At 37.3% G+C, this 142,815-nt stretch overlaps 4 protein-coding genes and 1 long non-coding RNA gene across 5 annotated transcripts in view; 4 read left to right on the top strand and 1 right to left on the bottom strand.

Annotated features, from left to right (window-relative positions):
* Window positions 1–15,231: 15,231 nt before the first annotated feature.
* On the bottom strand, window positions 15,232–15,933 carry LOC132094796 (uncharacterized). The gene is made up of 2 exons (XR_009422400.1): window positions 15,811–15,933; window positions 15,232–15,465 (listed from the first exon to the last, which is right to left on the bottom strand). It is a non-coding gene; the product is annotated as an uncharacterized LOC132094796 (long non-coding RNA).
* A 22,871-nt stretch (window positions 15,934–38,804) lies between these two features.
* Window positions 38,805–45,001, top strand: LOC132095498 (gap junction gamma-1 protein). Its single transcript, XM_059500554.1, has 3 exons — window positions 38,805–38,984; window positions 42,085–43,243; window positions 43,730–45,001. Exons 2-3 carry the CDS (start codon window positions 42,115–42,117, stop codon window positions 43,741–43,743), a joined length of 1,143 nt encoding a protein of 380 aa, XP_059356537.1. The 5' UTR covers window positions 38,805–38,984; window positions 42,085–42,114; the 3' UTR covers window positions 43,744–45,001.
* A 12,952-nt stretch (window positions 45,002–57,953) lies between these two features.
* On the top strand, window positions 57,954–67,576 carry LOC132095500 (lactase/phlorizin hydrolase-like). The gene is made up of 17 exons (XM_059500556.1): window positions 57,954–58,553; window positions 58,822–58,892; window positions 58,981–59,064; window positions 59,233–59,332; window positions 59,431–59,515; window positions 59,594–60,284; window positions 60,362–61,007; window positions 62,289–63,845; window positions 64,485–64,753; window positions 64,859–65,149; window positions 65,249–65,447; window positions 65,565–65,767; window positions 66,197–66,303; window positions 66,401–66,532; window positions 66,628–66,851; window positions 66,951–67,187; window positions 67,286–67,576. The coding sequence occupies exons 1-17, from the start codon at window positions 57,971–57,973 to the stop codon at window positions 67,507–67,509; spliced, it is 5,703 nt and encodes a 1,900-aa protein (XP_059356539.1). The 5' UTR covers window positions 57,954–57,970; the 3' UTR covers window positions 67,510–67,576.
* A 5,580-nt stretch (window positions 67,577–73,156) lies between these two features.
* LOC132095499 (lactase/phlorizin hydrolase-like) lies at window positions 73,157–82,950 on the top strand. The gene is made up of 17 exons (XM_059500555.1): window positions 73,157–73,749; window positions 74,312–74,382; window positions 74,470–74,553; window positions 74,740–74,839; window positions 74,929–75,013; window positions 75,109–75,799; window positions 75,877–76,522; window positions 77,716–79,272; window positions 79,449–79,717; window positions 80,112–80,402; window positions 80,481–80,679; window positions 80,768–80,970; window positions 81,067–81,173; window positions 81,279–81,410; window positions 81,517–81,740; window positions 81,897–82,145; window positions 82,240–82,950. The coding sequence occupies exons 1-17, from the start codon at window positions 73,176–73,178 to the stop codon at window positions 82,461–82,463; spliced, it is 5,706 nt and encodes a 1,901-aa protein (XP_059356538.1). The 5' UTR covers window positions 73,157–73,175; the 3' UTR covers window positions 82,464–82,950.
* Window positions 82,951–128,598: 45,648 nt separating this feature from the next.
* The window catches only part of LOC132095497 (histone deacetylase 4-like), a 224,292-nt gene continuing 210,075 nt past the window's right edge, over window positions 128,599–142,815 (top strand). The window contains exons 1-2 of the mRNA XM_059500553.1: window positions 128,599–128,792; window positions 141,966–142,243. Coding sequence (XP_059356536.1) covers window positions 142,222–142,243 — 22 coding nt within the window. The 5' untranslated portion in view covers window positions 128,599–128,792; window positions 141,966–142,221. The remainder of the gene's footprint in view (window positions 128,793–141,965; window positions 142,244–142,815) is intronic.

Here is a 142,815-nt window from a genome sequence, read left to right as displayed (position 1 = left end):
TTTTAAACAAACAGGCAACCACAGCAAAAAAATAAATAATGACAATTAAAAAATTCACAATAGGCCTACATTGTGCTCGTTAATATAGTAATAAAGGTTTAGATCTTACCTACTGTAGATTCGCATGCTGTTGTCATTCTTGAAGAGGCGCCTGCAGACTGAAGTATCAGAAGTGATGTTGAAATCCTTAAATCTTACATTACTAATTTGAATCCACTTATTTCGAGTTTCTACATCCAGTGGAGAAGTGTGAAAAACCTTTGAGGAGCCTCACAAAACGGGTCACAGCAATAGCTGTGTAAACCACCCTCACAGATGTCTATGGAACTCTTCATTAAATAATTATATTGCTGTGGTATACTTAATTTGTCGTATTATAGCAAAATGTATAAATATTATTTAATATTCATCGTTTATGGATAAAAGTTTGCAGCTGGTAATGCACTCTTTTATTCGCCCTGAGATTTCACAGGAAATATGTAGTCTATTGCCCGTTTCTGCAGACCAACTGCCCCCTAGTGGTCGGGAGCATTTCCGTTGTGTTGTGGCTTAATGTATTTGTGTTGTGAGAATTTCGTTGTGTTGTGAGAATTTCGTTGTGTTGTGAGAATTTCGTTGTGTTGTGGCTTAATTTCGTTGTGTTGTGAAAATTTCGTTGTGTTGTGGGTTAATGTCTTTGTGTTGTGGCTTAATGTATTTGTGTTGTGGCTTAATGTCGTTGTGTTGTGAGCTTATGTTTGCTTTTTTAATGTCGGTGTGTTGTGCATTACTGGGCCACCGTACATCAGATTGTGGTTAATCTTGCAGATCATGACTTATATCTACTCTTCCTCTCCCTGCAGTTTGGTAATATAAAGATTCCTACTTTGAACTCCCACCTCTTCCGTGGGTTTTATTGTTCTGGGTCTGAATTTGGGCTCCTGGGGTCTCAAAAAAGAAACATTTTCAATCTCCAAGGTGAACGTTATGACAACACACTCTTAGAAAAAATGGTTCATTGGGCTTCTATATAGAACCACAGGGTTCCTTACTCAACTCCAAAGAACCTTTTATGCTAAAAAGGTTATATAATGACAAGAATTAATTTTGTGATCATTTACATCAGGGGCGTAGCCATCTTTTCAGAAGTGAGGGGGAAAGAAATTACACGCACACACACACACACACACACACATATATATATATATATATATATATATATATATATATATATATATATATAACATTACGATATAACATTTCTGTAATCTATATAGCCTACTAGTCAACAGTTTTTTAACAGTAAGATTTTTAATGTTTTGAAAGAAGTCTCTTCTGCTCACCAAGCCTGCCTTTATTTGATCCAAAGTACAGCAAAAGCAGTAATATTGTGAAATATTTATACTATTTAAAATAACTGTTTTCTGTCTGAATATATTTTAAATGTAATGTATTCCTGTGATCAAAGGTGAATTTTCAGCATCATTCCTCCAGTCTTCAGTGTCACATTCATCAGAAATCATTCTTAATATGCTGATTTGCTGATTATCAATATTTAAGAACTTTTTTTCAGCATTGTTTGATGAACAGAAGGATCCACAGATCAGCATTTATGTGAAATAAAAAGTTTTTGCAACATTACACTATATCATTCAAAAGCTTAATCAGTATGTATATATGTTTTTTTTTTGCAAAGGATTCATTAAATTGATCAAAATACATCATTTTACAAGATATTTCTATTTCAGATAAATGCTGTTCTTCTGAACTTTCTATTCATCAAATAAACCTGAAAAATTCTACTCAGCTGTTTTCAACATTATCATAATATGAGTTTTTCTTTTTTTCATCTTCTTTTTCTTTTCTTTTTTTTTTGTTGCAGCAAATCAGTATATCAAAATAATTTCTGAAGGATTGTGTGACTGGAGTAATGATGCAAAAAAAATCAGCTTTGAATTCTCAATAAATTACATTTTGAAATATATTCAAATAGAAAACAGCTATTTTAAATAGGCTAGTAAAAATATTTCAAAATTTCACTGATTTGCAGTACTTTGGATCAAATAAATGCAGGCTTGGTGAACAGAAGTGACTTCTTTAAAAAACTTTAACAAGCTTACTGTTCAAAAACTTTTGACTGGTAGTGGATACTATAGGCAACTTTCATTTTTCTCTAATTTCTAGCTTTTAATTGGCTTAGAAATCTGTAACTGCTGGACAATAAAAAATAATTATTATTTGTTTATATACTACAAACACTTTTTATCACATAATAAGGCAGAATAGTTTCTATACTCTTATAAATGCTATTGCACTGCAATCAGCACTGCATTGTTCATATACTTTATTTATCACCTGCTGGAGATTTTTTTTGGAAAAAACAAAACAAAACCGAGAACAACTGTTTTCATACAGCGATAGCTGGACGCTGTTGGCCATATTAGGAGTTTCCTGTTATGACTTTCTGCGCGAGAGCGCCCTCCGGCTTCGAGTATGAATGAAACACACATTGCAGAAGAGTTTAGCGCTCCGTGATGTTCATTTCGCCTTTTAAGTCCGAATAAAATATCATGTCATGCGCAGACTATCCCCCGCGTAATCTACGCCCCTGCGGTACGCTAAAAGCACGTTCTGGGCGCACGGAGAGGTGGAGGTACGCTCCTAAACACGCTCAAGAGCTATATTTGGAAGTGGCGGTGACTGGTGCGTACCGGCCTACTTAAAACACTGTTTTATATATATATATATATTCGGTTCTCATCAGCGAATTAGCCTACCGAAGTAATTAATCTTACGTGCAGTTTTTGGAGTGTATAAAAACATCTTAATTGTTTTTATATCTTCACTTACTGAACCGTGGGTTATTGCTTTTGGTATTGTCCAACTCAAAAAAAAAAAAAACGAATATTTCCTGGTGTTTAATAGGACTTGATGTGAATGAATAAACAGCAAGTAGATTAATAGCTAGTTAAATTAAGTTCATTTGGGCCCAATATTGGCGTTCATGCTTACCTGCATATAACCATCCTTTTACTCAATTTAAAATGTGCACACATGTATACATGCTTGTTTGAAAACCAGAAATTGTTACCTGTAAGATTGGATGAGAGGTTGAGTCAGACATATAACACTCACTGCCATTCAGGGCCTTGCTGCAAAATTAAACCAGAGTACTTCAGACATTCTGAAATGAATGCAGCATGGACAGATGAATTCATGACTTGGACAGTTTCCAGACACTCAAATTGCTTATTTTCTTATTTGTTTTGTTGCCATTGATTTCTCTGTCACTGAGAGATGAGCTCAAAGGCAGAATGCTCTTCTCCTGTTGTAACACAATTATGAAATAATTGAGAAGAGCTAAATAAAACACATGGAAATGGAGTGTTTTCCTTGGATAACCCTGATGCAGTGGTTTTGCCGATAAGGAACAGTCTTTTTTTTAGAGCGAAGGTGATGATATATTTAAGTTTTATTCAATAATATATAAGTCATGAAAGGTTAGTCGTGTGTCTAGTGAAAATATTTTAGATAAAGATGCTGACCCTGATTTATTTTAGGAAGCCGATTCTGTTCTAGGCCCGCTGTTGTTTTTTTAGTGATGGCTGATTTCATTTAAACTAACAAACATTTCACCCTTTTAACCATTTTTCTTGATGTCCAAACACAAACTTTAAAAATTCATGTGTTTTTGCATATTGACTGAGTTGTGTAAATTACTATAAAATAATAAATATTAGGTTAGTATTTGAAAGCTGCACAGATACAGGAATATTTTCAGTACGCTACAGTAAGATTTAGCACACTTTCAGATTTTGCTGCCTCCTTGTGGCTAAAAAAGAAAAAGTGATACAAGTATTTGAAATTATTTGATTGCAGTATGTGAAAGACTCTCTACCATGTTTTTACAGTGTGGTGACAGAAAATGATAAATGCAGAACAGCATTAAGTATCACTATAACTATTTCTTGTACACTGGGTTAGAGATTTGAACAAACCCCTAAAACCAATGACTTTACTAGTGACTAATTTATGCAACTTCAAGTCAATATGCAAACACAACACTTTGTCTAAAGACACAAAGGATAGGAGAGGTGTGCTATTTTGCTAGTCACTCATTTCTTCTTTAAAAAATGAAAAAACTTGATGATGACAGATGACACTCGCTCTCTGACAATAAACATCCTGTGTCAGTAAAATCTCTGAAATATACATGAGCTTTTAAAGGAGGAGCAAATTTAGATGGGGAGGGTTATTTTCTTTCCCATCAGCGCAGGGAATATTTCTAGAGGCCCTGCCTTATACAACCGATAGAGTATATATATATATATATATATATATATATATATATATATATATATATACTATTATATAATATATTATTATTATTATAATCAAGGTACAGCTCAGAATATTTTTTTGAAGCCAATTTCTGAGTAGAATATATATATATATATATATATATATATATATATATATATATATATATATATAATTGTGAACTGCAGCTTTATAACTCTTTACTGTGACTTTTTTCCTCACAGTCAAGACAATTTTATTTTACACTTTCACATTTACTTTTTTTTATTTTCTACTCTCTGAGGGGGAAACAGGCTTCACACCACCATTCAAAAATCTGGGGTCATTAAGTTTTTCTAGTATTTATGGTAGTCAGGAGCACAATACTTCATTGTTTTTATTTGAGCAAACATACATTAAAAACAACAATACTCGTATATGTTTTTACAAAAAAAAAAATCTGTTTTAATATATAACAAAATGTAATGTATTCCTGTGATGACAAAGCTGAATTTTCAGCATCATTCCTCCAGTCTTCCGTGTCACATGATCCTTCAGAAATCATTCTAATATGCTGATTTGCTGCTCAAGAAACATTTATCATCAATTTTATAGATAGTGCCACTTACTATTTTTTTGTTAAACTGTGATGCATTTTCACAGGATTATGTGATAAACTGGAAGTTCAAAACACCATTAATTTATTTTACTGTCAGATTTGACCGATTCAATGTGCCCTTGCTGAATAAAAGCATTAATTTAATAAAAACTGGTATTTGCATCCACTCTCCCCTTAAATCTTTCACAATTATATTACAGTGAAAGAGCTGCAGTCTCCAGATCCGTTACTCCAAAGCTCTTGCTCAAATTGCTTTCCTTATCTGTTCTCATTTTTTCACTTCCTTTAATTTTAAAAGCCATCTGGATCTTGTTAGTGCCACAGCACTGTTCTCAGAGCTCATTGCCCAGACTGGCTGCTTGCCTGTCAGTGGTGGTGCGCCGGCTGCTTTTAAAGTGATCTCTCCTCCCCCGACGTGAATCCCAGAAAGACACGGATCCAACATTCCATCAGAACACATGCGTCAGCACAGACCTGGAGGAGTACAGACATTATTAGCAGCACCTGTCATTACTCAGCCACAATCAGGAAGACAGTGTGTCAGAATGTATGAGGTACAGACTGTGGGTTGGTATTGCTGCATCATTCTGCCAAACGAAGATCCAATCCCTGAAATAGAAGGAAACAGCCTGTTTATCAAAGCGGATGCTTGCATATGTCAATCAGCATAATATTCTGCATGCTGCTGGTGCGATTTACATTGGACTGCAAACCGTGCCAGTGCAATGCAGGTTTCAAACTGCTTTAGCACACATGATTAATATGTTTTTGCCTGAGTCAAATAGATTCACCAGGCCTTCTACCGTGACTCACTGAAGCTCACAGTCGAGAAGAGGTTTTCATGCAAACAGAGGTGATATAACTAAGAAAACATAAAGAGAGAGCGAGGGCAGACATCTAGGTGATGAAATGTCTTCATGTCTGCGTCTTGTTTTTATGGTAGGCGTTTCCAAACCACATTTGCTCCAGGTATTTGTGGTATTTTTGCAACTGTTCAACCTTTTTTTTAGCAGGAACTTCAACAGATGTTGTTAACACCACACAGGGTTATTATTATTAACTAAATCTAACAATAAATCCATTAAAAACTGAAATAAAATAACTATAACAGATTAATCAGAACATATTAAAAATGTAAACTCCTTTCAGCTATAGGTGCCAAAGCATATATTTTCATTTTCTTTTAGTTTAACTTTAAGTATTAAAATAACAAACTAAAAAAAAAAAAATATATATATATATATATATATATATATATATATATATATATATTTATATATATATATATATATATATATATATATATATATATATATTTTTTTTTTTTTATAATAATAGAAATACAAATAAGAAAAACAAACATATATATTTTTTCCAATAATACTAAAACAGCAAAAATCACTGTATTTTCGCTTCTATAAACAGTAATAAGTTAAATGAATATTCTGTCCTGTATAGTAGAGGTTGGAAGTCAATAAACTTGAGCGGAGACTGGTTTTATTATTATGCATAAAAAAAAAAAAGTTCAATAGTAGAAAATATTATCGTTTTGGGACGAGAGAACTAATAACAATGCTTCATATAAAGACTATACGATATTAACAACAAGAGATTTTTACTCTTTAATTTACTAGTAAATTAGTCCAAAAAATATATTGTTTTAATATATATCATCTCATTGGCTATCTGAAAATAAATGAAAATAACATTTAGTTGTATAAAATCATAACTGTGGTAAGTAAATTAGTATGTTCATATCAAATAATCTTTTAAGGGAGTGAATTAATTTACTTCAGATTTACTTTAGATAACGCTTATAGCAAGCGAGGTTTTATTTTTTATTATTATTATTATTTTTTTTTAAGAAAACATGTAGACCAATATAACTATGGTTTCTTTAAAACAAATTACTGTACTGTACAGAGGTCGACTCCTGATGTATTTCTCCACTTTTTCTCCACCAGAGGGCAGAATTAGTCTCTGATTAAAATAATCCTTTTTTTTGTTGTTGTTGTTGTTAGCTAGTGACCATGACCAAGTCAGATAAAGATGAGTCACAATGGTATCATCCATGAATACATTTCTTATTAACTCATGACAATTAAGATCAGTGTTTTGTCATTCTGTTTTCTAAAAACAGAACTGTCTTTGCTCAGAAGCCAGACATACTGAGTAATTGTTGGGGGTTGGCCGGGGGGTGTTGAGATGTTGTAACCTGTTCAGACATGAACACGCGTGACTGCAAAATACCTCCTTTCTTCAGTCAATTTACGCTTACATTTATTTCCAGATAGAAAATGTCTTACAACATAGTTGGTGCATATCATATTAGTGTAATTTCTTTAGTTAGAAAATAAAAATAGCTTACACTGGTTTGGGTATTAGCTGGTCTCCAAGCTGGTTTATGAGGGAAGCTAGCTAGTCTCCACATCCGACAATATAAAGCAGAACCAGTTTTAAACCAGGCAACAGACTAGTTTGAGTTTGACTAGGCTGAGAGACCAGCAGATATTTAAGTACTGCGTTATATTAATTACATGTTATACTACATTACTACTGTATATGGTTAGGGTTTGGCTTAGGGTTACTTGCATGTAATCATACATAATTAATTGTTATAATAATAGCAAGTGCATGTAACGTGCAACAAGAACTCCTTAAAATAAAGTAGTTTGCAGGGTAGTTTGAACAATTTTCCGTTTTATTTGGTTTTCACAAAATTAGAACATTATAAAAGTTAAACAACATTCAAAAAAAAAAAATGTGTATTTAGGTGTCCAAATATGACCTGAAATTTTCAGAATGTTAACATTTATAGTGACAGCAAACCCTCAAATGAAATTTCCCATGTTTTGTGAAGAAAGATTCTTTCAGCTCATCATTGAAAACACATTTTTGTATGGGCATTTGTCCTAGCTTGCTTGCTCACTTGAGACAATATTTGCACTGAGTGGACGTCAGGGAGCAACAGCAAGCGTGTGAAGTTTTTTGTTATGGTAACCAAATACATTACAAACTAATATGATGAAAGACTAGAATCAAAGTATCTGAACATCAGCTTGGCAAGCTTTCCTTCACTGCAACGTCCTGTCGAGAACCACAAAACATACCAGACGGGAGCTTGAACAACATTGAGGATACTTAAAGAAACATTTTTACATTTGAAATTAATTAATTTTTGGAACACACCTTTTTAAACTGTTCACAGGGCTCCTTTTGTTTGCAGTGGCCCTTTATTGCTTCTGAACTGAACCCCTGTCCAGAGGAACAGGTTCAGAGGGTTCAGTAAATCAGAGGAGTTTGTGGTGGCTCTGTTTATTCAGTGCAACCTTCTAATATTTAATAAGAGCCGGACAATCTGCAGGCAAGGTTTTTGTTTAGTAGAAATCAATCATAAAAGTAGAAAAAAGCTTTTCTTTGTACCTTGGACAAATTCCCATATTTCTGATGGGATTCTTTTGTAGTTTATTTTACCTTCTTTTGTGACTGTAATTGAGTTAATTTTGTATTGGTTTAAATATCTTGTAATAAAACAAGGCAAGAAGAAATCATCTCAGCTAAAATGTGAACAATATCTCATGTACTTAAATATTACATGTACTTACTATTATAAAAATTATTGCATATTTACATGCAAGTAACCCTAAGCCAATCTAAATCCTAACCCTTACTACATTAGTTATTAGTAGTTGGTAATATTACTCAATACTTAAATGTATAATTAAACTGTAACAAGGGTGCCTTAAAATAGCACGTAACCCCTTTATTTCAAAGAGTGCATGGGAAGAAAATTAATATGAATCGGAGTGGACATTGGTGCTCTGTTAGAACTGGACTGAATATTTGCTCTGCTAATTCCAGGCTTTATCATAGTGAGGAGGAGGCATTTGGCATGGAATGAATCTTTGTGATCTAACACACACACCCTGGCTTGTAACTGTGACAACAATCCTGCATCATGCATGAACCACTGTTGCATTTCCAAGCTGATGGGGCATATTTAAAGATCTGTGCACGTGAGAGAGTAGTTCAAGTCCAAATTAACGTAACTGACATTTTTTCAGAACAGCTTTCGTAAACTTTTAAAGCATGTCTTATCTCTGCCAAATATGTGCTCCAACCATTCACAGCAATGCACTGCAGCGACCACTACTGCAAAGATGAAGATTAAACTATCAGTTTTGCGGTTTTAGAAAAGACATTTAAAGGCACAATATGTAAGTGTTCGCCGCTAGAGGTCGCATTTTCAAAACCATAACAAAGGCAAAGCTTGATGACACTATGAAGGAGAGGGGAATGATAGGAGATTTTCATGTTCACAGATTTAATTAATTAATAAAAAAAATTATGACCTGTACCTTCCAAAGTTATTCAAACAGCAAATAAATTATATAGAGAAAGCGAGCAAAAATGTTACATTGTCAAAGAATATTATGCATGAATAAAGTCTGACACAAGTTTAAGCAATCTCAAAAAAACTCCCCTAAAGCTGTCTATACACTGTTTAATGAATGAATCCCCTACTTCATACATACATCTGCGCCTTGTTGTTTATGATGAGAGAATACACTCAGTGAGCGCGCGCACTGAACCAAACTTAAGTGTTTCAGCGATGACTCATCTAAATGCTTCTGATTGACCGCTGCGTTCATAAACTAAACAGACTCTTTTGTGATTGGTTATAAAGCGAAACACTGTAAAAACGCAGAAAAAGATTTATGGAGCAACATTGAGCAGATCTAAATTGAATGCTACAGTCAACAATTCTCATTTCATTACTGCCGTAATGGATGTAGTTTAACTGCAGCAGCATTTTTGTCCACGTGTGCTGCCATAGTTTTATTTTTGCAAGCAGAAACCTATAGTGCCAATAAACAATAAACCAATAGGGACGATAAACCGGGATGAGCCATTATTTAAAACTGGAATTTCAAATTCTTGGAAACTTTTGGGATAACGTAAGTGCACAACTGCACAAAATGTATAACAATGTGCCAGTGGTTTTTGGATATTTTATTACATATTGTGTCTGTCAAAAGCTGATTGTCTACTGTCTTTCTTCATAATCCTCAAACATTTCGTTTGGGTTGGCTATAAATCACTAACTAGACATTGAGTGTCTGAGATTACATGCTTTTTTATTGTACAAAAATAATTGTTTAATAATTATTAAACTGCATTAATAAAAACGTTTAATATGAAAATAAAGTGATCATTTTAAACAAAAACGACAATAATACATATTCATATTAATGATTCATTAAATTCATATTTTGTTCACAAACTACATACCAATATGCTTCATAAAAAATTAAGCACATATTTCTGTTATGTACTAAATTATTTTTATTAATTCATGCAAACATGATAAAAATGTATTAAATGCACTTACTGTGAACACTGTTGTGAGACCCACTTTTTGTCAGACTATCCAGAGAGATTATCAGTCTCCACCGTTAAACCCCTTAATAAATTCAGCTTGAATTTACTTGCAAACTGTATATTGTAAAACATCAACATAAGGTACAGTAAGCAATTAGCCATTTGAACTCAAAAACTTAAAGTAAACAATGTAATAGAATGTCATGATGACTGTCAAATTTCTCAATACATCAGATCAGTGAGCAGTAACATTATAACATACCACGCTACACAAATTCACCCATTACCTGTATGCTAACTGTGGCGTATATGAACCAGTCAAACCAGTCAGTTGTATTTACCATGAGCGTTTTCTCCAATTACTTCACCAAGTGCATGCTTGATACTTAGCAGCAGCCAATGTCTCTATGGATAAATGGGAGGCCTGTTTATTTCATGGACAGTAATGTAAAAGAAAAGCATAATAGATGCTGAGTCATCTTTTCAGTGTAATTAACAAGATCTCTAGACACTCAAACACCATTCAGACAGCACTTGAATAAAGTCACATTTGATTTGACAGAATATGAGATTTTCCACTCTGACACAATCAGAGCTGTTTGCTTTACTTTATCTCAGTCAATTAGATTAGATAAGCTTGTGGACACATCCTAAAACAACAATCCAATTGCTGCTCAGACCGTGGCTGAAGGATTTGGTACCCTGGACATTCACTGGCTGGTACTAACAAAAATGACACTCTTTAACCATCTAGTCTATACGCAAACATGAGGAGACCATTTAAACAATTTAATATGGATCTGTCAGCCTTTCTGTTTGTGAAGGTCTGGATAATGATGCAAATTTTTAAGCTATTAATCATATGTTGGTTTTTCCAGGGCTGACTTCCATCTTTGTACTAGGCAGAACTGGAAATCCACGTGGAATACAGTTCTGAGTACTTTTTCCTCAATGCGCAAAGACTGGGATTATTATAATGAATAGGTTCATGTGAATAAACTGGTTTAATTTACCCACACAAACATCCCTGTGTTGATTATGAATATTATTGAAAAATATTTAGTTAAATCCCATGTCCATCACTAGTATTTAAAAAAAATGTTTAGTGTAAATTTTGGTTTTCAGTTCATACTGTCACTCTAATCATCATTCAGCAGTCAATGTATAAGAAAGAGCATGAAATAAATGCTATGTATGATTAAAGTGACAGATGAGGCAAACAATAATCATCCAGTTCTGCAAGCATGTTAACTGTGAAGTACCAGTTATAGTATGACAATGTCATCCCCATGTCAGGGACCTGTGGCTCATAATTTCCATCTACAAATGAAAGGGTTTAAACAAATAAAGGCAAACATTAAAATGAATCTGCCGTTTGTTCTTAGTACTGTGCACAACACTTAATCAGTGATTGTCTCAAATCACAATTGGACACACAGAATAGTTAAATAATCTCCTCCATCCTAAAAACATAATTTCTACAATTTATCTATAGCTTTCTAATTTCTTGAAAGTTAGTTTAGTCTATGAAGAAATTTAGCTCAGCCTAAAAAGTTACTTCTGAAGCAAGCATGGCTCAAATGAATGATTTTCTATAAAATAGCATCAGTATTCTTAGATTTGACATGTTACCACTGATCTTTGGTGACTCAGAGAACATTTCTGCAGAAATTCGGCACCCCAGCTCTTCTTATGCAGATGTCTTACACTGGAATTGTCTGCCAACCAAGTTGAGACACTTAAACACACACAAACATCTTAAACTTCAAGACAGACCTTTTTAAATTCGGTTTCAAATAAATGCTGTTCTTTTGAACTTTTTTCAAGAATTCTGAATAAAATATAGTTTTCACAAAAATAAATGAATAAAATGCAGCATAAAATCTTTTTTCTTGAGCACCAAATCAGCATGATTTCTGAAAGATCATGTGACACTGAAGATTGGAAGACTGTACTCGAGATTCCTGTGATCGGTCCAGACAACTAAAGGCTCACTGGAACCCTCCAGCCATTGATGCCACTCACCAAGAGCCAAGCGAATGGCTTGAAGTTCATTACCTATGTCATAATTATGCTCGGTCGGCGAGAGAAGAATGCGCACAGGTGGATAGCGCGTTGCGATAGCACCGCCCCAACGGCCACATCGGAGGCATCCACCTCCACAAACTGTCTCTCGCAGTCAGGGGGGCGGCAACCTGACTAAAATTAGAGATGAATCGTCTATAAAAAATTTGCGAACCCCAAAAAAACGTTGGATCGCAGTACGAGACTCAAGGACCGTCCATTCAATGACCGCACAAACCTTAGCCGGATCCATACTGATACCTTCAGCAGACACAACCGAGCCCAAAAACTTGACTGACCTGACATGAAACGTGCTGAACATGCACGTCAAGAGACGGAGAAAAAAAGAATGTCATACAGATACACGAAGACAAAAATATTTAACATGTCCCTCAAAACGTTGTTAACGAGGGCTTGAAAAATGGCCGGAGCGTTGACCAGTCTGAATGGTAAAACCTGGTATTCACAGTGCCCTAAGGGCATTTTGAATGCAGTCTTCCGTTTGTCGCCCTCTTTAAAGCGCACGAGGTGATAAGCGTTGCGGAGATCTAACTTTGTGAAAACCTTGGCTCCCTGCAAAATCTCGAACGCCGACAACATAAGTGGTAAGGGATACTGGTTCTTAACAATTATGTCATTCAACCCACGATAATCTATGCAGGGACGAAAGGAACCATCCTTCTTTTTGACGAAGAAGAACCCCGCGCCAGCTGGAGAGGAGGACGGGACAATAGTGCCCGCGGCAAGGGACTCAGAAAGATACTTCTCGAGAGCCTCGCATTCGGGAGTGGATAATGAGTATAATCCATAGACAGTAAAAGAAATGGACACAGCGACCCCATTGGATTCAACGGAGACAAGTGAAGTCAATTAGAAGCACACACTTCCTGGGGGTCGAGCGTACTGCACAGACTCAAACTGAGCTTGATGACGTAGATGTCACGTGAGCAACCTGTCTGACAATTGTAAGTCTTCTAATCGCTGTGCCAAGAGAAATCTGAATCACCCACCGAATCTTGCAGACGTCGTTAAACAAATGTGTTCAGTTGCTTTCATGGACTCTCTTTGGGCTTCTCCCTTGACTTTATGCCTCCACATCCCCCCGATAGACTCATAGACAGTAAAAGCTTGTCTGCGAGCTTCTCCTCCTGTCCATACGGTAATTTCTCTGCTGTGCGACAGAGAGTCGCAGGTTATGACACAATCGTTAGCCTATTTCTACAAAAACTGCTTCTACAGGCCATAACGTAAGATATAATTAATGGACAAATGGAGTCTTTAAATGCCTCAGATGTAAAGTTATTCGCTGTCAGGATGATGCCAAAATGAATGGGAGTCAATGGAATGGATACCAGGAAGAAGCGCGATGCTGCAATCATTAGGTCGATGAGGAGGGAGAGAAGCCACCCGTGAATGACTGACAAACACAGCCCACAAATCGTGGTACTCCTCAGGGACACGTGACAAATCACAGGTTCCTCCTAAAAAAAACACAGATACAGAAGAGACAACAGGGACAGCGGAGACCAGACACTTGACATGACATGACAATGATCAAGATAAATTCCAAGACAAAATGGTTCTCTCAGTCCAATTAATCTGAGGATTATGCTGCACAAGCCAGGGATGGCCTAAAAAAAAACTGGCGTTACAGGAGAGTGAAAAACAAGAAGAGAAATAGTCTCTTGGTGATTGCCCGAGATGGTGAGACTCACCGGAATGGTGGCTCAATGAACTCTTGACAGAACACTGCCATCTAGAGCCATAATAGTGGAGGAGTCTTTGAGTTCAATTAACGGAATGTTCCTCTCCAGCGCCCAAGTCTCGTCAATAAAATTTCCCTCAGCATCAGAGTCAATGAGAGCCGTACAGGAAACAGATGAACCAGGCCAGCGAAGTACCACAAAGAACTGGCGCTCGCCAGTATTCCCCAACCTACTGACGTCTTTTAATGGGCAAACTGCGACGAGGTGGCCTGAACGACCACAGTACATACAGAGCTTGTACAGGATGCGCCGCTGGCGTTCTGCAGGAGAGATCCGTATCCCGCTCACCTGCATAGACTCATGAAATGGAGCAGCTTCATAGAAGACAGGGGGTGGTTTCAGGACTGCAGGTGGCTCAGGATTCGCGCAGCGTGCTCGACGATGCTGATCGAAGTGCTTATCCAAGCGAATGATCAAGTCCACCAGTTGATCTAGGCCCGAAGGGAAATCGCAAGCATAAATCTCATCCTTGAGAGCCGCGTTTAACCCCTCCAGGAAATGTGCAACCAGTGCAGGCTCGTTCCAATCAGATGTGGCAGCTAGAGTGCGGAACTCAATGGCGTAGTCGGGCACGGAATGCTTCCCTTGACGCAGCACCGCCAACAGATGAGAAGCCTTTCATCCATAAACAGAGTGACCAAACACCTTGGCCATCTCCTCCTTGAAGAGCTCAAACCTCTCACAACATGCTGCGCCAGACTCCCAGACAGCCGTGGCCAAGTCGCGCGGCCGACCAGACAGCAGAGAGATAATATACGCCACCTTGGCACGGTCCTCAGCATAGGTAGAGGGTTGAAGGGAGAATACCACCTCACACGGAGTCAAAAAAGCCTCGACACTCAGCGGGTTCCTTCGAATAACAAGGGGGGTTGTGGACTCTGGACTCTATGGGGCAGCTTGAGGTTGATGATCTCGACTGTTCACGATGAAGGAAATTAATGTGACTGTTCAAATCGGTGACCTTGGTTGCGAGATTCTCCACTGTGTGTCTGGTGGCTGAGAGCTCCTCCTCATGTCTGCCCAATAAAGCTCCCTGCATCTCCACAGCAGAGCGAATAGGCGAATAGGGTCTATGTTGGCCAGATTATTCTGTCAGAGCAGGACAGAGGACCCAAAGGCAAATGGCCAGAAAACAAACAGTTTATTAGAGCAGTAGAAAACATAGAGAACAAAGGCAGACTGCCAAGCACTGGCTCTTGAGGGTGAATGCAGCTGGCAGAACAGAAATGGTCCACAAAGGGAGAACAAGTCCAGGGCTTGTCAGAAGGCTTACGGTGAGCAGGTGGCACAGATCTACACCAGCAGACTCAGCAGCACAGATAGCAGGTAACCAGGCGAGCTCTGGCAGCAAGAGGACTGGACAGATAACAGATAAGACAAGCATGGACTGTACAGCACAAACGAGACAAAGACTGAGGAAAAACTGACGATAAGTAAGGTGAGGATAGCTTGGAATGAGATGCTGAGTAACACATTAGCGTATACAATAATCTGGCAGAAAGCAGAGGGAACGGCAGAGGGAAATAGCAGTGAGAATTAGAGTAGAGAAGGAACAGGTGTGTAGATGATCAGCGTGAGCGCTGATTGTAATAGCGAACAGCTGAGCTAAAGTGGCAGTAATGACGAGAGAGAGAGAGAGAGAGAGAGAGAGAGAGAGAGGGAGAAAAAGGGAGAAACTCAAACCCGACTCATGACACTTACATTTATGCAAGCATGCCGAAGTGCAGATCTAGTGTAAAAAGAGACCTGTGAAGAAAAAGCGAAAACTAGGAGTTTGAAAGCAAATTGGTTTTAGGTTTTGAGTACGTCAGTAAGCATCCCACAAAAAAAATGTGTGCAAGCAGCTTTCCTGACTGATACAGTATGTAATTGCTAATGATATGTTGTTTACCTGATTGCTTTGCCTCTAATGAATGATCTAATGAATTTAAGATGCTAGAAAGTGGGTAAAAATCGATAAGGCCTGGGAGACTCTGTCTTCATGAATTAGCATCTTGTCATTTTAAAAGTCTATTAACTCTTCTTACGTTTTAACTTGTAATGCTGCAGAATCTACTTTGATCTCTCCTGTTTCCCTAAATCAAAATGGACACATCTGATCTTACAACATGATGAACAGATTCTTACTCAACTGCAGAACGAGCTTACGTAAGAGTCCATTAAAACCTGCACAACCATGAACAGCTTCCAGACCACGCTCTTCTAAAAAAAAACTGAGGTAATCCGTAGCCAGATATAACTCTGTCTATATAAAATGTGCTGTTTTTTCTATCTAAAAGAAATCCAGACTCAAAAATAAAAGTAGAACCAGAAAAGATGGATTTGCATTGATGAGAATGTAAGTAGATCTTACTCATGGTAGTGCCACATTTAAGTTTCGACAGAATGGAAAAGAAGCTGTGAAGGATAAAAGTGCAGAGTTTGATGTTTTGTTTTTTAACAACATACCGATTGTTCAGTTGATGAAATGCCTTTCTGAAAAACGTGAGCTGGCAAAAATGACAGGATCTCTGCCCTTACAGTGTGTGCCATTTTAAATACTAAGTCTGTCTATTAATCCAGTCTCATTTTCATCCACGTTAAAATATTGCATCTAACCTGACTAAAGTTATCGCAAATGATTCACAGTTAACCCATGAAAGTGATCAAATTAATACCTTGAATGCACTATAAATGGAAGCGTAAGCGCAAGTTCTACTAGGAAGACTTAATTAGCACGTCACATTCCAATTAAGGTCTAGCCAATCGGTTCTGAGCACGAAGGGATATAAAAGCGCACTACTCACATCTAATTGTGTTTGCAGATACTGCCGCTGTTGTTTCCCTCCATCCTCCCCACCACCACCAGGTTGGCCCTGTCCATGCGGGGGGTAGGCTCCGCCCTGCCTTCGTCTTCGGCAGGATTAGCTGGTATCTACAAATTTCAAATCCATGCTGCGGATGGGGCCTACGCCAAAATAATTCTGTTTTTGTAAATAAATACTTCTGTCTTATCTATACCTCCTGAGTCTTTCTGGTAGAACTGGTTGTCAGTTGGTATGGAGGTGAGCAGACATTCATTTCATGCTCAATGGGAGCTGACTGACAGGCTTGTGCAGGGGACTGTGAGATTAACAGGAGAGCAAGTGGTAAGAGTCCTAAAATCTTGAAAAATGCAAATTTTAAGACATGCAAACAGAAAAGCTAAGATATCCTTGAAATCCACCTACTTCCAAGTTAAAAATTTTAATTTCAGTTGCTAGCTTAAATTTTAAGTGCTTAATTTAATCTATTGTAATTTAGAAACTAAATTGTAATTGATTAAATTAACTTGATTAAGTAAAGTTCACGAGTTCACGCTTACAAAATAATTAGCTGAAGTATAGTATGCGTATTTGGCGTGCTGTCCGGGGAAGGGCTCAGAGCACAGGAATTGCCTGAACCTAGAGTACCCCCCCTTCCCCGTCTATTATAAGTGAACTCGAAGTGGGGAGATGGGGTGGAGGAGGGATGCTGATAAACCGTCAATGGACAGAGGTAAGTCAGCGATATTTATACTGTGGTATTGATTACTTGATTGTGGTCCACCTGTGTTGATTAGGCTAAGTATCTGATGCGCTCCTCCCGAATCTTGTAAATAGACATCATTTCACATCAACGTCATTAATGGAAAAACATGTTACCATGACTTTGATTTTTATTATTATGGTAGCCAAACACTAAGTCACAATCTTGGATTGACCACAGGAAACTGAATTGGACCGACAAGAAGAGGAATTTATTGAATTATAATTCAAGAAACTTCAACAAGTAACGCATTCTGAGAAATTAAGAGCTTTTCAAAAGTCCATAAAATATATAAACTAGTTTCAAATTTCTATTAGCAGTATTTCAAACATATCCATCTATGACCTCCACTGTTCTAGTTTCAAATTAGTTTATGAATTTTTTTTCCAGTTAAATTAGCTCTTTTTCCTTGCAACAAAAATCACTTCAACTTTTCTACCTCAATTAAATTCTGAATGGCACATGACCCTGCCAGCATGCATTCACACTGTAGTGTGACCATCATGCCCAAAACAATTTAGCACGCATTCATGAATGGCATTTTCTGAATGCTAGTGGTGTTAAAGTGCAGCTGTTACAATATTTATCTGTTAGGACTGTTTGTCCTCTGGATGCATGCTTTTTGATACTTTGCAGATGTTGTCTGACTGGTGCAAAAGTTAAGGCCAAAAGGAAGTGTTATTTCATTTTAGGGTCTGAATTCAGGAAAATGCTGATAAGGAACTATGAAAGAATATTTAGCTGTGTTGCAGGGCATGGTGGACTAGCACACAAGTGGAATTTTTTATGTTTAAGCGGAGACAGGCCTGTTAAGATATTCCTCCCACAGCTTTTAGTGTCAGTCAAACAGCAAATGGGATAAATCTAAAGACGATCGAGTTGGGTGTCTCCTCTGCCAACAACAAAAAAGGTCCAACTCCCTTTAGTGATTCAAAAGACTAAGTGGTTTTGTTTGCAGAGGGTTTCAACAAGCCAAAATAAAAAAATGATTTATCATTGTTTTATTATGAATATTATTACTCAATGTAAAACAATGGTATCAAATTGAGGCCATAAATTATTTTGTGTTTTCTCCCTGAAGAGTGACAAATCTCTTTCTTTAGTATACTCCGCGCAGTTTATTATGATAAAAGTATGCTATTTGGCTGAACATAGTGTTTCTGTTAAATCAAAATTTCAAGTCATCACAAACACAAAATAGACCCATTTACTTCCTTAATGCACATTTGGGTTTATTTTGGACGATTCATTGTGCGCATTACAGCTTCATAGCTTTTTATCAAAATGTAGTAACTTTCTCTTCCCCTGAAATAACTTTCTGCTAATATCACGTAAAGGTCACATGAATTATTGGATGTTAAGCAACAGCTACGTAGGCATAGTTTTAGCAACTCAGTATGACTAGCAATTTTGGTCTGTAATGCCCACTTTTCACATTCGAATCAATTCTCAATGGAAAAAATACATCACATTAAGGAAGTCAAATTCAGTTGCAAAAGGAAATCTAAAAAGTATAAACCAGTACCACTTGACAGATGAATTAATTTATTTACATGTTTTGGCCTTCGGTTAACATTCTCCATTCAGAGTTGCTACACACCCTAAACATAAAAAAGATGTTGGTTGACAAATAAGATCTAGGAGGCTGAAAAATACCCTTGATGGTAAGGTGATAGTGGTTGAATCTGCACATTCTTTTGTAAGAAACAGAAATAGGATAAATTTTGCTTGGCTAGATACTTACCTCTTGCTCCCACGCTTGGCTACTTTCCTCTTGTCCAGCTCAGTTTCCTCCTGAGAAAGCAGACCTGGATGTAATCATTCCTGGCTAGAATAATATCACCCACGATGCACTCATCCTGAGTTGCTGTTTAGGCAATCACTTTTTATTATTTTACTCCCAGTTCTGGTCTCTAAGACACATCTTTTTTTCATCAAGAAGGAATAGAGTTGGCTAGGGTTGACTCCAATCTTTTTATCTGTTTAGTCTCTTGTGTCTTCAGCCAGCAGAGAAAACCCTTATGAATAGCATTCTCATCTACAAAAAAAAAAAAAAAGTTTTTATACAAGTTATATGCACAAGCCTTGGGGCAGAGAATCTTGTTCTTGTTGCAAATTTCATTGCCTTTTACCATGACCAAATCTAAAAGTGATAGTTTGATACTTTTCAAACTCATATGCTGCTATATTTTCTGCGCAACACAAAAGGACAAAGTTCTAAATAATGTTCTATGGACTATATGATGCTTTCATGTGTTGTTGCATCCTTATTGATGCCTGACAGCTCCAATTCTCAGTCACTTTCATAAAATAAAAAGTATCATTAAATCATCTTTTCACACCACATGGAGGAAAGAAAGTCAAATGGGTTTGAAGTAACATGAAGGTGAGTACATTATGTCAGACTTTTTATTTCTGGGCAGATTATTTCTTGAAGATTCTTTTGCACCAGTCTTTGTGTCAGTTTCAGTGACCTGGAACACAGTAACGAAGAAGAAAGAACAGGGTGGGTATTCTGTCAACAGCATAGTTACGTCTTGGTAATGTTTCACTGGCACAAGGTCATGGATGTGGATTTTACATCTTTATTTACCAGTCCTTAGATGAAGCGTTTCAGGGAATTTTATCTCACCTATAGGTCACTAATGTCCCTACATAACAAAACCTTTTAAAGGGTTTGTTTCCATAACAAAAAAGAGCTGTATTGTCACTCATGGTCACTTCATATCCATGGCAAAGTGAATATGAGCCCCTTGCATTCAACACTATTTGTTCATCCCCCCTTGAAGCCAATAAAGCAAGCTTTCAAGCCTTTGTTGTTTCCCATGAGCAATTGCAGTTTTGCATCATTTTGTCCACTTATATAAATATCCAGAAAAACATATGTAGTTATCTTTTATTTATTTGAAAGAATGAAAATAATTGTTTCATGTCTGTCCTTGTATCATTAACTTGTCGAGGTTGATATAGGATTTAGAAAGTAATTAGTAATAAGTAATTAAATTATTTTTGTAGAATCTCTCATTAGATTACTAATTACTAATCCAATCTAATTTAATCTAATCTAACTGTTAAAGATGTAATTGGTAACTAGTAATTAATTACTTTTTTAGAATAACTTACCAAACACTGCTATTTAATATGAAACATTTGTGTTATTTAATTGTGTTATTGTATTGTAACATTTGTGTTATATAATTGTGTTATTGTATGCCACCTATATATATATATATATATATATATATATATATATATATATATATATTTGTGTTGATTAAAATTTAAACACCATCCAATACAAATGGACCAGACTGGTTAAAGGAATCAATCTGAAGTGTTTAAGCAGTGCCAGACCAGTTTCACAACAGTCAAACATCTATAGCAAAAATGTGTTTATACTTTGTAATTAGTGATTCTGTCCATACAATATTAATTCTGTCCATACAAAATTATTAAAGTACAGATTATAATTCAAAATACTTATTTAATGCTACTAACACTACTATACTATACTATACTATACTAGGAAACACTACCAAAGGCCAGTATAAATTTATTTTTTTAGCAATACATTTATTTATTCGGCAAGGACACAATAAAATGATTAAACAGTGAAGGAATTATTGTAACAACTCGGTTGTAAATAATATGCACCACAAGAAAGCTGGAGGTAATCAAAACTTATTAAAGTCTTTGATTAATCCGCAAGAAAATCCAAACATAGAGGTGAAGAGCAACAACAAAAGTTTAGACAATAAATACCTGACAAACTGAAGAAGCAAACACGAGAACTTAAATGCTAATGATAACCAGCCTAAGTGCACAAGCCTAAACAAAATGAGAAATCAATCACTGCAACAACAAAAAATGTAAAAGAAATTGTGTGAATTGTTAAGATTTTTTTTTTTTTTTTTTTACTTTATATTCGTCAGGAACCTTGAAAAACCTATTACTGTTTCAAAAAATATTTAGCACCATCAGAATTATTTCTGAAGGACATTGTGACACTGAATACTGGAGTAGAGGCTGTTGAAATTTTTTCTTTATCATCACAGAAATTTATTCCAATTCTTTTTTCTTTTCTTTTTTACACAATACTATTATTTTACTTTATTTTAAATGTAATAATTGCAGCCTTGTTAGACAAAAGTAAACTTCTTTTAAAAAATCTTACCGACCTGAAACTTTTTAGCAGTAGTGTAATTCAGAAACACATCAAAATACTCTTCTACTTGAGGATAAAAGAAGACTAAAATATTATCTTCTAACTGAGATGGCGTGTTTTTTTAACATATTATTTCTAAACGTCCCTGATATGGTATTTTATTTTGCTTGTTGAATGACAAACACATTCTCATTCAACTCTAGTGATATACAACAAATTTTTCAGGGTTTTTCATTAAGTGTGGCACATGGATAATTCAGGTCAACAGCAACCATAAATATACAGACTCCAAACTAATTTGGCCTCATTAATGATTATCTCCTACTGTCAGCAAAGACAGAGACATTCAGAAACTCACTGTGTACTGATGAGCTCTCAATGGTGGTCTGGCAAAGTGCTTCATTCTTCTGGGCAGTAGACCTGATTGCATGAGCTTAAACTAATGTGGAACATGGAATAGTTTAAAATAGTACTAAGAGAAAATAAGTACTGTCGAGAAAAAATTTGCAAGTTTATGAATAGTATTAATTATAATAATACCAGACAAGTGGGATCAGGTAATTGGCTAAAATTAAATCAAGCCAACATATTAACAAGCTATTAACAAAAATAAGCAAAGAAAACAAAAAGAACACCACAAAATAATGCACTGTGTGTGGAAATGAAATATATAGAAACAATATTGTTTGAAATAATTCAGTCATAGACAATATCAGGGTTTGACCCCATATTAGTTGTAAGATACGAAAGCTAAATAGCGATTGAGTACACTGAAGCAGAGGACACTGAAGCGCTTTCCTAGCAGGGTAATATACTCAACCTAAACTCATCTTATTATCAAATATACACACACACACACACACACACATCATAAACATAATTTAACAAAACAATAAGGGAAATGGACAAGTTAAGCTAGTTGTCACATTGTGAATGCACTCTTTCTGTAAAAATGCACTAAAATTTTAAAAAATCACAATGAATAACTTAAAGGTGCCATGTGCAAAAATTGAGGTAAAAATATTCAAAAAATGACCTACACGCATCAAAAGTATGAGAAGAAATAAGGGCGATGATGTCATTAAAAAAATGTCAGGTTATAGTGCTGCAGAGATATCAACCTTAATTAGCAGTAGCATTACTAGCATTACTAGCCCGACAGGTGTCATAATACCAGTTTCGGCCATGGGAGGCGGTATGCGGGCAACATAACCACCAGCCAACCTGCAATACACGAATAACTCGCACGGCTTGTGGGCGTACTTATACCTGATGTCAATCATGTGGAAAGTACAGCCCACTACTTCAGTTCAGGGAAGAGAGCGGAAGGATGACTTAAGCCCTTGGCAAGAGACCACCACCCGCTACAGGGAAACAACCGCGCTCGGAATCACAAATCAAATCCGATAAGAAAAGGAGCCGAACCAGAGTAACCATCGGCACTGCTTTCAATCGCTGGAGACAACTGATGGACCTGAAAGAAATGAGGTTCGACACCGAACTTGCAACATTTCTTTTGGATTGGTAAGTTAGATGCTGTTAGTATTTCGCTAGAAGTTTGTTTTATATGTTTGTGTATTTTTTTTCGGGAAGTTATAACATAGAAATGTATCGAAGGCTGTTCTATAAACGTGTTAACGTTTAAATGTTAACGATGGCTAACCGTAGCTGCGTTTGATAATTAGCTAGCTATAACTTACCCATTTTTTATATCATAAGTAACCTGCTCTAACTAGTCTGTTGGTCTCCGTGTCCTTTTTGCTTCGTGGTTTTTCTGTACGTGAGAAAATTGATGTGTGGCGTGAAAGCGTGTGAAAAGAGTCAATTGCGTGTGTCTCACGGTGAATGCTTGAGAGTTGGCAGCTCTGGTTACGTTGGTTGGCGCTAGCTTGGTCAACATCAGCTGTCTGATGTTGACCAATGATGTTGACAGAATGCGGTCTGTCAAATTAATTTAATTCAAATAATGTGTATATACAACTCAATGTAATATGAACAAAACGAATATGAACATATTCACTGGTAAAGGTGAAGGGGAGTAGCTTGAAGATGTCATGTTTCAAAATCACTTGACATCACCCAACGTTCCTCTGGAGGCAAAACGTCCTCTTATAGCAGCGGTTCTCAATTCCAGTCCTCGCGCCCCACTGCTCTGCATATTTTGCACGTTTCTCTTTGTTAACACACCTGATTCAGATAATCAACTCGTTAGAAATGAACTCCGTTCATGAACTGTTTTTCAAATGTTCATTGCTCCCTACTCTCTGAGCAGGGGAAATCTGTTGAAGTTTACCTCACATCGAAACATTCATTCACTGATTTGTGCTGTGCAGCGTCTTTAAACATGGACAACTGTGACATCATATACCTCTGTAAATCAATACAATTTAAATTCACGTCTTGCACACTTCAATGCACTTTGATTGGAACATATAGCTACGTTCGCTTCGAACTGGAATCATGGCTGAATATCCTGTGATGTCCACTTCGCAGGGCACTTATGTTCGAATAGAACAAATGTCTAAAGCGCTAAGAGAAATGTTCAAAATGTGCAGAGCAGTGGGGCGCGAGGACTGCAATTGAGAACCGCTGTCTTATAGGCTTCGGCTATGCTCTAGGGTTGTTGTGAAGGTAGGGGCGGAGCATAGAGACTATGCCGTTTCTCGTTTGTTACTCTAGAGTAAACCAATTCACTTTATTGAGGCATACTGCCCCCATCTGGTATGGAATGTGGAGTATGACTTGATTTTTTTGCCAGATATGACAGATGGCACCTTTAAGCATTAATTGGGAGTGGACATTTACACCGAGACAAAGGTAAATGATATTTACACGGAATGTAAACAGTAGATAATATTTAAACCAAGAACAAATAGCCACAAATAGCCTCTTGTTTACACTAAGTAAATGTTAAATGCTATTCAGACAAAGTGTAAATACAAGTAATTAACTATTTGTACTAAAGGTAATAATAACGGATGAAATGGAGTTTGGGAAAATAACCTTTGCTAACAAGGTTGACTATTTGCACAGCAAAAAGATACCGGCTAAAGGGTTTGTTCTCTCTCTCTCTCTCTCTCTCTCTCTCTCAGGAATTTATATTTGTTAAATGATGATAGAGGTTTATATTAATGCACAAAATGTTTAAGAAATGTTGATAGTTTCATTTAATTTAGCAGTTTCTCATCATCAAAACATTTTTACTGAACAAAATCAGATGTCATTTAAAAAGTAAAAAAAAAAACAGACAATAAACAATAATAAAACAAATAATATAAAAAAGAGCAAAAATAAACACCAGCTTGTAGTTGTGTAAAAAGTATGTGAAATCACTGTTTAGACTAAAGGCTGGTTTACTCTGCCTCAACTAACACCAACAGGATTAATAAACTAATCCAACATAACCTATAACAACCTTTGGAATTTGTTGAGAAAGTGGGAGGTAAAGCCTTAAAGGAATAGTTCACCCAAAAATGAAAATTATGTCATTATTGACTCACCCTCATGTCATTCCAAACCCGTAAGACCTCCGTTCATCTTCGGAACACAGTTTAAGAAATTTTAGATTCAGTCCGAGTGCTCTCAGTCCCTCCATTGAAAACCTATGTACGGTATACTGTCCATTTCCAGAAAGTTAATAAAAACATCATCAAAGTAGTCCATGTGACATCAGAGGATCAGTTAGAATTTGTTGAAGCATCGAAAATACATTTTGGTCCAAGAATAACAAAAATGACGACTTTATTCAGCATTGTCTTCTCTTCCGGGTCTGTTGTGAAAGCGTTCACAAATCACTGCAGTTTAGTGATATCTGGTTCGCGAACGAATCACTCGGTGTAAACGGATTTTCTTGAACCAGTTCACCAAATCAAACTGAATAGTTTGAAATGGTTCAAGTCTCCAATAAGCATTAATCCACAAATTACTTGAGCTGTTAACTTTTTTTAACATGGCTGACATTCTCTCAATATCCCGGAGTAATTAATTTCCTCAAACAGTACACTGACTGAACTGCTGTGAAGAGAGAACTGAAGATGAACACAGAGCCGAGCCAGATAACGAACGAAAGATTGACTCGTTCTCGAGTCAAGAACCGGTTGCATCTGTTTTCGGATTACTACACTGAACCGAGAACCGTTTCTGTCGGACGCGTCCGATTTGAGAACCAAAGAGCTGATGATACTGCGCATGCATAATTCAGCGTGAATCAGACTGACACACAGCACGTCTGAACAGAACGGGTCCTTTTGGTGATTGATTCTGAACTGATTCTGTGCTGTTATGAGCGCGGGTAAAGCGTAGGCTTGAATGAAGGGCTATCATCGCCAATGACGTCATTACGTCGAGCGCAAAAGAACCAGTGAACTGTTTTTTTCAACCGGTTTAATTGAATCACAGTGCCTGAAAGAACCGGTTCGTGGAAAAGAACCGAACTTCCCATCACTACTGGTGATCTGAAAACCAATGCAACCAGTTCTTGAATCGAGAACGAGTCAATCTTTCGTTAGTTGTCTGGCTCGGCTCAGTGTTCATCTTCAGTTCTCTCTTCACAGCAGTTCAGTCAGTGTACTGTTTGAGTAAATGAACTACTCCGGGATATTGGTTTATTTTAACTCAGAGGGAGTGTCAGCCATGTTAAAAAAGTGAATAACTTAAGTAATTTGTGGATTAATGCTTAGTGGAGATGCGAACTAGAGCTAAAGAACTTTGCCCGACCCCGGCGGGACCCGACGGGTTCGGTCAGGTTCGGGCTTAATTTATATCATCTTACGCGGGCTCGGGCCGGGCTCGGACTTGCACTCTGGTTTGCAAGGTAAACGAGCGGTCATGTTTCGATTAGAGCGAGAAAGATGCGAAAATGGATGCTGAGTAGGTGTAACGGAGGCTTGCCTCAGGCGATTACGTTTTGGTTGCACCAGCAACTAAAGCAAAGTCTGAGGTGTGGAAAAGTTTTGACCATGTTTATAATGAGAATAATGAGTGAATAATGAGAGAATATTTTATTTAAATAAAATAACTGCTCTTGAGCCCTTTGTCACTTTAATCAGACTTAATTAACCTTTTTTTTTTTGCACTACAAATCTTTTATCTGTGCTGTTGTTCACTTCATTGATCTGCCATTTGCCTTGCGCTGCTTTATTTAACTTTATTTTTAATTTTATTATATGTCTTTTTTTAACATTCCCTTATTGTATAGTTGTAACTACATTTTATATTTGATCTAGATTTTTAGGCTTTAATGTTAATGTTATCTGTATGCACCGGGGTCTGAGAGTAATGCAATTTTGATTCTCTGTATGTATGTACTGTACATGTGGAAATTGACAATAAAGCAGACTTGACTTGACTTGAGTGAATAATGACGCACCATCAGTGAGCACAGGAACGCGCTGAAGACATCTACAGTGGATTTAATAATTTAATAATTGAATAATTTATGTTAAAACATGTATAAATGACTCATTCTTGACAAAAGGCAAAAGACCGTGTGTGTGCACACATTTGAATAATGTCGGGCTGTAAACGGGTTCGGGCTTTTAAAAAGCTGTCAATCAAAATGTACTTGTCGGGCTCGGGTCCTTTTATGGCCCGATTACAGCTCTAACACGAACAGTTTCAAACGATTCAGTTCGATTTGGTGAACTGATTCAAGAAGAACCGTTAATTCGAATGATTCACGAACCGGATATCACTACACTGCAGTGCTGTGAATGCGCTCACAACAGACCCGGAAGAGAAGACAATGCTGAATAAAGTCGTCATTTTTGTTATTTTTGGACCAAAATGTATTTTCGATGCTTCAACAAATTCTAACTGACCCTCTGATGTCACATGGACTACCTTGATGATGTTTTTATTACCTTTCTGGACATGGACAGTATACCGTACATAGGTTTTCAATGGAGGGACAGAAAGCTCTTGGACTAAGTCTAAAATATCTTAAACTGTGTTCGGAAGATGAACGGAGGTCTAACTGGTTTGGAACGACATGAGGGTGAGTCATTTATGACACAATTTTCATTTTTGGGTGAACTAATACACAATAAAATTCACAATTTAATTCACAAAAAAAAAAAAAAAAAAATTAATGTTTTATCCATTTACCCCCAGGGCAACAAACTATAACGTGAAGCTTTCAGCTGTGTGGCTATTGTTCATTATTTCCGGTTTATAATCATTACTAATATGGCGACTTGTTCTTAGAACTGGAGATCTTAGTCTACAGTATATGCTATGTTCTGTTTATGCGTGAACTTCATATTAGCCTATTTATAGCGCACTTGCCATCCAGTAATCACAAAAAGCTTTGTGCTTTGTTACCTTTCAATAAAAGTGCCAGCTTTAAAATTCTGCAAAATGCATGAAATTCAAACAATAAATACAGTTTTTCATATTAATGTTTTTACTTAACCAGTGGTCTACATGTTAAAAAGAAATTCAAGAATGCAAGCTAAAGAAAACTCAACACATTCTATAAAATTGCATGCTACTAATTAAGAAAAACCAACTGGATATGTGAAAGATCACAACATTACAGGATGCATTGAGGAGCCCAAACTACACTACTAAACTTAATGCATAAAGAAATAAGTTAAATGAACTTGACAAATCTGATTTACACAGGCAAATAACAGTTTGAAAATGTGTTCACTTTTTATTTTAAGTTGTATTAACTCAAATTTATTAAGTTCAATTACTTAAGTGTACACTCAGTGGCCAAGTGATGCTTATGATCCATGATATTGGTACAGGTCCTGTGTAATAATTCTTTGTGACAGTGTATTTCAAGTTGGAAAAGATGTTTAGTTCCTACTTTAAGTGAACCTTAGTTGCCAGGTCATTTACAAGGATTAAAATGCTGATAAAGTCAAGAAATAATTTAACAAACATGTCATACTACGGTGAAAAATGAACAAATATGAAAATGAATGCAAATAATCTTTAATAAATCCACACAAAAGGTTTATCCAGGACAGAAAAGTCAGGAGACACAAGTTTTTACATTAGACCGGACAGCAAACTGAAATTGAACACAATTTTAATAGGGGTTCTAATGAAGGACAGACAGGTGCGGAGATCAACAAACACAGAGAAAAACATGGAAGCACATGGGGAATAAAAACGCAACAAAGCAGTCCAAGTGTGTGACAGTTAACCTCCCTCCTGGAAGGCACGACCTCGTGCTGCAGAAACAAAGGGAGGGACGGAGGGGGACTTAGGAGGAGGACAAAGGAGTGGACATGAGATGGTGATGGGGATGGCAAAGTGCTGGCAGGAAGGCAGGCAGACAAATACTGGAGGAGCTTTGGGCGGAGAACGGACATCTAGGGGGAGGAAAACAAACAGAGTCCAGGGTCGAGATGGAGGAAGAAGCCATTTGAGGCAGAAGGGATCCGGGGAGCCAGGTTGGACCAAGGCCACAGCCATGATAGCGGCCCACGGTGGAGCCTACGGAGGGAGGAGCAATGGTGGTGGAAGGGTTAACGGGTCCAGGGTTCCGCCTGACGGCGTTGGAACAGGTGGTGAAGCCTGAGGCGAAGACAGAGAGCCGAAGAGCCAAGGTGACGCTGATGATCTGGAGGACCAAGGCGAAGCAGGTGGCTCCGGTGACTGAAGCAGAGGAGGGGATCCAGAAAGCCGCAGTGGAACTGGAGCGACAGATGACCAAGGTGGAGCCAGAGAGAAGGAGGAGCCTGACAGAGACAGATGGATGAGGCGTAGCCGGAGGAGTGGAGTCCTGAGGTGGCGTTTGGTTGATGACAGACAAAGTTGGAGCCGGAGGGATGAGGGAGCCTGTTGGAGCTGGTGGACTGATGGCCCACGGCAGAGAGGAGGGAGCTAGGATCAATGGATGGAGCCGCTGGGTCGAAGGGCTGAGGTGGAGTCCGGGACTCAGAGGCTGGAGGCGGAGACAAGGTAACCTCACCCGCACAGAGGGTGAGCTGTCAGGATGGTGGGGACTGGTACAGAGGTGGTGGGAGAGGAAGGCTGGACAGGAGTTCAGGATGCTCAGGGGGCTTTGAGACAGTGTGTGCGCTGCCCTGTCACACACACACACACACACACACACACACACACAATAAAGGCCGCTTCCAACATTATGAGCACCAGCGTCAAGGGAATGACCTCGGTGGTCGCTATAGTTTAGGCATACAATTCAGGGCAGACAGATAATTCCAGGCACATGGTCAGTTCAATATAAACAGACAGTTCAGTTATGACCTCCTTAGTTGTTCAGGACAGACAGACAGACTAGTGGGCGGGGCATTCCTCCACGCCCTTGCTCCTTACTGACACTTCCATCGTTGCATGCCTAGCAGCCGGCTCACACACCTGTCGATTGAGGCTCTGGCTCCGGGACGATCGTCAACACTTTTGGACTCCTAGGCAATGGCTTGTTGGTCATGGCAGGCCCTTGCTCTCCATCAGCAGTGGGCTCAAACTGTAGCTCCACAAGAAAGGGTGGTGGTAGGCTGGGCTCCGGGTTGACCATAATAACTCAAAAGGAAAATTTTAAACAAAACGTGGGGAAACACACCACACTACTTTCACTTTGCAGTCCGGTCTTCCTTCAAGTTACGGTGAGATAAATGCACAAAGAACATGAAGATGAATGCAAATAGTCATTAATCAATCCACACAAGGGTAAATCCAGAACAGAACAGGCATGAGACACATGTAGGGACATATAGACTAGACAGCAAACAGTGAACTGAACACAACGTAAATAGGGGTGTCAATGATTGACAGGTGAGGAGGATCAACTAACGAGGACACAGGTGAACTGACTAACAATCAAACACAGGGAAAAACTAGGCCACACGGAGCGCATGGGGAATGAAAACACAACAAAACAGTCCAAGGGTGTGATAACATAACAGTATGATTGAAAAGTCAAAATGTTAAAAAATGATAGATAGATAGATAGATAGATAGATAGACAAACATAAGACATTATATGAAAACCAAACAGCGACAAACATCAATGAACAGTAGATGCGATTTGGTTTGTATAAATTTCTTTCACAGCAGATAAAAGAGAGAAAAAAATTTTAATCATAATTTGCTTCCAATTCACTATTGTTACAAGCTCCATTCTGGTGCTAAACTTTGAGGTATTTATTTTTACAGTGCAAATTAAAAAGTTATGGAGCCATATGCACTTTTAACAATCTGGTGGATGGATGGGGGTAGAAGTCTCAACTCACAATGCCCTCTTAAACTGAACAGGGGTCCTTAACATTTGTCAGGATTCTTTGCATTGTTAAAACATCAGCCCTTCCTCCTTCATATTCAACTCACTGAAAAGCAGGTCATGACACTGCTAGCATTGTCCTTTTAGGAGTTCAAGTTTGCAAAGTGGCATCTGCACCATGTGGCTTTCTGTTATGCGTATGTAATTGCACAGCCTTTCAACTGCGAAAGCATAAAACGGGACCGTCGTCTCCCAAAGCAGGTGTGAACGATAAGCACTGAGGTGTGAATACTTTAATGAGCTACCCTCTATTACGGCTGCTCAGTTGGACAACATCGTCTGTATATATCTTCTTGGCCAATGTAAATATCTTTTAATATTTTTTTTATACTATTTGAATCAAAATGTTGACTTTGTGGAATAAAAAAAAAAACGAAGATGAACTTTAGGGTATGTTTCTCACATCTTTAAGAAAACTTCTCATATCAAATGGATGACATTACATTTCAAGCAACATGACTAAACATCACATCAACACCAAAAAACACACCCACCATTTCAGCACAATTGTGTACCAGATGGAAGTCATCAACTTTTCTCTCCACTTTCTCTGTCCAAGTATTTTTGAGATGCATCATTTTAAACAAATAATGCTCTGCTACACTGTTGTCTTGTTGTCCATAATATTCAACCCTTTCTCAGGAAATTCCAAATACCTTTGTAAATTGAGACTTCAGTTTTTTTTCCTAAAACAGAGGTGCTTTGTGTGAATGTTTCTCTTAGAATGTGCTGTCTCGGGGCAGAGCTGACCTATAAACCACGGTGTAACTAAAGGCTTCTGTGAGGCCCCTCACTGCCCACTCACTGACAGAAGCCTGAACCTCACATCACGCAAGCATGACTTGAATAGTGTTGTTCTCTTGATACCAAAACTTTTGTTGATGCTATTTATATTTATACTTGGTTTACATTAAACAACACTTAAAGGGATAAGATTTGGATTTGTTTTGGCGGAGGAAGACATTTTAAAGAATGCTGGCATTGAAACAACATTGGACCCAATTAATGTCACTGTATGGACAAAAAACACTGATACAATTCTCAAAAATCTTCTTTTGAGTTTTACAGAAGAAGGAAAGTCATACAGGTTTGGAATGACATGAGAGTGAGTAAATAATGAGAAAATCTGAATTATTTGGTGTGAACCAGTCGATTTAATTTAATGTACTCTACACGTCATGATGTGAATTATTCTTAATTTAAACCAAAGCCACAATCTAAGGAAACTCCCACAAATAAATTAAATTCATTTTACTAAGTTTTTGGAGTGCTCTAGCTTACTCCTGAAATATTGATGTTCCTCATTTGTAAGTTGCTTTGAACAAAAATGTCTACTACACGAACAGTACCGGTAAATTCATTACACACTTCTACTCTTGAGCTCTGTAAATCTTACAGCAATTGTGTTTCTCTTCCAATGAAATGTGAACAGCTAAACTAAGGCTGCATTTACACTGCAGGTCTTGATGCCCAAAGCCGATTTTCTGACTATATCCGATTTTTTTGACAACCCGCTTACATCATCTTGTAAAAGTGTCCCGTATCCGATTTTTGCATTTACACTATACAATGCTGAAACTACCAAACATAGACGTTCTGACCCGGAAAAGGGAGTAAAACAGCAAGAAATACAATGGATGCAGATGCAAATAAAATTATACAGTGTTTTGCTTTCCAAAATATTTTGAAAAGTCAACAAAAAAATCCAGCAAAACATTGGTCTCGTACGGTGGAGAAAAAAAAGAAGAGAAGCCCTTGTTGCAGCCTGGGCGAATTTTGCACCTATAATAAGTCATGTGATCTCAGTTGGTGGTGTCCACTTGAGTTGACGTCACTTTTTTAATGACGTACGACTCGCATTTACTGGGGAATATCCGATTTGTCTGCTTACATGGCACACGCAAATCCACTTATCTGATTCATATCCGATTTATTACCACATATGAATGAGGCCTGAATCCAATCTGAGAACATCGGAATCCATGCGTTTTTTTCCTGCTTACACGTTCACCGGTCATATCCGATCTGTGCCACATGAGAGGAAAAAATCGGAATTAGGTCACTTGAACCATGCAGTGTAAATGGGGCCTAAGAAGCATCATCATCATTATTGCAAGCACAGTGTGCACATAAACACAGTGGGCTGGGACACTCTGAAGAACCCCTAACAATTCAGCACTTTGTGACTGTGCTTACATAATTTACTTACAGATTAGACAAAACTTTTTAACAGCGAAAATACTGACTATTAGCAGACACCCATGATGTGTGCAATTTGGGCAGGGTTAAGCATGAGAAAAGTATAGCCAGTACTGTTGTTCTGATTGATGAAATTTGTTCCATTACATATCAGATTCAGGTAAAAAAAAAAAAAAAAAAAAAATACAGCAAAGATGACTGTCCATGCATTGTTATGTGTTTTTAGGTCAATATGGGTTAACTAAATGGGGCAAATCATGCAAATAAATAGTTAAATTATTGGATAGCAAATGTCCTGGTTTTGAAGTGTGCTGTGTGTTGTATTCTTTCTTGTTTGTTCCTCCCCATTTACAGGTAATCGTCAATGACGGAAGAGCTGTGCAGGAAGTAAACTTTTAATGGTGATCTTTGAGAAAATGCTGGTTGAACCCACTCCCGAACAGCTCTACTTCCAACCATCTGTTACAATGTCGGGGGAGTTGAGGCCAGATCTGTCTGTTTCTATAGCAACACTCTGCCCTTTTACTTAAAGGGGGGTTTCAAGTCCTTTATATTTTTCACCTTTTAGTCGTCAAGTACTTGCCTTACTACACTATCCTCCCTTTACCTTCTTTGAAACAGGAGATTCACCACCACCCCCATCTAACTCGAGGGTGAAACAGCACAAAGTGCCCAACCCCCATCTACGTACTGATTTGTACCCCAACCCCCAAATGGCTAAGCACTCACATCCCCACCAGGCAGAAGCATACTTGTCTAGCCAACCTTCTTATCTGTTTTAGAGCTTAAATGAGTGTGTTGACACTCTTTTGATCTTAAAAGGAACTCATTTCCATTCCAAAATTCCAAAAAGGCAGGACAATCACAGCTCTAAATAGTAGAAAAACACACCATATAGCACCAGGGCTATTTTAATTAATTATTAAGATTTTCCTAGATCAGAAAACAGGTGTGAAGTCTGAGGGACCTGTAAAAGCATTTAATGTTACAATAAAGTATGTATAGTAAGTAAAGCACAAATTAGGCATAAAGGGATAGTTCACCCAAAAATGAAAATTTGATGTTTATCTGCTTACCCCCCAGGGCATCCAAGACGTAGGAGACTTTGTTTCTTCAGTAGAACACAAAGATTTTTAACACAAACTGTTGCAGTCTATCAGTCATATAATGGAAGTGAATCTGAATCACGGCTTTGAGACTCTTTGAAACATAGAAATCTAAACCAACTGAAACCCTACAGCTCGTGATGATACATTGATGTGTAAAGACACGAAATGATCGGTCTGTGCAGGAAACTGAACAGTATTTATATAGTTTTATCCTCTGATTCACCGCAATGTCCGAACTGTCCAGAGCACATTTGCATCTTCTTCTTCAGTCTGTGCATGATGCGTCTTCTTGTTTACGGCGGATCGCAGACTTATAAGTGCATTACCACCACCTACCTCTCAAGTGGACCATTGACACTCCTAACTGAGATTGTAGATAGAGTGTCAATGGTATATTTGAGAAATAGGTGATGGTAATGCACTTATAAGTCTGCGATCTGCCATAAAGCAAAAAAGAAGAAAAAGATGCATTACGCGCCAGCTGTTGGCTCAGGACGTGCTCAGGACAGGTCAATTTGCGGTGAATCAGAGGTAAAAAAACAATATAAATACGGTTCAGTTTCTTGCACAAACCAATCGATCCATGCCTTTACACATCTATGTATCATGAAGAGCTGCAGGGTTTCATTTGGTTTTGTTTATGTATGTTTTTTTTTTTTACTCTAAAAGCCGTGATTCCCATTCACTTCCATTATTTGACTGAACATTGCATGGTATGACTTGGCTCAGCATGGCTCAGTATGATACGGCATGGCTTGGCACGGTTTGCTTTTCCACTGCAGTTCAGTACCGCTTTAGAGCAGGCGAGATTATTCACATGTCATTATAGTTACATCGCCTCTACAGCCATGACTCCTTAAAAAATTATTTAATTGCAAAGTGACCCATCAAGATCTTGCTGGAACCGCTCCTCTGCTTATCAACGAGAGGAACATCTGAACTTCCCCAACAGACAATGAATTTTTTTTTTTGTTTGATTTGATGGCTACTTCAGAACAGTTGTGTTCGATCCTTCACTGGCTGTGCTCATTTAAATCTAGCGGTTCTCGCATGTTCAGTGATGCAGGTAGTGACGATTCTCTCCGGCCAATCCATGATCAGAAGAATTTACCCTTAACGTTTTGATGTTTATATATCATGGTTCACTTGGATCCTCAACAGAGGTGGTATTAAAAAAAGTACCAGGTACTGTATCCACTGGAAAACCCCCCAAGAGTGAACCGTAATGAGCCGGACTGTGCAGTGAAAAAGTGCCAAAAGTCACCTACGTCTTGGATGCCCTGGGGTAAGCAGATAGACATCAAATTTTCCTTTTTGGGTGAACTATCCCTTTTAAGGACACATGTGGTGTCGTTAACAGCTGTTGGTACCTGATTCTACTTCCCTGCAGAACTATAAATTAAGTTCTAACAACTACGTGTATGTTTATGGCGTTAGTTAATTACTTGCATTTAATAGCACCGTGACTGCAACTGAAGGTGTTTAGGCCATTTGTGTTTATTAAACAATAACCAACCTCTCGAAAAACTGCAGTGGAGGTTACCTTTAGGATGCAAGTGATTAGATCCGCAGATGTTTTGAATATGGAAGTCTGTTTTCTTGTCAAAATCGTTATGGGTAGCAATAAAAATACCATGAAACAAACCACATTAGACAGTTGCATTTATCTGGCTGGCAGGCTATCAGATTCTTCTATGAACCAGCACTTTAAGAGATTTATTTTAAATAGATTTCTAAATTACTCTGGCAAAAGAAAAAAAGGTCCCTGTGCCAAAGAATCTTCTGTGAAATTACCACTGGTCTATAGTTAACAGAAACGGATGCATAGCATAGAGAATATCATTACAAAGGCTCAATAAAAGGCTTGACATTTTGTTTAGGGTCGATTATATCTTGAATGTTAGTTTGTAATGAAAGCTCAGTCTCAGTTATTCTGTGGGTATAGCAATGGGATATGGGAAAGTATGAAGTCTGCGATTTCTCTGTTTTAAATAGATTCAGTAGTATATTTAATCGTTAATTTTTTTCCAAGAAAACAGGTAAGCATGAACTCATGAATGGGCCATCCACCATGCTCTCTGTTCTTTCCAACAACGAAGCACTTGAACAAACTCATAATAACAACTTCAGAAGTATGATGTTTCCAACATAGCACATGAAGACAGCATTAATTCCTGAGTTTTAATGTATGTTTACCACACAACTATGATTGGCAGATCACTAAATAACAGAAATGGAATTCAGATAAGCCTGTCATGAATCCTTTCAAGACTTATCATTACCACACTGCTGACTACTGCAAAAACTAGACATGGGTAAAGCATGCTGCAAACTGCTTGTGGTCAAGTATTTCCAGATCTTTTTACTGCTGCTGGCATCTGTGCTCACCCCTTGCATAAACATGCTTGCCTTGACAGTTCTAAGCACTACTAGCTATCCTGCATCTTGAGAGCTGTACAGAAATGACTGATTATAGAATTACAAGATGCTTAAAAACAATGTCTGTAGCACAAACAATCCGAGATGTGACACATTTAACACTATACAACATTAAAACAAAGTCTCAACCCTAAAAATATGAGGAACAGTAATACTGCTGTTTGGCCAGTTAAACACCACTAAAATACCATTGTATTGATAGTAATGCAAAATTCTGGAAAAGATCACATTCTAGAAGATACAAAGTGCTAATTCAGCCTACCTAATGAGCTGCACCTGGATTGCATTTTCAAAGAATGCCAGACAGAAAACTATCTTTCTGTTAAATCACGCTTGGTAGTGTTGAATATGAGTCGCTCTGTTAAAAACAGACCCAGAAAGGGAAGCCCCCCCTTAAAGCCTCATGCTGAAGAAAACGCAATAGAGGAAAGATCTTCAATAACAACAACTTCCGAGCACCATCCTCGACAGGAAAAGGGAAAGCTGTTGGTTACATACAATGACATGTTATGTTCAAGCAGTGTTTAAATAGACATTTATTAGACAAAACTTAATTTTTTGCTAAAAAGGTGTTCATGGACATTGGAATATACATTTAATATATTAAATATATAAACTTTTTTTAATCAACCAAGCAGTGTTTAAATAGCCCTTAGAATTGGAATTTAGTTCCTTTAGTTCCTGTGCTTGACAATAAATTTCTTGCTTGTACAAATCATGCATTCAGAAAATGAATAGTGGCATGACTGAGTTGTTGCACTATAATCATTGTCATCACATGACAAACTGATGGAAAAAGTTTTGCATCTAAACACGAGTGATTTATTGTCTAGTTTGGACTTTTTCCTTAGTCTATTGTCTGGTCCAAAGTGAAGAAGGAAGAAAAAACAAATAAATAGTTGCAATGGTGTAAACCCCCACATTAACAATGGCAACAGAAAACTGGTTAAACAAACTGGTTTTCAATGACTTTTTAAAAGTTGGTGACGTAGTTAGGAACTGTAAAATATTCAGTCACCAAAAAGCAATTCTGTACTACTTTTACATTCACCCTTGAAATGTGATAAGAAACAAGTACTGCATTTGGAGTAGCTCGCCCAAAAATGCCTGTCATCATTTACTCACCCTCATGTCATTCCAAACCAATATGACTTTCTTCTATGGAGCACAAAGGAAGATATTTGCATGTAAAGATCTCGATCAAAGTAGTTCCTTATTTTGATTACTAGCCATAATCTGACTACTCAACACATTTTTATGCCAATTCGAAACTATTTTACATTTTAGCAAATTGGTGGCTAGCCATGATATTGACTTTGCCAATGTGCTTACGCCTCACTGATGTTAAGATTTAGACGTGGATTAGGGACCTTCATGTTTAGTTTATGTACATTTACACTCAAATTACATCATGCAAATTTACATGAAATCACCTTCTCATAAAACGTTTTTTTATTAGATTGGGTATGTGTTTTTTTACTTAGATTAAGACATATAGCCATTGTCTCCATCCAACATCCAAACAAAATTTTTTTGCACTTTAAAGTGTTATGTGGTGCACCATTTTTCATGCTAAATATTAAAATTGTTAGTTTAAAAAGCAAAACATTAAACATTGAAAGACTAAATCTTCTGAATGCAACATGCATACTTTAGTAATGATCCATCCATCACTATGAATCTGTGACGTTACAGTTACAAAAAAAAGCCCCCATTAACCGACATTGAAAATCAATAATATGGGGTACGTGCTGCCACTTAAACAAGTGAATTCATGTAATGTATTATTTTAAAATTAGACTTCTTTTTTTCTTCCAAAAAAACTGTGATGGGATGCAAATCAAGCATATAACAGTAGAGTATGAGCTAAAAAAATAAATTAATTATATATTAGACTTAACTATATCAAATTTCATACTCAATCCTGGGGGTGGGGTACGCAGGCTGAAGGCGTTCCAGACAGCCTCTTTGTTTCTGAAGCTCAAGCTATATGAATCCCACAATGGCATGTGGTGGGAGCACATGATGAAATAAACCGAATGGGTTAACAACGAGTGTGGCTTTCATCGTCAAAGATAGCTGAGGGATGTGGTGATATTTCAAGCGTTCGTACATACTCTTACGAAGGACTGAGGAAAAGTGTGAAAATCGATTTAACGAGGTATGTTTTTTCCCGCTCCTCAACCGACTCAGACTGATATTCGCCAGTGACGCGGCCAACGGATTTTTGGTGACATCTCGCGCGTACACAACAAAATAGCTGCTTCTTTTGCCAATTTCTGCGTTATCGAATGTTGGGTTGGAAGTATATGCTGGTATTTTTCACTAATAGCACCATTGGTGTTGAATCAGAGTCTTTATCTTGTTTTCTAAGGGACTGTCGCGTCTTTCTTGCGTCAGTCGGAGAACAATAGTAAACTTAGGACTGGATGGACATTTTCGTTTAGATGTGAAGGGAATAACAGACATACCGTTCGTAGCTGTACGACGAAACGCCTTTCTGATATAGATATTAAAGAGTCATCTTGTTCTTCTAGAAGTGGCTTTGAAACGCAGCCACGCTGCTTGTTTGGGATGTTGGCTTTTTCCCAACTCCGAGAGGAGCAAAAAAGATTCACCTCCGCTAAAAGCGCGCCACTGTTCTCATCGACACGGTGCGCTTGAGTAGAGTTAAATATTTATCGTTTTTTTTCCTGAATCATTAAAAACAGTATGCTTCATACTTATTTTATTTGTTTAAAAAAATCCACCGATAAGTTACAGATATTTTACTATCTTTTATCTCTTGGCTCTAATCTCTTGTTTTTGACGATATACAAAAATTATTTGAATCCAGTTGTGTCTTACTATTGTTTGCCGGCATAAATTAAACTACGATTAAAAGTTATCTTTACTTATGTTTTATACAGATATGCTTTCTACGTGGTCACGTTTATTGGTACAGTTAAATTTATTCAAAATTGTCTTATTCTCTCCATTTCCTTCGTTGTTAAAGATTCAATAACTAAGAAACGGGAGTATTGTATATATATATATAGATAGATAGATAGATATCTCAAACCGATTATCGGGATCTACAAATCTCTTTTTTATGATCATGGGTCAACAGTGGCTGTTAGTTATTTCATCAAGATTATTACAAAGAATTGTTTCAGTAAAAGCCCATTATTTTGTTTTAAAAGCCAGAATTGTCCACCAGCCTGCCTAAGTAGTTCAAAATCTCACATTTTGTGAACTTAATTTGGTATGGGATAAGTGACCACCATGCTTTATTTTGAAATAGCCTGTCAAAAAAGATGTGCATCATAGAAGTTAACTTGCAACAAATGCACATTAAATGTGATGATTCTGCATCAAACTGCTCCTAAGTTTCTTCGACACTGATATGTTGTTTCGAGGTAAGCACCAGTCTCCTGTCCTTTCCCCAGAGCTGAAGGAATCTGGACTGGAACGATAACTTTCTCAGATGTCTCCACAAAGCCACTCTGTTCTTTCTCTTAATGTCTGACGTGGTAATGGTTCCTCTGTGGTGCTGCTTGACTTAGGACGTTAGGGTTAGGGTTGAGGTATTGCTGAGGGGCTTCCAGTCTTTTAAAAACCTAAAGGGATAGGTCATGCAAAATGAATATAATTTTTTTCAGTGAAAGTCAGTGGCTGGGGTGGGGGGGTACTCTTCCTTTGACGTTTCCATTTACAGTTATCCAAGTCCAATTCTGCTGGTCTTTTAGTTTAGAATCTAACTTTTTTTTTTTTTTCTTAATCTCTTTCCATCCTGATTATGCCTTTTATCTGTGCTTTTTTAAATTACTTTAAATGATTTAAAGTCTTTGTCTACTACATCAATGACAATATTTTTCAAAAAGTGTGCACGGCCATCCAGTTGTAAGATCACACCTTTATAAGATTGCCAAGATAGGTGTAGGTGTAGGTGGGGCCCTGCTGATGTGTAATTTGAGGGCCAACTGGGCACCAGCTTTGGAATGTCGCAAATGACAACCACACAATTATACTGCTGCCGGCAATCGGATATGACCCTTTGTACAGAGTACAAATTACAGTGATTTGAAGCCTTTAAATGGCACTCATAGTCCGTGTTCTCTACCACAACAGCATGTCCTTCACTTCATGCAAGTGTCTCTAATAAACACTTGGACAGAAGTTGTGGCCATTAGCAGCATGTCACCACCAGTATCCATTAATCTTTTGTTTTTTAATTTAGGCTTGGACTGGAGTGTAAGTCAAGGTTCTCATGGTTGTGGAAACGGATAAATCAAGTAATTTAGAATCTACTTTGGAGGGTCTTATTGGAGACATGTTATACTTCAATACTATACTAATCAATTAAACGGTTTCTCTATTAAACCTAAAATCTAATTTGCCAGCACTGCTTTGAAAATACTCATCCACTAATCAAGAACAAAGTCAAAGTAACTCTGGTCAGTAATAAAGGGAACCCTAGAGAGTTTCTACAGATGTTTTGATAAATTCACACACTGAACTTTGTGGAAAAATCAAGTCACAGCCATGCCTGAAGTGCCTTTTGTTTTCTTGGAGTCTGTGTGGATTGCACAGTTTGATTAGACTGGCAGATGACCCCCATCCTCACTTTAGTCTTAAAGTAGCTGCACTCCAGTTTGTGACCAAACTATTTTCAATTGGTTGCCTGTTTTGAATTTACTTTGTTAGGGCTGCCAGTTCCACAGTGACTTCTGGGCCTTTAGTTGTCCAAAATGGGAAAATAAATTTCTTACTTTGTGTCATGAGACCCATGCTCTATTTGCTTAACACTAACTGAATGTTTTAATAAATAGGTGTTACACACTAGAGGTCAGATAACACTCAGTTGGTAAATGCCTCGTGCAAATAGTTAAGATGAATTATTTTCTTTTTTTTTTTCTTTTTTTAATCAGCTGACTTGTTTATAAGAACTTGATTAAAAAAAAGTGACCTTTTAGCTCCATCTAGTGGATCTTTCTGGTTAATCAAGCCTTTTATAAAAGGCTCCTAGAAACTTTTTCCTGAGAGTAAAGCACCTCATACAGATTGTTCATTGACATGAAAGCTGTAAATGTCTTGTTCATGATTTGGAGTTCTTAACATTGAATCAGCACCTCATCTGCTCAGATTAGTCAACTTTTGTCAGTTGTTGTAGGCAGGTAGGCCATATCCATGCTATATTTATTACAGGATGAAATGTACTGTTTTTTTTTTTTTTGGTGCTGTTTTCAATTTCTAACAGTTAGTGTCTTGTTCTCTTGCAGGACTGAGACAGTGGTTCTTCTTGAAGCACGATGAGCTGGAGCTTTCTTACACGGCTGTTGGATGAAATCTCCAACCACTCCACCTTTGTGGGCAAGATCTGGCTCACATTACTTATCATCTTCCGCATTGTGTTGACCGTTGTGGGGGGAGAATCAATATACTATGATGAACAGAGCAAATTTGTGTGCAACACCCATCAGCCTGGTTGCGAAAATGTCTGCTATGATGCATTTGCACCACTCTCTCATGTAAGGTTTTGGGTTTTTCAGATCATTTTGATCACAACCCCCACTATTATGTACCTAGGCTTTGCTATGCACAAGATCGCTCGTATGAATGATGATGAGTACAAGCCGAGTAACAGGAAACGCATGCCCATGATTAAACGCGGAGCTAACCGTGATTATGAGGAGGCTGAGGACAACGGTGAGGAAGATCCCATGATGATGGAGGAGATCCTGCCTGAGAAAGAGAAAGCTCCTGTGAAGCCCGCCCCTAAACACGATGGTCGACGGAGGATAAAGAGGGATGGGCTTATGAAGGTGTACATCCTTCAGCTTCTATCTCGGGTTGTTTTCGAGGTTGGTTTTCTCTTTGGCCAGTATATCCTGTATGGTTTTGAGGTCGACCCCTCGTACGTGTGCACTCGCAGCCCCTGCCCACACACGGTGGACTGTTTTGTGTCACGTCCTACGGAGAAAACGATCTTCCTGCTGATCATGTATGCCGTGAGCTGTCTCTGCTTGTCTCTCACGGTGCTGGAGATTCTTCATTTGGGCCTCAGTGGAATCCGTGATGCTTTTCGGCGACGCACGCACAACCACAGTGTCGCACGCCCCCGTGACGCCATATGCAGACAGGTTCCCACAGCCCCGCCAGGGTACCACACTGCCCTGAAAAAAGACAAGCTGTCCATGGGACTGAAACCAGAGTATAACTTGGACTCGGGTCGGGAGTCTTTTGGTGACGAGTCGTCATTGCGAGATATTGACCGCCTGCGTAGACACCTAAAACTGGCCCAGCAGCATCTAGATATGGCCTATCAGAATGGGGAGAGCAGTCCTTCACGCAGCAGCAGCCCAGAGTCCAACGGCACTGCTGTAGAGCAGAACAGACTCAACTTTGCACAGGAGAAGCAGGGAAGCACATGTGAAAAAGGCAAGACGAAAACATTTTTCACAATAGCTTTTTTTTTTTAAATATGGAAACATATGTATGTGTGTGTCTATATCACTTGTAAAAATATGTATACCGTATTTTTCGGACTATAAGTCACACCTAAGTTTAAGTCGCATCAGTCCAAAAATACGTCATGATGAGGAAAAAACCATATAAGTCGCACTGGACTATAAGTCGCATTTATTTAGAACCAAGAGAAAACATTACCGTCTACAGCCGCGAGAGGGCGCTCTATGCTGCTCAGAGCTCTCCTCGGTGCTCTTGGTTCATGTAAAATTAGTTTCGATAAGTCGATAAGATATTACAAGTATAATCTAAATTTGTGATTTATTTAAATTTGTCTATAAATATATATTTTTGTTTAGTTTTGTTTGAGAATGAAGTTCAAAATCGAGACTAATATTTGCATGCTTTCTCAGAATGAATATGTGAGTTTTAATGAGTTTTCTTTTTTCTTTTTCATAGGGATCCATGCTTGATGGAGAACCATAAACTATCATCTGCTTTTCTGTGCAACAAAGTGCCCCACCTGTGGTTGGCATTGATCATTTTGAAAAGCGGAAAGTGTCTGTATGTCCGTGTTGTGTATCTTATGTTTGGCTGCTGAACATTGTGTGAAACGAGTGGAGCATGTGTGTCCTTCCGCACACTGGTGAATCTGTAAGAATGTCGTGCAGTATTATGGCAAGTGTGTGCGAAGTTAAAATCTTAGAAAGCAGCATCTCACCAGCCAGTTATACTTGACATCAGCCAGTCTGCCGTATACTCCAAAGTGACCAAAAGCTAGTTAGAAAGATGGTTGTTATACTCCTCAGTCACTAGGAGACTCTGCAATGTCTCATCTCTCTCTCTCTCTCTTTCTCTTTTTTTTTCTTCATAGGGAAAGTGAGTTGTGGTTCTTCTATTTGTTTACCACACTTCTTATGAAGTGCCAAGGGTTGCATCTCAAAAATGCCTTAAACTGGAGTTTACATATCTTTGCCATTCCAGAATTAGATGGACGAGCCAGTGTAAAACCACATCAGTAATGTAGTTTAGTGTGTTTAGAACAGTTCTGTGTTTTGAGTAGTGGACCACAATTAGTGTATGTTTGTTATGAACAAAATGGAAACCTGGAACATGCTTGAATACTTGTGAATCAATTATTGATCTACAAAGAAGCTTTTGATATTCTTTTTGCATATTTTGCGTATTTTACCTGTATATGAGAAGTACTTTGGTTACTATCCCTCTTATTTTGAATAAGCTTTTTTTTAGGCTACAATTTCAATCTTATTTGTTTGCTTTTTGTTTACTTCTGTTATTTTCTGAGGCTTTAAACAAGTTTGGCTTTGGTTTCATTTGACCAACCATTAGAAAGGCAAACTCATGTTTTCAGAGAATGTCTTCAGTTAAAAGACCTAATATAATATTTTATTTTCAGGTTAGTCTATCATTTTGCCTCCTTTATGCAAATGCAATTCATAAGTTGGTCCAAATGCAGTTTACACTGAATAGCAATAAGGTCTCAGAATTGAAAGCCATAGAGCCTAATGTTTTGTACATGGTACCAATGCAATCTTATTGTTCTGACACTGTTTAATTAACTCATGTCTGTTAACAGCCAGGTTTTCCATCTTTTGCTACATTTTGATACATTTCTCCAGGATCATCTCAATTTTCTATATTTTCTAATGGTTTTTGTAAGGTTTTTTAAGTATTTTATAATCTTAATAAACAATTGGTTTAAAAAAAAAAGTATCCATGCCTCATTGTTCTTTTTTTCTGTGCTTCCAATAATGATTAACTGGTCTTGAATAATGATAAATTGACTGATAAATTGTTGAGGCTAGTTAATTGGCCAGTACTTGGCATATTTGAGGTGTTTTATCATTGCCTGATAAAAGGTCCTTTTGTGTAATTGTATTTATGACACAAACATTTACAGTGAGTTCAGTAAATGCCTTGTTTAAAAACAAATCTCTGTTAATGTGATTTATTTCTTTATGTATCTTTCAGTGAACTAATATTTGTTCACTTCCTGATTTTAAATGACATTTGCCTTTATGTAACTTATATTGAGGGTGCTAGATTACAGTAGAAATTGTAATATGCACAGTTTATGGTGTTGCCCATGACTTGGTCAAATCTACTTTTTTACTTTTTCCTCAACTCAAAATGAATATTTTGTAATATTTAATCAGCATAATGCTGTGATGCCTACATTCCCTTGGTCATCACCGCAATAATTTGACATTGGTTATAAATAGCATACAAAAATGAGTGACTGGTTTCTGCAGTCATTTTAATATTTATAATTTTCCAATTGTATTCCATGTTTTTAATTGTATACATGTTTAATTTGATATCGGATTTTGGCCGAATACCTTTAAATAAGAATTTATCCACTTCTCAAATGTGCGAATGGTTAATGAATCTTATTGAATGACTGAGAGCGTCTCATGAAACTGCGGCATTGCGTTGTAGTAATCCATTCACCAGCCACCAGTGAAAACTCTTCATGTCACTCTAGTCTTGTACAAAGTACTTGAAATATCAACTCCGAATGCTTCACTGCAGGTTTGCCCAAATGGAAAGGGGGGATTTCCTTTAAGATGAAGGTAAGTTTAGTATTATTTTTTGTTTTGTTTTTGTTTCTGGATATCTTTACAGTCAAACACACTTATCTAAATCCAGAGCTTATATAATGAAAACATAATGACTGCCATAAACTCTACTACTTGGATTAAAGTTAAACAGCATGATTGTGACTGAAAAGAAGGCCTACCCTTAGATTAGCAGTACTGCTAAAGAACTTTGAACACTCTCCCCATTTGTAGCTCAGTCATGATGAAGATCCTAGAGGGATTTCTTTCAGAGCAACCATCAAGTCTTAGACAGTTTTCTATGTTAATACATGCAGAGTTTTTAGGTCCTATAATTAACACCTGTTTTTTTCAGAATTTAGCAGTAAGAAATTACTCGTCATCCAGTTTTTTTATATCGACTATGCATTCCATTAGTTTTTCAAATTGGTGTGTTTCATGATTTATTGTGGCTCTTGAAGTAATATATAATCATTTTCACAACAGATCGACCCATTGAATAATCATCAGATTTCATAAGACTTATCTCAGCTGGTTTTTAATATTTAAAGGCTGTTTAAATTACTTGACTTGACAGAATATTTCAGGACACTGGAATGACATTTGACGCTCTTGTTTCAGATTGGCAGTGGTCAAAAGCCCATCCTTATGTATCAGCTGACAGTCGAAGACTGATGGATATGAAAATCATTTCCAGGCACTTCACACAATTCTTGGAAGTAAATGTTAGCATATTTCTTTATGTGATGTTTCCAATGTCTAAGATGCTTTTTATAAAATTAAAATACCAGATGCTAACCTAGTATTTTTTTTGCCAGTTTTACAGAAGTTCAAGTTCAAGTTTGTTTATTTATAAAGCACCACTTAACACAGTCACCCGACTGACCAATGTGCTGTACAAAATAAAATGCATGACATATAACAATAAAGCAGATAGAATTTGACAACACTAGAATATGTTACACGCCAGTCCGAGTAAAGGAATGAAGAAGAAAGATCTTCGCATCATGGGGTATGACATCACACACCTTTTTGAAAAGCTAGATCAGTAAGAAACTCTCAAAAGATAAAGCTGAAACCAAAAAGAAGAAAAAGGGAAATTCAGAAGTCAAACTGAAGTTGAGCATAATCAGTTCTTGAGTGTCTCTTTCCCAGTTCATTTTGAATGCTCCATCTCCAGTGAAAGTTTCAAAGTGGTGGGTGGATGGACTGAACACGAGAAGGACGAGACCATATGGAATCGATTAAGCCATGAAGATAATGGGCCCTATTTTAACAAACTAAGCGCATGGTCTAAAAATAGTCAGCACGCCTGACTAAAAGGGATGTCATTATTCTATTAAGAGTAATGGGTGTGTTTTGGTCATAACTTGCAATGAACCAATCAGAGTTTCATCTCCCATTCCCTTTAAAATCCAGTTGCGCTCGTGCCATAGCGGATTTGCTATTTACATGGCAGAGTTAGCAAGCAAAGATGAAAGTGTCTCCAGAGAGGAAACGGAGCTCCTCATGTGTGAGCAAATAGCTTAATTCTGATACATGCAATTACTATCCATTATGACATGTAGGCATTTTTATATTTATCAACTCAATAATAAACTTTTACTTTGCCATCCTTTAATTTTTTATATTTGGCATGTGTGTGTGTTGCTGTGCATCCCCGTGTGTGAAATAAGCAGTGTACACGTGTTGTGGACCCACATAACGCGCTCTTTAAATAACATAAACACTACTGCGCCATTGACTTGAGACAAGGTTTTTGTTGGTCAATAGCGCAGTCTATTTCAAATGCCTCAATATAGCAATGCACCATCAATGCACCTGAATGCACACCTCATTTTCAGGTGAGATTGTGGTGCCCAGGAACCTGAATGGCTCCAATGTCGTTACAGTGCTGTCCATGATGGTGAGTGGGGGGAGTGCAGGGAGGTTTCTCCTGAAATCATCATCTCCACTATTTTGAGTTTGTTGAGCTCCAGGTTGTTGTGACTGTACCACACAGCCAGCTCTTTAACCTCCTCTCTGTAAGTAGACTCATCTCTGTCCTTGATGAGGCCGATGACTGTAGTATTGTCTGCAAAGAGGTATACCTTTAGAGGTATAGTCGTTGGTGTACAGGGAGAAGAGCAATGGGGAGAGAACACATCCCTGTGGAGCGACAGTGCTGATGGTGTGGCTGTTGGATGTGAATTTACCATTTATCATGAGCTGTTGCTGTCAGAAAGCTGGTGAGACATTGACGGATAGAGCTAGGAACAAAGAGCTGGGTTAGTTTGGTTTGAAGGAGTCTTAGGATGATGATGTTGAAGGCCGAATGAGAAGGCCAAAGTCCATGAACAGGATCCTCACATAAGTCCCTGTTTTGTCCATATATTGCAGGATGATGTGCAGTCCCATGCTGACTGCATCATCAACAGACCTATTAGCTCAGTAAGCAAACTGCAGGAGGTCCAGTGATGTCCTTCAGATAAGCCAAAACCAGTTTTGGTTTTGCCAAAAGCCGGAAGGGACTTCACACAGCTCCAGTGATCTGTTAAAGATCTGTGCAAAGATGTAGGCCTGCTGGTCAGCACAGGTTTTCAGACAGGCTGGACCATCTTGGCCTGGCGCTTTCTTCTCTTATTCTTTCAGAGGACCTTACGCACATCGTCTTCACTGATCTGTTGTTATATGTTGATGCTTTGAGGGTTCTCGGTCTGTCAGGACCACTACACTAACTACACTAAAATATGCAATGTCCAGTCTGCCCCAAATTTCTTGTTTGTTAAGAGTCCTGACCAAAACACATCTAAAGGCCAATATTCAGATATAATCATAGTGCCACCTGTTGGCAACAGGATATCTCATGCTTTACCACTGCACCAGACCTTACAGGTGCTGGTCATATAATTAGAATATCATCAAAAAGTTGATTTATTTCACTAATTCCATTCAAAAGTTGGGGCTCCCTTTGCCTGAATTACTGCAGCAATGCGGCGTGGCATGGAGTTGATCAGTCTGTGACACTGCTCAGGTGTTATGAGAGCCCTGGTTGCTCTGATAGTGGCCTTCAGCTCTTCTGCATTGTTGGGTCTGGCATATCGCATTTTCCTCTTCACAATACCCCATACTGTAGATTTTCTATGGGGTTAAGGTCAGGTGAGTTTGCTGGCCAAAAAACAGGGATACCATGGTCCTTAAACCAGGTGCTCGTAGCTTTGGCACTGTGTGCAGGTGCCAAGTCCTGTTGGAAAATGAAATCTGCATCTCCATAAAGTTGTTCAGCAGCTCTAAAACTTCCTGGTATATGGCTGCGTTGACCTTGGACCTCAGAAAACACAGTGGACCAACACCAGCAGATGACATGGCACTCCAAACCATCACTGACTGTGGAAACTTTACACTGGACCTCAAGCAACGTGGATTGTGTGCCTCTCCTCTCTTCCTCCAGACCCTGGGACCAGCACCTGTACATGTTTGCTATGGCCTGAAGACATCTAAATGCCAGTGTTTAGTTACAGTCAAAGTGTCACCCGCTGGCATAAGGAAGTTGGCACATATAAATGACTTTGACATCCTCCTCTTATATTAACTAATTTAAAAGCATATTGCCCACCATTATCTTTTTTCCTAAAGCCGACAGGTGGCAGTGAGCCCAGGTGTGAAGGCCCTTTCATCGATGCTTGCAGCTGTAATTTGAAATTGAGATTTAATACATCTTCTGAAATCTGAATAAATAAGCTTTCCATTGATTAATGTATGGTTTGTAGGGATAGGACAATACTTGGCTGAGATGCAACTATTTCAAAATCTGGAATCTGAGGGTGCAAAAAAAAAAATCCAAATATTGAGAAAATCGCCTATAAAGTTGTCCAAATGAATATCTTAACAATGTAAATTACTAATCAATAATTACATTTTGATATATTTACGGTAGGTTCACATATGATCTTTTTTATGAGGAATTCCAATTTTTGTATTCAAATGCTCATGGATGCTTTTACACTAGCATTTGAATTCCAACAGGCTTTCAGAATTTTCCCCGACAGAAGTAGCGAGGGTTAAGGGAACTACACCACTGTCTTAGCATATAACATGGACTACAAGAACCTAGAGCATTATCATGCAGACAAGTAGCCTTTCAGTTTTAATCAACATCGTCCCAATGTTTTAGACCCAATTTGTTTAAAACATGCATTTATATTTATGTTGCTGTCTATTCTAGGGGTGTAGCAGTTATTAGTGATCCCTCATATTTACGTTACAGAGAATGGAGTATCGGAACGAGGGCCAATAAATCTAAATGATGTTCAACGAATACACTACTTTGAAACTATATCATTCAGGACCTAAAAGGTAAAGAGTTTTATGTGCGTCAGAGGAATCACACTGGACAGTGTTAAACAGTACATTTCTGTGATGTTTTTTCATGCGTTTTTTTACTTTATTTATTATTCTTTTTTATTATTGTTTGTTTCCAATTTTGGACTATTGGTAAAAATGTATTTATGCTAAATAATTGAATAAAATTTCCTTTAATTCTTTAGCGAATTTGCTGGATGGTGTGGACATCCATGGCTACGCTGTCCAGTCATTAATTGACAATCTGGAATGGGCAATGGGTTATGATGAAAGATTTGGTCTTATCTATGTAAATCGATCAGATCCTTATTTACTACGTATTCCTAAGAAATCTGTCTGGCACTATGCTACAATAATAAACTGCAATGGATTCATAAGCCCAAAAGAAAAAAAAATCTATCTATCTGTCTGTCTGTCTGTCTATCCATGTGTCTATCCAGCTCTCATCTTGTTTACAGGATCTACACATCTACCACTGTTGGTCAGTTTATTGGGTTTGGAAGTTTCAGGTCCTGATGCTGAACTGGCTCTCAATGTCCTCTTCAGTCTTACCATTACTGTGGCAGTTGCTGTTGTCCTCTTGGTGTATGAACTTGCATGCATGTAAGACATTCAAAAAACAGAAACGTTTATTGGTGTGTGAACTTGCATGAATGTAAAACAAAAATGTTATGTAGAAGAACTCCACCAAAGTCTACAGAAGAGGTTTGCATAAGTGATATTTGCAGTACGTTCTCTGTAGTCGAGTGGGCAAGTCCAGTGGCAGTGACTTCTTCCACTGGTTTAACACAAAGCGCTGTAGGACGATAATCTCCTGGAGTACCAAAGGGTCCCGAAATCTGGAACACAATCGTGGCTCTGGAGTAGGTGCAGAAGGTTCTTACCCTGGAACACACAGACGAAAGTACCTTGAAGTGAAGATTTGCTCGCTGGAGCTTAACTTTGTTGCAAATGTCTGTATATCTGTCTCTCTGGGCTAAAGACTCAGAACTTGGTCGATCCTCTTTGTCTCTCTTGGATGGAGACTCAGGACATGCTGCATCTGTTGTTGTCTTGTTGGACAAAGACTCTTAACGTATAGAGTATCTCTTTCCTCACAGGCTGGAGGCTCAGAACGTGGTTGTATCTGTTGCTGCCTCAAAAGCTGGCAACTCAGAACTTGGTATCTGTTATTGTCTGTCCCTCAAGAGCCAGAAGTTCAGAGCATTGGTGTTTCTGATACTGTCTCTCTAGATGGGAGACTCAGAACTTTGGTGATCTATTAGTGTCTCTCTGGATGGGAGACACAGAACTGTGTATCTGCTATCATCTCACCCTTGCAAGCCAGAGTCTCAGAATTGAATGTATCTGTCATTGCCTCACCCCTTACAGAACAGAGACTCAGAACAAGGAGTGTCTTTTGAAACGGTACATTTAACCCTTTCCGATTAGCAGGAGTTTGCAATTTGGAGCTTCTCCATTTCTCTGCTGTGATTGTCAGTTTCCATCAGAGCGGGAAATATGGTGTGGCCCATCTTTCTTTCAACCTGTGAAACTTATTTGCATAGTCCAAACACAAATTTAGAAAAGCGTCACTAAAGTTTTACAGATGAATTATTCACTTACCAAACCACAACCAGGATACATTTGGCAATGTTATGAACACCTAAAGTAAAAAATAAATAAATAAATATCAAACTGTCATGCATGCATTCATTTGCCAACAGCTGAGTTTGTGTAAGATGTTGCACTACACATCGCTGTCACTTGGAATACTTATTTCTCTGAATAAGTATAAGATGGGTGTGTTGTAGTTTGTATTAGTTTAAGGTTTGAAAACATAGTTTTGAATGGCTTTAAATGGATTTCTGTGATCTCTCTTTGTTTCATACACTGCTGCTGCATCCTGGAGGTCCTAATGAATTTTTATAGTGGTCACAGGCCAAAACCATAGGAGTCCATCTCTAGGTAGGTCAAGGGAAGAAACTGTCCTTCCCGGGCATGGTACCAGAAGCTTCTTGCCATCTAATAGTCTGGCTGTTTTCCTAGCATCTTTATCTAATGGCATTGGATAGTTTACTTATGTTAATCCACCAAGATCCAATCAAAATGTAGCAAACCTTTGTCGACAGTTGTGGTCAGAGAGAGAGGCCCGCTATAAACTGGGCCCTGCTGTTCACTACAGATGGAAAATATATATATAAAAAAAATATTATGTCATTTTATGGTCTTGCCCTTTTTAAGGTTAACAACTATAATTTACTTTGATGTCAATGCATAGTGGCCCCTGTGTAACATTGTATTAAAGCCTTGCATAAACACACATCAAGATAACAAGTATGATAAAAAAAAGTACAGATTTGATATCTTTGCTTATTTAAATAATGCAGCATAATTCAAATTTATATAGCAAATATAGCATCTGTCAAGGCAAAGTTCATTGAAAACGTGAAGATTTTCACTATAAGATTGCTTTGACTGGTTAAATGTACCAACATTACACCCATGGAATGACCTGCCAAACTCAATCCAAGCAGTCTTTAGCCATCTTCAAGAAATGTCTAAAAACACATCTCTTCCATCTTTATTTGACCCTCTAACTCTAGCACTCTATAAGCTTATTCTTTTTTTTTTTTTGGTAACACTTTATAATAAATTTCATTAATAAATCATTAACAAACATTATATAATGCTTAATGGATCATTAGTTAATATATTGAATATTCACATACCTAGAACCGTGAAATATAACGTGCTTGTTAATGTTTACTAATAAACATATTAAACATTACCTAATAATTAACATTTCATATAAATGAAATTGCTTAAAAATGTCATTTGTAAATTCTATGGGTCTAGCTTCCAGTCTCATTTGCGTTCCAGCTATTTTAAGGTGTACAAAAAAGTTTGTTTTGCTGCTTGATATCGACAATTGATGTGTCCTTTCATATTATTTTAATCTGTTATCATAATTAAGAACACGCTGGTTTGTAGTACAAACAGATAAATTATAAATTAAGTATTTTCTTGAAAAATTGTTGTTGTTTTTTCCTGCTCCTGTTAATGTATGATTCAAGGAATATTCTGTTTAATAATTCTCAATAGTATACTAATATAAGTGTTGAGGCAAACAAAAAAATGTTTGCACCCAAATTGCAATGTGTGTAATGTCTTTACCAAGCATTTAGCTAAACTTACCTAGCCACCCTTTACACAGACATTTTTATAGTAGCTAAAAGTCCAGTGCCAATAAAGATAGTTAAAAATTTTTATAAACATTTACAAAAGATGAATAGTCTCAACTTTAGATTGATTACTGCTTAAACATAAAAAAATATATATTAATTATTTGTAAAGATGTGGAAAAAAGGGCTCATGAAGGTTTAGATGTAATGTAATGTTTAGAAACATTTACAATTGATTAATAATCCCCACTGTAGATACTACAGGACATTAACAACTAATTATTAAATGATTTAAGATGTGCAAATAGTGGAAGTCTACACAAACAAACAAAAAATGATTCATTGTATTTACTTTTTTTTTTTTAAGGTAAGTGGTTGCAATCAGTTTAATTTAGCTACATTTCAATAAAATGTTGTTGGCTAACTTTCTACATTTTTTATTATTATTATTAAATGTAGATAAAATAAATTGTTTGCAACCACTTATCTTACCAGTATCATTTTTGTCAGTGTATATTACCTCAGACTGTCATTATGAGTTAATGAATATATTAAAATGAATAGTTTGTGACGTGCTTAAAATGAATAACTAAGCTATATTTTCACATTTGCAAATGTAAAAATGAGCATTAGCTAATATGTGAATTTAAGTTTAATGACACTTGTAAGCATTCAACAGTTTATTGACAAATACACTTTTTATCAATGTGTAATTCCTTTTAAAATTATGTGTCTATTTTTTAAATGCATTAAATGTTTAACAACATTTGTAAACATTAACTAATGATCAGTTAAGCATTATATAATGTTTGTTAATGATTTATTAATGAAGCGTTTAATCACTGTAAACCATCTGTCAAAATCATTTGAAGATTGTTTTGTTTTGTTTTTTAAATGTGTGATCATATGAATTTAAAGTTTAATGCATTTGCAAGCATTTCAATTTACATTAAAAAATTATCTGTTAATCATTTGGTAATGTTTATTGAGTTCATTAGTTAACATTAACAAGCACATTATCTCATATTGCAGTTTATGTGAATACTGTATGTATTAAGTAATGATTAGTTAAACATTATGTAATGTTTAATGATTTATTAATGAAAGTTTTTATAAAGTTAGGTCCATATATATGTGGACACAGTTTACAAGTGAAAAGGATGAACAATACCGATTTATTTACAAAACCTTTTATCATAATTTCTTAGGGTGCCAATATAATTCTGACTATGACTTTGGCTTTATGGATAATATAATAAATTATAATAATAAAAATATTGCAAAACTGTTAACAAATGCTGATTGCAAGAATTTATGCAAGAATTCATTGCAAAGATGTGACTCCTGATGTGTGCAGTTTAAAAAAAAGTTTTCTCTTGTTCAGTAACATATTTTTTGTTGTTGTTGTTTTATTGCAGTCTTTTTTCAACTGCTGTTGTTTTCCTTCAATTTGCTTCTCACTTCTATAAAATCTTAACCTTTTCCATCTTTTACAGGCAACCTCTGCCGTGCTAATTCAGATTAGCACAGTTGGTTTTAAATTAATCTAGTTTATTTTAATTCAGGACTCCACAGTCCATGAATTAGTAATCTGTATTTAATATCTGTTTCAGAAAGCAATTTTTAAACCATGATTAACTAGTATAGATTAAGCCTACTCCTGGCTTAATTTAAACCCTGTCGAGAAACCGCCCCTTTATGTTATATTTTTGTTCAACCCCTTGAATTAAAGCTTAAAGTCCTCACTTCAATTTCATCTTGATTGTTTTATTTTTGTTCTGATAGCACACAGAGCCAAAATTATGAAACTTGTGTCAGTGTCCAATTATATATATGGACCTAACTGTATAATAAACATTATAGTTTAGTATTGACACAGAAACCCTAGTACTGTACAATCTTTTGTAATAACATAAAACAGTATTAGTGAGAGGAAGAGAGAGACAGAGATCAAAAGTAAAGAATATGTTGCTTTAAAACCTAAATAAACATTTGTTTAACAAAGGCCATTGATACAGCTCTTACATCTGAAACTTCTTTAGAGGATCACTCTCACCAACAAACATCAAGTTGGGGTCCAAATGATCTCTGGAATATTTTGATTGTTAATCCACAAACACATGCACAATATTATTCAACAGGGCAAGATACACTGACGTCCATAGTTATCCAATATTCAACACAGGCCTTATCTACAAGGTTGCAGTAGGGTCAGTGTAATATACTAACAACGTACAATACATAATTGATGGTGTATTACCTAAAGTCCTGAAGGTCTGCGCCAAGTAACTGGCAGGTGTGACATTTTTAATTAGTCTCTTATGCAAGAAGTAGTATCACGCTTATGCAAGTCCTCTATTATCAAACAGGTCCCTAAGAAATTAGACCCGTTCTCTCAATTATTTTAGGCCAGTAGCATTAAAATCAATCATCATGAAGTGCTCAGAGAAAATCATGCTTGCATACTGTGTTTCCAGACACTGTTGATCACCTACAGTTTGCCTACCACCCCAACCAATCGGTGGACAGTGGTCAAAGCTTTGATTGCATTACACTTCAACACCTGAACTGCAGTGAAACATATGTAAAGATGCTCTTCATGGATTATAGTTCTGCCTTAAATACCATCTGACCAGGAAAGATAATTGGGAAGCTGATAGACCTTGGGGTCCAGAATCCCACCTGTTAACTTGATTTTGAACTTTCTTATTGATAGACCACAAAAGGTCAGGATAAGAGGCCGGATCTCAACTGAGATTATAAGAGACTTGTTGCTAAGGTTGCTTTATGTTTAAAAACCTTTAATATGCATCTGTTATAGAGAGATTTTTTTATAATAGTTTTCTAATATTACATCGTTTCAGGACAAAAGTAAGCTGCAAAATGTATGTGCAGTATTTTTATGGAAGTAAGTGTGCTTTTTTATACTATGTATTTCACTGTATGTCTTTGTGTTTTAATATTCTCATTTATTTTGTAGAGAAATGCATCACTGATAATGCAATGTATTACATAATTACTGACTTATTATGTGCCCTTTAAACTTAATAATTAGCAACATTAGGGTATTTCCTACTAGTTTCAGAGAAACATATTAGACCTTAAACAGCATATGTTAAATACAGTATTTCACTTTGTAAAAATTAAACCTAATCAGTTGCATTCAGTCACAGCGACATGGATGTATCTTTTCAAACTTTCAAATTTGAAAGTCCTCATCATTTCCACATCTGTACTACAATCAAATGCACTTTGCTTGTTTACTAAACACTTTAATGTGATATGTGTGTTGTGGGGATTACTTGTGGATTATAGTGATGTTTTTATCACTCTCATTCTGACGGCACCCATTCACTGCAGAAGATTGCTCCACTGGTGAGCAAGTGATGCAATGCAAAATTTCTCTAAATACCTGAATACATTTTCAGCAAGTTTTCATTTCTGCGTGAACTATAGTTTGGAAGGTATGTGCTATGATTGTTGTGCGAATATGTGTTAGATGGACATCTTTGACTGCTGTGCCATGTCTTGCTGTTTTTTCCAATGCCACACACAACAGGCATTGTCCTTGTCCGATGTGTCAAGCTAAAGGTTCTGTTAGTTAGTTGTTGTTATTTTTTTATGGAATACCACAGATAAAATGTATAGTGCCTGTGCCTGACAGTTATCACTGGAAATAGGTGTCTTGAGAAGTCACACTTGTCTATGCTGTCTATGACAGCAAACGAAAATCTGGTGGCAGGTTAAATGTTATTTAGCCAATCAAATTTCAAGGCACTGTCTACAGGCTCATTTTAAAAGTTGGGGTTTGCTGACACTGAGCTTGCAAATGTGTGTTTAAAGTTTCTGAGTAGGAATTTTGAAGAAAGTGATTGGTCTTTGTCAGTGCTGGGTAGATTGCTTACAAATTGTAGTGCATTACTGAATACAGAAAATACATTCCCTTTGATATCAACATGAAATGCAATAAACACCAGGGTTTCCCAAACTGGGCTTAATTTAAGAACTGCAAAGGGTTTGTAAGTAGATAAATAAATTGTTAAAATTAATGCATTTAACGCACCTGTAGCCTATAATGCATTTAAATGCCACTCAAGATATTGTGTCAAAAAAACTCATGTGAGAGTTTTGTATTGTATTTACATCATATGGTGTAGTTAGACAATATCACATGAGCAATTAGTTCTGTTTTTTAATAGAATGAGAGCAAATGTGATTCTGATTTTAAGTAACAGTTTAGTTACACATTAAGTTTTTTTCTGTTTTTGCCCAGTTCAACAGATTATGTTAAAATTATTTTATTTTTTGAATACAGTCAAGGAGGTCAAGACCTCTGTAGGGGCAAAAGGCCCACATAATCATTTAAAGGGAAATGCATTGTATGCTTTCATATTATCTTAATTTCTTGTCAGAGAGCCATGTGTGACTTGCTAACCATAGGTTCCTGCCAACTGGCCAATATGATACTTATGAAACATAACAAATGCCATAAACAGTATCACAAGTTAGATTAAAGTTAAATTGCATGATTGTGACGCTAATATTTATGCCTCCCCTTAGATTAGCAGTAGTACTTATAAAGAGCTTTGAACACTCTTCCCCTTTGTAGAGCAGTCATGATGAAGGTCCTAGAGGGATTTCTTTCTCTAGGTTTGTTGGCTGTTTTTTGGAGCTCCAGTAATGCAGAGAATCAGGACTTCATGTTACTTGCTGGCCCTCTGACAACCAGCCAGACTTCACCTTCAAATGAAGATCATGTGTTTAACTGTGGAGGTCCACTGCCTCAACAATCCAGAGCCTACTTCCTGTACCTTCAGAGCAGAGGGGTGACCCACTTTAAAGTTCCCCTGTCCTGGTCTCTCATCCTTCCCTCAGGTGATCCCAACCAGCCGCATGAAGACACTGTGAAGTGCTACAAGACTCTCGTGCAGCGGCTGACTGAATCTGGCATCAAACCTCTGCTGGTTCTCCATCGTTCTGCTGTACCAGAACCCTTCAGAGCCAGGTTTGGAGGCTGGGAGAATCCATTACTGGTGCAGATGTTTGAGCAGTATGCAGGATTTGTGTTCAATACATTTAAAGATATTTTGGACACATTCATAACATTCAGTCACTTGCATGAGCTACATGACGTGCAACTGCAAAATGCTGTCCAGTCTCATGCAAATGTTTACAATGTCTATCATCAAATGTTCAAAGGTAAGGCATGAGTTTATTAATTAATTTATTATCATACATTATCATACATTTCATGAATAAAATGGTAAATTGTTTTATGGTTTAAATGTAGTTGTAAAAAGGCTAAAAAGCTCATTTTATTGCCCACTGAGACAACTTATCACATGTAATGTGAAAACAATAACAACAACAACAAAAACTTTACTTTTACAAAGTTTACATGACATAGTTCTTTATACTATTTCAATGATGGAGTGTTTGTCTCTCTCTCTCTCTCTCTCTCTCTCAGCACTTCATTTGTCTGTTGGGATCAGAGCCAGTGATATTTACTCCATTTATCAAATGGGGTCACAAATCATGGTAAGTATTCAAGACAGATCTTCATATATTATGATGAACAATAGTCAACATTGTTATTTATAACATACATCTCTTGTCTCATCTTCAGGCAAATGTGGATTTCATGTCTCTCCATATGCAGTACAACTGCAAATTGGAGACACCTCTTACAGAGGAACTGAGGAAGTTACACGTAATGATTTGTTGTGGCTCTTGAAATATTGTATAATTATCTTTACAATAGTAAATAGTCATCAGATTTCACAGCTGGTCACTTAACTCAGCTGGTTTATAATATTCATTGGTTAATGTGACAGAATATTTCAGGACACTGGAATGACATTTGACGCTCTTGTTTCAGATTGGCAGTGGTCAAAAGCCCATCCTTATGTATCAGCTGACAGTCGAAAACTGTGATGGATATGAAAATGATTTCCAGCCACTTCACACAATTCTCAGAGGTAAATGTTAACGTATTTCTTTACGTGATGGGTCCAAAGTCTAAGATTCTTTTTATAAAATTAAAATACATACCAGATGCTAACCTAGTATTTGTCAGTTTTACAGAAGAAAGATCTTCACATCATGGGCTGTGACATCACACACCTTTTTGAGAAGCTAGATCAAGAAGAAACACTCAAAAGGTAAAGCTGAGACCAATAAGATACAAATATAAGTATATAATAGTAATATAATAGTATAACAAGTATGTTCTCATTTAGTTTACAGATGGAAAATACAAAGACAGTCTCACATCAGAAATCAGCTTCTGCATTCTCATACCAAAAGGTCTGGGAGAAATTCAAAAGTCAAACTGCAGCTGAGCGTGATCAGTTCTTGAGTGGTTCGTTCCCTGTTAATTTTGACTGGTCTGTCTCCAGTGAAAGTTTCAAAGTGGAGGGTGGATGGACTGAACACGGGAAGGGCGAGACAATATGGGACCGATTTAGTCATGAGGGCCATGTCTTTGGAAACCAGACCACTGATTTGGCCTGTGATAGTTATCACAAGGTGGACTATGATGTGTATCTGCTTAGGGGCTTGATGGTACCTAATTATCAGTTCTCAATTTCCTGGGCTCGCATTTTCTCCACCGGACGCAAAGAAAGTTTGATTGAGAAAGGTGTTGCTTATTATGATAAGATGATTGATACACTCCTTCAATCTGGCATCGAGCCCACTGTTACTCTGCATCACTGGGACCTTCCCCAAGCTCTGCAGGACTCAGGCGGCTGGGAAAATGACTCTATTGTGGAAGCTTTCAAAGATTTTTCTGATTTCTGCTTCTCACATTATGGAGACAGAGTCAAGACATGGATCACCTTTGGCAGCCCGTGGGTAGTGAGCAACTTGGGGTACGGAACAGGGGAACATCCCCCGAGAGTGAAAGACCCAATTAACGCATCTTACAAGGTGTGTCTGTCAATCTGAGAAGGAACAATGTATTTTTATGAGTTTAGAAAGTGACAACTCTTTGTTTGTTTTTGCAGGTGACACACAATATTCTAAAATCTCATGCTGAAGCCTGGCATATTTATAATGATAATTACAGAAAACTGCAGGGTGGAAAAGTTGGCATTGCTCTTAACTCCGATTGGGCAGAGCCAAATGATCCCTCAAGTGATCAGGATGTAGCAGCAGCTGAGCGTTATCTAAACTTCATGCTGGGCTGGTTTGCTCATCCTATATTTGTAGATGGAGACTATCCAACTGTGTTAAAAGAACAAATTGCGAAAAAGAAAGATTTATGTGGTAAAGAGTTGGCAAGACTCCCTGTTTTTACTGAGGCTGAGAAACAAAGAATTCAAGGCACAGCTGATTTCATTGGACTGAATCACCACACTTCCCGGCTGATTAGTGAGAGCTTGAATAGTTGTGATGCTGGACAAAATAATGTCGGGGACTTCCAGACTCATATTGATCCAACATGGCCCCCCACAGCTTCTGACCAGATCCAGTCTGTTCCATGGGGCCTTCGAAGATTATTGAACTACATCTCTTTAGAGTACACGTCCATCACAAAAGTGCCCATCTACATCACAGGAAATGGAATGCCAACTGAATACAATGGTGACGTGTTCAGTGACACTGAGCGTGTCGACTATCTCAAAGCCTACATTAATGAGGCAATGAAAGGTAAAGATCTTACGCAAACTAGTTAATATTTAAAACAGGGCTGTCAGTCAATTATTATTATTTATTATTTTTTGTATTTTTTATTTTTTGTTGTTGATCTAATTAATTAGATGATGTTTCAATTAATTAATCGCAATTAATCACAAAAGAAATTTGAATGTGACACCCACAAATGATTAAAGAATTGTTTGTGTTAAATGAGAAAGTATCAAGTAGCCAGACGTTACAAATTGTAGCTTTAGAAATATTTGATTTGATTAAAAAAAAAAAAAATATTACACAATCATTTAGGCTACAACGGCCTAACATAAACTATTGGACATAAAAGAAGATAATTTGAGAAATATCTCAGTATTGTTTGAGTGACAATGACATCTCAATAAGTAATTATTAACCAAAACAGCTTTGTTACCAACAGTCTTCAAAATACCAAAGTCCCTTGATGGGTATTCTTTAGTCTTTGAAAATACCTTCTTTTATGTTCCACAAAAGAAAGGTTTGATGCGACATGAGGCTAAATGATGACAGAATTTAAATTTTTGGGGGTGAACTATCCCTTGACAGATTTTTGGCCATTATTGGAATTGAAAAGGTTAGAATAAACTCAAAACACATGATCATGTAGTGAATCTGATCAATCATGAAACAGCAGTCATCAGCGCTCCTACAGCTGCTTTGAAGAAACTGCTCCAGCTCAGTCAAGCCTGTGTTAGCCGACTGCTCTTGAAATGTTCTCGCATCAATTTGATGTCTCACGTCGGACAAAAATCCTAACCGGCATGCATTGCTTCAAGTTAGAATTTGATCAAACTGCGCATCGCAGCATTAAGTCGAACACACCTTTTGATTTACACGATTCATTCAAAACAGATTCATTCATAAACTAAACACCACTGTTTTTACCAATGTCCCTGCTACATTTCTGGAGCTGAGAGCTCTAAGATTTAATCCAAAATATCTTAATTTGGGTTCTGAATATAAACGAAAGTCTTACGGGTTCAAGAGGTTTGTAATGACATAAGGGTGAATAATTAAAGGGGTCATATGATGCAATTTCAAGTTGCAAAGACTAAAGTCTCAAACCTAAAGAGATATTCTTTATAAAAGTTAAGACTCGTCCACGAACTCCTAAAATGCAAAATACACAAAATAATGTTCTTTTTAGTAACGTCATATGACCCCTTTAATGGCAGAATTTTTGGGTGACGTATCAAGTTAAAATCAGAATATATTATAGGTGGCTATCTAAAGTTTACTAACTACATCTCTGTGTCAAAACAGCTGTGCTTTTGGATAAAATTGACGTCCAGAGGTTTACAGTCCAGTCTCTAATGGATGGATTTGAGGGTCCTCAAGGCTACAGTCAACGATTTGGATTGCACTATGTTTACTTTGAAGGTGCTGACAGACCGAGAACCCCCAAAGCATCAGCATATTACTACTCAAAGGTGATTGAAAGAAACGGATTTGCTGAGACAGCGACAAAGGCTAAGATGGAAATATATGGTAATAAAATTGAGATCACAAGACTCCCTAGTCTGCCACCATCTGAAATTCCTTCAAAATCCAAAGTTGTTTGGGAAACGTTTTCCCCTCAGACCAAGTTTGAGAGACAGCTTTATCACTATGGAACATTTCCAAAGGGATTCCACTGGGGTGTCTCGTCTTCAGCATATCAGGTAGAAGGTGGCTGGAATGCAGATGGAAAAGGACCAAGTGTTTGGGATACTTTTACTCAAAAACCTGGTAATATCCCAAACAATGACAATGGTGATGTTGCATGTGACAGTTATAATAAAATAGATGCGGATCTATACATGTTGAGAGCCCTAAAAGTAAAGACTTACAGATTCTCCTTGTCATGGTCTCGAATTTTTCCCAACGGCTATAAATCTTCTCTTAACCAGAAGGGAGTGGACTATTACAACAGGCTCATAAATGGTCTCATAGCAAACAACATCGCACCCATGGTGACTCTCTACCACTGGGACCTGCCACAAGCTTTGCAGGACATCAAAGGTTGGGACAACCCTGAAATGATTAACATATTCAATGAATACTGTGACTTTTGCTATGCAACATTTGGAGACAGGGTGAAGTTTTGGATCACATTTAATGAACCTCAGACAATTGCATGGTCCGGATATGGACTGGGTCAGATTCCACCTAATGTGAAACAACCCGGAGACGCACCATACAGGGTTGCACACAACCTCCTGAAAGCTCATGCACAAGCTTATCACACATATGATGAGAAATACAGGGCATCTCAAGGAGGTCTGGTATCCATTAGTCTGAACGCTGAATGGGCAGAACCCCTAGACATCAATGTTCCTCGAGAGGTGGTGGCTGCTGATCGAGCCCTTCAGTTCCAGCTAGGCTGGTTTGCACATCCCATCTTTAAAAATGGCGACTACCCCGATGCCATGAAGTGGCAGGTAGGAAACAAGAGTGAACTTCAAGGCTTGACAGAATCCAGATTGCCTTCTTTTACTGATGAAGACAAAGCCTTTATCCAAGGAACAGCTGATGTATTCTGCATTAATACATACACTACCAAAGTCGTGCGTCATGTGACCAGCAGACTCAATATTGAGTCTTATGAAACTGATCAGGATGTTGAAAAGGACAATGCAGATGGCTCTATAAATACTGCTGTTAATGAGCAGAAGGCTGTTGCTTGGGGACTTAGGAGACTTCTTAACTGGTTAAAGGAAGAGTATGGAGACCCTGAGATTTATATCACGGAAAATGGTGTGGCTACAGGCATTGACATAACAGTTGATGACACTGATCGAATATTCTTCCTGAAGACCTATGTTGATGAAGCTCTTAAGGGTATGCTAACACTGTTTTGAATCACCAACTGTTTGTACTGTGCACACTTAAAGGGATGGTTCATCCAAAATTGAAAATTCTGGAATTATTTACTCACCCTAATGTTTTTTTCCAATCCCTTAAGACTTCTGTTTATCCTCTGAACGTAATTGAAGCTATTTTAAATGGAATCCGAGAGGTTTCTGTCCCTACATTGACAGCCTAATCAACTTTCATTTTGAAGGCCTATAAAGGTAGTAAAGACATCATGGAAGTAGTCCATGTTACATCAGCAATTCAACTGTAATTTTCTGAAGCATTCAGTTGTGTTTCGAGGATGAACGAAAATCTTAGGGGACATGAGGGTGATCAATTAAGGAACATCCCTTTTAGCACAAAATCTACTTATAAATATTTACATTCAGAAATCATAAATCAATACATTTTAAATATTATTATGGTAATTTCAACTTCTGAAACCCTATCATGTGTAGTTTTCGGTTTTCATGCTTTTGAATACAACAAACATTGCTTTACATAAACATCCAAGGTTCAAAATGTTAGCATTTTTCTGCATAAAACACAAATTATACAAAATTATTAGTGAATGAGACCCAGTGTTTTTAATAGTGTTACACTGTATATGTATTCTCTTTTTAGCACACAATCTGGATGGAGTACGTGTCAAGGGTTACATTGCTTCCTCTCTAATGGACTCCTTCGAGTGGCTGAAAGGCTACACTGTTGGCTATGGACTTCACTATGTGAACTTTAAACTTTCAAGTAGGCCAAGAAGTCCAAAGCTCTCTGCTCATATCTACTTTGATATAATGAAAAATAATGGCTTTCCACTGACAGAGGATGTAGAAATGTTATATGGACATTTCCCAGAGGGATTTATGTGGAGCACAGCAAGCGCTTCGTATCAGGTACAATCTATTTTACCAAATGAAATTCAATTTTGTCTATTCTATTTGCTCTGAGTGTCTTTAAATGAGGACATTTGTTTCATTTGTTATGCTCAAACACCACAGATAGAGGGCGCCTGGAGAGCCGATGGAAAAGGTCTCAGCATTTGGGACAAATTTGCTCACACTCCAGAAAAGATATCGCAGGATGACAACGGTGACATTGCCTGTGACAGCTACAACAAAATCCCTGAGGATATCAATAGTCTCAAAACACTCAGGGTCAGACACTACCGGTTTTCTGTTTCATGGCCCAGAATCATGCCAGATGGAACAAACAGGAAAATTAATGAAGCTGGACTCAACTACTATCATAGACTAGTAGATGCTCTTTTGGAAGCCAATATCACTCCACAGGTAAAATATTTTGAATGAGTTTGCATGCAAAAATGGCACTTGTAGCCTAAAAGAATTTGATTCATTTCTGACAGTACGTTAATCATTTTGAATTGGCAGGTGACTTTGTACCACTGGGATCTCCCACAAGCACTTCAGGATGTTGGTGGCTGGGAGAGTGAGACCATTGTCGAGAGGTTCAGAGACTACGCTGATGTTGTATTCAACAGTCTGGGAGACAAAGTGAAGTTCTGGATCACTATAAATGAACCCTTCATTGTTGCACTGCATGGGTATGGCCATGGAATTTTTGCACCAGGTATGATTTGTATAGAAACTATATTTTTGCTTTTTATAAATATGATTTCGCTATAAGTTTCAAGGTTAACAGTTAATGATGCATCGTAAAAATCTTGATGTTCTGTTCCTATTCCAGGAATAAATGCTAATCCCGGCACTGCACCCTATATTGCGGGACACAACCTTCTCAAAGCTCATGCTGAGGCCTGGCATTTGTATAATGACAAGTATCGTGCAAAACAGGGCGGCATTATTGGCATCACGATAAACTCAGACTGGGCTGAACCAAGAAACCCATATAAACAGGAAGATGTGGATGCTGCCATGCGTGTAGTTCAGGTACCGTTTTGTAGTTCAGCTATTTTCTGCATCCATGAGCATTCATGCATCTGCATCCAGAGTTGTTATCTCTAACTAAAACTAACATTTTAAATATTAACATTTAAGTTAATATTTAAGTTAAGTTAAGGAATATAAAAAAATTATATTTCAGTTTTTTTTATGGCCAGGCATTTATTATTATTATTATTATTATTATTATTACTAAAAGTACAACTTAAATAAAAAATGATTAAAAAAAAAAACTAACACAAATAAGTCAACAAAATGACTAAAACTTTAAATAAAATGTAAATTAATGTAAAATAAAAACTAATTTAGAATATTAATCAATACTAATAGTACAGCAATGAAACTGAAATAACAATACCTGTGTGTGTGTGCATGAATAAATAATACACCACTGATCTTTTTTATCTCTCGAAACAGTTCATGTTGGGTTGGTTTGCTCATCCCGTGTTCAATGGAGATTACAGCGATTTAATGAAGAACACTATTCGAGAGAGAAGTTTAGCAGCTGGCCGACCACAATCAAGGTAACAAAGAGATTATCTTTTTTTTTTTTTTAGGAATTAAAGGTTTTGTATTCACATGCTTATAAATGTTTTTACATTTGCATTTAAAATCTAACAGGCTTCCAGAGTTTACCCCGGCAGAAGTAGCGAGGATTAAGGGAACTCATGATTATTTTGGATTAAACCACTACACTACTGTCTTAGCCTTTTACGTTGACTTTCAGAACCAAGAGCATTATGATGCAGACAGGTAGCCTTTTAAATTTAATCAACATTGTCACACTGTTTTAAGCCCAATTTGTTTAAAACATGTATTAATATTCATCATGCTGTCATCTATTACAGGGGTGCAGCTGTTATTAGTGATCGTACATGGCTGGAATCTGGATCTGACTGGTTGAAAGTTCATCCCATGGGATTCAGAAAAATCCTGAAATTCATTAAGGATGAATATGGGAACCCTCCTGTTTTTGTTACAGAGAATGGAGTATCAGAACGAGGGCCAGTAAATCTGAATGATGTCCTCCGAATCCACTACTATGATAACTATATCAATCAGGCCCTGAAAGGTAAAAATATTTATTTAATGCTTTTTTTCATGCATAAATTTTAGACTATTGGTAAAAATTATTTTGTGCTAATTGAATAATTTGTCTTTTTATTCTTAGCGTATTTGCTGGATGGTGTGGACATGCGCGGTTATGCTGCCTGGTCACTAATGGACAATCTGGAATGGACAATGGGTTATGATGAAAGATTTGGTCTTTTCTATGTAAATCGATCAGATCCTTCTTTACCACGTACTCCTAAGAAATCTGTCTGGCACTATGCTACAATAGTCAGCTGCAATGGCTTCATAAGCCCAGGAGAAAGTCCACATGAATGTCAGATCCATGAACCTGAAGGTTAACATCTATCCTTTTGTTCTTCAATTTGTATGTCTATCTATCTGTTGTTCTGTCTCTCCATGCATCCATTCAGCTGAGTCTTTTCTTGATTACAGGTACCACTCCTCCATCTCCTCCTGGTGAGGAACCAGTGGTCAGTTTCTTAGGTTTGGAAGTGTCAAGTTCTGATGCTGAACTGGGTCTCAATGCCCTCTTCAGTCTCACTGTTATTGCAGCAGTCGCTGTTGTCCTCATGGCGTATGGACTTGTCAAGACATCCAAGAAACAAAAACGTCCTGTAGAGGAACACATTGACCTTGAGAACAAATGCAAGTTCTAAACATAACACCTGGTTTACCAATTATCCTAATATAATTGGCCTAATATAATATAATCTTAAAATAATTTACTATTAGAAATGTCAGCAATTGCCGAGTATCTGCCTTTAACAGTCTAAAATATCAGAAGTAAAATATCAGTTAAATTTGTCTAACTCACTAGCAACGTAATGAAAAGTCATTATATCCTTTCCAGTGTATCATCAGAAAAGTGGCACTAAATGCTAAAAATTTATGGTAGCTTTCTTATTTTATTACATTATTTTAATTTATCAAGTGCAGCTTTTGTCACATGTATACGAAATTCATTTCAATATGTCTTTAAATGCATAGAGTGGATTGTTCTGTTTTGTGTGCTTTAATCCTCTGCATATGACTTATCTCTGTACATGCATGAATTAAACAATAAATCAAACAAATAAAGTAATTAAGTTGTTTTATTGTTATGCAGAGTCAATAAAGTTAGGATCCACTTGCAACTTTATTAACAGAGTTACTTGTTGGACAAACAGCAAGAGTACAAACACTGTTGTCAGGGATATCCAAGGTAAATCAATAGCATAATCATAAGACAAGCAGTGGGTCAGGAATTACTAACAATATAAGTTATTTTTCCTTTACTTTATAAACATATTTCACAGTAAAAAATACTTTACTTGATAAATAGGAATGAAGTATCAGTCCAAGGACAAAAGGCATGAAGTAGATATGCAAAAGGTTTATCTGCATAGTTTTATTATGTTGATCATTATAGGTCCTATAAATGTATATGATACAGACTAATATATTTAGAGATAGACATTAAATGTATTGTTTAGAAGAATGTTACAACAAATTGTTACTTCAAGTTATGAAATTTTAGATAAGCTGTTGTAACATACATTGACAAACAGGTATTCTGTTTTCAACCAATTTATACCCCCAATGGGATTACATATCATGGGGGATACAAACATTTAAATCCAAGATAAAAGTCATGTTTAAAAAAAATAATAATAATGAATAAATTATTTATCTTCTTTATGGTCTTGCCCTTTTTAGGGTTAACAACAATCATTTGCTGTGAGTTATTACCCTGATCTACCCTATGATGTCAATGCATTGTGACGATTTATTAAAGCCTAAACAAACACGCACAAACAAGATAACAGGTATAATAAAAAAGAAAAATTAGAGATTTGATATCTTTGCTTATTCAGATAATGCAGCTTGAATGCAGATTTATATAATCAATAAAGTTTCTCTCAAGGCAAAGTTCACTGAAAACTGATTTTCACTATAAGATTGTTTTGACTGGTTAAATTTACCAACATTATATCCATGTTATTTACAGAGTCAGTGTGTTTAGAGATCTGGAGAGATTTTGGAGAGTCTGCAAATAATGTATTCATTTTCTTGTTTTATTATTACTGAAAGGATAATAATTCTGTTTTATCATTATGCTCATTGTGGGATTATGTACAAAGTACATTTAGACAGTTTTTCTGCAACTTTATACTGTATGAGACTAATCTTTGTTTTTGTTTTTTTTGCTGAAATCTGGTATTATTGCAAACTTCAACTCTGTATCACTGGATACAGTCTTTTATTATTAAATTATGAAAGCACATGTTTTCATCATCCACAGAGAGGTATATTGGGTGCAGAGGTGGGTAAAGTACCCAAAAACTGTACTCAAGTAAAAGTAAAAGTACTTCTAGAAATATTTACTCAAGTAAAAGTAAAAGTACTAGTCTTGAATAGTTACTTGAGTAAGAGTAAAAGAGTATCTGATAAAAAATCTACTCAAGTAGTTAGTTACTAGTTACTTTGGGTCATATATACTGAGCCTATTTTTATTTAGATATATAGATAAAATGTATGTAATGTATGCGTGCGTGTATAAATGTATATATTTCATCAGCCTTTACTCCAATTTATGTAATTTATTATAAAACCCTGTCTGTTTACTTAAGTAACAGATATAGGTGTCATGCCATAACATATTTTTAATACGACTGACTTTATATTAAATGTGAATTTAACATTGAAAGTTAATGTGATATAAATATTGCTACTAATCTTTCATTGTTCAGAAAGAGAGCAAATAACATTTACATTATTAAAGATCATTTTCACTGACAGTCTAGATTTCAATCACTCTCAGAAACTCCCATTAAAATCACTGAACTGTTAACACTGTGAAATCAATATCTTAATTAAAGATTCGTACACACATCTGCACTTTGTTGTTCCTGCGAGAGAATTCGCCAGAAAAAGGTATTCAGTCAGTGAGCGAGTGAAGGAAGCACCGGCATTTTAGCGATGACTCATCAGAACACCTTTGATGCTTTGACCAATGCTTTAATAAGCTCAAAAGAATCATGTGTGATTGGTTATAATGCGCAGCGCTGTAAAAACGCATCTATCTCTCGCAGCGCCAGCAAGCAAACACAGATCTGAATTTAGCAGCTGATGACATGACTTGCTGAACGTACTCGCACCGGTGTGATTGTATTAAAATTAATAAAATTAATTAATAATTTAATATTAATTAATAAAAATTAATAACTGCATTCAACTTGACTCCCCTCTTATAATCCACACACGTACAACAAACTAATGTCACAGTGGTATCGTGCACTGTAATCGAATGTAGCCCAAGTTATTACCTGTTAAACAGTAGACAGCACACGCGGTGTTCATCTAATAAGGATCTCCATCGCAAGCAAATAATAGCCTTTGCAGATTTGCTTTCAATTCAGTACAGTTCCATAGACACGTTTTCAACGCTGCTGATGTTCTTAAACGTTACAACTCTTGAGTGAACCACTTCAGAATCTCAGCGCGTGCGGCAGGGAACTGAACGACTCATTCAAACTGATTCATGAACCAATTCGCTCGTTTGCCAATTGGTTTGATCAAGCCTTTGAACAGAATTGACTCAAAAGAATGAATCATTCGCGAATGGGCATCGCTCATTGCCCAGAGAAAAGTAGACGGCGCGTTTGGAATAAACTGAAGCATTTATAACATTTATTGCATTAAGATAAAGTAACGAGAGGAGCGTCGCCCACAGTAACGAAGTAAAAGTACAGATTTTTCCCCCAAAATTTACTCAAGTAAGAGTATAAAGTACCCATCTTTAAATATACTCCGAAAAGTATTAGTTACCCCAAAAAATTACTCAAGTAAATGTAACGAAGTAAATGTAACTCGTTACTACCCACCTCTGATTGGGTGTGATGGCAAGTATGAGGGCAACGCTATAGAATGCCTGCCTGGTTTATTTCTGTGATGGCCAGGGGATGGAGCTAATGCTACTAGCAGGCCCATTAACCAAGAAACCAAAGAAATACTTGGGTTTGAATCAGTTTGATGACCCAAAGTTTCAGTGGAATGCGTTGTGTTTAACTGCATAAGTCCAGTACTGCTACCGTATGTGTTGTTAAAATATTTTTTAAATTAGAGCGTTTTTAGACGTTTTGGTTAAAAATCGGAAAAATCAAGTCACAAATATTCCTGAAAAGACCTTTTTATCCTGTGCCCGAGTTTGGTGGTTCTAGCTTGGAATCTCTAGGAGGAGTAGCAATCAGAAATTTTAGTCTGAGAAGAATAATAATAACTAGACAAAAAGTTTGTCAAGACAATTTAGGTTGACTAGAGAAAGCCTAGCCTGAAGAAGGTTTGAAGTAGTTGTAAAAGCTAGAAGTTTGTTTAGAGATGTTACCAGCATAATTAGCATGATGCTAGTGTGTTTTATTACATTGTTAGCATGATGTTAGCGTGTTTCTAACATGATTAGCATGACACTATCATGTTGTTAGCATGTTTCTAACATGATTAGCATGACACTATCATGTTGTTAGCATGTTTAACATGTTAGGATTTTTCTAGAATGTTTCTAACGTTTAGCATGGTGTTATCATGTAACTAACATTATTAGCATTTCACTTGCATGTTGCTAACATGACTCGCATGTTGCTAACATGATAACCATGTTGTTAACATGTTTTCAGCATGGCAAGCATATCACTAGCATGTTGCTAACTTGATTAGCATGTCATTTTCATGTCTCATGTTATCAGTCTGAGTCAAAAGCTTACTAAACAGTTTCTAGGGTACTCTGTTTGGTTGTTAGGGAGTTGATTGGCATCTGCCAATGATGATACTCTAAAGGAATGTGTTGCTAAAGTGCTGTAATTGGTTGCTAGGGCGTGGTTCGATAGCTTCATGGTGATCCTGAGATCATGATTGGTTGGCTAAAGAGTAAAATGAGCCCACCCCATGACATTGTGATGCAGTTATGTTCAATGCAAAATTCTCGTGAAAGTTACCATAGTAGGAAAAAAAAGTGAGTTTGGTTCCTGTTTCATGGGCAGTCCCTTCACCATAGTATGTGTATGGGGCAACTTTGGGGGGGCTCTCGCAACCTAGGTGTATAGTTTATTGACTTTTTTAGAGCTTTGCTCTATCATTCCTATGAACTTGTACTGGCTGAGCATGTACAAATGGTAAATAAATTCAAGCTCAAATAAGTCTTACACTGCTACCTGTTGTCCACTAGGTGGTTGTGTAACACCACTGTCTCACTTCACACTAACCTTGTACATTATCTAAGAATTACTTTTGGAGAAAAATGACATATTTTCATTGTTACTGAGGTATATTATTATATGCTTTTGAAAATAAGAAATAATTTTCAACCTTAGTTCCTAATAGATTCATAGAAACAGTGATACTAATAAATTCACATACAGTCTGGAATCTTTGTATTTAAAAATATTATATGTAAATATATATTAGCAATCATGGACATTGTAGCCTAAAAATGTATGTGTATGCATTCCTACATTGTAATAATATTTCACAAGATTGCTTCTTTTTTACTGTATTACTGTATCAAATAAATGCAGCCTTGGTGAGCACAAGAAACTTCTTTCAAAAACATTTAAAAAAAAAAAAGATACTGACCCTGAACATGGTTTCACTTTATTTTGATGGTCCCTTTAACAGATTCTGTTGTCTATAAGTAACATTGCACCTACATACAGTATATACTTTCATAAGAGTGTTAGTACAGTATAAGTAAGTGTGTGTGTGTGTGTGTGTGTGTGTGTGTGTGTGTGTGTGTGTGTGTGTGTGTGTGTGTGTGTGTGTGTGTGTGTGTGTGTCTGTTTTACTTTTTTTTTTAACAGAATACAAGCAAGATTGTCAGTGAATATCAATAGGGTGGATAATAGAGACTGCAAATAATAATAAGGTATAGTAAATATATACATCGGGAATTCAAATTTGTTAATATTAAAAAGTTTTTAATATAATAAGTGGATGGATAATGAATGGAATATCAGTTCAACAGATTATCAATGATACAATTTTTTAAGGATTTTTTATTGCTGAATACAATCTAGAAGGTCAAGATGCAACAGGCCAATATCATAATTTAAAGGGAAATTAATTGAATGCTTTTTCAGTTTAATTTTTGCCAAAGATGCATGTGTGGATCATGAGCCATAAATTCATGACCACTGGTCAATATGATAAACTTAACGACTGCCATAAACTGTATCACAAGTTAGATTAAAGTTAAACTGCATGATTGTGACGCTAATATTTATGCCTCCCCTTAGATTAGCAGTAGTACTTATAAAGAGCTTTGAACACTCTTCCCCTTTGTAGAGCAGTCATGATGAAGGTCCTAGAGGGATTTCTTTCTCTAGGTTTGTTGGCTGTTTTTTGGAGCTCCAGTAATGCAGAGAATCAGGACTTCATGTTACTTGCTGGCCCTCTGACAACCAGCCAGACTTCACCTTCAAATGAAGATCATGTGTTTAACTGTGGAGGTCCACTGCCTCAACAATCCAGAGCCTACTTCCTGTACCTTCAGAGCAGAGGGGTGACCCACTTTAAAGTTCCCCTGTCCTGGTCTCTCATCCTTCCCTCAGGTGATCCCAACCAGCCGCATGAAGACACTGTGAAGTGCTACAAGACTCTCGTGCAGCAGCTGACTGAATCTGGCATCAAACCTCTGCTGGTTCTCCATCGTTCTGCTGTACCAGAACCCTTCAGAGCCAGGTTTGGAGGCTGGGAGAATCCATTACTGGTGCAGATGTTTGAGCAGTATGCAGGATTTGTGTTCAATACATTTAAAGATCTTGTGGACACAATCATCACATTCAGTCACCTGCATGAGCTACATGACGTGCAACTGCAAAATGCTGTCCAGTCTCATGCAAATATTTATAACCAAATGTTCAAAGGTAAGGTATGAGTTTATTAATTGATTTATTAAATTAATGTCAAGGGGAAACTCTCAGTACCTTGTAACTGTATGTTTTGAGTCAAAAGTCCAATTTATACATCTTGACAAAACTACTCTTAAAGCCTGAAAAGTTTCTTAATGCAAGCTCTTTCAAATAAATCTTATGTCTCCAGTCAGGTTGTCACATGCATTTTTAATTTAATGTCAATGCAAATTATTATGACTTCTGTTTGAACCTAATAATGGTTCAATATTTTCGTATGATACATGTAAATAAAAAAAGTCCATGACCTCACATAGGACATAGGACACATAGGACACACTGGCCAGGGTAGTGACAACCCCTTTTACATAAGTTTCATAAATAACATGAACATTTTTAATGGTTCAAATGTAGTTGTAATAAGATGAAATACCTAATTTCATGGCCCACTGTGACAAATTAATCAATGAAAATGTAAGAAAACTTATTAGTTGAAGCTGTAGTATTCACTGGAATAAAACTGCGACAACTAGCCTTTTTTTTATGCCATTCAGACAGATTTTTTTCTTTCTTTCAGCACTTCATTTGTCTCTTGGGATCAGAGCCAGTGATATTAACTCCTTTTATCAAATGGGGCCAAAAATCATGGTAAGTGTTCAAGACAGATCATATATTATACTGGTGAATAGTTAATGTTATGTAATTTAGCACATACTTCTCTTATCTCATCTTCAGGCGCATGTGGATTTCATCTCTTTGCATCTACAGTACAACTGCAAATTGGAGACACTTCTAACGGAGGAATTAAGGAAGTTTCAGGTAATGATTTATTGTGGCTCTTGAAGTAATATATAATCATCTTCACAACAGATCGACCCATAGAATAATCATCAGATTTCATAAGACTTATCTCAGATGGATTTTAATATTTAAAGGCTGTTTAAATTACTTGACTTGACAGAATATTTCAGGACACTGGAATGACATTTGACGCTCTTGTTTCAGGTTGGCAGTGGTCAAAAGCCCATCCTTATGTATCAGCTGACAGTCGAAGACTGTGATGGATATGAAGATCATTTTGAACCACTTCATGCAATTTTTGGAGGTCATTGTTGTCATATTTCTTTAAGCGATGAATGTCTAAGATGCTATTTCTAAAATTAAAATACAAGATGCTAACCTATTATTTGCCAGATTTACAGAACAAAGATCTTCACATCATGGGCTGTGACATCACACACCTTTTGGAAAAGCTAGATCAGGAAGAATCACTTAAAAGGTAAAGCTGAGATCCCCCCTCCCCAAAAAAAAACAACAACTATGAGTACATAATACCTATACAAAAGTCATCATAACAAGTATGTTCTCATTTAGTTTACAGATGGAAAATACTAAGACAGTCTCGGATCAGAAATCAGCTTCTGCATTCTCATACCAAAAGGTCTGGGAGAAATTCAAAAGTCAAACTGCAGCTGAGCGTGATCAGTTCTTGAGTGGTTCGTTCCCTGTTAATTTTGACTGGTCTGTCTCCATTGAAAGTTTCAAAGTGGAGGGTGGATGGACTGAACACGGGAAGGGCGAGACAATATGGGACCGATTTAGTCATGAGGGCCATGTCTTTGGAAACCAGACCACTGATTTGGCCTGTGATAGTTATCACAAGGTGGACTATGATGTGTATCTGCTTAGGGGCTTGATGGTACCTAATTATCAGTTCTCAATTTCCTGGGCTCGCATTTTCTCCACCGGACGCAAAGAAAGTTTGATTGAGAAAGGTGTTGCTTATTATGATAAGATGATTGATACACTCCTTCAATCTGGCATCGAGCCCACTGTTACTCTGCATCACTGGGACCTTCCCCAAGCTCTGCAGGACTCAGGCGGCTGGGAAAATGACTCTATTGTGGAAGCTTTCAAAGATTTTTCTGATTTCTGCTTCTCACATTATGGAGACAGAGTCAAGACATGGATCACCTTTGGCAGCCCGTGGGTAGTGAGCAACTTGGGGTACGGAACAGGGGAACATCCCCCGAGAGTGAAAGACCCAATTAACGCATCTTACAAGGTGTGTCTGTCAATCTGAGAAGGAACAATGTATTTTTATGAGTTTAGAAAGTGACTACTCTTTGTTTGTTTTTGCAGGTGACACACAATATTCTAAAATCTCATGCTGAAGCCTGGCATATTTATAATGATAATTACAGAAAACTGCAGGGTGGAAAAGTTGGCATTGCTCTTAACTCCGATTGGGCAGAGCCAAATGATCCCTCAAGTGATCAGGATGTAGCAGCAGCTGAGCGTTATCTAAACTTCATGCTGGGCTGGTTTGCTCATCCTATATTTGTAGATGGAGACTATCCAACTGTGTTAAAAGAACAAATTGCGAAAAAGAAAGATTTATGTGGTATTGACCTGGCAAAACTCCCAGTTTTTACTGAGGCTGAGAAACAAAGAATTCAAGGCACAGCTGATTTCATTGGACTGAATCACCACACTTCCCGGCTGATTAGTGAGAGCTTGAATAGTTGTGATGCTGGACAGAATAATGTCGGGGACTTCCAGACTCATATTGATCCAACATGGCCTCCCACAGCTTCTGACCAGATCCAGTCTGTTCCTTGGGGCCTTCGAAGATTATTGAACTACATCTCTTTAGAGTACACGTCCATCACAAAAGTGCCCATCTACATCACAGGAAATGGAATGCCAACTGAATACAATGGTGACGTGTTCAGTGACACTGAGCGTGTCGACTATCTCAAAGCCTACATTAATGAGGCAATGAAAGGTAAGCATCTTAAGAGATTTGTGGTCAGTGTTTAAAACTAAGACTCTGTTAGCCTGTTTAGAGATAACAGGTCAGTCTGTGTGAAATCAGAGAGTTGGTGACTTAAAACCTCTGTTCTATAATGTATTCCTATAAGGTATTTTTTATTGCAGATTTTAACGTTTTTATATTCGAAATATTCATTATACATTATTAATTTACAGGCCAATTATACTTTTTCTAGAAAGCCATGTATAAGGTATTAGGGGCAAATTTCCCTTTTCCATGAAAACAGGACCCCCTACTGTACACCTACTTATACTTTTCAAAAACTTCCTAGTTCATCAACAGTCAAATAAGTCTCAAAAATGAATTCGGCAGGAGTCTGAAAATATATAAAAATGTTAAACTGCAATCATTTTATGTATCTTGGTTTTAGGTCACCAATATCAGTGCACCATTCTATGAAGAAGTTTGGGGGAAGCAAAAGCCTTAAAGTGTTAGTTTGCCCAAAAATGAAAATCAGCTCATGTTTTACTCACCCTCAAAGCATAGGTGTATATGACTTTCTTCTTTCAGAAATTAATCTGGCTCTTCCAAGCATTAGAATAGTACTAGGCAGGTGTTTTTGTTCAACAGTCCAGAAGATGTTAAATAAAGTGTACGCATTCATAGCAAAATGTGCCTCACACGGTAAAGTAAGGAAACTTTGCTTCCTTTGCTCCTGTAAACAAACCCGTGAGATTAGCATATCTCACAGGCACGTTCACAGCGCATACGTCCTACAGTATGTCATCTGCCGGAACGTGCTTGCACATATGACAGTCAGCAGATGTGAGATAAAAAAATGGATAACCTTTTAAATATGGATATCTTTCTTCCAAAAATGCATTGATTCACTACAGGAGGCCCATATTCACCCCCATGCAGAGCCGTGTGAGGCACATTTTATTATGGATGGTAGAGCTTTATTTGACTACTTTTTGACTGTTCAACAAAAACACTCACCTACTTCCATTCTAACGCTTGGAAGAGCAAGGACAAATTTTTATATAACTCTGAATGGATTCATCTGAAAGAAGAAAGTCATATACACTTAGGATGCTTTAAAGGTGAGTAAAACATGGGTTAATTTTAATTTTTGTGTAAACTAACCCTTTAATTTAATTTAACACTTCTATCTAAAGTTCATTTATTTCTTTCTGTTCATATAGCTGTGCTTTTGGATAAAATTGACGTCCAGAGGTTTACAGTCCAGTCTCTAATGGATGGATTTGAGGGTCCTCAAGGCTACAGTCAACGATTTGGATTGCACTATGTCGACTTTGAAGATCCTGACAGACCAAGAACCCCCAAAGCATCAGCATATTACTACTCAAAGGTGATTGAAAGAAATGGATTTGCTGATACTGCGACAGAGGCTAAGATGCAAATGTATAGAAATAAAATTGAGATCACTAGTCTCCTTAGTCTGCCACCATCTAAAGTTCCTTCAAAATCCAAAGTTGTTTGGGAAAAGTTTTCCCCTCAGACCAAGTTTGAGAGACAGCTTTATCACTATGGAACATTTCCAAAGGGATTCCACTGGGGTGTCTCGTCTTCAGCATATCAGGTAGAAGGTGGCTGGAATGCAGATGGAAAAGGACCAAGTGTTTGGGATACTTTTACTCAAAAACCTGGTAATATCCCAAACAATGACAATGGTGATGTTGCATGTGACAGTTATAATAAAATAGATGAGGATCTACACATGTTGAGAGCCCTTAAAGTAAAGACTTACAGATTATCCTTGTCATGGTCTCGAATTTTTCCCAATGGCTATAAATCTTCTTTTAACCAGAAGGGAGTGGACTATTACAACAGGCTCATAAATGGTCTCATAGCAAACAACATCGCACCCATGGTGACTCTCTACCACTGGGACCTGCCACAAGCTTTGCAGGACATCAAAGGTTGGGACAACCCTGAAATGATTAACATATTCAATGAATACTGTGACTTTTGCTATGCAACATTTGGAGACAGGGTGAAGTTTTGGATCACATTTAATGAACCTCAGACAATTGCATGGTCCGGATATGGACTGGGTCAGATTCCACCTAATGTGAAACAACCCGGAGACGCACCATACAGGGTTGCACACAACCTCCTGAAAGCTCATGCACAAGCTTATCACACATATGATGAGAAATACAGGGCATCTCAAGGAGGTCTGGTATCCATTAGTCTGAACGCTGAATGGGCAGAACCCCTAGACATCAATGTTCCTCGAGAGGTGGTGGCTGCTGATCGAGCCCTTCAGTTCCAGCTAGGCTGGTTTGCACATCCCATCTTTAAAAATGGCGACTACCCCGATGCCATGAAGTGGCAGGTAGGAAACAAGAGTGAACTTCAAGGCTTGACAGAATCCAGATTGCCTTCTTTTACTGATGAAGACAAAGCCTTTATCCAAGGAACAGCTGATGTATTCTGCATTAATACATACACTACCAAAGTCGTGCGTCATGTGACCAGCAGACTCAATATTGAGTCTTATGAAACTGATCAGGATGTTGAAAAGGACAACGCAGATGGCTCTGAAAATACAGCTGTTAATGAGCAGAAGGCTGTTGCTTGGGGACTTAGGAGACTTCTTAACTGGTTAAAGGAAGAGTATGGAGACCCTGAGATTTATATCACGGAAAATGGTGTGGCTACAGGCACTGCTATAACAGTTGATGACACTGATCGAATATTCTTCCTGAAGACCTATGTTGATGAAGCTCTTAAAGGTATTCACTAACAATGCATATTTGTTCATAAAATCCAATGAAAAATTTGTTTTTAATACTACTGCAGAATATACATTTTAGAATAACTATTATTAATAACAGTGAATACTGCCCAAAGTTTGTAATAGTGTATTCTGCAAATTGTTTAACCTGACACACATGTGTTCTCTTTTCAGCGCACAATCTGGATGGAGTACGTGTCAAGGGTTACATTGCTTCCTCTCTAATGGACTCTTTTGAGTGGCTGAAAGGCTACACTGTTGGCTATGGACTTCACTATGTGAACTTTAAACATTCAAGTCAGCCAAGAACTCCAAAGCGCTCTGCTCACCTCTACTTTGATATAATGAGAAATAATGGCTTTCCATTGCCAACAGAGGAAGAAATGCTATATGGACATTTCCCAGAGGGATTTATATGGAGCACGGCAACTGCTGCCTATCAGGTACAATCCATTTTAACAAATACACTTTATTTTGATAGTCCAGCTTAGACATTCTGCTGACGATAAGTAACATTACAACTACATGTCACCTACAAGTTATTAAAGTATTAATAGATTGTCTTCTCAATATCCGCTCATACTTTATTATGATGGTTTCCCAACAGACTTCTACTGACTGTAAGTAAATGTGCAAGTACATGTCTCATTGTTCTACTAACTAACCAATCAAATCTACTAATATTCTACTAATACTCTGAGGTTGACATGTAGTTGCAAATTAATAAGAGCTGAAATGTAGTGTATGAAATAAAGTGTAACATTTTCATCCTGTTGTATTTGATCTGAGGTACTCCAAAAGATGACATTTGTTTTATGTTACTCACCAACACCACAGATAGAGGGCGCCTGGAGAGCTGATGGAAAAGGTCTAAGCATCTGGGACAAGTTTGCTCATACTTCTTTAAAGATATCGCAGGATGAAAATGGTGACATTGCCTGTGACAGCTACAACAAGATTGCTGAGGATGTCAGTAGTCTCAAAACTCTCAGGGTCAACCACTATCGGTTTTCTATTTCATGGCCCAGAATCATGCCAGATGGAACAAACAGGAAAATTAATGAAGCTGGACTCAACTACTATCATAGACTAGTAGATGCTCTTTTGGCAGCCAAAATCAAGCCACAGGTAAAATATATTGAATAAAATTGCTCTCGTAGTCTAAAGGAATTCAGCTTATTTCTATGAATCATTTTGAATTGGCAGGTGACTTTGTACCACTGGGATCTCCCACAAGCACTTCAGGATGTTGGTGGCTGGGAAAATGAGACCATTGTCGAGAGGTTCAGAGACTACGCTGATGTTGTATTCAACAGTCTGGGAGACAAAGTGAAGTTCTGGATCACTATAAATGAACCCTACAATGTTGCAATGATAGGACATGGCTATGGAAGTGCAGCACCAGGTATGATTTGCACTGAAAATTATCCTCTTATTCTTTGCTAAACATGATTTTGACGTTAATAGTAATTTACGGTTTTATTTCTGTCCAGGTATAAGTTTTAGACCAGGCACTGCACCATATGTTGTGGCACACAACCTCATCAAGGCTCATGCTGAGGCCTGGCATTTGTATAATGACAAGTATCGTGCAAAACACGATGGCATCGTTGGCATCACGATAAACTCAGACTGGGCTGAACCAAGAAACCCATATAAACAGGAAGACGTGGATGCTGCCATTCGTGTAGTTCAGGTACAGTTTCATAGTTCAACCATTTCTGCATTCATGACAGTGTTGTTATCATTTACTAGAACTAAAATTTACATTTCTTTTAATCTCTCGAAACAGTTCCAGATTGGTTGGTTTGCTCATCCCGTTTTCAATGGAGATTACAGCGATTTAATGAAGAACATAATTCGAGAGAGAAGTTTAGCAGCTGGCCGACCACAATCAAGGTAACAAAGATATTATCTTTTTTTTTTTCTTTTTTTTTTGTGAGGAATTCAAAGCTTTGTCAAATGCTTATGAATGCTTTTACATTTGCATTTTACGTCTAACAGGCTTCCAGAATTTACCCCGGCAGAAGTAGCAAGGATTAAGGGAACTCATGATTATTTTGGATTCAACCACTACACTACTGTCTTAGCCTATAACATGGACTACAAGAACCTCGAACATTATGATGCAGACAGGTAGCCTTTAAATTTTTACTAAACATTCAAACAGTCATACTGTTTCAGGCCCAATTTATGTAAAACATACGTACATCAATATTTATTATGTTGCCATCTATTCCAGGGGTGCAGGAACAGTTGCGGATCGTACATGGCTGGATTGTGGATCCTTCTGGTTGAAAGTAACTCCAGTGGGATTCAGAAAAATTCTGAATTTCATTAAGGAGGAATATGGAGACCCTCCTGTTTACATTACAGAGAATGGAGTATCAGAACGAGGGTCAATGGATCTGAATGATGTTCACCGAATCCACTACTATGATAACTATATCAATCAGGCCCTAAAAGGTAAAGAAATTTTTTTTCCTCAGAGAGGACAGCATTATGCAACAGATTTCTGTGATGCTTTTCCATGTGTTTTAATATTATTGCTTGATTTTTAGACTAGCGTTTAGGTAAAAATTCATTTATGATAATTGCATAAAATGTAATCTCATTATTTAGCGTATTTGCTGGATGGAGTAGACATCCGTGGCTACGCTGCCTGGACACTAATGGACAATCTGGAATGGGCGACGGGTTTTGATGAAAAATTTGGCTTTTTCTATGTAAATCGATCAGATCCTTCTTTACCACGTATTCCTAAGAAATCTGTCTGGCACTATGCATCATTAATCAACTGCAATGGCTTCATAAGCCCAGGAGAAAGTCCACATGAATGCCAGATCCATGAACCTGATGTTGAAATCCCCGGTACTTATTTACTTATCCATCTATGTAGTTGTACCTAGATTAAGCATTAATTTGTCCATCAGTCCATCCATCCAACTTGTATTCTTGTTTACAGGTACTACTCCTCCATCTCCTCCTGGTGAGGAACTGTTGGTTAGTTTCTTAGGTTTGGAAGTGCCAGGTCCTGATGCTACACTGGCTCTCAATGTCCTCTTCAGTCTCACTGTTATTGCAGCAGTCGCTGTTGTCCTCATGGCGTATAGACTTGTCAAGACATCCAAGAAACAAAAACGTCCTGTAGAGGAACACATTGACCTTGAGAAAAAAGACAAGTTCTGAACATAAGACCTGCTTAACCAATGTATATTATATTTATCAAGTGCATGAGTTAATGTTTGTCACATGAATATGAAATTAATTGTCATTCTATTTAAATGCATACAGTAGATTGTTATGTTATGTGTGTTTTAATGCTTTGCATATGAAAGTTATCTCTGTACATGCTGATTTTAAAAAAGAAAGTCAAAAGAATAAAGTATTTCAGTGGTTAAGTCCCTTTTTACGTGATCATACATATAACAGTGTAAACAACATTGAACCAATGAATCTTTGCTGATGCTATCAGATGAAAAAATACAGAACATAAATGATCTTGTGTGATGTAATTTCATAAGATAAGCATATGCACAGAGAAGCACACAACTTTAAAAGTTACAGATGGTGGATAAAAGATCCCTGTAATAGGATATTAAGATTGTAAAGATTTATATCAGTAGTGCAATGACTTTAAGTAAACTCACACATTTGCTGTTTAGCTTAATGATAATTTGCTGTGTTGCTGAGTTATTACCCTGATCTACTCTATGATATCTATGCATAGTGACCTCTGTGTGGAGTTTTATGAAAGCCTTGCAAACACACACCAAGATAACAGGTATAATAAAAAAAGAGAAACAGTTTTGACATCTTCAGACAGATTTGATATCTTCTGATAATGCAGATTAATATGATCAATGCAGTGTCTCTCAAGGCAAAGTTCACTTAAAACTGAGTTTCAGTACAGGATTGCTGTGACTGGTTTTAGTAAGTAAAGTTGATTTCTAAAGCGCTTTTCACAGATAAAATCACAAAGTGCTGTACACAAGAAAAGTAGAACAAAACAATAAAAATGTATATACATAAGTCAAATCAAAGTGACACTAGTGAAAAAACCCATCAACCAAAAGCTTTCTTAAATAAACAAGTCTTCAAATCTTTTTTAAAAGATCTTTCTTATTTTCTTTAAAATAAAAAATCTTTTTTATTTATCAAAATTACATCCACGTTATTAAGTCCATAGGGTACATGTTTAAAGAAAGGTCTGATAAGCAGAACAAACAGGTTGAGTGACCAAATAACATTTGCCTCTTCAGGCCACTATCAGAAACGGTTCTGCTGAAATCTGCTATTTTTACAAATTGCACTTCTGTATCACTGGATACAGTCTTTTATTACTGAATTATGAAACCATGTGTTTTTATCAGCCACAGTGAGCTGTGCCTGTGATAGTGAGAATGAGGGCAGCGATGCAACTGTTTATTTCTATGATGGCCTGAAGAATACCAGAGAAAATACAAGAGTTTGAATTACTTTGGCAATTCATCTTCATCTTTTAGAGCTTCAGTGGAAGGCATTGCATTTATGTCCGTTACCTCCATATGTGTTGTTCAAATTTACAATTAGAGTCCGTTTTAGAGAGTCTGTCAATTAGAGATGTTTTAATAAGGTGTGTCATTGGTGTTTCTGAAAAAAAAAATGATAATAATAAAAACAACGATTTCTGAAAAGATATTTGTTCTTGTGTATGACGATTAGTCTTCTCTCTACCCTAAAGAAAGTCCAAAGGTTTCTACAGTAGGCTGATGTGCTTTCCAATGAGTTTTGTCTGCTGACATTTGAGGTTTCTACGGAAGTTCTAAGCAGCCATGCTTTATATTTTTTTTCCTTTTTGTTTTCTCGTTATCTCGACATAACGAAAGTCGTTTTCTCGTTATAATGACTTAATTTTCTCGTTATCTCGACATAACGTAAGTCGTTTTCTCGTTATAAAGACTAAATTTTCTCTAATAAGTAACAAAACTGCGCCAGCAGGTGGCACTATAGACCTGAGTATAACTGATGGGGTGTTGTACACTGTCCACTTTACTGTACGCGGACCTTCCTCGTGATCGCTATAATTTGTGCAGTCTTGCAAATGTTAAATGCTTTAATCAACATGATTATTTTGTGTATTAAGTGCTAGATGCATGAGTTTCACCAACACGGGTCATAAAATAACTGCTTATCAAAACCAAGGTTGATGTCACATTCTGTTTGCACCTATATCTTTATTTGTGCTTCTTTTAGGCACATGATTAGGTAGTTAATAAGCGGAAATGTTCTGTCTATCTACAGTAGGACAGGATTTAACGATGTAGGCTATTTGTGATGTGCTTTTTTTCCTTATTATTCATCCTTATTGTTAACCATATTGATGAGAAATGTGATGTATATGTCAAATGCATAGGCTTATTTAATTCAGTTTTGTTCTATAATGTTTTAATCTTTTTTCCTGCACATGAACGATCTTTTCAAACAAAAGCTTGTAACCGAGCGGCAACCTCCCGCTCTCTCTCGTGAAGCCAATAAGGAAGTGACTAAAACTGCAATTCATCGACTGGCCGCTTGAGGCTGGCTGCAGAAGAGAGTCAGTCCCATAGACTCCCCATGTTAAAATGCCCAACTTTACAGCAGAAAAAAACATGTTTAACGCCTGGTTCAAAAATTATTTTGGTCTATATTGCTAATTTTGCCCTTCATGACAACTGTGAGGGGGGTGAATTTTTTTATAACTCATCCGTTTAAATTATAATAACCCTTAAAGTTCTGCATAATTAAGGGCGTGGCCACTTGAGTGACAGGTGGATTGCCGCTGCTGACAATGCCGTCGCGCTAGGTGGGCGTGGCTTCAGTAATCAGCTCCCGCCCTTTTGCCCATTTTCGATTATCCGGGAGAGTTGCGTGGTGACGTGCTGCCAAGATGGCGACGGCCGGCTCTGCACACTTTAGGCTTCAAAACCGCTATTGAGGAGTCTATGGGTGACGTCACGGACACTACGTCCATATTTTTTTACAGTCTATGCTTGTAACGCACATGATATCTGCCACAGCATATGACTAATAAAAATTACAAATTATATATAATTTTATTTCAAGTAAATGGAAAATTAAAAGTGAGTTTAATCCAAGCAGCTCAAGATCTTAGAATAGTTCTGCATCCTTCTGAAGGCACTCCGTCTGTGTTTGCGGTGTTGTCATTTAAACATGTTAATTACAAAAACAAAACGTTTGGTGTTCTGTCTCTGGAAAATTCAACAGTGATTGATCAGCCTTTATTTATGTACAGTATTGTAGACGTTATTACCTAGGCGAAGCAAAATTTGCTGAAATATATGCTACAGTAAGAGCGCCTGCATGGTTGTCCATCAGATGCCTGTCAAAGTTGAGTTCGTTACTATAGCAACAGTAAAACTGTCATGTCGTTATAACGAGAAAACAAACTTTCGTTATGTCGAGATAAAAAGAAAATTAAGTCGTTATAACGAGAAAACAAAAAGGAAAAAAAAATTATAATGCATGGCTGCTTAGAACCTCCGTAGGTTTCTGCAGATTTGTGAAAGAGTCTGTAGAATAAAATTAAGTTTTGAATAAAAATGTATATAAAAGATCTGTAAATACACTTTTTAAGTAAACTGGCTCGGTTTTGAACAAGTCATTGTTTTGAACAAATCTCTTCAAGACTCAGTCGCATTACACTGCTCACCACTGTGGGAAGTCGTGGCCTAGTGGTTAGAGATTCGGACTTGTAATCCAAAAAGATTGTGAGTTCGAGTCTCGGGCTGGCAGGAATTGTAAGTGGTGGAGTGAATGTACACTGCTCTCTTCACCTTCAATATCATGACTGAGGTGCCCTTGAGCAAGGCACTAAACCCCCAACTGCTCACTGGGTGCCAAAGCATATGGCTGCCCACTGCATGTTTTTGTGACATATCAGGATACAACTCTGTATAATGACATGGGTATGACACAGGTATTACAAGGAGAGGGTGACTTATGAGGACATAACCCATGTCCTTATTTTTCCAAAATGCTTATAAACCATACAGAATTATTATTATTTTTTTTTTTTTTTGAGAAAGTAAAAATGCACAAAGTTTTCTGTGAGAATAAGAGTTAGGTGTAGGGTTGGTGTAGGGCCATTGTTACGTTGTTTAATGTAATGATTTTGATGAATCAGTGCTTTAAGTGGCCCAAAAGAAGCTGGTACTCTATTATTGCGACTTTTTTTTTTTTTTTTTTTGATGACTCCCCTCATCCCCTGAGGTAACAACAACTATATTGAAGGGATTTTATATACAGCAGTCAACAGATTTGCTTGAGCTAGAAAGAACTAAGAAGGGGATTTTGATAAAATACCCTTAGAAAGGGCTACTGAACATAAATAAAATGTGCAAAAAGATTTTGAAAAAATACCCTTAAAAAGAGCTACTGCATTACTTCATTAGCTTGCGTCTGACCTCCAGCGATATCATTCCGGCTTGGTGGGGTGTCAGCTACAGCGAGTCAGCTGATTCTGACCGTGTTCTTTTAGTACTCAGAGTCTGAAGACAGGAGAGCATATTAAGTGTTGTTCACTGTATTTGTATTTTTACAAATCCGAGTGTACGCATTTCACACACCCTCTCCGGCCACGTTGAGTTGTTGACACTGACAGCGGAAAAAGCGACGCATGCGCTTTTCACTTGTAAAACTCAAGGGTGTATGGGTGATGTAGTCTCTGCTCTCAGTGGGCAGCGCAGGCAAAGGATTAAAACCTCTATTAAAACAGATGTCCAAATGAACATACCGGTACGCTAAAAGCACGTTCTGGGCGCACGGAGAGGTGGCAGTACACTCAAGAGCTATATTTGGAAGTGGCGGTACTGAGTAGGCTACCGGTGCGTACTGGCCCACTTAAAGCACTGACTCAAATGATTCATGAACCTGCTCCAAACTGACTCAAATGATTTGCGAACCAGCTCTGAACTCCCGAACTGAATCAAATGATTCACGCTCCGAACTCCCAAACTGACTCAAATGATTCACGCTCCGAACTCCCAAACTGACTCAAATGATTGGCGAACCCGCTACGAACTCCCAAACTGATTCAAATGATTCGCGACTCCGCTCCGAACTCCCGAACTGATTCAAATGATTTGCGATCCCCAAACTGACTCAAATGATTCGCGAACCCGCTTTGAACTCCCGAACTGACTCAAATGATTCGCGAACCTGCTACGAACTCCCGAACTGATTCAAATGATTCGTGATCCCCAAACTGACTCAAATGATTCGCGAACCCACTTTGAACTCCCGAACTGACTCAAATGATTCGCGAACCCGCTATGAACTCCCGAACTGATTCAAATGATTCGCGATCCCGCTCCGAACTCCCGGACTGACTCAAATGATTCGCGAACCCGCTCCGAACTCTCGAATTGATTCAAATGATTCGCGAACCCGCTCCGAACTCTCGAATTGATTCAAATGATTTGCGAACCCGCTCCGAACTCTCGAACTGATTCAAATGATTCGCGAACCCGCTCCGAACTCTCGAATTGATTCAAATGATTCGCAAACCCGCTCCGAACAAAAAAAGGTCCCCAGGACGTCCCCTAAATGGCCTCTGTGAACGTCCCCCGGACGTCAGTGTGTAGGGTCCGCTTGACGTCGAACGGACGTTCGCGAAGACGTCCCCCGTATGGAAAGCCAAAGTAGTCACTAACGCCTGCTCGGGCGTCTGATTGCATCTTGGCACGTCAAAAGCGCCGATTTAACAGCAAAGCGCGCGTCCTTGACGCGCGATTTGCCATAACAACGCGCGTTCTTAGCGTGCGCTTTGGGGTTGTGGACAACGCGCGCCAGAAACGCGCGTTTTGGTGTATCCAAACGCGCGTCCTTGACGTGTGATTTACTGTAAAAACGCACGTTCTTAGCGTGCGCTTTGGAGTCACCAAAGACGCGCGTTTTTGACGTGCGTTTATCATAATAGAAACGGGCGTCCAAGACGTGCGTTTTGAGTCGGACAAAACACGCGTTTTGAACGTGTAAACAGGTCAACCAAACTGGCGGTGCAAACGTCTTTTGAAGTATCCAAACAGGCGAAAGAAACGTGCGCTCTCATAGTGTTTTCAAAATGGCACGTCGGAAGCGTGTGCTCACTTCATAGGGCAGGAGTCTGTAATGCTTTGTCCGCTATAAATGGGCTATTACGGTAGCCTGAGGCATGGCTGCCGCATACATATATATATTTTTTTTCCACTCAGTCATAATGAGGGATGTTATGTTGTTTAAACGACACATTTTAATTGTATGTTGTTAAGCTTCATTAAAGAAATGTGTCTGATACAATCTCTATTATAGATCAGTGGTGTGGTACAGTTTAGCCTACATGATGTCAGTTGTTGTTAATTTTAGCTGCTATCTAATGTTACCTCTGTAGCACCATGTAATGATATTATGTCATGGCCACGAGTTTCATGCGTAAACAAACCTGCGAGAGCATAACAACAAGGTATTGTCAGAGTTGGATTCATTAGTGTTTTATTTTGAATTAAGACATTATTATATTATTATATAATTTTTTTAAATTATTAAATTATTATAATGACCATAGGCCTTGTCTACCGGCTGTATGCGATCGTCAGCATTCAAATTAAGTTTATCATGAATAAATGTTATATAAAGTGCATAATATACAATAGACTTAAAGTAAAATATTTGATCATTGTCTTGTGAGTCCATTAACTAACTGATCGTCTTTCCCCCGTATTATTTTTATATTATTATTATTACACTATTATTATTGGTTATATTTTTTATATATATTTTTCACCTTCATTTCGATCTCCTTAACGTTCTGAATACTTTTGTAAATAATAGCCTACTGTAAATGCTCGACACACCAATCATGCTTTGATTATGCTGACTGGATTTTTTGCTGGAATGCAGTCAAAGTCATACGGGTATTCTATAGTCTTTGGTTTAAATGTAACATATATTTCATCTCATTTCATCTAAATAACGAGACTGTCCTCCTAAAAACGACCACATGTTTTTGTGCAAGCATCAAGCGCCCTCTAGCGGCCTTATGACAGTCTCGTTTGTCGGGTGTGTCGTCATGAACTTTGACTGTCGTTACCATCGTTACCACTCACAAAAAGGAGCAGTGACCCAGAGCCATATAGAGGGAATTACAGACCAATAGCGCTTACATCAAATTTATGTAAGTTGATGGAAAAAATAATTGTAAACAGGCTTAATTATGTACTTGAGAGCAAGGGAGCCTTGACATCTCAATATGGTTTTAGGAAAGTACGATCAACATTAGATGCATTAGTAAAACTGGAAACAGATGTAAAGAAAGCTATAGCGGTTAAAGAGGGATTAGTGGCAGTTTACTTTGATATTGAAAAAGCATATGATATGTTGTGGAAGGAGGGATTACTTATTAAAATGAAGAGCATAGGAATAGAAGGAATAATGTATAATTGGGTTTTAAGTTTTTTATTTGACAGAAAAACTAAAGTGGGTGGTGAAGTATCTCAAATTCTAAGTGTGGAAAACGGAACTCCTCAGGGAAGTGTGATTATTCCTATATTGTTTAATATAATGATATATTTGGAAAATTGGCTCCGGGAATCAACACTGGGTTATACGCAGATGATGGTATAATGTGGAAAAGAGGAAGGAATATGTCTTTTAATATGAATAAAATTCAAGAAGCTATAGAAGTAGTTGAAAAATGGTCGTTAGAATGGGGATTTAAATTCTCAATATCTAAAACATGTTACCAAATATTTACAAGGATGAAAATGAAAGAGAATCAACTACTTAAATTATATGGGTCTTCTTTAGAGAAAGTTTCAAAATTTAAGTAGGAGTATGGTTTGATGACAAATTATCATGGAAGGACCATGTAGATTTTATATTAAAGAAATGTGGAAAAATTTGAAATGTAATGAGAGCAGTAGCAGGTCAAGATTGGGGTGCTGATAAACAGTCATTAAAGAGAATTTATGTTGGGCTTATGCGATCAACCCTAGACTATGGATGTATTGTTTATGAGTCGGCATCATCCACGTTGTTAAATAAATTAGATGTCATCCAAACTAAAGCATTAAGACTAATTTTAGGAGCAGTTAAAGCCACACCCATTGCAGCATTACAAGTAGAGACATCAGAAATGTCATAAGAAGACAGAAACTAGCAATGGCATACTGGGTAAACCTGCTAGGACAAAAAGATAGTCATCCTGTAAGGGAAGTTATGAATGATTGCTGGGAAATTTTAAATGCAACTGGTAAAGGATTTGCATGGAAAATAAAGAAGTGGGTTAATGAAGCTGGGCTAGAGTCAATATCATTTGCTCCAATAGTGGTAGTATCCCCAATTCCACCCTGGATAATAGATCAACCGGAAATAGACATAAAATTACATGAAAACAGAAGGGAAATGAATGACTCAGGTTAAATACATATGTATATGAGTATATTAAAAAAATCATACTACACACGTTTCTTCAAATTTATACAGATGGGTCAAAGAGTAAAGAGACTGGAAGGACAGGGGCTGCATACTATGTTCCAGAGTTTGAGGTGAGGAAGGCTGAAAGGATAACAGATGGTGCATCAGTATATACAGCAGAGAGGATAGCTATTTCAATGGCACTAGAGTGGGTGTATGAAGTTAGACCGGATAAAGTAATAATATGTTCTGATTCAATGGCAGTCCTTTTGAGCTTACAATCATTGGAAACAAATAGGACATGTTAACTGAAATCATGATAAGGTTATACGGTTTAAGACAGATAAGAATAATAATTAAATTTATGTGGGTACCAGCACACGTGGGAATTCAAGGTAACGAGGAAGCAGACAAGATTGCCAAAGAATCAATTAAAAATAAAGATTGCACTCAGTAGATCAGAAGGAAAACATTTAATTTCAGAAGCATGCGTTAGAAAAATGGTAGACAGTTTGGGACTCATGTCATACAGGTCGACACTATTACAAGGTTCCAAAAACCATAAAGAAAAGCAAAATACTTCACAACTTAAGTAGAAAAGAGCAAGTTATTTTCAAACATTTACAAACAGGACATTCAAATCTAAATCACACTTTACACGTTATAGGGAAACATGACACAGATCTATGTGATGTCTGTTCAGTAGAGGAAACAGAGCATGTTATGCAGATATGCAAGACTTACAAAATACAAAGGAGGATTCTTAAGGAAGAATTATAAGCAGTAGGATGCCAAGAATTTAATATAACTAGCTTATTAAATGATGCTCTAAATTCAAGGAAACAAATGCATGCACTCATGAGATTTATTAAGAATAGTGGTCTATATAATAGGATAAATTCATTCTTTTTACACTCCATCACAGTAGGTGGCGGTATGCACCTTGGAAGTTGGTTCGCATCCCGGCATTAAAATCAAAGAAGAAGAAGAGCCATATAAAGATGTGGCTCTGGCGTGACCCAACATTTTACCGAGCGTCGTTGTCCAGGTGTGTAAACGATTTTATTTTATGTTTTGCTCTTTAATGTACTGTTCTGATTCTCTGCAATTAATGTCAAAGTAAGTGCAGTTTGACGTTTTCTTTTCAAATCTGTTGCGAATGGCAGTGAACGAATGTGTGTCAATCGCAACGAATGTGACCACAACACTTACCATGTTATTTACCATGATAACTGTTTTACTGTGGTATTTATAGTTAGAACACATTAACCACAATGCCATGGCTTTAATACCTTTTTGTAATGTAATTGTAATTCAGTGTTTTTCTTTTATTTTCTGTTTTGCAGTTTCTTCATATCACACACATCTCCAGCTCCTATAACAATATTCAGTGTCCAGCAGCTCTTCATGAATCTCTCTCTCTCTCTCTCTCTCTCTCTCTCTCTCTCTCTCTCTCTCTCTCTCTCTCTCTCTCTCTCTGGTAAATGGTAAATTCACCATTTAATTTTGTGAACAACACATATAATCACAATGGTTGTTTTAAGTAAGACATTAATATTTAGTCATATTAATGAAATTCAGTTAGATGAAGAGCTAGCAGAAAGCTGCATTATAAGAGACTGCATGGACTTCATGCACAACTGAAGGAGATGAATCAAGGAAAGATCAACATGAGTCCTGTTCTGTATTATAATGAAGATGATCATGCACATTACTGATGTCTAGCACCTGAGCAGGACAAAGATGAGACATTCTTTACAGAGATTTATGAATTAGGTCTTTTATATTATGATTCTTTGCATTGCATGAATTGTATGACTTTTGCACCATAAACTGCACACTGTCACACATTGTCTTACTGAATGACACATTGGCCTTGTATGATAGTACAATAAGTGTCACAATATGTATTTGTTGTCTTTGTTTACTGTCAGCACTGTATTATTGCCCTTAATCTAATGAAATAAATTGAGCCTTTTCCAAATGGGCACTTATGTAGATTTTCTGATGTCTTAATACTAAGATAAGTATGACGTCCAACTTACATAATGGTATGTTTTTGCTAAGACAATCTAAAAATGTGTCTCAACAGTTTGTTGCCAATGATGAGAATAGAGAATAATTTTTCACAATATAGCAATACATCATTGTTAACTGAAGGTATTACTGACGTAATAATAACAGCAAAAATTACTTTGCAACATTAAACAAATTTTTTTTATTTGGGTTAAAAGAAAGTCCAATCACAGAGAGTCCTGTGAGTGCTTAGTGTACTTCAAAGCCAATGGCAACCCAGTTGAGCAGAAGCGTCGCACTTACTTGTCCATATATGGTCATCCATGACAGGCTCTTCCAGGTTCTTGTGGTGAATGGAAAGGTTCAGTTTATTTCCCCCCACTAAATATAAAACTAAAACGACAGATTTGCATTGTGGGGTAAACCTGATTCAGCAATAGATTTTTTGATTACAGTTATTTATTTTCAAACAAGGGCCTAATATTTCCCATTGTACACATTCTTTACACTATTAATAATTAATGTACAATATTTAAGCTCAACATTTTTGCATATAATGTATAAAAAAATTTTTTAGTGTATTGAATGTATACATTTAATCACTTCTGTGTTTATTGGAGATGTATGTCCGATCTTGCCATTCTTAGCCCTACCAGTTGAACTATTGGAATAAATAGTAAAATAATAATAAAAAAAGAAAAATAAATCAAATTTAAAAAACACAGGCATAAAAATTACACAAATTTGTAGTAATTTCTATATTAGTGTTTATTTATATGCCAAACTTTTCAGACAAACATAATGCCCATAACACCATTCTCTCTCTCTAGATTTTGTGTCACTATGAAGAAATAAAAACAAAAAAGTAGTTATTATAAAAATTATATTATAGTGGATAAACAACTTTTAAAAAGTACTGATTGATAAAGTAACTGATAGGTACAGACAGGAATATGTAACAGAAAAACCTCTTTAAAACAAAATGGCTTAATATTGAAAATAAATAAATAAATCCAAATTTGCAATTTGTTTGCAGAGAATGTAAGATAAGATGCCAAATAATATTTTTACAAACCCGATTCAAAGGTTATTTGGTGACGACACACCCGACAAACGAGACTGTCATAAGGCCGCTAGAGGGCGCTTGTTGCTTGTACAAAAACATATGTGGTCGTTTTTAGGAGGACAGTCTCGTTATTTAGATGAAATGAGATGAAATATATGTTACATTTAAACCAAAGACTATAGAATACCCGTATGACTTTGCATTCCAGCAAAAAATCCAGTCAGCATAATCAAAGCATGATTGGTGTGTCGAGCATTTACAGTAGGCTATTATTTACAAAAGTATTCAGAACGTTAAGGAGATCGAAATGAAGGTGAAAAAATATATATAAAAATATAACCAATAATAATAGTGTAATAATAATAACATAGAAATAATACGGGGGAAAGACGATCAGTTAGTTAATGGACTCACAAGACAATGATCAAATATTTTACTTTTAGGCGTATTTTATATTATGCACTTTATATAACATTTATTCATGATAAACTTAATTTGAATGCTGACGATCGCATACAGCCGGTAGACAAGGCCTATGGTCATTATAATAATTTAATAATTTAAAAAAATTATATATTAATATAATAGTCTTAATTCAAAATAAAACATTAATGAATCCAACTCTGACAATACCTTGTTGTTATGCTCTCGCAGGTTTGTTTACGCATGAAACTCGTGGCCATGACATAATATCATTACATGGTGCTACAGAGGTAACATCAGATAGCAGCTAAAATTAACAACAACTGACATCATGTAGGCTAAACTGTACCACACCACTGATCTATAATAGAGATTGTATCAGACACATTTCTTTAATGAAGCTTAACAACATACAATTAAAATGTGTCGTTTAAACAACATAACATCCCTCATTATGACTGAGTGGAAAAAATATATATATATGTATGCGGCAGCCATGCCTCAGGCTACCGTAATAGCCCATTTATAGCGGACAAAGCATTACAGACTCCTGCCCTATGAAGTGAGCACACGCTTCCGACGTGCCATTTTGAAAACACTATGAGAGCGCACGTTTCTTTCGCCTGTTTGGATACTTCAAAAGACGTTTGCACCGCCAGTTTGGTTGACCTGTTTACACGTTCAAAACGCGTGTTTTGTCCGACTCAAAACGCACGTCTTGGACGCCCGTTTCTATTATGATAAACGCACGTCAAAAACGTGCGTCTTTGGTGACTCCAAAGCGCACGCTAAGAACGTGCGTTTTTACAGTAAATCACACGTCAAGGACGCGCGTTTGGATACACCAAAACGCGCGTTTCTGACGCGCGTTGTCCACAATCCCTAAGCGCACGCTAAGAACGCGCGTTGTTATGGCAAATCGCGCGTCAAGGACGCGCGCTTTGCTGTTAAATCGCGCGCTTTTGACGTGCCAAGATGCAATCAGACGCCCGAGCAGGCGTTAGTGACTACTTTGGCTTTCCATACCCCCAGACATTCACCGGGACGTTCACAGGACGTCCAGCGGCCATTCGGGACGTTTAGGGGACTTTCGCTTTAAATCCTCTAAATGTCATTTTATTGTACTTTTAACCTAATCAAAGACAACAGACACGCTAGATATGTTTATTTTAATTGAACAATGTAAAGTTGCAGGGCTACTTTCGTGTGTGTGTGTGTGTGTGTGTGTGTTTTGGTGGATGGTGTGTGTCCGCGTGTCTCTGGTTTTCAGCTGTGGTTAGTCGATGGCATTTCTTCCCATTGTCTTCTAACCTAAAACAACAAAATGAACATATTCAGTAGTGTTATGACTTTATATGTCTAGGACTAAAGTTATTGTTTATCCATTGACAAAAGATTTGTAAAGACCGAAATTTAGCGGACATAATGTATGCCTTTTTGCCGCATATAGGCGTCTCAGTGTGTATTTTTACCATATGGAAACTAAATATTTAAGTTCAATATCTGCCAATATTATATACGTTTAATTATTTCAGCTTTACAAGCTAACTTTAGCTTAGAAAGTGTTCACATGGCCTAACTTCAGCAGCCACGCGGGACAACTTCAGAAAAGGTTTAAAAAGGTAAACATCAAATGTAAGCATTAGGAGATAAACAGTAGTTACGGTAACTATAATGTCTAATAATATAAAAGAATAAATACCTTTTCGACCAAACAAAAGCGAAAACTCAAGGCTGTGTCTGAGAAAATCACCGGATGACCGTTAACTGTCACTAGCGGCTGAGCGTTGCCATGGATACATGCCGCGTGCCCTAAAGTGACGTTATTCGGTCATGTGCTCATTTGATCGACAGCTGCTTGGATCCTATCTCCAGTGTGGCTATATTACTTTTTTATTAGAGCTCCATGTAGTATAGTACGGAGCCTGTCGTGGTCCCACTTTGTCAAAAAAAAAAAATACATAACTAACTCGTGGCCTCAAGATAAGTTGACTCGTGGCCTCAAGATAAGTTAACTCGTGGCCTCAAGATAAGTTAACTCGTGGCCTCAAGATAAGTTAACTCGTGGCCACGAACCACGAGTTAACTTATCTTGATTAGTTAACTCGTGGCCTCAAGTTAACTCGTGGCCTCAAGATAAGTTAACTTGAGGCCACGAGTTAACTTATCTTGAGGCCACGAGTTAGTATCTTGAGGCCACGAGTTAGTTATATATATTTTTTATATTTTTATATATTATATATAAAATATATATTTTATATATATAAAATATATATTTTATATATAAAATATATATTTTATATATATATTTTTTGTTGACAAAGTGGGACCAGAGGGGCTCCGTAGTGAAACCTTACTACGTTTAGGGTTTACAGTGAATTTATAACATTTAAGGGTGTGGGGGTGGGGGGTAGGCACTCTGCTTCGCGTTGAGCCTAACAACGCCCCTTAGCTGTTATAAATTCACTGTAAACCACAGCTTCTTAGGGCTTATTGCTTTAATTTATCAGAGCCTAAAATGTTTACACATAAAAATCATACAATACAGTCTACAGCAGCATTTCTGTATAGATACTTTGGTGACACTATGGATACTGTGTAGATTTGTCTGTAGAAAACGTCTCAGGTTACGAATGTAACCATGGTTCCCTGAGAGGGAACGAGACACTGCGTCCTCTGAGGGGACACTATGGGGAACACCTCGTCGTGACCCGTGTCTGAAGCATACTTTGAAAAACGCCAACGTGTTGGCCGGCGACAGCCTCTGACGTCACTACCAGCGCGACTATAAATACGCGCCCGTAGGACCCGTCAATATCTTCTTCGTGAAGCTTGCGTCCGAAGCATGGCAGGGAGCTAGAGGACGCAGTGTCTCGTTCCCTCTCAGGGAACCATGGTTACATTCGTAACCTGAGACGTTCCCTTTCAAGGGAACTTCGAACTGCGTCCTCTGAGGGGACACTATGGGGAACAGTATACCCACGCCGCCATGCTGAGGGGAGTGCAGACCAGAATCATGGCAAACACTAAGTACCAACTCTACCGCTTTTCTCTTCACCGGGAGTCGCCCCTGGGACGGTCTGACGGCTGCCTTATGACATTATCCCTTATGGCCAAAGGCCTAAGCTACATACCCAACTTATCCTGTAGGGCCCTGGCCCGGGGTAGAGCTAAAGGCTTGGAATCACAGAGATTCCTTTAAAGGGATACGGCTAAGAGCCTGGCACTTTCCTCTACCAAGTCTTTGCCTGTCACACAGGGGCTACTGCTAGCTTTCGCAAAAACCTGCCGAAAGGGCTGTCCCCACAGCACTCTAGTAGCGGCGCCCTGTTCTAGATAGGTATCCGAGGATACCTAGGTGGAGTGGTGCCCAAGATGAACGGGGCTTAAACCAACTCAAGAAAGGGCACGAAGCAGCAGCGCGAAGCCCTTACCATCTAGGGATTTTAGAAAGAACGCAGAGACTAGCGTGCGAACTTACCACAATGTGGATTTTAGAAAGTGCGCAAAGACTCCCGTGCACACTTACCATAACATGGATTTAAAATACTGTTCTAAGGAGGGGTTCTCGTGGGACTCTGTCAGAGCAGCTCGTAGAAGAATGGCCCGGGAGCAGAGCAATTGGAGGCCTCAGCCCCTGCCTCAGCAGGATGCCTGCTCTCACAGAGCGTCTCAAACAGTATGTGGTACTGGAGCGCTCTGAAGAACCGGGAATCAGTCTCCCAAGAGAGGAAGACTCCGAGCTCCGAGCAGCATGCTCATAGGTGACCCTTTCAGAAAAGGGGAGCGCTGCTGAACTACCCGAGAATTGCCCACACAGCCCCCCCAAGTTGAGGGGGCTTGGGGGTGTACAATAAGTACACACCGGTTGGATGAAGCCCAAGGAACACCGGGGTGAATCATCCCGAGAAAGGGAACGAAGCGGAGCGCGTAACCCTTACCATACAGGATTTTAGAAAGGGCGCAGAGTCTTGCGTGCACACTTACCACCTTACGTGGATTTCAGAAAGTGCGCAGAGTCTTGCGTGCACACTTACCACTTTACGTGGATTTCAGACAGTGCGCAAAGCGTTAACGTGCACACTGACCACCATGTGGATTTGAGAAAGTACACAGGCAAGCGTGTTTACTGAAAGGTTACCTGACAACCACAGTATGTGGGAGCTCACATTCAGAGAGGCCTGTGAAGCCTGCTACCTGATAACCACAATATGTGGGAGTTCACCTACAGAGAGGCCTAGAGAGGCCTACTATCTGTTACCAGATAACCACCTCAGTGGAAACTGAAAGCAATATGGAACTCAACTCCAGGGAGGCCTGGTGAGGCCTACTACCTGACAACCACAAATCGCGGGAGCTCGCTTTTTAGGAAACGCACAGTATGTGGGAGCTAAATCTCCAGGGAGGCCTGGTGAGGCCTACTACCTGGCAACCACAGCATGTGGGAGCTCGTATTCAGAGAGACCTGATGAAGCCTACTATCTGAAAACCACAATGTGCTATTTAGTGGAACGCACAACATGTGGGAGCTAAATCTCCAGGGAGGCCTGGTGAGGCCTACTACCTGGCAACCACAGTATGTGGGAGCTCGTCTTCAGAGAGACCTGATGAAGCCTACTATCTGAAAACCACAATGTGCTATTCCGTAGAAACGCATAGTATGTGGGAGCTAAATCTCCAGGGAGGCCTGGTGAGGCCTACTACCTGGCAACCACAGTATGTGGGAGCTCGTCTTCAGAGAGACCTGGTGAAGCCTACTATCTGAAAAAGCCACAATATGCTATTCCGTGGAAACGCATAGTATGTGGGAGCTAAATCTCCAGGGAGGCCTGGTGAGGCCTACTACCTGGCGACCACCGAACGTGGGAGCTCACCTTCAGAGAGACCTGGTGAAGCCTACTATCTGAAAACCACAATATGCTATTTAGTGGAGACGCACCGTATGTGGGAGCTAAATCTCCAGGGAGGCCTGGTGAGGCCTACTACCTGGCAACCACAGTATGTGGGAGCTCACCATCAGGGAGGCCTGATGAAGCCTACCACCTGATAACCACAGTATGTGGGAGTCCACCCAGCCCCTCATGTTAAGGGAAGCGATGCTTGAGGTGTATAACAAATACACACTGGTTGAATGAAGCCCATGGAACCCAGGGCTAATCATCACAAGAAAGGGAACGAAGCGAAGCGCGTAACCCCTACCGTACAGGATTTTAGAAAGTGCGCAAAGTCATGCGTGCACACTTACCACTTTACATGGATTTCAGACAGTGCGCAAAGCGTCAACGTGCACACTGACCACTATGTGGTTTTGAGAAAGTACACAGGCAAGCGTGTGTACAGAGAGGTTCCCAAGCATCGCAGAGGCGCTGAATCGTACGGGAGCGGTGAGCTCCAACCCTCTTTTCTAGGCGAGGGGAGCATCACCTGAGGCAGTAAATACAGAGCTTCTTGCCGTAACCACCACCTCCCCGGATGCGCCAAGCGGCCAGGCGGCCCCTCAGGGTGACCTGGCCGGACATCTATGGAATTCCCTGCAGTGCTGTGCCAATTCTTTGGCCACCTAGCTACTGTAAAGGAAACTCACAGAGATTGTTAGTAGACATATAACCACCAGCAACATAACGTCCATAAACAGGTAGAGCAAGGGTTACGTACTCACCCACCCTCCTGTACTGGAGTCCCGCTGCGGGGCGCCCCCTTCTGGTCCGGACCGTCAGTAAGGCGGTTGCTATGAACATAGAACCAACCAAAACATCATAGGTCCAGAAGGAGACTGTTATGTGAGAGACCGTCCACCTAACCTCGAACAGGTGGAAAGCTGGTGGCTACAGGGGAATTAGGCAGGGGAGGACAAAAAACAGAGGTTAAAAACATCCGGAGCTACTAGGTCATCCTACCGCTCTGACCCGGGCGAGGACGCTGCCTCGTCCGAATCACGTCCCTCAGACCCTGCTTACCGTTCCGTGACCCGCGGTTCCTCTTGCCCCTGCCTTTAGGCGGGGGAGGAGCGCGAGCCGCAACACTAGCCTTCTGCGCCCCTCTACGACCCTCAGATCGAGATGGGCCAGGACCCCTGAGTTGCTCGGGCTCGGACCTGGACCTTCGTGGAATGAAGGATTTAAAGGCCGCTGAGCGCGCCCTTGACTCCCTGAACTTCCCGACCACCATCTCGACGGAGGTACCAAAAAGCTCAGAAGGCGAGACCGGAGCATCGAGAAGAAACCCCCTTTCTTCCTTCCCGATGTCAGCCAGGTTCACCCACAGATGTCTCTCCGTCACCACCATGGCCGCCATAGACCTGCCCATGGCGGAGGCGGCCTGCTTGGTAGCTCGGAGAGAGAGGTCTGTGGTGCGGCGCAGCTCGGCTACCTGGTCAGGTGAAAGGCCCTCACCTGTATCCAGGTCCTTCAGCAGGTCAGCCTGGTAGGCCTGGAGCACCGCCATCGTGTGCAGTGAAGCCAAAGCCTGACCAGCTGCCGCGTATGACCTGCGGGATGTATCTTGGAGGGGCTTAGATGGCAAAGCGGGAGATTTAAGAGAGGACGTTTGCCCCACAGAGAGATAGCAAGCCAGCGTCTCTTCTACAGGGGGCATCCTCTCATAGCCGTTCTCATGCAAGCCCTCGATATTAGCATAGCTTGTATGCTGAAACCGGTGGATGCGAGAGGAAAACGGCCTCTTCCATTCCTTTTCGACTTCTGCATGTAAGTCAGGCAAGAATGGAAGGCTCACCTGGGCTGGAGGGCTATGGTCAGACAAGTACCGCTCAGCGAGGCGACCTCGTGGCGCCACCTTGCTGGCACGCTTCCATGCATCTTTATGAATGCATTTCTTTTTTTGCATGAAATTATAATGTAGCCATTATCATCGATCTATGATTGTGTATAAAAACTAAGGCAGGCAATCATCTAACATCAAGCTATTTGCTAATTCTCACAAATCAGCGTCAGGCTAAACAGAAAGCACAGGCTAACAGGACAAATCAGGTTGTGCGTTGTGACTGTGAATTTGTGAAATCATGTATATATAAATTAGCAAGAATGTTATTATTGAATTTAATATTGAATTACACATACATTTTAATGTTTACATGCATTTAATCACTTTAAAGAACTCGTCTCTAGTTGCTACTATCTATTGTCCACTAGATGGAGACGTCTCACTTCACAAAAACCAAGTCAACGCTCTAAAAAAATTTACATACCTTACGGTATTTCTTAATAACTAAAAACAGACCAGTAATAACAGAAAATTCACATACAATCTGGAATTTACAACATTTATTTTTCGCCTGTTAATACTTCTGCTGAAATGTTCTTTTTATGTAGACTTTAATACATTATTAATTACATTTATTAAAAATAAAAGCACAGTGGTCCTGATACTCAAACAGTCATATGGGCCTAACTCACTCTCCAATAACTTTACAAATCTTTTTTTCCCCTCTTCTTCTTTTGCATTTATTTGTATTTAGTCATACCCACATGGATCTTTTCACACTCACCCTATTTGAAAATCCTACATCCAGGCTTTTGAGGTTTGCATAAATGTATTATGTAAAATTTTATAGCCATATTTACAAGTTCGAACTAAGGACCAGGATGATGGAGTTAGTGTCTAGGGCCTTGAACTGAAAGAACCACTAGGGCCCAACAACAACCAGAAACAAGCGACAGCAGATACACCAAACTGGTATAAATAGATGAACAGTGCTTGAATATGTGCCAGTGTCTGTTGGCACAATATGAAATTACCCTTCTAAACACCATATTGCGTTGTGGATGTTGTGTAGTAGTCATGGTTTGTTAATTCGTGTACTTGTATCTTGTATTTACTATACCATTTTTTACATTTATAATAGGTGCGTTTACACTGTAAGCGATCTGCAGCAACATGAGTGAAATCTGACGTGTGATACAGGTGGAAAACCGTGACAGAAGTGTGAACTACGAACTATTACACTAGAAACCAGCAGCACAGAGACTAACCGACCTCCACTGATTTAACTGCTGTCAGTGCCAAAGGGCCTTTAGATATGACAAATCACAATTGCAATAAGAGAGGGTCTCCAAAGATCCCCAAGTAACTGTAGTGCTTAATATTCTTCGTTGTGCTCTCTCCCTAAAAGCAGCATGATTCAATGGAGACCTGCTCATTCCCGGTGAGTATGAAGTCTAATCTTAGACAATCGAAATCAGATCTCGTCGAGCGTCATCAGTGAGTCCCCGTGGACGGCACCACCAGCCTTCAGTGACGTTTTTGCAGCCCTGCGCTGGGCCACACAAGATTTGGTCGATTTGTCTGGGGCATTATTAGCAAGGGCCCAGGTGGCGGTAATGTTGCCTGGGATGCTTTGACGTCAGATAAACCCTTGCTCCACAAATGACCCCCTAGGACACCTTCTGTCCACTGTAACTAAAAGACAACACACTGAATGATTTCTGCAGAATTACAACAGTAATACAACGAGGTGAATGTTTATCTTCTTTCTTGGTGCCGCAAGAAAGATGTAGCACTTGCTCTGTTGTTTTAATCAAATGCTTGCTGGGTATAACAGCACCTTGGTGTCACATATTCAGAGAAATTGTGATTGCAAAGTGCTCTCAACCAATAACATTTCCAGGAGAGAGAATCGCTTTCTTCTCGTATAAAGGTACACTGCCTGTTTAATGGGTTTGTTCCTGCTTGACATGCATCAGAAGACATTTTTCTGTAAAGTGAATTCACATGCTATAAAAAATATATAGTAAACAGTCATCATTTTCATTGTACTTCTGCACAGTTCTGCATGTATTTTTCTCCTCAAGTTATAATGACTCCGGATTGGAGACATTTTTCAACAAATTTTAGGGGAAATATTTATAAACAAAGGGCATAACCAAACCCAATGTACGTCTCAGCTGTGGCATGTTTTTGCTCTATCTGCAGTGTTGGATGTCTGGCATACTCCCTTTTCCTGGAAACTGCTTGAAATCTTACCTTTTGAAATGCGAGATCATGAAAACATTATTGTAAAGGAATGGTGCGGGGTGGGACGTGGAAACGGCAGTCCAAACTCAAGGGGAGAGTATTTTCACTCCAATAATCTGAACATGATACTGGAGGAATGTTTCCAGCTGAAAGTGTTGCCTGGGTAAATCGCAGCCTTCAAAGTAAGTTTTCTGGAAAAGAGTGTGCCTATTCTTGACATTTGCAATCATTTTTCAAAGATAGATGTGAATATTTGGGGCTCAACCCTAGTGAAGAAAAAATATACAAAACAAAGTACTTAAAATGCATATACTGATTGCATTGTACAAAAGTAGTACTCCAAATATAGTTGAATTATAATTTTTATATTAGTTAGTGTCGAGCACTAAACTTAATATGAAATAAATGTATTTTAGTTTAGTTTTTTTTTTTTTAACTAGGGTATGCCTGTAAAGAGTCTTCCCCATCTCTGCCTATACTTTTTAATGGCAAAACTGTGTTATTTTTCATTACAATATATAGCTTCATTTTAATTTTAGTGTAAGTTTTAGTAATTATATGTTCTTTTGTTATTTGTATTGTTTTAAAGATTTCTAGTTATGTTAGGTACACTAATGTTAAGACTTGCAATACTGTAAACTTATATATTTCAGTTCAACGCAACATTTTTTGATTTTTGCAGAAGTAGGCCTGCAAAAGAGACTTGATGTGAGCCGATGTGATTTTAGTATAATGTGAAAAACATTATACATTTTGAATTAACTTTTATTTTTAGATTGAAGGTTTTTAATTTTAGTATACAACCTTTTCAAATGTGTGTTTGTAATTTGATTGGATTTTTTCCGTCCAATATTGATATTTTGTTTTATTTTAGTTACTTTTTAGTTAACAACAACATTGTAGCAAAATAGCATTTAGACTACAGAATGATATAAATATGGTAACTAATATTCAAATCTTGACCCTTTGGCTTTCCCATAGTCATCCAGATAAAATACAGCTTTAATTTGTGCACCTTTCATGACAGGACACCTCCTTTTTGTCAAACTGCTGCATATCATGCAAAAGAATAACCTGGAAAAAAAGTTTCTTGGCTTCATCTTGATGCTTTTTGAATGGTGCTCTCAAAAAGCATTAAATTAGTGTTCATCATCACCCACGTTCTTTTCTCCTGTGTTCGCTCGACTCTGGTATAACTGCCTGAATTATGCATGCATTCTGATTACCGCATCCGCCACAGAATCAGTGTCTCGGCTTTGCATTCATGTATTCCTCAGACACTCAATTCTACAGATATCTTGAAAGGGCAGGCGTAATCCACCATTCAAGGCAGTGACGACACAGTTATTCATACATTCCTTCAGCTCATTGTGATAAGATTGAGTCACAGTCCCTTTTCTTTCCTGCATACACCTTACCTTCAAAGCTTTCCTTTGTGACAACACGTGCATGGTTATAAAGTTAATTTGTGTAACGTCAAACAAAGTCTTGCTTACCAAAAATAGCTTCTGTTTTGGTATTAATCTTGTTCCATCATTTTATATATAAAAAAAAAAATGCAACAGAATTTATGCTTTTAGAAAGAACTTTTTTTTTCTTTTTTTATCACTTATGTGCCCTCGTTTCATTCCGATTGTGTATTATTTCTTTCTTTGAAACACTGAAGGAAATGTATAGAAAAGAGCAGCTTGGAAAATAACATCTTTTGTGTTTGATGCTAGAAATAGAGTGTATAAATATGACATGTTTTAATGGTTGGGTTGAACTATTGCTTTAAGGTTTCCTCTTTCTTCATTTATTTTTGGATTATATTCTGGTCTGTTCGCCAATTGGCATTGACTTCTGCTCTCTGGCCAATGACCCGGCGAGCTGAAGCCGGTGAGTGAGCGATCTGCTCTGCAAATTGCCTGGCTTCGTTGCAACAGTATTTTTCAGGTTCATCGTTTAGAAATATAGACTTTGACAGCGTCTGCAACAAGAGGGCGGAACAATTTATTTCACGTCAATGCTGAACCACGTTAAATTACTCCAAATGAAAAGACCAGGCAGTGGATATTCAGCCAAGATCTCTGTGTATGGAGCCCTGCTTGATGATTGTAATACAATACACTTTAATACTACATGGTGAAATCTATCTATCTATCTATCTATCTATCTATCTATCTATCTATCTATCTATCTATCTATCTATCTATCTATCTATCTATCTATCTATCTATCTATCTATCTATCTATCTATCTATCTATCTATCTATCTATCTATCTATCTATCTGTCTGTCTGTCTGTCTGTCTGTCTGTCTGTCTGTCTGTCTGTCTGTCTGTCTATCTATCTATCTGTCTGTCTGTCTGTCTATCTGTCTGCCTGTGTCTATATGTCTGTCTGTGTATCTATCTACAAGTATATAACTATCTGTATATCTGTCTGTCTGTCTGTCTGTCTGTCTTTCTGTCTGTCTGTCTATCTGTCTAACACTGTCTGTCTATCTGTTTAACTATCTGTCTATCTGTCTGTCTGTCTAACTATCTGTCTGTCTAACTCTGTCTGTCTGTCTGTCTGTCTAACTGTCTGTCTAACACTCTGTCTGTCTGTCTGTCTGTCTGTCTGTCTGTCTGTCTAACTGTCTGTCTAACACTCTGTCTGTCTGTCTGTCTGTCTGTCTAACTGTCTGTCTAACACTGTCTGTCTGTCTGTTTAACTATCTGTCTATCTGTCTGTCTAACTGTCTGTCTGTCTAACTATCTGTCGGTCTGTCTGTCTGTCTGTCTGTCTATATTTTCAGTATACTGTATGTTATATATGGATGACAGGAAGCTCTAATCTGCCAAATAAAATGAATACAATGTTCCCTCTTACCATTGTTAACTGCAAGATGGAACACTGTGCTATATTTTAAATTAGCTTTCAGTTTGTTGCAGAATAAACTAAAATATGCTCTGAACATGAATTCAGAAGTTAGAAGTCTGGCTGGTGAGAATTTGTGATGTATTGAGCACAATTGTAGCTCTTAGTGATTTACTTAGCGACATCCTAAAAGCATTACTATTATGATTTTCCATATTTCATCTTTATTTCCTCAGAGAAGAACCCCATGGAAAGTGATCGTCACTGTTGTGTTTCTGGAATTATGTGCACTCTATTTTTGAAAAGGTTAATCTATCAGTATGAACGATTGCTCGTGTGATATCACACCCTGACTGATTTCTTGTTTTTCAAGAAAAATTGCTGTAACCTTTATGTGCTGACGAGAAACCTCTTTAGGTTCACTTATATTGATTTAGCTTTCAAACCAATAGTGAGTAATCATTCAAACTTCATGAGTATGCTTCAGTGCATATACCTCTGTAATTTAACAAATGTTTTTCTTTCCTTTTTTCTAAAGGTACACATTGGCACGCTATTGGCTTTGTACTACTGTATATTTCTATATTCACTAATATTATGTTTTTCTCAGTCGCTTTGCTGCATTTCTCAAATCATCGTTAATATTTGCAAAACAAATGTGCATTTATCAAAACAATTCATACAAACAGTACCACACAATGGAATACCTGCAAATGCCTGTTACTTACTCAAAATCTTTAGATCATCTCTCAAAAGTTTTTATATCAATAAACATAACAGTGCCATTAGAATGAAAAGTCAATGTGTCATTGTTCATAAACAAGATGCAAAATGCTTAGTCATGTTGTCAATATAACAATGCACTCTGAGGTATTACCTGATGTAAACTATGGCAACTGTTTGGATGGCAGTTACTGAATAAAAAATGCAGAAGACTGCACTTCTTCTGTATGCCATATATCCATTTCAAAAGTAAAAATTTACACACTATTGTGAAAGTGAAAGTCATGACATTTGCCAAGTATGGTAACCCATACTCGGAATTGGTGCTATGCATTTAACCCATCCAAGTGTACACACACAGCAGTGAGAAGTGAACACACCGTGAACACACACACGGAGCAGCGGGCATCTATAGATCCAGCGCCCGGGGAGCAACTGGGGGTTCAGTGCCTTGCTCAAGGGCACTTCAGCCAGGGGTATTGAGGGTGGAAGAGAGTGCTGTTCATTCACTCCCTCTCATCTACAACTCCTGCCAGCACCGAGACTCAAACCAGCGACCTACAAGTCCAACTCTCGAACCATTAAGCCACAGCTGCCCCCAATTGTATGTGGGGTATTGAATGAAAAAGACTGGATGGGATTCACAGTACACTGTCATTGTAATATAGAAAATAAAAATAAATATGGGTACAAATGTGAAAATACAAAATTAGGAAAGGCAATCACAGGAAACCTCAGCCATTGTAAGCCATGATTGACAACATGGTCCACAATAGTGGCCCTTATTTCATCCGATATGCGCCTATGCCCTTAAACTTTTCTGCTTTTTCCTTTTTTGCCTCTGTAACCTTCTACAATGCATCCTTACTCCTATTCTTCCTCTCAGCTTTTAATCCTGATCATTTCCTGGATGTTCATCCATAGTCAGTCAACCATAGTTGTAACTCTTGCGTTGTCCTCTGTCTATATGCTTTCCAACTGAAGGTTCATTAGATGCACCTTTGAGCTATTTCAGAGAACTGGTTTATAATTGGTTGATCTACATTCTCTTCATTATAGTTAAAGTCCAGATTCACCTCCACAGTTCATGGCAAATTTACAAGAAGTCTCATAGAAATGTGTAGAAAATATGCTTTACAGTTTATGACAACTAGATCAATCATTTTGCATTTAACCTCCTTGGGTCGCCGGCGGCCCACTTGCAGATTTGAATGATAACAGCGAAAAGAACTTGAAATGCTCCATCATATTTGATTGTACATATAAGAGTAATACAGCATTTAAATATGTAAAGAGTCTACTTTTATTTGTGTACACTCACAATATCAACAAAACATTGTGCTTTTGTGAAATAAAGAAAATAAACAGGATGTGCTTTCAGCCGTCTCATTCTCTGCGCATATCTGTTTGAAACGTGTCACTATCTCAAATTTTATCCCACCCTTCATATGTAAATATCCACGTGAGATGCGCACACATGTAAATGCCAATATTTCCATAAACAAAGCGCATGAGGATGGTCAAGTTCATTGCAGAAAAATGCACTGAGAGGAATAATCCAGAATGTTTATACGATGAGCTAATGACTATGTTTTGAGTGGTAAGACTATTGCAAAGAGAACTATATACTACATTTTGAACAACATGACATTAGCAACTGATAACTTAGGAAACCACAAACAAATATAAATACAAATTTGCATGAATATATCAAAGAAATTGCAACTTGTTCAAAAGAATGAGAAACTGCTTTTATAATGTGCCCAAGTGACTAGATGATGTTGAGGTTGAAGTTTTTTATCTGAGAAATGCACAAACGTGCCTGAGAAAAACTGTTACTCCAGACTTAATCTGTTTTGGGAATGAGATTTAATTGTTTGATCCTAAAACCTGTTTAGCATTTCTACACAGATCTGACTCGTCAATGTGACAAATAGAGTGAGTGAGCTCAGGTGTTAAAAACATTCAACCACTTTTGTTTTCTTCTCTTTTGTGTTGTTTTTTTTTTTTTTTTTGCAATGCAATTTCAGTGCTTTGACAGAGATGATTATGATCAACAAACAATTAAAAGGAATAGTTCACCTAAAAATTTTAATTTGCAGAAACTGTACTCACAACCTATACATCTTGGGTATACAAGATTTAGATGAGTTTGTATCTTCATCTGAACAGATTTGGAGAAGTTTAGCATAGCATCACTTACTCACCACTGGATCCTCGGCAGTGATTGGGTGCCATCAGAATTGGAGTCCAAACAGCTGATAAAAACATCATAATAATCCACAAGTAATCAGCACAACTCCAGCACATCAATTCATGTATTGAGAAGTGAAAAGCTGCATGAAAAGCTTACAAGAGACAAATCCATCATTAAGTGGTTTTAAGGATTCCACTATAGTGAAAAAGTTCATCCCCTGTTGTTCTCTCACATCATAATCCACCAATATGTGCTTAGAACTGTTTGGGACTGTTTTCAATAAACAGTGCTTTATCTTTGCATATTTTTCTCCTGATTCAAACAAGATGACTTTTACTAGAGAAAGTATTCTTATGGATAGAGGTCATCACGGTTCGAAGTCCTGTAGATTAGTTGTGGATTATTGATGATTTAGTGATGTTTTTATCAGCTGTTTGGACCCTCGTTATGATGGCACCCATTCACTGCAGCAAATTTTCATTTTTAGGTGAATGATTTCTTTGAATTCTTTATGCATATATTTTAGCTTGACAGTTGTGGTCACTTTGGAAAAGAATTCGGTGCGGTTCTTCAAATTTTCTCTTTTCTTGTTTACTGGAACAAAAACATTCCATGGATTTTGGAGCGACACTGGTAAGTAATTACATTTTGAAAACTTTTTTTTTTCAATCTACTTAGAAAAACTGATTCAATTAAATAAAAACATATTCTGGTGTACATTACGTAATTTGTACAAGATGCAGTCTTAAGTCAAATAAGTCTACGAACTTTCCCATCCATGTGGCTTAAAATGCTCAGTGGAGATACTCTTTTTCCATTGAGATTCCTCTGATGATGCTAACACACAAGCTTACGTAGTTTATAACAAATAGTAATGGCCATTATTCCTCCTGCACTTGTCTGTGCTGGATCATGGATTTTGTTTTGAATTCTTAAATGGGTTTTACAGCGGCTGAAAAAGAAACTTTTATTTTGCTGAAGCTGCAAGGTTACTACTGCAGAATTTTCTCTTTGTAATTACGGTGATTTGATTTAGTGAAAATTGATCTTGCCAAGTTGGAAAAATGGTAGTGTATCAAATTATTTGAGCTAAGCTGATGTTCAATTTTTTGACTTGGATTTCACTTAGCAACCGACACAAGCATGTGATAAAAGGGCTATTTATACACACACAGGGTTCTGTTACAGCTTGAGTGTGTTTGCCTTATTGTACTGAAAATACTAGCACAATTACAGTGAAAAAGAGCACTTCAGAGGATGCAGAGATGTTCGATGTTGTGCACCACTTACCCTCAGACAGGAGAGATTTCACATTTACACCATATCGCTAAATTGTTTTAATCAAATTTTAATCCGATCAACTTGGATTATCTGTTTCTGTATCATGCAATGAATCTGTTTTCATGTATAGTATCATATTTACAAGTACACAAAGATTATATCTAAAATGCAAAGTTTATCAGTGTTCCTGACTATGTGAAGTTTGTTTGTAACAAAAAAAATGGCCCGTTTATTCCCTAGGTTAAGAGAGAAGGTGTAAAATGGTCATAAAAATTAATTATTAAACATTGTATGACTTATTACAATCCACACAACCTTTACAAAACAACCATAACAGACACTTTTTAGTCTAGGGGCAATTAATATGCGATTTTTTAAAATATGTTCCAAAAGTGTCCACCATTAATTGTAATCTTTGCACCAGGAAAGGCATTGCTAATTAATACAGATATTATATAAGGCTTTTCGATGTTATTTTTTAAACAGAAATAATATGCTGGAGAGCTTTTCTTCTCTAGACGTCGAGGAAATATTACACTTTTTTGGTCATTAGCTTCTTCTGTCTTCCGAGGGTTCCCTTCAGAATGACCCATCATGACAAAAGAATGTCATTAATGCTGACAAAGTGCTCAGGTTTAATCGTTTGCATGACTCTGAGTTGGGGAGATTTCTCGCTCTGATGCTAAATATTTAATGGGATCATTTTGTGTTAATTAGCAAATTCGAAAAATTGAGACTCAAACAGATTAACATTTGCTCCTTTTTCAGATTTTATGGAGTTGTACTGCCATGTTTAATTCGGCATGGAATGTTAAATACCTGAGGTGTTGCAAATATTCATCTCTAATATCCAGAAAATTCTCCAGGAATGGCACGAAGATCTCTCAGGTACTGTAATACAGCACGGATGATTGCGAAACATTACATTCTCTGTTAATTGGCACATGAGGGCCCATAGAAAAGAAAATTGTGCCAATGAAATCTCTTTAATATCTCCATCATTTCTCCTTGACAGCTGTGACATGGACATATTTAACCATATTATGGTTTCCCTGTCATTATGATCAAATAAATACAGCACTGATGAGCACATGAGACTTTATTCAAAAACCCCAATGTTTTAAATTAAAGTAGACAGTATTTTATATACATTGAGGGAAAGGGTCACCCCAAATTTCTAATTTCCATCAATGACTTCTTAACCTTTTAACCTTTGGGTCTGGCTAAAATTAGTTGGTCTTGCTCTCTTCTTTGTATGTTTCTTTCAGTGATTTGTGATGACGATATTTGGATCATGTGCCATACAGTATTTGGGTGGAAATGGCACTTAAAAAATGAGACCCAAATCAGTCACTCTGATCCACGACAATGGCTTTTTGTATTTGGATTGCAGGTAAATATATTGTATTTGGTAAGCAAGACCATCCTATTATTTGTAAGTGCTGAGGAAATTGGTACTGGAGTGAAACCATTAAAGTCAACATGAAATGATATTCGCAACCTATTTCTCTTTTATAATCTAACATAATTCCAAGTGAAACATAAAATGAGAGCAGCAATTTTTACAGACTTGATTTTATCCATTGGGAATTGATTAAATCATGGAGGTGGTTGGAGGGGTCAATGAAAAGAAGGATTTGTGCTGTCAGGGAGAGTCATTTTAGAGGGGAAGCAAGTAATTGGATTTGGATTGGAATTTTTTTTAAATTTGCCATACAATTCACTACTGAGTTGTGCAGACGATAAACAAAAGGTCAATTTTGATTTTATGCCACTTTAAGGAAAGATTACGAAAACAGTATATTATTTGGAATTTTGATTTATTTTTATTGATTTCGTATTGACTGGAAACGAATAGCAGTCTGTGGCATTTCTGTCAGGTTTTGATCTGGTGTGAGAGCGCATGTGTAGTGTCTCACTCTCTGTCGGTCCCCTGATCCCCAGCCTCTTCAAGCTCTCTTGTTTCAGCCCAGCAGCATCTCTGGAAAATGATAGGATGTGGAGAACATCCCTCCCTTCCCCCTTTAGCACTGGACAAGGGAACCTTAAACCCTCGCAGCATGACATCGTTTTGAGCTGTGCCTTGAATAATTTAGGCGAAGAATGTAAAAAACTTCAGGAACCGTCTTGATGCTTGAACAAAACTGGTTTTAACAGTCTTATTGATAGTGGGTGTTAATTGGGTGTGTTTAACACAACCTCGTGGCAGTTTGTAACTATTTGACATTTTGGCAAATTAAGTTCAGAACAAACCCTACAGTACATGTAATTTAAGTTCAAGGCAGCATAAGCAGTATAAGCAATGATCCTAAAGTTTGTATGCTAAAGATGATGCTTCATATTTTATCCTGACAACTTTTTCATTCCACCTTTACTTTTCGTGCCGTATTTCTGACTTTTTATCACTACAGTGATTTTATGAACTCCTCCACAGAAAATGGCACCTTTTTCACTCCCGATAACGAGGAGCGCTGCTGGCTGTTATTTCAGGGCTGCGAGAGAGAGAGAGAAGCGGCAGATGAGACACATTCAGCCCGACTTGCCACGTTGTAATTTAGCTGTCAGAGGAAATGTCTGCACTCCTGCAGGACTGTCACAATTCAGAAAAATCATGAATGTCATGTCAATGTCAGTTAAGAGCGAAACCCGATCGGCTGTTTTGATGGGCCTGCCGAAGTTGAGTGACGCCAATATGCTGTCAGATTTCTGCTATAAAGCGCTAAACTGCCATCGTTTTGATGAACCATTTTAGTAAGTAACAAGCTTTTTATTCTTTCAGCAAACTTTCCATCAAAGTGATGAGGGGAGTTTGACTGAATCCTGTACTTAAGTCATCGTGATGGAGATTCAGACACGCCTCCAAAACAATTAAATATTAATAAAATTTTACCGCTTCAAGACTCACACATTTTTTGGCATGATCTAGTCATCTAGACATTTTTAGGCTCATTTTTTGTCTGTTTCACTCAGTCAGGAAGGAACATAAATCAGAAAACAGTTTAACAAAATGTTTGTTTCAATTGTGTTCATTACTCTGTGTTCATTTGTAGTTTTTAAAGGAGTCCTGTAACTTTGTTAACGTCTCCACCATGGTAGCACATTTACCCAGTTACTGTCTAATGGCTGAATCCAAAAAGGGAAATTGCTGCAAATGAAGTTGATTAAATCCCAGGTGTCTGCAATAACCTGCTATAGATTTTCACAGAAGCATGTAATCCTGCAATAAACAAGTGGTAATAAAATGTTGAGGATGGAAACGTCTTTGGGGCACTGGATGCTGCTCCTTTAATGCAATATTCCTGCTGTTGTTTTGTGCTGGGTAATGTGCTCCGGTTAGATGAAATTATTAGTAACCGCATCATCATCGTCAGCACAGCTTGTTCACATTAGGCTATTCCTGTTTTGTCAATACTGATGTAAAACGTATTTCTCACAACCCATGTTTAAATATTTGATAAAATGAATCAGACCAACTGATGTCATTTCATTATTTTCTGATTTCAGTAAAACACAACAGTATACTATAGATGCAAGCAGAATATCAGAGAAGCTGTTTTCCATTCAGATGGTTTATAATGCTAAGCTGCAGAAAGCATGGTAAAGTATCTTTAATGTGATTCATGTGCTTTGTACAGTAGATTTTTCATCTTTGTACTGCATCACTTTTCAGTGGTGGAGAATCTATGCCATCACGAATCTTCAGCTTCATTGCAAAAGAAATTCATTTGTGTACCAAATGTGAATCTGCAGTCTGAATTGAACAAAATTAAACATGGTTATGATGTAGCTATGGAGCCCCGCACATAACATGCAAGAAAAAAAAAATTGCGATTTAGTCATTTGTTCTCTCGATTTATATATTGTGTGCATGATTTAGCAAATTGAGGGAAAGAATTTGTAACTCGTGAACTCAATTTATTAATCAAGGGAACAAAATAGTACATCGTGCACATGATTTAGCCTACCATTTTTTTCCTGCATGCCATGTCACGTAGGTACTGATCGTTAACTAAAACTAAAGTCTTAATGAAATATTTTCATTATTTGAAATAAAATAAACTTTAGGTGAAATAAAAAAAAAATATATTATTCTGTTTGAGTTAGGGGCCAAAGCAACATTGCTCATAATTCTTTTAAAATAGTTCAAATTAAATTAATTAAAACTTTATATATATATAAAACTAATAAAAATGACAAAAACACCACAATTGCTAAAACTTCACCTAAAATTTAAATAACAATGTCTAAAAATAAAATACAATTCTAAACATTAAAAACTATAACTTACAAATTAATCTAAAATAACACTTATGTTAAGAACGTGTGAAAAAAAGGCAAGAAAACATGTCTTTCTGTTGAATAGCGCAAACAGGGAAGCCTGATTCATGAACAAATGACTCTTATGAACAGACTCTTTAATGAATCATCACACAAAGAGTTTGAATAAGTCTGGGGGGAGTATTCCAAGTTAACCAAGTTCTTTACGTTTCAGTGTTTGGTGAAACTGTAGTTCCAACAAACATTCACAAACAGCATCCCAAAGTGTGGTTGGAACGACATCTCTTGTCTTGCAGTTGTTTCTTGAATGACACATGGACTTAATTCATGCACTTGAATGACTACAATAAGCAAGCTATCATGTGATACATTCAGTATTATTGTTCATTTGATTTAAATGTGTTCATTTAATAATAATAATAAAAAACGTCTTAGTATGTGTAAATACATTACAAGAATCTGACATTAACTTTAATCTCGACTCGATTCTTTAGTTATTAATCTACCACTTGTTCTTTGTCTAGTCCTATATTGTTAAACCAACATGGTTAAAATGATAGAGCTGTGACCATGTTACTATGCTTTTGCAAAACAGTCGTGACTAGTTGTTAGTTTCCTCCACAGATGCATTATTCTTTGTCGTAGGGGAAATGCACCCCAAAGTGGTTAGTGACTCACATACCAAATGCAAGTTATCATTACTTCTCTCAAAATGAGGCAACAGCTTGAAATATAAGTTATAATTGCATTTAAATGTATTTTTAAAGGTCGATTTCAGTCCAACTGAAGCAATAAGCAAAACTTCAACCCACACAGTTTCCCCCCACTGTCTAATTCATGCCCGAACACCGTGAGAGTGCTCAGCATCCCGTGTTATCAACAGAAAACTCTGAAAACACAAACTGCCTATCGGCAGCACGAAATTACACATTGTGACTTTAGAGCCGTTCTGCCGAATGGAGATGCGCAACACGCTGAGAAAAACTGTGTCATTAACAAAGACCAACAGATGGCGGTTCTGGAAAGAGCCCAGATATGAGATAAAACAGGCAGAGGAAGGAACTGGTCTGGGCCAGTAATGGCAAAATTGTTCTCAATAAAATAGCTGTTGTGCTTTATGTCTGTGAGATCATTGATTTTAGCAGATTGAACAGGTCCCAAAACATTTTTAGATACTCAGATTTCTAAAGAAGCGATGCATAAGTCTCAAGTTTATCAGATTGTGTGATGGTTTTCTTTGCAGTTCCACTTGATTATGTCAAAATGGCTGTATTATTTTATATACTGAAACTCTTTATTTGCTGATGATATTCACCTCCACTGCTTTTCTATCAAATATGGCAGCAGGTTTGCATAGTGTTTGGTTATGAGAAACTCGAGAACTACATTTGATGTTATTGATGTCCAACATACTGACGGCTAATATTTCATTATTATTAAATTACAACACAGATTCTGGTCTGCGCTCAAAACTATTGTATGGCTTCTATTTCTGTTCCACAGAAGAAGAAAAAAAACAACAACTTTGGAATGACAAGGAGGTGGGTAAATAATAACTGACTTTTATTGGGATGTCCTTTAATGGAGTGTAATTTCTATGCCACAGAAAATTGCAAAAATAGTAGTGACGGTCAAACAAGGAATTTTTCCAGAGTTATGGTCTAGCTGTTTTTTTGTTGTTGTTGTTGTTGTTGTTGTTTTGCACAAATATATATTGTCTTTGTTTTATTTATTTATTTTTCCAATAAATATTTATTTTGTGATCTTGTAATTGTTTAATGTTTACATATTTATTATACATTTAAACATTTTATTATAGATATTTTTTCTTTCCTTTTTTTATATTTAGCTTACTGTATGTCCAGGACACATTGCAAAATTCTAAACTTTTATTTATTTATTTACCCCTTGATTCTCATTGTTTTAATTTTCTGTTAATAATTTTTGTCAAACATATTGTACTTCACAATTTTTTCTTGCCATCAATAGTCATTCTTATTACCGTGATTCTATTTCATTGAAATGAGCATCTATTAAAGACAGTACAAAAACTCTTATAATGCAGATCAAATGAAACAATACATGATTTTTCTTCATGTTTCAGTAACGAGATCTTTTTTTTCCACACTCAAACATGCCCAGAAGACACATGCTCGTTATGAAATCAATGTGGCGCGGTTCATCCAGGGGGTTTAAATGCACAGGCATGGTTATGTAAGACATCATAATCTGCTGTTACTATGGTTACAGCAGCCCCTACTGACTTTAGTGGTGCTTCATGAAAGGTACGCATTCAAACCATCACTCTCACAAAAGCTCATCCCTTTGATGCCAGTAGTCGTCGTCAGCGGATAAACGCAATATTGTGCACTTGGCATTCCCTTTGTACCGTGGGAGTGTCTTTCAGCGCTGTATCTAAGCACCCGTCCTATTCTCTCGAACAATCTTGGGAACATGTTCAGTCTTATTTTAATTTAATATGCATATTGCACCTTAGTGGTGTAAAGTCTACGCTCTGGTACTCGGATGACATGTAGTGGTGGGAGGAATCAGATTGTGAGGCTAAATGTCTGTTTACAAAGACAAATGTGAGCAGTGTTACGTTATGTACAATATATTTTCCTTCTGAGGCTGTTAAGCCAATTTTAATGAAAACCGCAAAATACATCAGTGGAAAAAAAGTGATTTCCTTACATGTTGGTGGAAAATATGAAAGGCCGTTTTCCACCACAGAATAAAAAATGAACTATTTGTCTCACAGTTGAGTTGATATGTCTCAGAATTGTGAGATATAAGCTCACAATTGTGATAAAGTCAGAATTGTTAGATATAATCTCTAATTTTTTCTAACAATTCAGATTTTTTTTCTCAGAATTGTGGGATATAAATTCGCAAAATCAAGAAATGAATTAAGAATTGCAAGTATTGCATACTCATAATTTTTTTTGCAATTGCGACTATTTCTCGCAATTCAGTTCAATTATTACTTCTTTCCTTAGAATTGTGAGATCAACTCCCAGTTATAAAGTCCGTTTGTGAGGAAAAAGTCTTTTTTCTTACTATTGTGAGTTTATATCTTATAACTCGCAATTGCATTTTATTAAGTCAGAATTGCAAGTTTATACCTCACAATTCTGACTTCTTTCTCGCAATTCTAGCTTTTTTCTCACTCTTGCAAGATATAAACTTGCAATTGTGAGTTATTAGGCTAGAATTGCAGGATATTAACTAGCAATTGCGAAAAATAAAGTAAAAAATGCAAGATATAAACTCGCAATTATTTTTTCCTTGCGAATGCCACTTTATATCTCACATTTCTGACTTTTTTCTTACAATTCAGACTTTTTTTCTCAGATTTGCAAGATATAAATAAAATGCGATTGTGAGTTATAAAGTCAGAACTGTGGGATATAAACTAGCAATTGAAAAAAGAAAAGTAATAATTGCGATTAAAAAAGTTAAGGGGAAAAGTCTATTTTATTACCATTGCGAGTTTATATCTCACAATTCTGACAGTTTTTCTTGCAATTCTGAAAATTTTCTCAGAATTGCAAAATATAAACTCGCAATTTTATTTTTATTTTTTGCAATTGCCACTTTATATCTCAATTCTGACTCTTTTTTTCTCACAATTATGGCTTTTTTTCTCACAGAGTTGCATGATATATTGCAAGTTTATATCTTACATTTGTGAAAAAAAAGTCAGAAATATGACTGTATTTCACAATTCTTACATTTATCAGATGTAGAGTCACAATCTGAATTACCTAGATATAATGATAAAATGTCGCTTTTTTATTCTGTGGAATATGAACTTCCACAGAAAAGCATGTCACCTTGCTGAAAGCGTTGAGCACACAGAGACACGGCTGTGCCTGAGCAGAATGAATCGTTTGTAGTATGGCTTTGGCGTTTCATTATTGTTCCTGTTGACAGAGACACTGAGCTTGGAGCATTGTGAGAGGAACAGCGAGGTCTGAGGGGGCAGGAGACAAACTGTGCCGTGATGAAGATTTGACAGGTGGAGGTCCTCTTATTTCCCTTCAGAGCTAGAGGCCTGTGTATATGCGTGCCTTTGAGTATGAAGGGCACGTCAGGAGAGGAAGTGAGAGGCTGAGGGAAGTATAAAAGAGAGATAAAGAGGAAGGTTGTGGCTTATTTAACAGCCTGGGTCTAAATAAATGTGAGCTCATACTGGAGAACAACGGTGATGATGAGTTCAGAGACTTTGAGCACAAAGGCTGCATTCATATAGGTCAGTACAGTACAGAGGGCATCTTACATTAGTGCTGTTTATACTGTACTAGATATATTTTACATGACTATTGGAGCAATTTACTACTAGGGTTATGTGAAAGCGACAAAGAAATGCGACAAATGAGTTAGGGGTAAAAATCAGAGCAATATAGGACATGGGAAAGCTTTTTATAAAAAATATAATATAATATACAGGGGTGCAGCTACTATTTCAATAAATTGAGTAGCACTTTAGGGACCATTTCTCACTATTAAGTTATTAGCATGCCTATTATTAACATATTGGCTGTTTATTAGAACTTATAAAGCATATATTCTGTATGACCATATTCTACATCCTTAATCCTACCCAGTATTAAACTTAACAAGTACTATACTAACTATTGATAAGCAGCAAATTAGGAGTTTATTGAGGGAACTCGTTATTTTTTTTATTTTATTTTTTTATAGTTGCCAAAGCGTAATTTCTCATTTTTATTCAGTTGAACTTGATAAACTACAACTGAAATAAAATGTTTAGATAGACAGCATATTGTCAAGAATTTGTCATTGTCAAAGCTTTCTTTTTGAATCAAATTTGCCCAAGTCACTCTGATCAGAATTCAAAAAGTTATATTTTGTATGAAACAAAGCTTAATTCTGCAAAGCTTTATTAGTTGTGAAATGGTTGTATTTAGGAGTATGCTTTCATAATCCTATCTTGTTCCTTATTGATATTCTCTTTTGTCTGTTTATTGATTTCGAATCAGACTGATTCAGATCGATATCTATTAAAGCTCATGAGATTGCGATGAAGAAATGCAGTTGATGGAGTTTGATAACCAGAGGAAGAGAGAGAGCGAGGATGAAGAGCTGAGAGGTTGCTGGCAGATGCTCAGGAGAGTGGCAGTGTGTGTGGAGAAGGTGCCAAGAGGACGTGTCACTTGTTGGCGATTTGGAGCCGAGAGCTCCTGCACTGCACCGTACTGGGGCCTGCTGCATTTAACGGGATTGGCTGATGGACTGGGGACTGAGCCATTAATCTCTCTTCCCTCTTATCCAATTACAGCACCTATAGCGGAGTGGAGCAGAGAAAGCAGAGCGTTTGTGCCAAACGCCAGCGGCAAGTCACAACACACAACCACAGGGACAGAGTTTTACAATTGCAGCCATCTAAAGGGGACGTGAAGGTGTAGTTCACCCCAAAATCATCTTGTCATTATTTGCTCACCCTCTAGTGTTTCCAAAGCCGAATACTGTTATTTTTCTGTGGAACAGAAAACTACAAGTTTTTGAAGAATCTTTACGAAGCTCTTTTTCATAGTGACCATAGCTTCCATTAAGCACAAAATAGAAAAATACTAAGAGTTACTCCATACAAATATTCAAAGTATTCCACGTCGTGCAATAGCTTTGTGTTTTTCAGTGTATTTCACTGATAAAAACAGTAAGTTTTAGATTTAAATAAATTGTTCTATAAAGCATTAGTTAGGGTTTTTATTTTGTATTTCAGTTTTAGCCATTTACTGTATATATTCCAATAAGCCACCAAGGCAAAACTTCTATTATTATTATTATTGTTATTATTATTATTATTATTTTGTCATTTAATATTTTGTTTCATTTCAGCTTTATTCCAATTACCCAAAATATTTTTTTTAAATTAAATTTTAGTTATTATTAATAGTTAACAATTATAGAACTGGTATGAATATGACTTCAGAAGACTTCTGATATACCAAATGTAGTTGTAATATTGTTGTTGTTGTTGTTTTTTTTTGTTGTTTGTTTTTTTACAGCTCAAAACTTCCTTTACAGTGAACTAAACAAACAAATACTTTACATTAAATGATTTTATGTTTATTTAGTTTTGCAAAGAGCTGTTATTGAAAGATGGGGCAGTTTAAACTATACTGGAAAACAAAAACAAAAATTGAGAGGGGAAAGTAGTTTGGTTTCGGTGCAAACAAAAGGCTCAACTTATTTCAGTTAGTTTCCAAAGCAATATTTTTGTCTTTCTTCTAATATTTATATTTTGTTCTATTTTAGCATTATTTCAGGTGCTGAATTCTTTATTTCATAGAACTATTAAATTTGTAATAGTTTTAATTTATTGTAGATTTTCTGATTATTATTTCTTTTATTAACAATAACAACATTGCATGAAGCTATAATATGAGTTCCGAAGATATATGCTCTGAAAAAAATGATGGTGAAACAATCTTCACTCAGAAATTTTATGAATACAAAAAAATGGGAAGTAACACGTTAAAGGAGAAAAAAGGAAAAGAAAAGAAAAGAAAAAAGAAATGCATGAATGAATATAAAAATAATGGGGGCAGTGAAAACTATATTGAAAAAAAAAAGTTTCATTCTAAATGTCAAATTTGGGGCCGTAAAATAGTCCTGGAAAAAAAGTGACATTATATGTGGAAACCAGGGGGGTGAAAATGCTGTTTATTATAAAATCCCTTGAACAGAATTTGCGATAGAACTAGTCTGTAATGATTGGTTTCAGGTTATTGAATGGTGGGGAGGGAGAGTGGGAATAGTGGAGAGCAAAGCAGTGTTTAAATCTGCTAAACACAGTAGACAATTAGGCTTAAATGCTGCCATTATCTGTATGGCCCAGCTGTCTTTGCGGAATGATTTCTGGTGGTATCAGATGGTTTTGGATGAGTAATCAGAGATCATGCTGTTTGGTGTCGGCTCCAACACAAGAGAATTACTGAACCGCCTAACACACTGCTGGACAATTTCACTGCAACGGGAGGGAAAACTCAATAGCTTAGCTCGATAAGTAGCAGCATTTAACTTTTTAGTGCTGTTTTACATATTACATGATGGCCTCGAGTGGCCTATCGCTTTATTTGAGGACAGACGCTCGTCTGCGCACAATGATAAAGTCTACGCAAATAACAAACAAACCTGAAGTAGTAATAAGGTTATCAGGACATGCAGGCACTTTGCTTGTCTGTTTGCTGCTTTTCTCCATCTAAGAAATCTTAATGATGTGATTCAGAAAGGGTTTTATTAGATTATGGGAGCAAAAGCATCATCTTATTTGTGTTGTTCGGATGTGTTATGGCCCTGAGTGTTGCATTTACTTGTTAATAGTGAACACAGCATGCATGTTGACATCCTCCTTGCCTGGACGCCATTATTCGTTCTGTACAAATGAGCCAATTTTGTTATCTCCTGAGAGGTTGAATCTCTATCTCGAGGGATGTGCTCTTTCTGATTCTGACTGTTGTAATGAGCAGAATATCGTCAAAGTGTTTCTTTTTCTTTTTCTAAAAGTATCCTCTAGGTGAGGGATTATTCACTGTTATGAATGTTGTGCATTTGTCAGTCCCATTCTATTCAGATTTTTCATGCAACATCAGTATGAAAGCTTTTTGCTATAGAATTTATCCCATTATGATTTACAGTCATGCAAATGACATTGCAATATACAAAACAAAACTGGTTTATATTGTTTTCTTTCAGACTTTTAGCTTCATTTAAGCCTCATTTTAGACATTTTCGCAGAACTCTCTTGTATAAACAAGATTAGTTGTTTAGCTTTGCTTGGTACATTAACAGATCAGTGCCATTAGTTTTTGTTGTTGTTTTTCTCAAAATATTGATTTAACCAAGGATAAACATTCTTAAAACAATAAAAAATCAGGATGTTTGGAATTTAGAACACTCAGAAATAGTGTTTTCATACCTTCATTTGAAAGTTAGGAGAACATTCTTAAGATATTATTTTTTAGCTAGGATGTATCAACAGTAACTTCATAAATTTTATTAAACAGCAGAGTTTTAGATTGAATCATTAGCATTTTTAAATCGTTTTTTTTTTTCTTATTGTGTCATTTTATTTTGAGTTAATTTTTTCAGAATATAAAAAAAAATATCTGGATGTTCGGAACTTCAGAACAATCAGAAATAACATTTTAATAACTTAATGAGAACATTAGAAAAACATTCATAAAACATTATTGTTAGCTGGGATGTCTCTTGCATCTTCATAAACTATTGCGTTTCAGTGCTCTCTCCCAAAAAATACTGGAAAAATTGAAAAGGATTGTTTTTTATACTCAAAACAATCATCAGCTGCCTAGCAACCACTAACATAACAACTGTCTATCTATCACTTTCACAGTAACTTGTAATAATCTGTATGACTTTGTATCATATCAATGTGTGACTTTTCCTCGACGTTTAGGTTTCGTTCTTTCTTTTATTTCACCATCTTGTACAAATTCATATGACTTCTCATGTCTCTCTCTGTATCTAGCCAAAACTTGGAAAATGCCTTTAAGACATAGACGTTCAGAAAGGATTTTGTCAAGCCAGCATTCAAGGTTACTCTGGATGAACTTTCCCATTCTGTTTACTTTAGAATTATTACTGTTAGCTCATATTGTCTATACCTATTTATGGTGAAATATCAAACTTCCTCTCACTTGGTCTTCATCCACCTTTGATCTCTGCAACTTACAAATAGTCTGATTTATGAGCAATTCTTCAACGAAAGCTTACAGTCTGTCAGCTGAAACTATAAGAATTCTTCCGCAATGACCACAGTATAATGGGGTTTGTATACTGCCCCTGCAAAGCAGAGATAAATGGTGTGGCACAGACAGAGGTTTATCTGCTTGTTCCACCCAGTGCATGCGTTTCCCCTGCAAACCTCCGCCCGCCATCTCCGGTGACCTATGTGGTCTGACGCTAAAAGTCTGTGATGTGGCTGTTCTGCATAACACTGACATTTACTGGATCAGAGATTCATCAGTCTGAAGCTGCCACATCCGGTGTTATTAATTGAAAGAACGTCTGAGCTTCTCCTCCGCTCTCAGGCGCGAGGTACATAATGTGCTGAACATGCTCGGAGTTCAGTCTCTCTGGTTAATTACAGTGACAAATGGCAGACGGGCCTCAAAAGTGCAGCGTGCAGTTAAAAAAGTGACAGGCTCATTTCTGAATGTAAACAAATTCCTGGATTCACTGTAATCTAATTACTACCTGGAGAGCTCGAGCACATAGTGCAGAAAACAGCAGAAACACTTTGGGTGAGATCATTTTGTTCTCTGAATGAACTGACATTGCCGCATGTTGGGGGGAAAATACAGCGTCAGGATTTGTAATGTGGTTTTATTCTTAAAGTTAACATTGATAATAATACGAATGGTTCTTGAGCATACATCAGCATATTAGAATGTTTTCTGAAGTTTCATGTGACACATGATACTGAAAATTCAGCTTGGCATCATAGGAATAAATTACATTTTAAAATATATACAGTACTAATAGAAAATAGTTTATTTTCAATTCTAATAATATTTCAGAATATTGCTTGTCTTTGCTATATCTTTGATCAAATAAATGCAGCCTTGGGAGAGGCATGGGAGACAGTTTTGCCAAGGAATTGGGCTACTTTAACACTGTTGCCGCATGTTGTTTTTCATGTCTACAGGTTAAAACAACCCCAATAATGTGATATTTAGTCTCTGGAAAGCAATTTGTCCAGGGGAATGTGTATTGTACCCTCAAATTGCAATTGGGCTAGTTTTCGGATGGTTTTGATTATTCTTTTTTTTTTTTTGCATTTCACTGCCTGTGTCTGAGTGAATGGCCCTTTAAATGACATGGCCCTTCAAATGTTTTTTTAACTATTTTAAACTGAACACTATCAAGATTATCAATTAATTACAGTTTTAGTTTCTGGTAATTGTTGTTCGTTGTAAAAAACTTGTAATTTATTGCACAGGTTGTATTGACTATTTTCAGAATGCAGTGGTGTTGCATATTGTAGTTTTTGGAGCTTGAAAGTCACAGTCACAATGATTTGTTGTTTTTGGGACAGTATAACATGGCGAGTAAAGTTCATTTTTGGTTCAACTGTTCCTTTAAACTGCACAATAAAAACTTTGTTCTCACAATGGCCTTTGTAATGTTTTCTTTTGCACTAATACCACAGAAATTAAGCTCTATTCCGATGGCATTCAGATGATGCTCTGTTCCACTGGAGTGACCACAGTAAGTGTTTCCAAACCTCAGTTATGCTGCTCAACATTAGCTATACCTCAAAGCATGTTGAACAGTTAAAAGTGCCGTTGATGGAGAGATGCAGATCCAGCGGATGAGTTTAGTGGATCAAAAACCTCCATAAGACTTGGTGTGTGTTTTGCCTCCATCAACAGAAAAGTGCACAGCTGATTGTCATCACAGAAGCATCTGGTTGACTTTATCAGTAAAAGGATTCTGTTTTTATCAGTTCGCTGCAGAATGTTTTCTTCTGTGTTCGAGTGTGATTGCAGTTTTTCTTATGAAGAACAGAGTAAAGATGAAAGGAGGAAAGTCATAAAGACATGAAAAATAACTCGTACCATAACAACGACACAGTGCTTTTTCCTCTTGGCATCTAATTGAGCTAATTTGCCCTCTTGTTTTTGTTTTCATGTTCAGCTTTTGATGCTTGACAACTCTGTAGACAGTAATTAGGTTAGTTACATTTGCTTGGAAGTGATAATTATTGTCACCAAGCCAGGTGTAATGGCTTGAAATTCTGTTGCTAAACACAGGTCACTCGTGTGCAATCTGCAGCAGATCATTTTTCCAAACAGCTCGCTCTGAGCAAGTGTTACAGCCACAGGAATAACACAATCTGCATGTTTTATTACGGCTCATCTAGAACTAGTACTAGAGTCTAGTACTATTTATAGTAATAGGCATTTTACATGAATAGAGTACAAAATAGGGCCTGAAATTAATAACAAAAACATATGGTTTTAACAATCATATATTATTTTATTATATTATTATTTATTAAAAGATGTTCAAAAACACTAGTAGATGAAATATAAGAAAAAGTGTCAATAAACAGTATGTATTCAAGAGGTAAGGGAAATCTGTGATTTAAAAACTAAGGTAAAAGCCTCAAGTGTTTTTAGTGGTGCATGTGCCTATTTAGAGCTTGGCAGATGTGATCACTATTCATTGTCTTTGAATATAAAAGAGCTGTGTAACGTAAATGAGTTCTTTTGTGTTCCAAAAGCGTGTATATGTAAGGATTAGGACACAAAAAGGCCCATTTGCTTGGCATCATACAAGACAATCTAAATGATCGGTGGATCTCTGTACTCAATGAAACTCTGTAGTCCTCTGAGTATTAAATGGGGCAACCTGAGAAACAGCGGCCACCACAACATCGCTTTACATTCACATGACGGTCAAGCACTATCGGGCACATTCAGCTGAGAACAGTTGTGTGTGTGTAAGAGAGAAAGAAAGTGAGATTTACATTTACATTTAGTTATTTAGCAGAAGCTTTTATCCAAAATGACTTACAAATGAGGACAATGGAAGCAATCCAAATCAACAAAAGAGCAATGTTATGCAAGTGCTATATCAAGTCTCATTTAGCTTAACGCACTACACATAGCAAGTTTTTTTTATTATATAATAAATAAAATAAAACAGAATAGAAAAAAAATAGAGAAAGCTAGTGTTAGAGGCCTTTTTTCACATTCACACCAGATTTCACATAAATGTGTACAACATATTTTGACCGTAGACCTGTTAAGATGTTATGTTTGGTGATCTTTATACATCTTCAGTAAATCAGCCAAAAATAGTACAATTAATAATACAAGTAGTAGTATTCATGCAACATAAAAATGTGAAAACCATGCAAGCCATTTATAGAGATTTATTTGTTTGCGCAAGCTGCGTTTATATATAAACTTTCATTATTTTTAAAAGACAATTCCCATGAGTTTTCCAGTGCCTAATTTCAGCAGATCTTTTAAGGAACCCCTTAATAATTGATTGAAAGTCTGGGAATCATAGTTTTTAATTTCTTAAAGGGGTCATATGATGCAATTTCAATTTTTCCTTTCTCTTTGGAGTTTTACAAGCTCTTGGTGCCAAACGAAGATCTGTAAAGTTGCAAAGAATAAAGTCTCAAATCCAAAGAGATATTCATTATAAAAGTTAAGATCCAACCATGCCTTCCTAAAGCAGTTCACTCTAACACACCCCCACATACGTCAAGATGTGGGAAGATTTGTATAACGCTGGCCAAATGTTCACGCAAAGAAAGATGACGTAACTTTGATTCTCGCTGTAGTATTGTTGCTGCCGCCATGTTGTGGAGACACTGCATTTCGTTGTGAAAGTGAAACTACTTTGTTTGGCCTTCCAAAAGAGGATTTACAACTGTTCCAGAAATGTTTAACCTAAATATTCATATGTGTGCAGCACATTTTATGTAGGACGAGGACAGTGTCCTGAGATAGTAGCCTACGATGCTGGTGTCTGTTTCTACAAAGTGGGGCAATAATACATTTTCAAGAACAGTCTGGCACTTCTGACTCATAGTAAGTATGTTTACGTATTCAAAGAATTTGCCATTGATAATTCAATCGCGAATTTTAAGCTGTGTAGAGCAGCGCTTGTTTTTTGACATTTCTCCGATCACAAATGCAGACATGGTTTTATGTTTATGCAGCACGATGCGCAACATAATTTGTATACCATAAAGTGTTAGATTAGTGTATATCACGCTCTCTCTGCCAGAATATTTTGTACGTTTGCCTGTCTGTGCTCAAAATCATGTCCCCACTGGATGCAGCAAATGCCTCGTTTGAAATGGATTTCATTGGTTTTGTCTGGTCGTGTCGGGAGACGGCATCACAGTACGGTAAGGAGCGTAACATTTCCGTCACAAGCTTGAGGTCTAATTGAGGTGACCATTGTCTTGTTTTGATCTCTCCGCTGCATTTTTGCGTGTGTCACTTCTGAGTGGCGCATGAGCAAAGCTGATGCATTTTTGTAAGAAAAATATCCATATTCAGAACATAATAATCACTTTAATCTAGCTTGCGCTCACAGTTGTAAACGAAGCAGTTCTGGGTGAATGACGTATGAGGTCAGCTTTACACATGCGCCGCTCAGAAGTGACACACGCAGAAATGCTCCTCTTGGCTTATTTTGATATAAGCCAAGAGGAGACTCACCGGCTCATGTACAATGCTGACCTCATACGTCATTACCCAGGAACTGCTTCCATTTTACATTAGTGAGCGCAAGCTAGATTAAAGTGATTATTACTTTTTACATATATTTTTCCTACAAAAATGCATCGATTCGCTACAGAAGGCCTTTGTTCACCCCCCGGAGCTGGTTAAGACTTTTTTTTTATGTATGCACTTTTTATTAAACATCTCATGAACTGATGCAGTGCAACACCCGCTGAGTGGCATCAAACAGCTTGAAAGATAACTCTGACTGGATTCGTATGAAAGAAGAAAGTCATATAAACCTAGGATGACTTCAAGGCGAGTAATTCATGGGCTAAATTTCATTTTTGGGTGAACTAACCCTTTAAATCGCCTTGGTGTTGGTGAATGATTTTTTTTTTTTTTGCAATTTATCGAGTATTATTTTAGTCATGTCCAACTCAAAAGAACAGTTGACATAGCCTATTTAAGGTTCAAGAAACATGAAAAACCAACTGGTTGTTGTTATGTTAAAGACACAGCGTGAGTTTTGATGTAGTCAGTGGGCTACTTTATAAAAGTAAATGAATGAATGAAATATTATAGGTTTCTTTTTTAACATTATAGTTGTAATTTAGCACCAATTATTGTATTTATATCGCCTTTAAAAAGTCACAACAGCCATTTTGAAAGAATTAGATTACATTTATTTCCTATTAGATATATGTTGAAATCTTTTAATGGTCTATACAGGCTAATACTAATGCAAAGGGCTCGACAGGCCTATACAAATAGTTGTTCATCAAAAGAATCGTTAGTGGCGCGGTTAAGGAATCGTAATCGTTGAGTTCTTCCCATCCCATGTGAGAACATGAAGACGGCGGGCTTGACTGACTGTGAGCGCCCGCCTCTGGAGGACATGCGCCGGGGACTCGACACGTGATCCGCTCGCCACAATCCAGTATGGCGGAATCCGTCGGCGAGTGGATCCGTCGTTGGCGCGCTCTCCAACGGGAATAAAGTCCGGAGCGTTGCGTCCGATCGCGGCGGAGCTGCGGAGAGGTGAGAGACGATTCGCATGCGTTCTCCAGGGATTTTATGCTTAAATGCACTAATCGCTTCAGTAAGAGAAAGAAACTTGTGGGCGATCAGATGAAACAATCAAAACAGTGTGTGTGTGTGTGTGTGTGTGTGTGTGTGTGTGTGTGTGTGTTGAACTCTCGTCTCGGAGTAGTTGTGTCACTTCATTTTATGCGTTTTCTTCATACCTGCAGGTAGAAGGAGACCTTCATACCTGCAAGGAGATTCATAAAGATAGATTTTTAATAAGCTAACATATTTTAGGATATAATTAAGGCATTTTGGGCTGGACTATGTAATGGTAATTCTATAAATTTTGCGCTTTTATGATTTTAAAGTGATATTTTAAAAGATTGGAACGTTCTGTCCCTAAAAGAATGTTTTAAATGTTATTGAAGTCATAATAAACTACAGCTTGTTATCATAATTTATGTATAGGTTTGTATAAACTTGTTCTGACTCTGTATCAGTTCTTTGGAAACAGAGTTGACATGTTGACAGGGTCATCTATCATCAGTAGATCCGTTTTCATTACCAGTGTCATTTTTTACACACTTTCATGCGACGGTTTGGGATTTGGTAGTTTGTGCACCTTACATGATTCTTGTGTCAGTTTTGTGTCATTTAAAGGGACAGTTCACCAAAAAATGAACATTTTCTAAAAATGTACTCCCATCAGGCTATACAACAGATATGTTGATGATGTAGATGAGTCTGTTTTCTCATGCATGTTTGGATAAATTTTGCATCACTTGCTCAACAATGGATCTTCTTCAGTGAATGGGTGTCATCACAATGAGAGTCCAAAAAGTTGATAAAAACATCACAATAATCCACAAGTAATCCACACCACTCTAGTCCATCACTTAACATCTTCTAAAGCACAAAGCTGCATGTTTGTAATAAAATAAAATAAAAATCAACATTAAGATAGAAACCATGGGAGTTGTTCTGGATAAAATACAAATTCATGATCCACAATATTGCTTTCTTCAGTGAGAAAGTCTAGTCTGAAACAGGGGAGATATATGCACAGATCACGCACCATTTAAAAGTGAAAATAATCCAAACCAGTTCTAAACATACATGTCTGAGGTTTTTGGTGCGAGAGGAAAACAGGACTGGAGGAAGTGTTATTATGGATTATGGACTTGTATTTTGGCCAGAAGAAATGGTTTAAAATGCCTTTGATGGATTTGTTTATAACAAACATGCAGCTTTTCACTTCACAAGATTTTAATTGATGGACTGAATGCATATCATAGATTATTATTTGTGGCATTTTTTTATTTTTTATCAGTAGTTTTGACTCCCATTCTGATGGCACCCATTCACTCCATTAGAGAGCATTTGATGTAATGCAAAATTTCTCCAAATCCGTTCTGATTTAGAAACAAAGTCATCTACATCTTGGATGGCCTGAGGGTGAGTATTTTCAGCAAATTTTCATTTTTGGTTGAACTTTTCCTTTAAGAGTTGTTCAATGATGTACGTACGTGTTTATTTCAGTAATCATAGATATCCTTTTGTAGGATTTTGTTGCTTTTTCCATGTAGTGCTTCTCTAGCTCATATAGACCTTCTTTTTTGAGATTGGCTGTAGTTTCTTTAAGTTTGGACTTAAGCAAAACGGATAAGATTGATTCTGTAACATTTGGTTGTATCATAAAGTAGCCATTCTCTTATCAGAAATGAGGATGAGATTATAGTAATGTTTTCATGTTCTGAGCTGAGTCATGACGACTGTGTTGTCCGCTGGTGATTATATCATGCTGTCACACATAGCTGGTGGTTGAAGCTTCAACATGTGGCATCATGCACAGGCATATAAACCCAGGCTTTAATCACAGCCTATAGGAAGCTCGCTCGTCTTTTCACATTCCGGATCTCGAGGACCGGCGCTCAGACCTTGTAAATTCCAGGCCCCACAGGAAGAAGGTCAAAGCAGGGCAGCAGAGAGTTAACCCAGTCTTGCACGACCCCTGTCGTGCACTTTTTGATTTCTTCGAACAAACCAAAAAAGAATGTGTGCACACCGTGTTTGGGGTTTTGTCTTGTTTTATATAGCACTTTTTTTTAATCATTTTTGCTTTTCTTGATTTTTTTCTTCACGTCAATAGTCTCATTTCACCCCAGGAATGAATGAAAGAAATTATAAATATTATACTGTTTGAAGAAAATGTAAGGTTTTTTAAATTCTGTTACGATTTTCTGCTTTGTGACTTAAGTTTGATGCAAATGTTACATTTACATTACATTTACATTTATTCGTTTAGCAGATACTTTTATCCAAAGCGATTTACAAATGAGGACAATGGAAGCAATCTGAATGGTACTGTGTTTTTATGCTTCCATTAATGGCTTGACGTTTAGTTTGCACTGCTGTTCTTGTGCTAACAGTTTAGTTGTAGCCTTGCCATTCTTATTGACATTCTAGTCAACCCATGGAGACTCGTCTATGATTGAGTAATTAATTATACAACACCTCTTCCCCTTGAAACGCATACAGCATCATTTATTCTATCTATTTCTCTCTGTCCACAGATCCAGTCTGTGTGACTTGGCAAAGTAGTATTCTGAGTAACGACAGCACTTAGTGAATGTGACTAAATGGCAATGTTTAGGCCCACGCTTTATATAGTCTCAAATAACAATTTAAATCAGTTTGAGACCCCTAGCTAATCAATTCTACTCCTTAGGGTACATAATTAACAGTGCTGGATGACTCATGGAGATTGGCAGATTGCATCGTTTGCCGCATCTGTGGATGAAGTGGAAGGAGAGGGAGAATTTGGCTCCAGCCGCTCTTAGATGATGCTTAGCGAGGAAGAGCACTAACAGGAGACGGGGCGTAACTGTAGGTGGTAAATGCGGCTGGACAGATGACAAGTATGACTGGCGATCCGTAGAAAGGTTGTCCTCTAATTGAAAAATGTGATGTTTGTCTCCGACAGTTTTATTTAGAGGATTGTGTTAATTTCCCTGAGGCCTAGTGTTGTCTGCTGTTACTGGATGCCTAACTCCTTAAAGGATTAGTTACCACAAAAATGAATGTTTTGTCATTTTGTTTTCACCCTCGTGTTTTTCCAAACCTCTATGCTAAAGTGTGAGTGCTAAAGGAGATATTTATAAAAATGTGCAACTCCTCTTTTTCCATACTTTGAATGGTGACCATGACTGACAAGAAACAATTTAGTGAAGGAAGATTTAAATTCAGTCTGTTCCTCACATAATGTGTTCATGTGGCTTCAGAAGGCTGGAATATAGTGCAAGATTGATTTGGACTGCTATTATGCTGCTTTTGTAGTGCTTTTTTGTTCTTTTTGGAGCCTGTTGTCCCCATTCACTTTTATTATATGGAAGAAACATTATTATTTATTTATTTTTAATTTTTTTCTACTACATAATCAAAATAAAACAGAAATCACAATTATGGATTTTATCAAATTATTTAATTGAATATAAGGCTCAGTAAATGATGACAAAATAATTTTTGGGTGAATTATCCCTTTAAATACTCGTTCTTATTTTTAAAACAATTCTTATTTTAATTAGTAACAACAACAGCAATAACAAAAACAATAATAATAATAATAATAATAATTTCTTATTATTATTTCAAAAAATTTTGGCCAAATTTTATTTTATCATAATTTGTTTAAATGGCAGCACAATGTTTTTTTTTATCCATAAAATCACAATTAGTTTTTTTTAGCCCCAAAATCATGCAGCATATATTTTGTGGTTTTGTCTTTTTGGAGAATTGCAGCAACTGTCACTTGTTACTTGCAAAAGTGCAAGGCACTTTTAAGAATATGCTTGAAATCTAAATTTTTTGTGCTTAACAGAAAAATGAAATTCGTATGGGTTTGGAACGACATGAGGATGAGTAAATAATGGCAGACTTTTGATTTTTGGGTATTAAAATGAGTGGATTGAATGCTGTCGCCTCAGTGTGGAATAATTGTTAGTGTCTGTGCCACTTTTGCTTTGCTTAAGTTCTGTTGGCTGAACTTGGCAAGGCTTGGGTTCATTTGGCAATTCGTGTTTGTCCGAAACCAAAGATTGCGATAATGAAAAGCTTGTCTGTTTATATGATGAGTTTAATGAAAACTGAGTGTTTGTGGGCAGCACATCAGTCAAGGTGATATGAACCTCATTGTCACCTAACTGTGGCCCTTCTGGCCTTTGTCAGCTCGTGAAACTGTTAACGCTCCGCCGGGCTGGCAGACTGAACGGAGGACGCAGAAGGCAGACAACAGCCGAGGGAAAGTGACCACGGTGGGAGAGTGAGTGATGATTGTTTTGCCCCTCATAAAGTCCAGACAGGCACACAGTCACAAGGCTCATTTCCTGCTCTCTGTTTATCTGAAAACACACAGGCCTGTATGGACATGGAGATGTTAAATTCATGCTGCTCAACTGATGCTCATCGGACTGTTTAAAGGCAAAAAGAAAAAACGTTGTCATCATTTATTCACTCTCAAGTTGTCCCAAAGCTGTATGAGTTTCTACATTGTTGTTCTTTTTTTATTTATTTTTTTGCAAAAGGTCAATTTCTTCTTACAATTCGTTGTGACCATCGCTGTCAAGCTCCAAGATAGATTGGTTAAAAAAAAAACAGCTGGAGGGGTATTTCACCCCAAAAATGAAAAACTATGTCATCATTTACTTGCTGTCATTCCAAATCCAAAACTGTATATTTTTATTTCTTTTGAGAAACATGACTTTTAAGTTTGAACTTATACCCAACATTCTTCAAAATCTCTTTTTTTGTGTGTTCTGCAGAAGAATGAAATGCATATGGTTTTAGCACACAAAATCTTTTGAACTACTTCCATGCTGCTCTTATTAGGTTTTATTTTTCATTTTTGAGCTGAAGACAGCTAGTTATTTTAATACTATTTGATCATTTTTTTTAACCATTTTTATAAATTTTTTTAATAGAGATTTTATATTTTCATTTTATTTATGTCCAGGTATTAGGTATCTTTTTTTAATTTAGTTTTCCCTTCTGTTTAAAAAAAAAAAAATCTCCATCCACATGAAAATACAAATGCACACTATGGTGCACTGCATGCCAAATCAACATGTGGCTATAAAATCTCAACCGTAAAGCCAATCGGAAGCTTGAAAAAGTTTCAAGTAGCCGGAGATAACAGCGCAGGCTTTGATGTCAAAAGCCAAAAAGTTCGGTTTCGCTGTCTGCATGATAACACTGCAACCAGAGTTTTTGAAAACCCTCACCCTGGCAGGAAACCCAAAAAATTTGGTTTCCGTGACCTGGTGCTGCGTTTGCTTGTGGATGAACGGCCAAACCACGTAAAAAACGGTGCGTTTTTAAAAAGAACCACGTTCGTGTGGACAGGGCCTTAGTTTTAGTTCAGTTCAGTTCAGTTTTAATCTGTTCATTTACAGGTAGCAATCTTGATGCTTCAACATAAACTAATTTAATTACATTTATTTCTAAATTTTCTTTAATAGTTTAAGTTTTGCATCTAATATTATCTTATTGCAGCCTCATTTCAATAAACAAAAATGAGTTTGAATAGTTTTAGTATAATTAACCCTAATGACAGCTGTAGTTGCTGCGCAAAGTTCCTTCAAAAAGTTCTCCCCTTGTGTTCCACACAAAAAAAATAGCTTAAGGATTTGGAGCGACATGAGGGTGAGTAAATAATGACAGAATTTAATTTTCGGCTGATCTAATTCCTTTAATGAACACCTACTGCACCAAATCACTGGTTAAAACATGCACAATCTGTTACTCACCAACCCATTTTTTTTAAAGACATCTTGCACTAGTTTACACTGCCAAACCAAGACGTCAGCGATTGAGCGAATTCCTTAATGAAAATTTGGAGTGAATTTAATGGCACACAACACCATTCACCACCGTCAGCCCTGGCGAGAAACCCAACTGAAAATCAGCCTGCCTATGAGTAGACATGGAGATCCCTTCCAACACGCTTCCCTCAAAAGTTTCGCAATATTGTAGTTTTTAATGGAATGTGACACAAAGAGCTTTAGCTGGGGTTTAGCCGAAGCAAAGACATTGGGAAAAAGAGATTTTTATGGTCAGCCAGAGGCTTTTGTTTCTATGTTGGTTCTCAGCTTTGATTCATTTAGACTTGCCAAACAATAAATGGTCACTCTGATCAAAAGCAAAGTAGCTTTTAAACATTCATTAGCTCCTTCAGTGCTGTCTAATGACTAACTGCTATTATATTTGGTCTGCTCATGTAGTGAACATGAGCGAGCACTGGCGACTGTTGTACAAACACAGGTGGCGTTCTGTCGTATTGGATTGGGTGTCATTTTCCTGCTGTTGTCTTGTAGCGTGGCTTTTCTCTTCGGGCCTGTCAGCTTGTATTAGATCTGCTCCTCTGTGATGGTCAACCTAGACGGCTGGTCGGCCATGTCTCACTTTTTTTTGTCCCAGACAGGATGATGTAAGACCGAAATGCCGCTGAGGGTATGTATGTGTCTTCTCTTTCCCCCAGGTTAAACTCGCACCCCCAGACATGAGCAGTCAGGGTCGGGACGCTTGACCGACTTTGGCTGATTTTTGTCCTGAAGCTATCTGTTAGCATTGCGACCCGCTTTCTTGACACAGTTTTATTTAAAACTAGGCCAGTATTCCAATTCAGATTTTTTTTTTTTAATCTTTGTGTAACATGTCTTGTTACAGTTGTTACATATTGCATGGTTCCCATGATACCTGGAATAAGGGGCTTAAAATGGCCATGTCTGATGTCTAGAGAGCTGGAGCACCTTAATGGTGATATATCAGTTTATTATTAGTAGTTATGAAGGTCAGATTTTTTTAATATTTATTTTTATTCATTTTTTAAAGATATGTTTATGGGCGTATTCTGCTATTGTCGAGACAGTATAATAGAGAGGTGATGGGAAAGCATTGGGCGAAGAGAGAAGAGGGCAGGATCGGCAAAGCGTCATACTCGGGTCGCCCTGAGCGCAATTGCGCTGTATGTCAGCGCACTAACCTAACATATTTATATTTATATGTGACCATGGACCAAAAACCAGTCTTAAGTGTAAATTTTTCGAAATTGAGATTTATACATCATGTGAAAGCTGAATGAATACACTTTCCATTGATGTATAGTTTATTAGGATCTGACAAAATCTGGAATCTGAGGGTGCAAAAAAATCTAAATACTGAGAAAATCGCCTTTAAATTTGTCCAAATGAATTCTTAGCAATGCATATTACTAATCAAAAATTATGTTTTGATATATTTATGATAGGAAATTTACTAAATATCTTCATGGAACATGATCTTTACTTAATATCCTAATGTTTTTTGGCATAAAAGAAAAATCGTTAATTTTGACCCATAACATTTTTTTTGGGCTATATTGCTAAAAATATACACCAGCAACTTAAGACCTTAGATCTTTAGATTATCTCTTTTCATATTTATTTGTATGATGACAATTACCATAAATCTTATGTAAAATTTTTTTTTTAATTATTTATATATATATATATATATATATATATATATATATATATATATATATATATATATATTAGTTGTGGCTGTTTTGACCATACATCTTCAGACCATGGTGATTTATATTTTAATTATTATATGTCATAATTATATTTATTTATAAAAAAAACACTTTTTCTTCTTATACTGGCAATTGCCATAATTTTCATGACATTTATGATATGATATTGTAGAAAGATTGATATTCATAATATTTATATTTTTATGCATTTTACTTATCTATTTCTATATTTTATAATCATACAATATATGTGCACATTTTTTTTCTTGAAATCAGTGTATCTTTTTGTAGTCTTTATATTTTAGTTGAGGCTGGCTTGAACAACATTAATGACACTTTTGAAATATTTTGTTATCATTACTTTTTTAAAACTTCAGACTTGAACGAAAGATTCCTAACCTTATCAAAGCCCGCGTTTTTGTATCAACCCAACCAAACTGCACTTTCAACATGCGTCAGAAACCCTTTTTGGATAGATCTGTTTCATTTGAATCATTTGTGTGTGCGTTATCTTGTCATTTATCAGACGTTATTTCATCCAAGTATGTCTGTGTTGGAAGATGCCTCTGACACCTGAGAAGTAGGACTCATATTGTTTTAGTACGTCAGCAACATGACTGAAATAACAAACATAGTGTGATGGCCACAGAGCATAGAAACCAGCCATTTGGAAAGATGAACGCTTACATGCATGTTCTCGCTATGGAGAGTAATCTAAAGCAATAATCATCTCCAAATCAGCCTACGAGGCATATCATGGACGGCAGTGCCTAAATTTAACGCACAAGTTAATACAGTTGTCCCAGACGATGTTTGACCTCTTGTGATGCAGTGCAGTTAACATGTTTTGACACGCTCATACGTGATGATGTAAATTCAAGAGATACCCCTTTACTAAAATCAGTCTGAGCTGAGAATAGCAGTGCTGCTCGGGGTGGAAAACGTGTCTTTCTTTGTGGCTCTTCAAATGCTACATTGACTTTTATATCAGGGGTTTCCCTCAAGTCATCCCTGCGTCACTGCGGTTCACACAGTCATGCTGGTCTTGCTGCCGGGGCCATTTGTGGTTTGGGACGAATGTGGTCGGTCAGCGATCTCTGAGGCGTGAGGGAGTAAGTGACTGAGCTGTAGTGTTCAGTTCGGGTCAGGGAGGAAGCTCACTCCATTAAACTCTCTTAGGAAAACACTACGCCTCGTAGACAGACACCACTGCAAATGATGCTGGAGAAGTGGCTTTCTTTGGCAGCATTTAAAGGTGAAGTGTGTAATTTTTGTGTATTTTCTGCTCTGCACTGTTCAAACAAACAGAATGGATCTATTTATTGAATCATTCACTGAATTAACTCGCTCACTACATTTTTCTTGACTATAAATAAAATTAAGTAACTGAATGATACTTAAATGTTTTTTGTTTTTGTTTATAGGGAAAAAAGTCGTCTGATTTGTAAACAAATGACTCAAATGAATCAAAAACAATGAATGAATAATGAATAACAATGCATTTTCAATCTGAAACTCACAGAATTTTAGTCAAAGTGGATTTCGATTTTATTCTTTCAGATTCAGTTACTTTCTGTGAATTATTGTTCGATTAATAACTCAATACTAAGTCTCTTTGAACAATTCCAGTGGTTTCACACACAAAAAAATTACATTTAACTTTTTTAATATTTAATATCCATTATAATATCAATAGTAATTCTCAGTACATTTTGACATTACTGTTATAAATATATATATTTTCTATATATATAATTTGATTTGTAAACAATTTTTTTTTCTTTTTTTTCTCAAATGACTCAGTTTGAATCAAGTAATTGATTTGAATCATCAAATGACTTACTGAATTGGTTCAATCGATTCTTCACTTATTTTTGTACTGGACTGTCTTAGTAACTATCACTCTTACAAATGATACTTCTTTAAAAAATATATATATATATTTGTTTAGTTTTGATCTCATCTGAGAACTAAAAAATCATTATGGAACCTGAATCCGAACCAGAATCATTAAATTCTCATTCCTTCTTCAAATTGCATTGATAAATTTTATTCTTTAAACAGCCATGTCTTCAGTTTTGTTAATCCCTAATCTAAAAAATCTTTAAGGAACCTGAATCCGAACCCAAATTGGGACCAGAATCATTAAATTCTCATTCCTTCTTCAAATATGCATTGATAAAATAGGCATTTCTTCAGTTGTACATTTTACCTACAACTTTGTGCACAAATATGTCATTGTGGCCCAAGTCTCCGCCCATGCATTCTCACATTTACTCAAGATCTTTATCCACTGTGTCTGTGCACGTCTACTTTCTTTCTTTGCTTATTACGCACATGGGGCTGGAACGGCACCATGTGAGAAATGAGATGACAGCAAGTGCAAAAGACTTCCGTAGGAGCTGGAACTAAACTCCCTCCAGTACATGAAATCCATGCCACCTGGCCCCAGTGAGAAGCCATACTTTCTTTGAGAGGAAAGCTGGAAAATCCAACGTCCCATAAAGATTGTGAGTGGTTCTGCAGAGACGTGCTTCTCTGAAACAAACAGATTAAAGGAGTATTAAAAATGGAGCATTAAAAATTGGGCAGTCATGGCCTAACGGTTAGAGAGTCGGACTTGTAACCCGAAGGTCATGGGTTCGAGTCTCAGGTCCAGCATGCATTGTCGGTGGGGGAAGTGAAAAACCAGCGCTCTCTCCACCTTCAATATCACGACTGAGGTGAGACCCTACAGCAAAAGGCACCGAACCCCCAACTGCTGCCCACTTCTCCGGGTGTGTATTCATGGTGTGTTTGTGTTCACTACTTTGTGTGTGTGCGCACTTGGATGGGTTAAATGTAGAGCACCAATTCATAGTATGGTTCACCATACTTGGCCACACATCACTTCACTTTCACTTATGCTTAGCCTCATCACGCTAGGGCCTGTGATGCAACACTTTTTCCTGGTGTGCGCGGAAAACTTCACGTCAGCTTTAGGAGTTGCTAAGATTAAATCACATTTTCTTGGCACGTTTAAATGGGTTCAAGTACTTCCAGTCTCGTTTTTATTTGTGATTTTTGAGGGCATAGATGTGTGGTTTGGAGTCGTCTTTTGTAAATGTAAACCAGGCATGCCCTTGAGTGTTTTCAATGGGTTTGACTGAATTTAGAACGGCACTAAAGTAAAATATGTGCACTTCCCAATTTATCATACGCTGTATGATACATTTTTAGAATTTATTGTGGTCTGATTTGCTGAAACATGAATCTTGTGCATCCAGTTATTACTTGTGGCTAAAATTAAAATTGAGGGTTTTTTTTCACTGCATGTTCCTGGTCTTACGTCACCAATGCATGTTTTTCCAGTTGTTTATCTTTATAATTTTTTATAAAAATTTAATTTTGATTTAAACCCTAAGCTAACTCTTCCTAACTTTCCTTTTTGTCTGACTATATAATTCCATACTTTTCCAAACTCTCATTCAAACTGCCTGACTCCCCATTTAATGCCAAGTTATAACTAAACCAATCCAGGATTTTTGTTGTTTGTTTCGTTGCATACTCTACTGTTCATTACTGTACTGTTTTTTTTATAATAAATTGATAATTTTATTTTGTAAGGATGCATTAAATTCATCAAAACCGTAAAGACATTAGTAACAATAATGTCAACAAATCTATACAAAAGATTTCTGTTTGAAATAGATGTTGTTCTTTTGAACTTTCTTTTCCTTTTCTCTATTCATCAAATAATCCTAAAAACTACTTATACCAGGACTAAATGTATAACTTTCATTTTTGGTCTGGACCAAGAGAACCAAACTAAAATTGTGAATGCACCCAGAGTTTTGTCTTTGTGTGTGCATTGTGTCCTACACTTCAATTGCAATCTGATTCACAATAAAAGACCGTTTAATGAACTAGTCAAAATGCCACAGTTTTAGTGGTTTCTTCGCTCGTTTCATTAAAATAAGTCATTATTTTCATCCCGTGCAACTCGGTATGAACCTGAGAACTGTTAGCCATGTGTGTTTTCTTTAGTGTATAGTTGGGCCCAGTTATAGTGAGATGGGATTTCTTCTTAAAAAATTCTAGAATAATTGTTATAATGAATTGTTAAGGTCCTGAAATGGGAAATTCTCTCAGATTCCCATCCCTATTAGCATTACCCGGGCCTGCTTGTCAGAAACATGGTGTTGGAGTAAGCCCACCCTCATAGACTGAGTGATTTTCCTTTAGTCTAGGCCTCATTCCTCTTGGAACAGCTGATGTTTATGGTTACATAACATGGCTAAGCTGTGATGTCTTGCTGTGTGCTAGACTGCTCTAGATACTGTTGTCATTCTGACAGACAGGTTCCTTTGTTCCAGGTGGAGATAAGGAAAAATGTACACACACTTATTGTGGGGTGAGCTGCGTTACTGCTTGACATGTGATGGTTATTGTCAGTTCTGTTGAGCTTTGTGTTGAGCAAATATGGCAGGCTGGGAGGAAATGTGTCATCGTGACAGATTGGTAAAGGGTGGTTTACACCCGTCCCATGGCATGTCAAAAATGTGTCATGACATCCTTCTGCTCTGGCCTTTGTCACGTATGTATACTGACCAGGAAAAGCCCACTTGATTGACATGCACTTCAGATCTGGCTCTGATACAAAACCTAGTGTGCTGCCTACTTAGGGAACGTCGTACGGCATTCCAGCTGACCAAATGCTAAGGCAACGCATGTTTAACACAGAAGCCAATCGAAAAATGCATTACAACCAAAAAATTCATTCAAGCTGGTAAACATAGAGAATGTTGATTATAAAAACAGTTCATTCAGTACTGAAAATGAACAGCACCGATCAACACTATTGAAACTTTGCAACTCAAACCCTGTGAATGCACTGATGCACTGATTGTTTTGATGGAATATGGAGTGTTTTAAAAATCATTCATCTTTGAGTTTTTATTTTTATTTTTGTTATAGAAGTATTTAAGATGGTGGACGAAGTGAGAGAAATGTTGAATATAAAGATTTAAGTTCAGTCAACATGATACTAATAAAAGAATTGATAAAATAAATGATAAAATAAAGTACTTTAAATGATCTTATTTATTTTTTCAGTTTTGCACTTTAATTTTAGCTTTAACTTTTAGTAAGTTTGTTAGGGTTTGGCTTTGGATATATATAAATTATTATTCTAATTATCTATAATTATTTATTAGGCTATTATAAGTTTTAATAATTGTAGTACTTCAGTGTTAAGTGTTTTTTTGTTAGTTGGCAAAGAAACATTTCTAATTTGTATTTTATATATATGTGTTCATCTATTCATAATTTATTTCAGCTGCAATTGAATTAACAAGAAAAATATTCATTAGTTTTGTTAAGTCACAACACATATATTTTACCCAATATTTGTATATGCTATGCATGTTTACACTTAGAGTATTGAGTGTATTGTTTGGCAACATGCTAACGTCAAAGTTTATTCAAATCAAATGCTAGTTGAGTCTTCCGATGTGCTTTTTATATGTAGAGTGCTCCAGATTGCTCATTTGAGAGGCTGTACTTCAGTTCAAGATAGACGGCATTAATTATAGCTGTTGTGTAATGTCTTTTTTTTTTTGTTGCTCTTTTGACAGTTCATTCTCATCGAGCGAAGAGGAACCGACACACAGAGTTGGACTTTGGCCAGAGGGGGCGCTATGAGCCTCTGAGATTGTCCTTTCTTTTCTGTCCCGTGTCTCTTTTGACTCGTCTTCCCATTCAACAGTGGATGGTGACCAGCCAACAAGCCCCGGAGGAGCTGTGAGGTGTTTCTCACATCCTCATCTGCCGGGACACACTCCTCTTATTATCAAGTCAGTCACTTCAGAGAAAGCCGCCACTGTAGCCACAATGAGTTACAACAGCCGCCCAGGTAAGAGCTCTCCGTGGCCCTTCAGTGCTTTTCATCTTGTGTTACCCCTCTCTGAACAAAATAAACATTGTAGAATCAGCTCCACTCTGGTTTCAGTTACGTCTGTCTGTAAATAAACCTTTTGTGATCCAGATCTGTGCTATTACAAACCTGTTTCACTCTGTAAAGGAGGATAGTGTTTCTCTGCTACAGGAATAGCATGTGAGAGGGTTAAGAATCAGCCATGAGATGCCAGAGAAGGCTTTTGAGCAGCTTTTTGATTCGCACTCAAATATCTGTCCCCTTGACTCTACCAAGGCCATCTTGTCCAACTGTCAGCTCGAGGAGGAGTTTGATTTTTCTTGGAAAAAATTGTAAGCTGTGCTGCTTTTCCCTGCCTCCCTCTCTTCCTTTATCTTTCCTCTTCCCTCTTTCTGCTTATATTTCCATTTTTTTGTTCGCAGAGGAAAAGTTCATAGTGTTTCATATGCTGTCTTTTCATCGAATTATCCACTAGACAGATGAACACTTAATAGTCATACGGCTTCATTCTGTGAGCAGCCGTTGGGTTAGTAAAGCAATGAACCATGAGT

This window comes from Carassius carassius, chromosome 19 (assembly GCF_963082965.1).
Source record: "Carassius carassius chromosome 19, fCarCar2.1, whole genome shotgun sequence".
Taxonomy (NCBI): Eukaryota; Metazoa; Chordata; class Actinopteri; order Cypriniformes; family Cyprinidae; genus Carassius; species Carassius carassius.
Note: the sequence above shows the minus strand (reverse complement) of the source record. Positions and strands in the feature narration are given on the sequence as shown.

Bases quoted from the DNA above. Each gene is read 5' to 3' on its own strand.
- LOC132095500 (XM_059500556.1), top strand. From the start codon at position 57,971: ATGATGAAGGTCCTAGAGGGATTTCTTTCTCTAGGTTTGTTGGCTGTT. The intron at 58,893-58,980 runs GTAAGTATTCAA...TCTCATCTTCAG, and splicing joins AAATGGGGTCACAAATCATG to GCAAATGTGGATTTCATGTC. The intron at 65,768-66,196 runs GTACCGTTTTGT...CTCTCGAAACAG, and splicing joins CTGCCATGCGTGTAGTTCAG to TTCATGTTGGGTTGGTTTGC.
- LOC132095498 (XM_059500554.1), top strand. From the start codon at position 42,115: ATGAGCTGGAGCTTTCTTACACGGCTGTTGGATGAAATCTCCAACCAC.
- LOC132095499 (XM_059500555.1), top strand. From the start codon at position 73,176: ATGATGAAGGTCCTAGAGGGATTTCTTTCTCTAGGTTTGTTGGCTGTT. The intron at 75,800-75,876 runs GTGTGTCTGTCA...TTGTTTTTGCAG, and splicing joins CAATTAACGCATCTTACAAG to GTGACACACAATATTCTAAA. The intron at 80,971-81,066 runs GTACAGTTTCAT...CTCTCGAAACAG, and splicing joins CTGCCATTCGTGTAGTTCAG to TTCCAGATTGGTTGGTTTGC.